The 144179-nt window shown below is 37.3% G+C and overlaps 1 protein-coding gene and 1 pseudogene across 2 annotated transcripts; both read left to right on the top strand.

Annotated features, from left to right (window-relative positions):
• The first annotated feature begins 15428 nt into the window (after positions 1-15428).
• LOC144366537 (uncharacterized) lies at positions 15429-21101 on the top strand. Its single transcript, XM_078020771.1, has 2 exons — positions 15429-15790; positions 19127-21101. Exon 2 carries the CDS (start codon positions 20025-20027, stop codon positions 20835-20837), a length of 813 nt encoding a protein of 270 aa, XP_077876897.1. The 5' UTR covers positions 15429-15790; positions 19127-20024; the 3' UTR covers positions 20838-21101.
• Positions 21102-45503: 24402 nt separating this feature from the next.
• Positions 45504-127320, top strand: LOC106145280 (broad substrate specificity ATP-binding cassette transporter ABCG2-like; annotated as a pseudogene). The gene is made up of 17 exons (XR_013426084.1): positions 45504-45654; positions 47822-47911; positions 92633-92853; positions 98578-98637; positions 99555-99669; positions 100222-100371; positions 102790-102926; positions 108079-108230; positions 109500-109595; positions 110309-112943; positions 113128-113210; positions 119421-119510; positions 120114-120238; positions 121741-121830; positions 124001-124090; positions 125162-125247; positions 127108-127320. The product of XR_013426084.1 is annotated as a broad substrate specificity ATP-binding cassette transporter ABCG2-like (transcript).
• Positions 127321-144179: the final 16859 nt, after the last annotated feature.

Raw genomic sequence — 144179 nt, 5'->3', positions numbered from 1 at the left:
TCCAAACAAAAACTGAACAAAAAAATCTGTAGAGCTCAATAATACAATTAATAACTTAGAGTTAAGTGACATATATAGAATATTTCATCAATCAATGAGCAAATACACTTTCTTCTAAGTAGCACATAGATCCTTTTCTAAGTTAGACCAGATAATGAAACAAAGTAACTTTTAGCAAATACAAAAAAGTAGAGCTATCACCCTGCATTCTATCAGATTATAAGGGAATGAAATTAGAAATCAATGGCAAAATTTAAAATAAAAATAAAAGCTATTACAACATCTGCAAACTAAATAATATGCTATTGAATGAACAATGGGCTGCAAAAGACATCAAAGATGAGATTTAAAAATTCTTAGAGGTAAATGAGAACACTGATACAACATATTAAGATCTGTGGGACACTGTGAAGGTAGTACTAAGAGGAAAGTTCATTGCATGGAATTCATTCTTTAAAAGAAGAAAAAGTCAAAAAATAAATGACCTAACATTATATCTAAAAGCTCTAGAAAAAGAACAGATCAATACCAAAAGCAATAGAAGGCAGGAAATAATTAAAATTAGAGCTGAAATCAATAAAATTGAAACAAAAGAAACAATTTAAAAAAATTGACAAAACAAAAAGCTGGTTCTTTGAAAAAAATAAATAAAATTGATAAAAACCCTAGCCATAATAATGAAGAGAAGAAGAAATAAAACTTAAATTATTAACATCTATGATGAAAAAGAAAATATCATGATGAACATTACAGAAGTAGAGAAAATAATTAGAATTTATATTTAAAGTTTTTATTTCATTAAAATAGAAAATATCAAAGGCATTGAAAAATGTTTAGAATCATATGATTTGCCCAAACTGAATCAGGATGATATACACAAGTTAAACAGGAGAATTTCATGAAATGATATAGAAGAAACTATTAGAAGCCTACCAACCAAGAAAAGGCCAGAACAAGATGGATACAAAGCTGAGTTCTAAAGATCTTCAAAAAAGAACTAATATGATACTCCTCAAATTATTTCATGAAATAGAAAAAGAGGAAACACTTCAACACTCATTCTATCAGGTCAATATCACCCTTATCACAAAACCAGACAAAGACACATCAAAGAAGAAAACTTTCAGACCAATATCTCCAATCAATATAGATGCAAAAATTCTCAATAAAATTCTGTCAAATAGAATACAAATACATATCAAAAATATAGTGCACAATGTTCAAGTGGGGTTCATCCCAGGGATGTAAGGTTGATGGTTCAACATACAGAAATCAATAAATGTAATTCATCACATCAGTATATTTAAGTAATTCATTACATCAGTATAAATGTAATTCATCACATCATATGATCATATCAATAGATGTAGAAAAAGCATTTGACAAAATACAGCATATTTTACTCAAAACACTAGAAAAAATTGAGATAATAGAAATATATCTCAACATTATAAAAGCCATGTATGCTAAGACAAAGGCCAACATCATTTTAAATAGAGAAAAATTGAAAGCATTTTCTCTAAAAACCAGAACAAGATAGAAAAATGTCCTCTTTCACCATTTCCATTTAACATAGTTCTTGATTCTCTAGCTAGAGCAATTAGACACAGGAAAGAAATTACATGGATACACATATGAACAGAAAAACTCAAACTATTACTGTTTGCTGATAACATGATTTTATACCTAGAGGATCCAAAAAATTCTACCAGAAAAATTCTAGACCTAATATATGAATTTAGCAAAATATTAGTATATAAAATTAACACCCATAAATCAAAGGTATGTCTTTGCAACAGTGAAAATCCTCTGAAAGAGAAACTAGAAAAACTATTCCATTTGCAACAGACTCAAAAAAAAAAAAAGACTTGGGATCACCTTAACAAAAGAGGTGAAAGACCTGTACAATGAAAACAACAGAATGCTAAAAAATGAAATTAAAGAAAATCTTAGAATATGTAAAGACCTCCCTTGTTCTTGGATGGGCAGAATTAATATTGTCAAAATGAGTATACTACCAAAAGCAATATACAGATTTAATGCAACTCCAGTCAAAATTCCATTGACATTCCTCACAGAAATAAAAAAAAAAGCAATTTGAAATTTTACTATAAAAAATAAGAGACCCAGAATAGCCAAAGCAATTCTTATCAAAAAAGAATTAAGAAGGTGGAATCACTATATCAGACCTCAAACTGTACTATAGAGCCATAGTAACAAAACAACACCGTATTGGCACCAACATAGACTTCTAAAATGAAATGGATATCATTACCCTAATAGAAGACACAGAGGAAAACCCGCATAAATACAGTTATCTCAGACTAGAAAAAGTCACCAAAAAATTAATTGGAGAAAAGATAGCCTCTCAACAAATCATGCTGGGAGAACTGCAAATTTATATTCATCATAATAAAATTAAGCCCCTATCTCTTACATGTGCAAAACTCAACGCAAAGTGTACCAAAGACCTTGGATTAAACCAGCGTTCCTGCACATAATAGAAGAAAAAGTAGGCTCTAATCTCCATCATGTGGGATTAGGCCCCAACTTCCTTAATAAGACTCATATAGCACAAAATTTAAAATCAATAATCAATAAATGGGATGGATTCAAACTAAAAAGTTTCTTCTCAGCAAATGAAACAATCAGTGAGGTAAAGAGAGAACCTACAAAATGGGAGCAAATTTTTACCACATGCACTTCCAATAGAGCACTAATCTCTAGGATATATAAAGAACTCAAAAACTTAACACCAAAAATAAAAATAAACAAATAGACCTATCAATAATTGGGTCAAGGAAGTAAACAGACAATTCTCAGAATATTATATATAATCAATCAACATATATATTAAAAATGTTCAACAAGTTTAGCAATAGAGAAATGCAAAATCAAAACTACTCTAAGATTTCATCTCCAGTCAGAATGGCAGCTATTAAGATTATAATCAACAATATGTGTTGGTGAGGATTTGGGGAAATAGGCACACTCATATATTGCTAATGGGACTACAAACTGGTGCATTCAATCTGGAAAGTATTATGGGGATTCCTTGGAAAACTGGGAAGGGAACCACCATATGACCCTGCTATCTCACTCTTTGCTCTATACCCAAAGGATTTAAAAACAGCATACCACAGGGACACAGCCACACCAATGTTTATAGTAGCACAATTCACAATAGCTAAATTGTGGAACCAACCTAGATTCCCTTTGTAGATGAATGGATAAAGAAACTATGGTATATATACACAATGAAATATTACTCAGCATTAAAGAGAATAAAATTATGGGATTTGCAGGTAAATGGGTAGAGTTGGATAATATAATGCCAAGTGAAGTAAGCCAATTCCCAAAAAATCAAATGCCAAATGTTTTTCTGATATGTGGATGCTGTTCCACAATGGGAGTGGGTGGAGCATAGGCGACACGGAGAAACTTTGGATAGGGTAAAGGGGAGGAAGGGGAAGGGAGGGGACATGGGTGTAGGAAAGATGGTAGAATGAGATGGATATCATTACACTAAGTACATGTATAAAGACACAAATGGTGTGACTCTACTTTGTGTACAACCAGAGACGTGAAAAATGTGTTCTATATGTGTACTATAAATTGAAATGCATTCTGCTGTCATGTATAACAAATTAGAATAAATTTAAAATTTTTAAAAAATTAATTTCAGCCATAAGTTTATATATTCACACAGTGTTAATAAAAATACAGGTTATATATTTGACACTTTACATTTATTTTGAAGAGCACTGCTCTAAACCTTTAAAGTACAGGAAAAAGTATGACTACAATATGTATATTGTTACCATGTAATAATATAAGCCCCTGAGTAAATTATCATATTCAATTTCCACCAAATTTATATTTTTATTATTTTTTAAAATTTATATATGACAGTGGAATGCATTACAGTTCATGTTACACATATAGACCAAAATTTTTTATATCTCTGGTTGTATTCAAAGTATATTTTTACCAATTCATGTCTTCATAGCTATAATTTGCATAATTATGACCATCACTTTTTACCATCATTTCTAACCTCATGGCCCCTCTTTTTCCCTCCCACCCTTCTGTCCTATCTAGAATTTGTCTATTCCTCCAATGCTCCCCCTCCCTACCCCACAATGAATCAGCCTCCTTATATCAAAGAAAACATTCAGCATTTGGTTTGTTTTGGATTGACTAACTTCACTTAGCATTATCTCCTCCAACTCTATCCATTTACCTGCAAATGCTATGAGTTTATTCTCTTTTATTGCTGAGTAATATTACATTGTGTATAAATGTCACATTTTTTTATCCATTCATCTACTGAAGGGAATCTACGCTGGTCCCACAAGTTAGCTATTGTGAATCCTGCTGCTATAAACATTGATGTGGCTGTGTCCCTGTCATATGCAGTTTTTAAGTCCTTTGGGTACAGACCAAGGAGAGGGATAGCTGTATCAAATGATGGTTGCATTTCAAGTTTTCTAAGGAATCTCCATACTGCTTTCCAGAGTTGTTGCACCAATTTATAGTTCCACTAGCTCTGTATGACTTTACCTTTTTATTCACATCCTCACTGACAATTATCTTTGTTTGTATTCATAATAGCTGCAATTCTGACTGGAGTGAGATGAAATCTTGGAGTAGTTTTGATTTGCATTTCTCTAATTGCTAGCAATGAATGACATTTTTTATGTATTTGTTGATCAATTGTACATCATCTGAGAAGTGTCTGTTCTGTTTCTTGGCCCATTTATTGAATGGGTTATTTGTTTTTTGGTGTTTATCATTTTGAGTTCTTTATATACCTTATATATTAATGTCTATTAAAATACAGCACCCCTTCATGTACAAAATACTTGAAAAATTAGGGATAACAGGAACATATCTCAACATCATTAAGGCTATCTCAGGCCAACCATCATTCTAAATGGAGAAAAATTGAGAGCATTCTCTCTAAAAACTGGAACAACACATGGTTGCTCTCTTTCACCACTTCTATTTAACATAGTTCTTGAAACACTGACCAGAACAATTAGACAGTCAAAAGAAAAAAAAGGAGGGAGAGTAGAACTCAAATTACCACTATTTGCTGATAATAAGATTCTAAACCAGAAGACCCAAAAAATTCCATCATCAAACTTCTAGAACTATTAAATGAATTCAGCAAAATGGCAAGATATAAAATCAGCACCCATAAATCAAAGGCATTTCTGTAAATCAGTGGTAAGTCCTCAGAAAGGGAAACAAGAAAAACTACACCATTCTCAATAGCCTCAATCAATCAATCAATCAATCAACCAATGGGATGAATAAAATACTTGGGAATCAACTTAATGAAAGAGGTGAAAGATCTATACAATGAAAACTACAGAACCCTAAAGAAAGAAATCAAATCAGACATTAGAAGATGGAAAGATCTACCTTGCTCTTGCATAGACAGAATTAATATTATCAAAATGACCATACTACTAAAAGCACTGTACAGATTTAATGCAATTCTGATCAAAATCCCAATGACATTCCTCATAGAAATAGAAAAATCAGTCATAAAATTCATCTGGAAAAATAAGAGTCCCAAAATAGCTAAAGCAATTCTTAGCAGGAAGAGTGAAGCAGGTGACATCACTATACCAAACCTTAAACTACACTACTGAGCAATAGTAACCCAAACAGCATGATGTTGGCACCAAAACAGACTGGTAGACCAATGGTACAGCACAGAGGACACAAAAACTAACCCCCCAAATTACAATTTTTTTAGACAAAGGCACCAAAACATACATTGAAGAAAAGATAGCTTCTTTAACAAATGATGCTAGGAAAACTGTAAATCCATATGCAAAAAAAAAAATCAAATTAAACTCCTATCTCTCACCATGCACAAAACTCAACTCAAAATGGATTAAAAAAACCTAGAAAGCATGTTTCTGATAGAAGAAAAAATAGGTCCTAATCTTCATCATGTGGGATTAGGCCCCAACTTACTTAATAAGACATCTGTAGCTCAAGAATTAAAATCAAGAATCAATAAATGGTATGGATTCAAATTAAAACGTTTCTTCTCAGCAAAAGAAATAATCTGTGAGGTGAATAGAGAGCCTAGTTCTTGGGAGAAATTTCCACCAAGTTTAATTCCCACTCTACAGATTGAATTGGAGTGCTGATTAATAAGACATTAGCCAAGTTAGAACAATCTGGGTTTTATTCCAATGAAAGAATTAATCAACTGAGACAGACTTTAGTACCAAGACCACATCAGAATAACTGAAGAAAGAGCCTTGTTACTCATTTATTCATCTTTTCTTCTCAATGTACTGTACCAACTTAAAAATCAAATAAAAAAGCTATAATCTGCAGGTGGGTAGCACAGATATTTAGTTTTACGGTGAAAAAATGGTAAGGCTGCTAGAAATAAGGTAAAGATTATACCATGAGGAGGCAGCCATTTCATAAATAATCAGGTAACTTTTACAGATTTGAGTATACTGGTATAGAAATGCATAAAATACATTAGTGAAATAAAGGCAGAAAAGAACCCAAACTAAGTGAATGATTTTTTTTTACCCTCTAAAAGACTCAGAGCCCAGAAGTTTATGTTTATTTTGTTTTCAAAAACTTTCCCTGATGGGGCTGGGACTCTGACTCAGTGGTAGAGTACTTGCCTAGCATGTATGAGGCACTGGGTTCAATTCTCAGCACCACATATAAATAAATTAAATAAGCATCCATTTACAACTAAACAATATTTTTAAAAAATATTTAAAAATCACTTTCCCTGAGAAAAACAGTGGAATAAAATTGATATAACCTTCCTACCTTCCCATATGAATACATGACCACTGCAACTCCACATCATATACAACCACAAAAATGGGAAGTTATATTCCATCTATATATAATATGTCAAAATACATTCTACTATCATATATAACTAAAAAGAACAACAATTTAAAAACTTTACCTGAATTACTCATATTATTTTAATCTTCATGGGAAATAATAGCAAAATTGTGAAGAAAAAATTATCATTAAAAATTTGAGGCCACAGGACATTTCCCAGATACTGATACACAATACCTTTTCTCCTGACTCCATTTGTCTATGTTCTTACTATAGAAAATATTGACTCACATCTCATATCATGGCCTTTTGCATTGACATTCTAAGATTTCCTTTTGTTGTATAATCCAACTGCCATCCAGATTTCTTATCTACATACAATATTTTCCTGCTGATATGTACTGGTAGAAAACAAAACCAAGGAGAAAATTAACTGTATACAATGAAATTCACAATTTTAGGTTTCTTTTACAGTAAAATAATGATGATAATAATAATAATAATAATAATAATTATTATTATTATTATTTATTCCCAAATTCTGTATAGATTAAAATTAAAATTTGAATATTAAGAGGTAGATTTTCCTTATATTATTATCAGGCAAAAGATAAGCAACAAAACAAAAATATTTTTAAAATATTTTAAAGTTACAAAAATGTTTACTGATATTTTCAAGGAGTCAAAACTTCCCTCAAGGCACAATGGCTATTTAGAGTAATCCGATATTTTAATTTATGATTTTAATTTCAAATTGACTAGAAATGCAGCAAGAAGAAGAACAAATAAACCTTATCTCTGGCTGGGCTTTGTTAATTTAATATATAAAATACTATGTGCATTTTCTTTCCTGGGCTAACTTCCTGGCCAGAAACATCTAGCAGCTCTCTACCTTAATTCTAATACTATTTTTCTTTTCTTCCCTTCCTCAACAGAAGTGTTTTTTAACTAGTATTTTTGACTGAGCACTTGAAGTTGACTCAGCTTCATTTCTACTCTCAAAGAACTGGTTTTATACTATAAAATACATTTTGCATTCTTAATACTTCTGGATGAGTTTTACTTGAACAAACTTTAAAATATCCCACAGAATTCTCCCACCAAGCACATACTCTGGTTCGATATACTACCTATTTTCTAGAAGCACAAGTAATATTAAAGTGCAACTAAACATAGGCAATTTTTTACAGGTCAAAGTCAATTAATGCTCAATCAGGGACATATATAGGGGCTATATATGATCTTTTTCTTCTGGAAAATTATGTGTTAAAAACCCCACAAATCAAAATAATCAATTTTTTCATCTGTTGTAAAAACAAATAGTATGTTCCATCAGGTGGAAAATCTACTGAATGAAGCTGCCGACATTTGGTTCCACTCCAACACATTCTGGAAAATTACATTATAGAGCTGTCAAACACAAATTCCAATCAAAATGTCATGTTTGTACAAAAGCAACAATCTGAAGGACAAAGTGAATCTAGCTTTACCTTAGAATCTCCAAGGCAGAGTTTCATGATATTTTAACTGTATTGCTTCAAGTTTGAATCAGCTTTCATCACAGTTTTAGCATTTTCTGATTTAACCCATTTTGTCCCATTGTCCCAAATGTGCAACATCTGGAAAAAGTTAAATTGAGCCACAAACACACAATTTAAAATGACTTTGAAATAATTATTATGATTTACAGGTCTATTCTTTTAAGAAAATTGAAAGATGGATGATGAGTGCACATGAAAACACACTTTTATGTGTGTATGTGTGTGTGTGCATATATATATATATATATATATATATATATATATATATATATATATATATATATTCTAAATTCTGATTTCCAACTTATTTTAATACAACTGTGTCAGTTTTATTTAAATATTTGCCAAAGTGAAAACCTGGGACTCACTGGGTTAAGGCAGAAATAAATGCTAGTGTCATGTCATTTATATTAGTAAAGTTGGCATATGTTGCTATTTGGTGTAATGGTAATTAAAAATCTTCTGTTAAATACTGAAGTAAAGTATCCAGAATAGGATACTTTGGGATTTAGTGTGGGATTAAAAGAATAAAAACATATTACTTGTTGTATTACATTTTTAAGCATGCTAAGTTGATTTTGTTCTTTTGTCAAACAGCCACTTCAATCACCTAGGTTAGTTAGTGGTAAACTTGCTTTGTTCTAAATTTTTATCTGCCTCAAAGAATAAAACTTAAAGCACAAGCCATTGAGTGTTTCTTATGTTCCACCAGTTCACCATTCTGCTTATTAATGCAGAACTCACTTTTCCTTTTAGCCTACTTTGTGGATGCTGACTTAGTAGTATTTGTTTTGTTGGATTTCTCTTTTCCACATCACCTAAATCCTTGTTCCATAAAATTGGTCTAAATTTCCTAAAAGTCAAGCATATTTTCTATCCCTAATCTCCTAATTCCATGTTATCTTCTTAACCTAGATTCATAAAAAGTGAAATGAAAATGTCTTTGGAGCATTTACAGAGCATAAATTCACGCAATTTTTTGGATTTTCCCAACATCTAGAAAATGCCTGGCACTGGGAGGGAAAACTGCTTATGAATAGTTAACAAATAAATGTACTCTCAATAACAATTTACTAGGAAACAATTCAAGTAAAAAGGGAAGCTTTCTTAAAAATAAGAAAACAGTTTGCAAATGGGGAGATGCAGACTTCAATACAAAATTTGATAGAAGGAATACCAAAAGAAGGAGCTGGCTCATATTTTAAAAAGTTACCATCCAGATTCAGTCTAACAATGAAAATGAGGCATACATGTATATGAAGAAGTGTTCAGCCAGGATTGATTCATTGCAGGTCACTGCTTGTTGGTCAGGTCCAGGTAGCAAAACTAGACTTTTTCTGGACTGTTCATCTTGGCATATTGAAATGGAACATGGATGGAAAGGGTCACAAAGTTTAGTTTGTATTTCCTCCAGAAACACAAAGTAAGTGTGTAACAACACAGTCAGCAAATGGCTATCAGGTCCCATTCTAAATTTAGGCCCAGTAGGTCACTCAAGACCCTTTGTGGAAATTCAGGTGTTCTCAAGTTTAACAGAATTAATCTTTTTTTCTTGAACTGTCAATGCTTAAATAGATGTACAAAATATTCAAACTTTACCCAAGAATGTCTACCTCAATTGTACTCAATTTGACCAACTTATTATCCCCATGTCATTTGTTATGTACTTAGTAGAAAAAAAAAAATTTCTAAATAGTGAGGATGAATTTCAAAGGTATGAATGAAAAAAAAAATCATGAACAAGTGATTCCATCAGAATAGATCAGACATGTTTGTCTTTCTCAATGTCATAATTTATCAAATAACAAAAATTCACAAACTACATTACTTTCATTTGTTACGATTCACCAAATATTTGTGGGTTACTTGGTAGTTGTAAGCAAAGCAATCACAGGTACTTTTATTCTAATTTAATTACTAAAATCTATAACATCCAATTTATATACATAGCATTGTACTTTACAAAATAATGCATGTATGTGTATATATAAATATATGTAAATATATACATATATATATATATAAGAAAATAATATAAGAGAGTTTTGCCATTAAAAGAAGCCAAATGTCTTTCCATAATGTCAGAACTTATTGAACAACAGTATATTTACAAGATAACATCACTTTCAGTGGTAATGACACATTGAATAATTGTGGATCACCTGATAGTCATAAATCTAACAATCACATAATAACAATTATGTCAATCTTAATGACTAATATCTACAACACAGAAGTCACACATCACATTTTAAACAAAAATGTCAGACATAAGGGTTCAATAGATTGAACCTTAGAGCACAAGAAATCAGATACAAATGCAGAGCCACTGTACATGGTCAGAAAAGACTAAGGGCATAGAGGTGTCAAAAGTCTGACCTTACTCTAGGCCAGGATTTGGAGAGATGGCAGTTTTAGAGTGTCATATTGAAGTGTCAACTTGAGGTGTCTGCTTGGAGTGGGACTTGTATGATCATAATTGACCAGAGAAACTACAGTGAGCTGGAGCCTGATGAAAGAAACAAAGGTTCATTGCTGTAGCAATTTTCCTGAGTAAAACTCATGACAGGTAACCAGGTGACAGGGCCTGTGTGACACTGTATCCAGTCTTGGGGTTCTTCTTTCTATGGGTCTCAGGTAAGGAGGTTTCTTCATTCAGAGACCTGGTGTTTTTTGATAAGATTATGGATCTTTTTTTCTGATATGGGACTGATACATCCTTGATCCATATGTTTCTTTATTTAATTCAATAAGTTTACAGGTGGTAATTTTTATTAGCAAGGTTAGTTAATTTATTCATTTGTTGGTTTGTGACTTATGTTTGAGCTATGGAGATGGTTGTTGTTTACTTGTACAAACAAGGTATTCCACACCAGCACTTGTACTCCAACTGGACTAACTGATGGCAAACTGCTGCTTTATGAAATGGAGTAACTTAGAGTTAGACACAGCCTGAAAACTACTGTAACTACTGGTCTATACATTATGGAGTATAACTCAGAGAAGGGCACAGCATTTACTCTATAAAAGGGTTAAAGCAGCCATGGAGCTTTAAGTGGTTCCACTGAAACCAAAGACTTAGAGTAGATACAAATGTAATAGAGTCACTGCAGGTGGTTAGATAAATTAAAAATCAGTTATAGGACTCGCTTAGGGTACAGAGTTGTCAGAACCCTAAACTTATTCTAGGAAAGGTTCTGGGTCTATAAGCAGTTTTGAAATGGGACATGTTAATCAGGGAAACTAGGCTAAGCTGAAGTCCAGGGACAAAGAGCCAGGAGTTTGTTGCCTGTGAACAACTCTGATAACTCTCACCAAATGGTCTGATAACAGGGTGATGTGTGCCATTATAACCAATCTTGTGGTGCTTCTTCTTTTATGAGCCTCAGGTGATGTATTTTTGCATTTGGTAGTCTGGAGTGTTTGATAAGCACATGGGCCTTGTTTCTCTGATATGGTCTTGGTACACTTGTACCTTCATATGCTTATAATTTAATTGGATAAGCTCAGAGGTGGCTTTTTTGTCTGTTTGTTTTGCAAGTTTAATTTCTGTTTGTCCCTATGGTTGTGATTTTTCAGGTAGTGGTTGTTTACTTGTACAAAAAATGTGTAAAGTCATTGTATCTTAGCATTTGTACTTAAAATGGGGTAACTCACGACAAACTATGGCTTTATAAAATGAAGTAACTCAGGGTTAAGCACAGCCTGAAAACTACTGTGTTACACTCAAAGCAAGGAACGGGCTGGTATCCACATTAAAATTTCCAAACTTTGACCTTAAAACTTATAACCTGGATCAAATAAACCACTCAAATAAAATTCCTGGCTTAATTTCAGGGTATAATACTCAAGCAAGTACTAGAAATGTATTTCCTTCCTTACTAACATTTTTTTCCTGAGGATTTTGTTGGAGAAATAATTTGAAAGTAAACATAATTAACATCATAAAAACTGATGCAAATATAAAAGTGCTTTTACCTACAAATAAAATTATGACTTATTTGTGAATTTTACTGTTACACCTTTTCCATATCATTTTTTATATTTGTACACAAGTGTTTTAAAGGAGGAAGAGGGGTTGTAGAGAAGAATATCAAAAAAGAGGTGATAGTTTATAGGTAACCTGGAATATGAGAGAATAGATTTTAGATCAGTGAGAGTGATGGAAATAGAAAGACCACTTAAGAGACCTGACTATCATAGCATAAGATTAGAGTTATACTTAACAAATGTTATAGAATCAGGTATAGGATACAAAGGTATAAGATGACAGTAGTTGATCTCTTGAGGACAGTAGTTATTTTGTCACTGAAGAAGAGCACATACCTGCTCTACTTGAGTATATAAAAGTGTGTGTAAGGAATAATATGTCTTCTTTGAGTGAAGAGTAGCAAGGGAAACCCAAAAACAAGGTATGTGTGCATATATGTGTAAATCACGTTATGCTGTTAAGTGCCTATCAGTATTTTTTAATGGCAGTATGATAAATTTTTTAAAAAAATTAGATTAGCAGTCTATCAGTGAAGATAAAGATCCTACATAAGGTCAAATTGAACTGTGCTTATTCAAAATTGGCATAATACTTTATGGTCTTTATCTATCATTTCAAGTAAGGAGGTGATTGCCATAATATTGCTTTTCTATAAGACACTGAAACTACCTGTCACTGAAACTGCTATTCCTGTATTCCTTACAGTTTATTTTTTCCTTGAATCAGGTCATGGTACTAATTAAAAATAATCCAATCTTCTATTAAGAAATATCCCTTATTAATATAAGGGATATTTTTTCAAATTATGGTATCATTTCTGTTTCCTGAATGGACTAATTGTTACAAAAAGGAACCTTTCTCAATCCCAGTGAAATCAGTACACAAGTCTATCTTCACAACTTACTCTTGATAATACATCTAAATGGGACAATCATTACATAGCTTTAAATGTTTTACTGAAGGTGTCAACTATATAACCTTTGTCAAATACCAAGCTCAGTTCCACATTTCTCAGTAATAATACTAAACTGTCTTTATAATTCCTTAAACTGTGAACTAATATTTTTATTGTCTTGTTTCCTTGCACATGTTTGTAATTTCCAAACATTCAAATGTCAGATAGTTGGATTTGCTAGCTGGGAGAGCTTTTTTCTTATTGTGGATAGTGTTCTGCTATTACTAGGTATACTTTTTTTATGAGCAAGATAATGATATTCATTGGAAACTGCCTGCTAGAGAACTAGGTTGAACATTGTAGCAAATCTGCATCACAATGCACTACCCTCATTTTACCAGATAGCAGGAGAGCTTTAAGGACATTTCCTATGACCTTCATTGTGTATTTCATGTAGAAAATTGCTGTGGGACCTGATTATTTAGGAGACTATCTCACAAGAATATTATTAAAGTAATAGCACACAAAATTTGTTTCTTTAAAAATATTTCTCAAGTCCCCATCCTCTTTTCACTTATGTAAGATATTTTTACAAAATATATAAAATTTCCATGTTGAAAGTTAGATAAAGGAATAAATCATATGTCAAATAATAACTTTTTACAGGTACCCAGAGGTCCTATATATGTGTGTGTGTATCTATATCTATATCTATCTATCTATTATATATATATATATATATATATATATATATATATATATATAAAATATATATATATATGAGATAAGCAGTGGGTTTAGAAGAGGTGATGTGAGAGAAAAGAAAATCATTTGATTGTATTCAGACCTGGTATAATACCAATGAGCAATCTAATAATGATCATTCTGTAGGTTATTTTGGAGTTCACAAACCCAATTTTAGAACAAGTGCCATAATTTTGTAGGTAGTTGTGAACAAGAACCAAACCCATAGGAGTTTAAATTTTTTTCCAAGCATAGTGTTTATCAAAAAACATGAATTTGTTGATATCCAGATAATTAATTGGTGTCAAGAATTTAATTTTGGAAAATAACAGATAAGAATCTAGGCCATATGAAACTTAGAGACACTTGTAGTAATCAGATGGCAATTAAATATTGCCAAGTTGTAAATTGTAAATGTTAGCAAATGATATAAAAGGAAAGCACAGGAAACTATGTGGCCATGTTATAAGACCTTCTCCTTTAGTGCTAGGCTTAATGAAGGTATTTTGAAGAAGCACCCTGAAGCTATTAACTGAAGACCAAGTGGTAATTAACTATAAGAATGAAGCAAAATATATAGTTTTCCAAGAAAGTATACAGAAGTTTTGCAAGAACTTCTGGTACTGCTGGCTAGAACAATTTTGAGAAATTTCTAAGAGGTTCAGTGTCCAAAAAAAAAAAAAAATAGAAAATGGAAAATAAACCAAAATTGGACAAATGATACAGAGTTTTAAAGCCATATTAAGGTTTGATTCTTAATACAGATAATGAGAAAGACTTGAAAATTAAAAGAATAAATTCAGAGCTCAGATTTGCATTTCTTATATGAGGTATGTTGCATAACTATAGTGATCATATTGGATAAAACAGATAAAGATATGGAAAAAAATAATTGGGATATTATTAGCATTAATATTAGACATTTTGCTTTGTTGAAACTTTGGACTAGTTTATTTGTGCCCTAAATAAAAGTTGATTTATTTGAGAAATGTTTAGTAAACACTTACTAAGCAGATTGAAAGTAGACTGCCATCAACATTGTAAGGTTTCTGGCTTAAACAATATTTGATTAAAGACACTTTCACTAAGATGAGAAACACTTTCTCATGGTCCCTATTCCACTTGGGGTAATTTTGGTCACAAACAACATAACGTGCTCTTGAGAAACTGTGGAGAGAAAGTAAATGAATCCATTAGCTTTATGGGCATAAAACACAAATAAAAATCCTTTGCTAGAGATACATTCTAAATTCATTCATATATGATAGTCTCACATTTTCCATTGGAGATGCATCTCAGACTCCTGGTGCAAGCCAGAAATTTCAAATAGTACTCAATGTTATATAAACTATATTTTTTCCTATGCTTGCATAATAGCAACTGTTGGGAGCCAGCGACCGCACCCTGAATATGGCGCTGGTCTCTGCTTCCGCTTCGTTAGCGGTTAGAGTTGTTAAAAGTAAACAACTCCTTGTAAGGCTGTGGGGCTGGGCTCTGGCCTGCTTCCGCTGCACTGTACCTATTAGACTTTTCCACGTGGTGTTGGTTCATTGGCGGGGCTGGGTACTTAAGCTAGGGCAGACCAACCGCTCGCTCTCTTGTTCCTGTTTTCTCATCATGATTCGAAGGTCCTGAGTAAACTGCTGAAAGAAGAATCCTGTGTCATGTTTCCCTTGCCGGCGAGGGGTCGCGACAGTTGGTGGCCAGAACGGGGAAGAATATTCCTCGAACCCAGGATCCAGAACTTTCAGCAGTCAGGGTGGTGCACCGGTAAGTTCCCAGGTAAAGTGGGAATCCGCAAGTAAATAGCGGGACGCTCCTCTGTAGATAAAGAGAGAGCGGGGCTTTTGTACTTTCACTTTCTTTATAGCTTTGAAAATATTATGGGTGTTACCTCTTCAAGCCCAATTTTGTTGGCCCTGGATGGGCTGCTATGTTCAAAAGGACTTAAGGTGGAGCAGAGTACTTTGCAGATGTTTTTAAGAGAAGCTGATATAGCGGCTCCTTGGTTTGCTTTTTCAGGGAGTCTTACGATTCCCAGCTGGGACAAATTAGGGAGAGATCTGGATTTCACTAATGAGCAAGGTACTTTAGAGGGTGGCGTTATACCACTTTGGAAATTGGTTAGAGAATGTATAGCAGACGGTAAATGCCAGGAAGCTGTGGGTGAGGGTCAGGCCTTTCTTGAACAACTACATGAGGAAAAATCTGAGGGGTCACATAGCGAAGTGGCAGAGAGTATTAAGAGTAAGAGTAGTGAAAAGGCAAAAGAGCCTGAAAATAAAAATAGGAAAAGGCTCTATCCAGACTTGACCGAACTAAAAACACCCGAGGACACAAGTGGCTCGGAGAGTTCTGAGGACCTTGATATATTGTTACAGCAACTACGTAAGATAAAAATGAAAAGGAAAAAAAGGGAGACACAAAGCATGAAAGCCCGTGAGAAGAGGGATAAATCTAATTTTGATAAATCTAATTCTGAGGAGGAGGTTGAGAATTTAGAAGAAGATGCAGTGCCTGTTGCACCGCCTCCATATGTGAGGGGAGTCCAAAGCTCCGGGAGAACTTTTCATACACAAGTTTGGAGAACAGTTAATGCAGACATGGGACTAGCGTACCCGGTTTTTCAGGACGCTAATAGGGGAAGATACCATGAGCCTTTAGATTTTAAAATAATTAAAACTTTGGCAGAATCTGTTCACACTTATGGTGTAGATGCTGCCTTCACTCTTACTCAGGTAGAGGGGCTTACCAGATTTTGCATGACCCCCTCAGATTGGGCTAGTCTGATGCACGCTTGTGTTTCCCCAGGCAAATATTTGGACTGGAGAGCATTTATGCTAGAGGGCACAGTAGAGCAGGCTGCCCAAAATCATGTGGCGGGACGCCCCGCCTGGGATAAAGATATGCTTTTGGGGCAGGGCAGGTTTGCCAATCAACAGACGGGATATCCTCCTGAAGTATATGAACAGATTAATAACATTTGTATCCGTGCATGGAAGTCACTCCCAAATAGAGGAAAAGTGTCTGGCAATCTGACTAAAATTATACAGGGCCCTACAGAACCTTTCTCAGACTTTGTTGCTAGGATGGTGGATGCTGCGGGAAAAATCTTTGGTGATCCTGTTAGAGCCATGCCTTTGATTAAGCAACTTGTTTTTGAGCAATGTACTAAAGAATGTAAGGCAGCTGTTACTCCCTATGTTGGAGGCAGTTTACACTGATTTAGTACATTTACTATAATCAAAGGGCTTGCTTATTTCACCTGATAAAGTACAGACAGGAGACTCTATTGATTATCTTGGTGCTAGTATCTCTTGTGAAACTATTACACCCCAAAAGGTAACTCTTAGGACTGATAATTTACATACATTAAATGATTTTCAAAAATTATTGGGTGACATAAATTGGATTAGGGGCTACTTGCATATTCCCAATGTTGAATTAAAACCCTTGTATGAAATTCTTAAAGGTGATTCAGATCTTACTTCCCCTCAACATCTTACTGAGGAAGCCAGGTCAGCGTTGCTTAAAGTGGAAGAGGCTATACAACATGCTAGCCTTTGCAGGCTTCAAGAGGATAAGTCTCTTCAATTATGTGTGCTCGCCACTGTACGGCAACCTACTGGAGTTTTGTGGCAAGATGGTCCTTTGTTGTGGATACATCCACGTATATCCCCTGGAAAATCCCTTGAGTATTATCCTGATGCAGTTGCTTCTTTAGCTATGTTAGGGATACAACAAAGTATACAATTTTTTGGTTTTCCTCTAATGTCTGTGATTGTCCCTTATACGTGTCAACAAATTCAAGTTTTGTGTGCTAACCTGGATAATTGGGCTATATTACGATGCTCTTTTCCAGGAGAGATAGATAATTACTATCCTTTACATCCTCTTATTACATTTGTTAAGGAACATCCTATCATTTTCCCTAAAATCACTTCTTCTACGCCTATCCCAGGAGCTGCAAATATCTTTACAGATGGATCTAAAACTGGTATTGGAGCCTATGTGGTAAATGATCAACCTCCTATCCAACATCAGTTTGCTCCTGGTAATCCACAATGGGTGGAGCTGCAAATTGTCATAAAAGTATTTGAACAATGTCCATTTCCTTTTAATTTAATCTCAGATTCTATTTATGAAGTTCAAGCTTTAAAGGTGTTGGAAGTAGTGGGTCCCATACACACATCAGGAGTAATGTCTTCCCTTTTTCTCCATCTTCAAACATTGATTTGGAATCGTTCCGCCTGTTTTTACCCCTTGCATATTCGAGCCCACACAGGTTTACCGGGTGCTCCTTCTGCTGGCAATGCCCAAGCTGATCTTGCTACTCGTCCTTCTTGGATGTTCCCTGTTTCCTCCTTAGATCAAGCTAGAAACTTTCATAGTAAATTTTATATTAATGCACGAGCACTTCAGAAGCGCTTTACTATCTCCCATGCTGATGCTCAGCAGATTGTATTAGATTGTCCTAATTGTATCATTTTACATCATCCCTCTTCTGTGGGTGTAAATCCTCGTGGTTTGCGGCCTTTAACTATATGGCAAATGGATGTCACTCATGTTCCCGACTTTGGCAAACTTAAATATGTCCATGTGTCTGTAGATACTTGTTCTGGCATTATCTATGCTTCTGCTTTGTCTGGTGAAAAGGCTGGAAATGTTATCACGCATTGCTTGGAAGCCTGGGCAGCCTGGGGATTACCACAGACCATTAAGACGGACAATGGTCCAGCGTATACTGTACGACAATTTTCTTCCTTTTGCAACCAGATGAGTATCCAGCTTGTCCATGGTTTACCCTACAATCCACAAGGTCAGGGTATTATAGAGCGCGCTCATAAGACTCTAAAAGAGATGTTAATAAAACAAAAAGGGGGAATTGGCTTAGGCCACACCCCGAAACAGCGCCTCTCCCTGGCTCTATTCACTATTAATTTTTTGAATCTGGACATCCAAGGGCGCTCTGCTGCGACTAGGCACTGTTCGCCCTCTGCCCCGAACTTTGGGCATGTTAAGTGGAAAAATGTACTTTCTGGACAATGGTATGGGCCTGATCCCATGCTGGCATGGGCACGAGGTTCTGTCTGTGTTTTCCCACAGGACCGAACGGAACCGTTGTGGGTGCCAGAGCGCCTCGTGCGGAAAGTTCCTCAAGCTCCGTCAGGAAGGAAGAATGAAGATGAACAAGATGAGGTGCTTGATGCTTCTCCTGATGGTGATCGGACATGAAGTCGTCTGGACTGCAGAACGACTCCTCTGGGCGGTGGTAAAGACGTGGCCATATCCATTGCCTGTTACTTCTCAGGCTGGTGTACTTCCATTTTTCTTCACTACTAATGGCTCTGCCACCATGGATTGACCGACCTTGTCTATGGATACTGTAGCAGCTATTGATAACTTTTCTACTGTTTCATTATTTGACACATTGTGTTTCTCTGTACATGTTAATTACTCTGATTCCATACCTTGTATTATGTTAACCAATCAATCTTTGGGCTGGTTTGATAGTGATGGTTCTCGGGGCTCAAATGGTAATGCTACTGTAATCAATGGCGTTTTTCCTGCTAAGGTATTGAGAGCCAATACTTCTATTCCTCAACAACCGACATTGTTGCCCCGTTGTAAAGCCATAAAAACTAGTTCACCAGCTTGGACTGGATGTCAGGGCTCATTTACCCCTTAGTTTATTAATTCTAACAAAACCTTTACCTTTTCTTTAACAACCACCTACAAGAATGCTACTTTTCTAGGGTTCAATTTCACTTATAACAATCCTACTCAAGCTGCTTTCTCGAATCCTTTTGACTCCTGGGTATTATGCACTCATTTGAGCGTCTGCTCACAACTTAATGCCCTCGGATTTATTGATGGAGGTAGTGTTCAAAAATGTAACTACACTTACAATACTTCTGTTGGCAGTTTCGAAGAGCAAGTGAAAGTCAATTGCAGTGACCTATTTAGGTTTGCACCAACACCTTTGTGTGTATGACCCCCATTCATGTTATTGATGTTCAATTATTCATCTCCTTTACTCAATTGTTCTAACCAGATGTGTAGACTTGTACAATGCTGGAATGCCTCTTTGGAGGACTCTGTTGTGGTGGTACGTGTGCCCTCCTACTTGCCTTTACCTGTGTCTATTGATGATGATAATTTGCCTGTATTATTGCAAAGAAACAAAAGAGACCTTGATATAACTGCAGCCATTGTGGCAGCCGTTGCAGCTTCTGCTGTTGCGGCGGCCACTGCCACCGCGGCTCTCGCCACTGCTGTGCTTACTGCTGATGCTGTGAACAAGCTTGCGGATACTGCTGCAACAGCCATGGAGACTCAGACTATGATGAATCAACATTTACATCGTGGCATTGTGCTTCTCAACCAGCGGGTAGATCTACTACAAGACCAAGTGGACATTTTGAATCAAGTGTTAATGGGCAGGCATGCGTGCACTGGCTGTGGTCCTAGTACTTGCCATTGGATTGTGCCTGTGGTGTCTGGTTCGTATGCGCAAGCGGCAGCGGGTGCAGAATCTTATGCTTGTACAAGCCTTTGCCACTTTAGAGGCAGGACAGTCCCCTCAAGCATGGCTCACCATGCTCAAGTGATCGACACAGCACAGGGTGCGAGGCAAGGCACTGCACTTGGGAGCTCTAGGTTTGAGTCCCAAGAAAAGCATGTCCTATTGCATGTGGGTTTGATGTCAACGCCCCACCTCCATGAAAAAGGCATCAGTCGGAATGCTGACTCGCCTGGGGAGGCGCCCCTCAGGAGTGTGCCATTATTTATGGCCACTTTTGCACAATGGAGATAGGACCTCTACTTTTACCTGTTGCTTGTAAAACAAAAAGGGGGAACTGTTGGGAGCCAGCGACTGCACCCTGAATATGGCACTGGTCTCTGCTTCCGCTTCGTTAGCGGTTAGAGTTGTTAAAAGTAAACAACTCCTTGTAAGGCTGTGGGGCTGGGCTCTGGCCTGCTTCCGCTGCGCTGTACCTATTAGACTTTTCCACGTGGTGCTGGTTCATTGGCGGGGTTGGGTACTTAAGCTAGGGCAGACCAACCGCTCGCTCTCTTGTTCCTGTTTTCTCATCATGATTCAAAGGTCTTGAGTAAACTGCTGAAAGAAGAATCCTGTGTCGTGTTTCCCTTGCTGGTGAGGGGTCGCGACAAGCAACTAAGGAAATAGAACTGTTTTAACAACATGGTTTATTTAAAATTATGTAAATGAGGTGTCTCAGAATATCTTTTTATTTTTTTTTAATTTTTAATTAATTTTTAAAAAATAAATGACAGTGGAATGCATTACATACTTATACACATATACAGCACAATTTTTCATATCGCTGGGTGTATATAAAGTATGTTTCACACCAATTTGTGTCTTCATACATGTACTTTGGATAATGATGAACTTACATTTTACCATCCTTGCTAACCCCAGGCCCCCTCTCTACCCCTTCCACTCTTCTGTTCTATCTAGAATTCGCCCATGCTCCCCCTCCCTACCCCTCTCACTCTTCTGCTCTATCTAGAATTCTCCCATGCTCCCGCTCTCTACCCACTATGAATCAGCCTTCTTATATCAGAGAAAACACTTCACATTTTGGGGAGGGGATTGACTAAATTCATATAGCATTATCTTCTACAACTCCATCCATTTACCTGCAAATGCCATGATTTTATTCTCTTTTATTGTTGAGTAATATTCCATTGAGTAAATATGCCACATTTTTTTATCCATTCATCTACTACAGGGCATCTAGGTTGGTTCACAGTTTACCTACTGTGAATTGTGCTGCTATAAACATTGATGTCCCTGTAATATGCTGCTTTTAAGTCCTTTGAGTATAGGCCAAAAAGAGGGATAGCTAGGTCAAATGGTGATTCTATTTCTAGTTTTCAAAAAAATCTCCATATAGCTTTTCATATTGGCTGCACCAATTTGCAGTCCCATCAGCAATGTATGAGTGTACCTTTTTCCCACATCCTTGTCAACTCTTATTGTTGTTTGTCTTCATAATAGCTGCCATTCTAACTGGAGTGAGATGAAATTTTAGAGTAGTTTTGATTTGACTTTCTCTAATTGCTAGAGATGATGAATATTTTTTCATATATTTATTGATTGGTTTTATATTCTCTTCTGAGAAGTGTCTGTTCAGTTCCTTGGCCCATTTATAGATTGGGTTATTTGTTTTTTTGGTGCTTAGCTTCTTGAGTTCTTTATATACCGTAGAGATTAGTTCTCTATCTGGTGTGTGAGGGATAAAGATTTGCTCCCTAGATGTAGGCTCTCTATTAACCTCACAGATTGTTTCCTTTGCTGAGAAGAAACTTTTTAGTTTGAATCCATCTCATTTATTGATTCTCAGTTTTAATTTTTGTGCTACAGGAGTTTTATTAAGAAAGGTGGGGCCTAATTCCACATGATGAAGATTAGGGCCTGCTTTTTTTTCTATTAGGTGCAGGTTCTCTGGTTTAATTTCTAGATCTTTGATCCACTTTGAGTTGAGTTTTGTGCATGATGAGAGATAGGGATTTAATCTTATATTTTTGCCTATGAATTTCCAGTTTTCCCAGCACCATTTGTAGAAGAGGCTATATTTTCTCCAATGCATGCTTTTTGGCACCTTTGTCTAATATAAGATAATTATAATTTTGAAAGTTAGTCTCTGTGTCCACTATTCTGTACCATTGGTCTACTAGTCTGTTTTGGTGCCAATACCATCTTGTTTTTGTTACTATTTCTCTGTAGTATATTTTAAGGTCTGGTATAGTGATGCCACCTGCTTTACTCTTCCTGCTAAGGATTGCTTTAGCTATTCTGGGTCTTCTCTTCCAGATAAATTTTATGCTTGATTTTTGTATTTCTATGAGGAATGCCATTAGGACTTTGATCAGAATTGCATTAAATCTGTACAGTACTTCTGGTACTATGATCCTTTTGATAATATTAATTCTGTCTATCCAAGAACAAGGTATATTTTTCCATCTTCTAAGGTCTTCTTTGATTTATTTCTTTAGAATTCTGTAGTTTTCATTGTAGAGATCTTTCACCTATTTCATTAAATTGATTACCAGTTTGTTTGTTTTTTTTTTTTTGAGAGAGAGAGCGAATATCTTTTTTGTAGATGGACACAACAAAAGGCCTTTTTATTTTTATATGGTGCTGAGAATGGAACCCGGGTTGCGCCCATGCTAGGCGAGCGCTCTACCGCTGAGAACCAATCTCTGCCCCCCAACTTTTTTTTGAGGTTATTGGGAAGCAGTACTCAGCACATGCGGGGACACCTTTCATTTAAATCACTTCAGCTGCCACGAGAAAAATGCAAATTTACTAAAATTTCTCCCCGAGATTTTCAGAGAGATTTTGTTAAAATTTGGCAGAATCTATCCCTTCTCTAGTCCCACATTCCTCCTCAAATTTGGTTCTCTAGCAAGGGTTCACTTTCAAGGTCAATTTCAATTTTTAGGTTTTACTTTGTTTTTCCCAATATAAATGAATGTATGAATTTGGGCCTGGAAATCAAAAATGGTGTTTTCAAGATGCTTGAAATTTGCAATTTCTTCCCTAGATTTTCAGATGGATTTCATTAAAACTTGGCAGAATTGATCAATTCACCAGTCCCACATTTCTCCCCAAATTTGGTTCACATAAGTTCAATGGTTTGCTTGGAAGGGCTCTTTAATTTTTAGGTTTCACTACATTTTGCCCTATAAGCTTGAATGAAAGGTATTGGAAATGGAAATCAAAAATGGTTCCTGATAGATGTTAGAAATTTCAAAAACGAATTAGTTCTTAATCAGCACACTCTGCTTTCTTTCTGGTTGGAGTACACCTAACCAGAAGCACTTCTCAGCACATGAAGGAACATGTTATTTTGGAAGCATTTTAGTGGATAGCAGGAAAATAAAATTTTACTGAATTTTTTCTCCAAGATTTTCAAAGGAATTTCATCAAAATTTTTCATATTTGTGCCATTTTTATCCCCAAATTTGAGTCACCTAGTCTCAAGAATTCACTTTCATGGACATATTTAATTTTTATGTTTCACTGCAATTTAGCCTAAATTCATGAATGAATAGAATTTTAACTGGAAATCAAAAATGTTTTTTTGCTATCTGCTTAAAATTTCACAAACTCAATTAATTCTTAGTGAGCACACCCTTCTTTAATTCTGGTTGTAGTATCTCTAAGTAGAAGCAGTTCTCTGCACATGAAATAACACCTTCTTTTGGAAATACTTTAGCTGCTAGCAGAAAATTACTAGCATAATGAAATTTGTCACCAAGATTTTCAGATGGATATCATTAAAACTTGGCAGAATTGACACATTCACCAGTCCCACAGTGCTCACAAATTTGGTTCTCCTACTTCAACACTTCACTTACAAGGACATTTTAATTTTTAGGTTTCACATTGTTTTGCCCTGTATGGATGAATGAATGGAGTTATACCTGGAAATCAAAAATGTTTTGTGCTAGCTGCTTGAAATTTTACAAACTCAATTAGTTCTCAGTGAGCATTCTGTGTTTTGTTTGGGTTTGTAATATCCATAAGCAGAAGGAGTACTCTGCACATGCCGGAACACCTTCTTTTGAATTGTTTTAGCTGCTAGCATGAAATTACCAGTTTACTGAAATTTCTCCCAAGTATTTACAGAAATGTTTCATTGGAACTTTGCAAAATTTATACTTCCTCCAGTCCCACATTTCTATCCATATTTGTTTCTCCTAGGTCCAAGGGTCACTTGAAAAGACACTAAATTTTTAGGTTTCACTGTGTTTTGCCCTATATGGATGCTGCTGGAAATTTTTTAAAAAAAATGTTTTCTAATATCTGTTTGAAATTTCACAAATGCAATTTGTTCTTGCTGCAGTCCGGCTGGGCAAAATAACTGGGAGGTGACAAGCAACTTGAAGGTTGAAGCGGGAACTGCTTTATTACAGAACAACAGTGGTATATATACCTAACTGATTACACACAGCTTGACTCAATTAGCATCATCCAGATACAGCAATCAGCCAATAAGGAATCCCCCACCATCTTAATGGCTCGGTGTCATCGCCTCACAAACCACTTCTCCTGGCAAACTGCCAGGCACCATCTTGACTTGATTTGCGGTCCCCAACAAGTACCTACTGAGCACATTCTCCTTTTCTTCTGGTTGTAATAGCCCACACCACAAGCAGTTCTCTTCACATGCAGGAACATATTCATTTTTAAGTGCATTAGCTGCTAACAGAAAATTACCAGCATACTGAAATTTTTCCCCAAGAATTTCAGACATGTTTTATTCAGTTGGCACAATTTATACTTTCACCATTCTCACCTTACTTCCCAAATGTGGTTCTCTTAATTCAAGAGCTCACTTGCAAGGACACTTTATATTTTTACTTCATTTTTCTGTACATGAATGAATGAATAGTGTTGGACCTGAAAATCAAAAACAGTTTATGCTAGCTGCTTGAAATTTCACAAACTCAATTAGTTCTTAGTGAGCATACTCTGCTTTTTCTGCTGTTGAAGTAGCCCTAAGCAAAAGCAGTTCTCAGCACATGCAGGAACGTCATCTTTTATAAGCACTTTAGCTGGAAGCAGGAACATACAAATATACTGAAATTCCTTCCCAAGAATTTCAGATGAATTTCATTAAAATTGAAAAAAATTGATCTATTCCCCAGTCCCACATTGCTCCCCATATTTGTTTCTCCTAGGTTCATTGTTCTCTTGACAGGACACTATCAATATTTTGGTTTAACTGTGTTTTACACTATGTGCATGAATTAATGGAATTAGACATGGAAATCCAAAGTGTTTTGGTAGCAGCTTGAACTTTCACAAACTCTATTAGTTCTACGTGAACACACACTGCTTTGTTTGTGGTTGAAGTAGCCCTAATTAGAAACAGTTCTCAGTATATGCAGGAACAACTTGTTTTGGAAGCACTTCACCTGCTAGCAGGAAATTACAAATTTACCAAAATATCTCCCAGATATTTTCAGGTGGATTGCATTGAAACTTTGCAGAATTGCTCCTTACACCCATACCATATTGCTCCTCAAATTTGATACTTATATATTAAAGGGTTAGCTTTGAAGGACACTTTTAATTTTAAGCTTGCACTGAGGTATGACCTGCATAAATGAATGGATGGATTTGAACCTAGAAATACAAATGGTTTTTGCAAGTTTCTTGAAATTTTACAAACTCAATTAACTTTCAGTGAGCACACTCTGCTTTGTTTCTGGTTGTAACAGCTTTAACCAGAAGCATTTCTCAGTACATGAAGACACAACTTTTTTGGAAGTACTTTAGCTGCTAATAGGAAAATACAAACTTACTAAAATTTCTTTCCAATAATTTCAGGTGAATTTTATTGAATCTTAGCAGAATTGATTCTTTCACCAGTCCTACATTCTTTCCCACATTTTGTTCTCCTAGGTTGAAGGATTTGCTGACTGGGACACTCTCAATTTTTAGGTTTTCTGAATTTTGCCCTACAAGGTTGAATCAATGGTATTGGACTTGAAAATCAAAAACTTTTTGTGCTAGCTGCTTGAAATTTTATAAATTGAATTACTTCTCAGTGTGCATACTCTGCTTTGTTTCTGTTCAACGTAGCCCTAAACAGAAGCAGTCTAGGCACATGTAGGAACATCTTTGAGAAACACTTTACCTGCTGGCAAAAATTTATAAATTTACTGAAATTTCTTCACAAGATTTTCAGATGGATTTCACTGAAACTTTTCAAAATTGATCCTTTCACTTGTCTCACATTTCTCACCAATTTCATTCTTCTATGCGCAAGGGTGGACTTGCAAGGAATCTATAATTATTGGTTTCACTATACTTTGCCCTATATGGATGAATGAATGGAATTTGTCTAGGAAATCAAAAACCATTTGTGCTAGCAGCTTGAAATTTCACAAACTCAATTAGTTCTTAGTGTGCACACTATCCCTTGTTTCTGATTGATGAAGCCCTGAGAAGAATAATTTCTTAGCACATGCTTGAACACCTACTTTTGTAAGTGCTTTAGCTGCTAGCAGGAAATTACAGCATTTACTGAAAGTCCTCATCAGTATTCTCAGGTGAATTTCACAGAAACTTGGCAGAATTGATCCTTTCACCAGTCCCACATTTCTCCACATATTTGTTTTTTCTTGGTTCAAGAGTTTGCTTGCAAGGATACTTTTAATTTTTAGGTTTCACTATGTTTTGCCCTATATGGTTGAATAAATGGAATTGGACCTGGGAATAAAAAATGGTTTGCTCTAGATGATTAAAGGTTTACAAACTCAATTAGTTACTTGTGAAAATACTCTGCTTTGTTTCTGGTTGAAGTAGCTGTAACCAGAAAGAATTTTCAGCACACACAGGAACACCTTCTTTTGGAAGCACTTTAGTTGTTAGCAGTTAATTACCAATTTATTAAAATTCCTTTCCAAGATTTTCAAACAGATTTCATTAATACTTAACTGAATTAATCATTTTGTTAGGCCCACTTTGCTCAACATATTTGGTTCTTCAAGGTTCATTTTGCTTGCAAGAATACTTTTAATTTTTAGGTTTCACTGCATTTTGCACTATATGGATGAGTGAATGCAATTGGACTTGGAAATCCATAATGGTTTGTGCTAGCTGCTTAAAATTTCACAAACTCAATTAATTATTAGTGAGCACACTCTGCCTGGTTTCTTGTTGAGGTAGTTCTAACCAGAAGCAGACAAAATTAGGCTATGTATATATATATATATATATATATATATATATATATATATATATATAATTCCACAGTGAGTTTCATTTTTATGTATATCTATAAGTCCTAACCTAATATAATGTATAAATTAATAGAAAAAAGACCTGTATAGTGGAGGAAAGAAAAAAGGGAGAATGAGAGGATAGAAGGGGGAAACACCAAGGACCAAACTGGAGCAAATTATATTCCATGGTTTATGGTTTTATCAAATTGAAACCCAATATAATCTAGAACTATAATGCACTAATAAAAAAAGTGAAAATATAAAAATTAAAAATAAAAAACAAAAGGAAAAAAGAGTGAAACAGAAAAGAATTAGTAAATATTCAATATTTTAAAAACAATAATACCTGGATGTGGCAGTCCATGCCCATATTTCCAGTACATTGGGAGGCTGAGGCAGGAGGATCACCAGTTCAAAGCCAGATTCAGCAAAAGCTAGGTGCTTAACATCTTGGTGAAACCCTGCCTCTAAATAAAATACAAAATAGGACTGGGAACGTAACTCAGTGGTGGAATGTCCCTGAATACAATCCCCAGTAAAAAAAAAAAAAAAAAAAAGAAAAATTAAAAATAAAAAAATAATGAAAGTAAAGAATAAAGAGAGACACAAAATTTGGCCAATGTGTGGGTATATAAAGAGAGAATGATAGCTAAATAGATATTCATATATTAAAAAACAGTAATATTTAAATTATCTTTTAAAAAGTGAACATTTAATTTCCACTCAGATGGCCAATTATGTGAGAAGAAATGCATGTCCATAACCACCTGTACTGATCAAAGCTTCTTCCCTTGTCATCTTAGGCAACTTGGAGAGAGTAACAACTAGGTGTTAGTCATCCTTTTTGTTGTTGTTGTTGTTGTTGTTTATTGCTAATCAGGTGACCAGCAAGAGTGATTTGTAGCTGGAATAATTTTCAACTTCCCTTCTGTTCTAAATTAAATTATACCAGTATGATTTAATTTAGAACAGAACACAGTTCTTCCCCAGTGAAAAATTTATTCCATAACTATTTGCTCTTTATACTCCAAGGGTAGGGCTAATGACATGTGCTAAAACCTGTCAAGGACCCTAAAATCATTTGTGCTGTCCACCTGGAGGGACAAAGTAGGTTATGGGACCAAAATTATTTTTACTGAGAATAGATAGAAGCAGACATCATCCAATTTACCATCTGTAGCAATATTGTTACAAGACATAGTTACCACATGAAATCACATGTGACTGTTTATTCCCCACATTTCCCAAGTGCTTGTCTCAAATAGAAAGCCTTCTCACTTCCTTGTATCACAGACCAGTTTCCAATCACTTCAATTCTCCACAGAATTGTTTCAGAGGCTTTCACCTTTGGTTAAGCTTTCAAAACAGACTCCCACTAAATCAGTATAGTGATACTTGTGTAGGATTGCAGATAGCAGGATGCAGAGGCCTTTAAATTCCAGAGCAGTAAGCTCTGAAATGAGCTATTACAATTATGAACATATGTTGGCAAGTGCCCACAAAATTTATCCAAAGCCAGTTTGCACTGCAGATCCCATTTCCACTGCCTGTTAAGATCATGCTTGTTAACAATGCCAAATCCTGCGCTCCTGATTATCACTGGGCCTCTCTCCTCCACCCCTGAACTCTGCTGCAATCCTGCCTGATCTGTACATGAAAACTTTGTTTAACCCTCTAATCCACTGTCTGAAGTTTTTGGATTTCTCCAAGTATCTGCTTGCCTACTCTTGAATTCTAGTATTCCCCCATAGCTACGTAATTACTTTCATAGGTATCTGATCTCCAGTTGATTTATTCTGTCACATGGAAAAAAAGATGAATACTAGGTATTTTAATATATCATCTTAAATCTATATTGAATCTGCATAACTTTTATACAAGCATTTCTTCATGTTTTCTAAGTAAAATGTACAAAATGAAAGATACCACACAAAAATTCAAATTCAAGAAGTGTGGATTTTTTTTTTATTATTCACTGCAGAATACTTGATACCTAGAACAGGTTTAAAATACAGAAGATGCTGAATACATAATTATTGAAAGAAAGAAGAATAGAATGAACAAGTAGATGTCAAGGACAAGTCTGTCTCAGATAATAATATTTATAAACCAATTCTAATGATATTTTTTTAGATTTTCATTCAATAAACAGATTTTTATTTTATAAGTCTCACAAAATGTATGGAAATATATTATTTTTAGTCTCTCTTTCAAAATATTGATTTTTTATTCCTCTTTTCTCCTTCAATTTCATAAGTTTCTTCATCTTGAAATCTAGTCACAGGCAATCTTCTATTGTGGGGACAAGTGCATGGAGCTCTGCATACATGGCATACTTTAAGGACATCTGAGTGGCAGGCCAATCCCCTGGTGCTAGGTGTGGGAGTGGCAGGCCGTTTACCCGGTAGACACAGCCCTGAGTGTGAGGCCATGTGTTGTGATCCCTGTGCTTGCTCTAAAGCCCACCCCTCAAGGTGCAAGGATAGTTAGCAGACATTGCATTGGTGGTTGCCTGTAATCTGCTTAGCTACAGGTTGAGTATATATACATGGTAACTGTGCAATAAAATCAGACCTGCTTCCTGCCTCATCTCTGGAGGTCTTCATTAGCAACTCTGCAGCCACACTCTCCTCTACCCTGTCTCACTGAACAAGAGAGAGCCCATGCATTCTATACCCTCAGGTAATGCCATAGCCCTAAAGAGAAATTCAATTTCTTTCTCTGTTATTAGTCTTTTTCTATACAATATCAGATTCCATTTTATAGAGCAATACATTAAGGTTAAAACGTTCACCATGTAAGAAGTAATTACTAGAATAACCTAGTATTAAAAACATTGATAAAGTAACTGCACATTTTTATTGATCATACTGTCTGATCCATAAATAAATAATGCTAAGTTGAATAAAACTACTACTTTAATAATGAACAAAATTTTTATTCTACAATTGCATAGGTTGATAGGACTTAATAACTACTAATAATTTAAAATAAAAGTTTGTAAGCATTTATCTCATATATATATATATATATATATATATCAGAGATACCAAATAAATAATTATTATAATATATAAAGATAACAACTATTGATTTCTGTTTATATAAATTTACATGCATTTTTATAGTTTATAAGTATACATACTTTATTTGTTTATCTTCAATTCTATTTTCACATTTGAAATCTTAGGGAAAAGAACGCTAATATGTCAAAATTTTATTTGTTTCATGCAGATATTAATGACTTTAGGGGAAAAAAACCTTGTTAAATATTTTCTTCACAGTTAACAAATTCAAATGTGTAATGTCAGCATTGTTGCAAGAAATTATTTATTAACAACATCAAAATTAACTACAAGCAAGATAATTAAGTTTCCTTTGTGGATGATTTTCTATATTAATCTATACTTATAAAATAGTTACCAAAGAAAACAACTCATTAATTGTGCAATAAACAATGATCTCTCAAATTTAATTTCTTTTTGACATTTTTAATCACAATCTCATAAGATCACAGAAAATATGAGTAAAATAATAGATAATGACAACTGAATTTTTATAAGTTTCCTCTCATCAACCTTGTGAAAAATACTTTCACTCTGTCTCATTATTATCATTTAAAAGGAGTAAAAGAAAACCAAATGTAAGCTGTGTTGCACTGTATGCTTGGTTTATAAAGACAAATTCTCTGTTTTGAGAGATTTTTTGTGTCATCTACATATAATTAGATAATTGATCAAAATATTCAATGAGAAATTTACAAAAAATGCTAGCAAATACCAGATGTTTTATAAGATTCATTTTTCTTGAATTATGTGACTGTCAATATATTGCTTATAAAATGCTTTCATTAACATTATTACTTTACTTAGCATGGAAATAAAAGACTAACCAATTATCTATAGTGAATAGCTCAATGTGACCGAAAGATTTGAAGGTTATGTTATGACTATGCATAACCATACCATTAAATCTCAGATAATTGATTCTTCATCCAAACACAAAATAAAAGTATTTCTGATTCTAAATATTACTATGAAGCAAATGGACCAACGCAAATCTACCGAATATTTTACCCTTTGAACAACTGAATTTAGTTTTTCTTGGCAGCTAATGGAATGTTTTCAAAATAATCATATTCTAGATCACAATGCAAATCTTAACAGATACCAAAAACCTGATATAATCCTATGCATCCTATCAGAACATAATAAAATGAAACAAGTACATAGAGATTGAATACCACACTCTTTTAGATGAGGAATGGACCAAGAAAAAAATGAGAAAAAAAATTCTTAGAAACAAATGAGAAGATATAGCATGCCAAAACTAGGGGATAGCATGAAGATAATTCTAAGATAAAAAGTTTATAGCATCAAATGCCTACATTTAAAATAATAAAATAAAAACCCTCAATAAAATATCTAGTGCTATACTTCACAGTCTTAGAAATGGAAAAACAAACTAATGCAAAAATCAGTAGAAGACAGGAAACAACTAAGATAGTAGTAAAAATTAATGAAATTGATAATATAAAAGGTAATACAGAAGGTAAATAAAAAAGAATTGGTTTATTACAAAGATAAGTGAGACTGATAAACACCTAGAAAATTAAATAAAAGAGAATGAATAAAATAAAAGATGAAAAATAAAATATAATTAGATACCTCTTAAATTCAAATGATTATTAAAATTTATTTGAAAATTCATGCTCAAATAAAATTTACAATCTAGAAGACACTGAAAAATTTCTAGACACATATGATCTGCCCAAACCAAAATAGGACATAGAGAAAACCTCACCAGACCAATATCAATGGAATTGAAACAGCAAAGTCTTCCAGCAAAGAAAAGCCCAGAACCATATGGATTCTTAGTTAAGTTCTACAAGTGCTTTTAAAAAAATGACAACAGTCTTCCTCAAATTATTTCATGAATTTTGTATTTGTTCTTTTCAGTTATACCTAACAGTAGAATCCATCCTGACATAATTATAAAATCATGGAATATATTTTGTTCTAATGCAGTCCCCTCCCCATATCCCTCCTTCTTTCCCTCTTCTCTACTAATCTTCCTGCCATTTACCAATGATTATTTTTTAAATTAATTTTTGTGTATGTGCACACTAATGAGAGCCACTGTGGTATATTTATATATGTACATAGAAAAATTATGTAATATATATTTGACTGCTTCTGTTGTTGTTGTTTTCAGTACCAGGGTTTAAACTCAGGGGCACTTGGCTACTAAGCCACATCCCCAGCCCTATTTTGTATCTTATTTACAGACAGGATCTCACTGAGTTGTTTAGCACCTTGCCATTGCTGAGGCTGGCTTTAAACATACAATTCTCCCTCTCAGCCTTCCAAGTTCCTGGGATTACAGAAAGTAGTTCCTGTACCTGGCCCACTGTCTTTCATTTTCCCATTTCTCTTTTATTCCCCTTTGTCCACTCCACTAAACTTCCATTCTTTTTTTTTTTTTTTGCCCTACTCTCACTTATTGTGGATTAGCTTCCACATATCAGAAAAATATTTGACCTTTGGCTTCTTTCGCTTAGGATGATAGTCTGTGCACCCATCCATTTACTAGAAAATGCCATAAAGTCATTTTCTGTGTGGCTAAGTAAAGTTCAAGAGAGGAAACATGCCCAAATACATTCTAGGAAGCCAGTATCATCCTCATACCAAAATTGGGCAAAGACACACTAAGAAAAAAAACACTAAAGACTAAAATACCTAATGAACATACATACAGAAACCTGTAATAAAATGTTAGAAATCAGCATTCAAAAACTCATCAAGAACATAGTACACAATGGTCCAGTAACTTCTACCCAAGGGATGCAAGTTTGGCTCAACATACACACATTCATAAATGTAATTCACCACATTAATAAAATTAATGAATGGAATTATGTGATCATCTCAATAGCTACACAAAAGACTTTTGATAAAATTCAACACCCATTCATGTTAAAAACACATGAGTGGGGCTGGGGTTGTGGCTCAGTGGTAGAATGCTTACCTAGCAAGTGTGAGGCACTGGGTTCTATTCTCAGCACCATATATAAATAAATAAAATAAAGGTCCACTGACAACTAAAAAATATTTTTAAAATATGAGAATCTAGGGATAGGGCTGGGGATGTGGCTCAAGCAGTAGCACGCTTGCCTGGCATGCGTGCGGCCCGGGTTCGATCCTCAACACCACATACAAACAAAGATGTTGTGTCCACCAAAAACTAAAAAATAAATATTAAAAAAAAGAGAATCTAGGAATAAAAGGAACTTACCACAACATTACAAAGACTACATATGACAAATCCAAGGCCAAATCATGCTGAATAGAAAAAAAAAAACTAAATGTATCTTATCTAAAATCAGGAACCAACTCTCACCACTCCTATAAAATATTGTTCTTGAGACTCTAGCCAGTGAAACTAACAAACATAAGAAAATTAAAGGGGTGCAAATAGGAAAAGAAGAAATCAATATTTCTTTATTTGCTGATGACATAATTCTATATCTAGAAGACACAAAAAAATCTACCAGAAGACTTCTGGAATTGATAAGTAAATTCAGCAAAGTAGCAGAAGGCAATATCTATATTCACATATCAACAGTTTCCTAAATGTCAAGAGTGATACTGCTGAAAAAAATCAGGAAAACTATCCCATACACAGAAACCTAAAAAAAAAAAAATACTTGGGGATTAATCTAAGGAACTTTAAGATCTCTACAATAAAAACTATAGAACAAAAAAATAAAGAAATTGAAGAAGACCTTAGAAGATAAAAAGGCCTCCTATATTTTTGTATAAAAATAATCAATATTGGCAAAAGTGTTATACTACCAACAGTGTTACACAGATTCAATGCAATTTCTATCAAAATAAAAATAGCATTCTTCACAGAACTAGAAAAAAACAATTTTAAAATTCATTGAGAAAAATAAAAGACACAGAATAACCAAATCAATCCTGAGAAAAGGGGGTGATGCTAGAGGCATCACAATATCTGATCTAAAATTATACTGCAGAGATACAGTAGCAAAAACAGCATAGTATTGGCACTAAAATACATATCAATATCAGTAGAATAGAGGACACAGATACAAACCTGATGTTATAGTCATCTGATACTTAACAAACATGTCAAAACATACTTTAAAGAAAATATAGCCCTTTAAATAAATGGTACTGGTAAAACTGGATATCCATTAATTAAAATTTGAAACTATATTCCTAAGTCTTACCTGCACAAAAGTTGAATTAAAGTGGTCAGATACTTAGGAATTAGATGAAAAACTTTGCAATAGCTAGAAGAAAACTTAGGGTCAACACTTTGACATATTGATACAGGTACCAACTTCCTTATCAAGATCCCCAAAGCACAATAAAGAAAACCAATAATCAATGAGTGAGATGGCATCAAAAAATAAAGCTTTTTCACAGCAAAAGAAATAATAAAGAGTGTGAAGTGATAGTTGAAAGAAAGGGAGAAGAATGTTGCCTTCTACTCCTCTGACAGGGTATTAATATCCAGAATACCAAACAAAAACAAAAACACTGCAAGAAAGCAAATAACCTATTCAGTAAGTAGACAAAAGAACCAAAAAGGCATTTCTGGGGGAAAAAAAAAAGGTCAGTAAATACAAGAAAAAAGTTCAACACCTCCAACAATCAGGTAATTGCAAAGCAAAACTACTTTGGGATTATTTTCTCACTGAAATCAGAATGGCAATTTTCAAAAACACAAATAAAAATAAATACTGGTAAGGATATGGGGGGAAATGTACACTCATATATTGTTGTTATGACTGCAAATTAGGACAATCGCTCTGGAAATCAGTATGGAGGTTCATCAAAAAAACAGAATGAGGGCTGGGGATGTGGCTCAAGCGGTAGCTTGCTCACCTGGCATGCGTGCGGCCTGGGTTCCATCCTCAGCACCACATACAAACAAAGATGTTGTGTCCGCCAAAAACTAAAAAAATAAATATTAAAAATTCTCTCTCAATCTCTCTCTTTAAAAAAAAACAAACAGAATGACAGCCACCATATTACCCAGATATAAAACTCCTTGGTATTTATCCAAATGAACTGAAAAGGAGATACTATTGATACAGTCACATCAATGTTTACATCAGTGCAACTTACAAATAGCCAATATATGGTACTAATATAGAATAAATTTGATATATTGCAATACGTGCTTGTATAAATATACCAAAGTGAATTCAAACTTTGTGTATGTCTATAAAACATCAATTAAAAATATAAAAATGAATCGTTTGTAGAATAGTAGAAAAAAAGAATTGGGAGAGAAGAGGGGAAGAAAGGGTGAACATATGGAATTTAAATGGAATAAATTAAATTTTATGCATGTATGATTATGTCAAAATAAGTCCAAATATTATATACAACCATAATATACCAATAAAAGCAAAATAGATGAAAATTTTATTATTATTATTAATGATCTATAAAATAGCTTTTTCATAAAATTAGACATAACATTAAATATTTTACGTAAGGAAATTTTGAACTTCAAATAGTGAAGCCAGAAAATAATAGGTTTTTAAAAACATTTGGTATTATAATATATACATTCCCTAGAATACATATTATATTATATATTATATATGTATTATATATATACTTATTACTTAACACAAACAATAGACTTTATTTATTTATTGCTGATATTAAGCAACTAGTTTTCAAAAGCCTTGAGTATATATGTATATATTCTATTATGGGTCACCTTAAACAGAAAACATTACTAAGTAAACCTGAATTAAAATGAACAGTAGATGGCAGTAAAGACTTACATTTTAAGTTACTTTAAGAAATTTGGCAATCTAGTCCAATAATGCAATAAAATCAATGTTAACTTGAAACAATTGTACTTAAGTTTTATCAACATCATTCATCAAAGTTAAATATATTGAGTATTTGTATAGACATACCCATATACATGTCAATATACCTATTTATGTGTAATAGGCATATTGACATGTGTTCGCTATCTGTTGTAAAATAAATTACTTCAAAACTTAGAAGCTTAAAGAAAAAATTAAATGATTATTTCATGGCTGGGGAATATCATTCAGTGGTAGACTGCTTACCTAGTATGCAGAAGGCCTCAGGTTCAAGACCTAGAAGCACAAGAAATAAAAATAATAAATAAATAAATAAATAAACAAATAAACAAATAAATAAATAAATAAATAAAATAGCATTTTACACCTTTTTAAAGTCAGGAATATAAGCATTCATTGGTGTGCAGCTCTGGCTCAGTGACTTACATGAGAATACACTCAAGTTGTCATTGTGGCATACAGTCATCCATAAAAAGCTTGGACAATTAACTCCAATAGCTGGTGGCAAGAGGCATCATTTTCTTGATAAGTGGACCTCTTAATAGCACTGCATACTGGAAATGGATTTTGACTTTTCACACAGTGAGTGATTAAAGAAAGAGACACAGTGCAAAAGCAACCAAGAGGGTGCAAACAAAATCATTTTCTCCTACAATCTTTATCCCCTAATCACATCAAAGTTATGCCATTAATTCTGGTTAATGTTTTAACCACAAAGACCTACCTACACTGGTATAATTTTTTAGTAGACTTAAGATTGAATACTAGGTAGCAATGGTAAGATGTAGTTTATATATATATATATATAATATTAATATTGTAATATATACATATATGATATTGTGCATGCATACATATATACATATACACATATGTTTATATGTTCTCAGTATTCTTATGGCAAGATTGCAGTAAATCACCAAGTCATTCTTAGAGCAGGAGACAGAAACTTTATTCACCAGTTAGAGATCTGGGTGCTCCAGTTTGTGGACCAAGGGGCAGGCTGCAAGTCTACATTCTTCAACCTCCTCCAGAGGTTTAAGTACACCTTTTATAGTCCCAAACCATATTAATCATAAGTGGCTGTTGCTAGGATTAAAAAACATAAACTAACATCACAAGATCTAAAATCATAAGCAGAAGCAGGAGTGGGTCAAAACATCCCTAGTTGAATACAGGTTAAAGAATTGTTACTAACATCTAGACAATCAATCTCTGACAGGATACATTGTCCAAGAAAAATGGAAACCAAAGACAAAACAATTTTACTTTGTATAAGAATTGCCATTTTGTGTTGCCAAACATACTAAGCAACTGTTGATGGGTACAGAGGTAGGATTTTCCTATGGCAGAAGCATTTTTCACATGATGTAGAGTCTCAGGGTAAGATAGAGCCTGTGTGGTCATGGCCCATATGGCCTAGCCCATAACAACCATTTAATAAATTAGTTTATAAAATTACATCAGGCTGTGCTGCACGTATCTCGTGAGCTGGTACCAATACATATTGTTGAGCTATGGGAAATCCTCTATCTTGATGCTCAATGATGTCATTGAGCTGAACTGTCCTATGTACTTTGCAAGGCTGGATATGCCATAGTAATGCTGATCTCTCTGCTATGCTGGTAGAAAAAGATGCTTGCTACTCCTGGTACCCAGAAAGTAGTTCCTTATATTCAAAGGATTGGGAAGATATAGGTCCGAACCTGTGTTGCATGCTTGGTCACAATGCTATTTCAAAGTTCTCTATTTCTCATCATGTGTGTCCTCCAATAATGTCCTATATGGAGGTGTTCCCTCCACCATCACCACCACTGCCAGTTAGATCTCATTTGGCTGATTATTTGTGGCAAGTGACAGAGGAAAGAGAAAAATCATACCTTAGCTGTTTGTCCTAAATTAGGCTAAATTCCACTGGTCCACAGATAAAAGTCCAGTGCTGCCTGGCCACTGGCTGTGGGAAGAAGATGGAATCCATTTTTCTAGCCCTCTTAAGATGTCATGTCATAAATGTTTCCAGTCAAGACTATTCCAAGTCCTTCCAGTTTAAACAGAACATCCTTCCAGAAATCCTTTCATGCCACTAGAGGTAGTGCAGGGATAGATTTAATTAATAGTGAAGATGCCCAAGTACAGCTTCCTAAGAGGTGCCCAAAATTGCCACTCAAATCCAGGGACTTTTAACCCAAATATGTGTAGATTAATTTTGCCTTATTCTTATAGTGCTAAAGAAGGAAAAAAGTTTATTTTGGGGGTAGCTGGTTTTGATTATACCTTTAAAGTATTTGATCCTTCCACTGCATCCAGGGTAGAGGACACTCTGCCCTCTAGGGGCGAGACCACTCTACCCTGGGTGCCAAAAGAGATCTGCATGCTGCTACATCCCTGGTCTGGGGGACTCCTCTGTCCAGGGGCGGGAACCCTCCACCCTAGTTGCTGGGGGATCTAAATAAGCTGCTGGAGCTAGACTCCCTGGGAATCCTTCACCAGGGGCGCGAACCCTCCACCCTGGGGACCAGAAGGAGCTCCTCACCAGGCTGCCTCAGCCAGGATCTAGGATGCATTCCCCTGTCAAGGAGGGAGACCTCTCCAGCCTGGGTGCCAGGGCGAGCTCCGCACGCCACGCCACTGCAGGTAGGGTTGAGGGCACTTTCCCCTCCAGGGGCAGTCACCCCCACCGTGGGTGTTGGGGTGAGCTCTGCATCTAGCTGCAGCCTGTGTCCAGTGGACTCCAGCCTGCAGGAGGAAGGCCACCCAACCCAGCTTGCCTGGGTTCCCTCCTGAAGCCGCTGCAGCCAAGGTCGAGGGGACTCCTCACTCCAGAGGCGAGAACCCTCCACCCTGGGTGGTGGGGGAGCCCTGCAGGCCACTGCAGCCAGGGTTCAGGGCACTCCCCTCCCCAGGGTGGAAACCACTTCACCCTGAGTTCCAAGGGGAGCTCTGCACGCCTTTGTACCCAGGCTTGAGCAGATTCTTCCCTCCATGGGCGAAACATCTTGATGCTGGCTGCTGGGGGAGCTCAGCAGCCTGTGGCACACAGGCTGTGGAACAGCAGGATGTGGGCAGCCCTGCATACTGCTGCAGCCAGACTCCAGGGGACGCCCTTCTCCATGTTCAGGACTCCTGCACCCTGGGTTCCAGGTGGAGCTCAGCAAGATGCTCAAGCCAGGGTCCAGGGCACTCCCTTCTCCAGAGGCCAGATCCCTTTCGCCTGGGTCCCAGTGGGAGGTCCACAAGCTGCAGAAGGCAGGGTCCAGGGAACTCCTCCTCCAGGGGCGGGCCCCCTCCACCAGGGGTGTAGAAAGCAGCTCCACAATCTGCAGCAGCCAGGGTCCAGGGGACTTTCACCTCCAGGTGAGATAACCCTCCAAGCTGGGTGCCAGGGAGAGGTCTGAATGCACCCAGGCTCCAGGGGACTCTGTCTTCCAGAGGCGAGACCCCTCCATCCTGGGTGCCTGAGGGAGCTTCTTAGGCCAGCCCAGCCAGGGTGGAGTGCACTCCCCACTTCAGGAGAGAGAAAGCTTCACCCTGGGCGCCAGGGGAACTCTGCATGCTGCAGCCGGGGCCCATGACCCTTCCCCTCCAGTGGCGAGACCACTTCACCCTGAATTCCCAGGGAGGGCTGCAGGCTGCTGCACCCAGGGTCCAGGGCACTCTCCTCTCCAGTGGCGAGATTCCCCTCTACACGGGGAGCCAGGGGGAGCTCAGCAGGCTGCCACAGCCCGGATTGAAGGGACTTCCCCTTCCAGGGTAGGTAAAGGTTCACTCTAGTTGCCCAGGTGCCCTCTGCATGCTGCAGCAGCCAGACTCAAGGAGCCTCCCTTCTCCAGGGCCCTCCGCGCCAGGATCCCTCCACACTGGGTGCTGGGGGAGCTCAGCAGGCTGTGGCACACAGGCTTGGGGACACTCCTCTATCAAGGGGCAAGATCCCTTCACCCTGGGTTTCAGGGGGAGGGCAAAACTCTCTGTGCTGCAGCCAGGGTTTAGGCCAGTCCCCGCTCCAGTGTGGACTACCATCCACCCAGGGTGCCTGGAGGAGATCTGCAAGCTGCTGCAGCCAGGGTCTATGGGACTCCTCTGTCCTAGGGCCGGAGCCCTCCACCCTAGGTTCAGGGGGGGCTCTGTGTATGCTGCTGCAGCTAGACTCCATGGGAATCCTTCTCCAAGGGAGGAACCCCTCCACCTTGGGGACCAGAAGGAGCTCTGCACCATGCTCCTGCTACCAGGATCTAGAGCATTCCCCTGTCCAGGGAGGAGGCCTCTCCAGCCTTGGGTGCCAGGGGGAGCTCCGCACTGCAGTGGCATGCAGGGTTGAGGGCACTTTCCTTTCCAGGGGGAGACACCGAAACCCTGGGTGTGTGGGGGGGAGCCCCGCATCCAGCTGCAGCCAGGGTCCAGTGGAGTCCACCCTCCAGGAGAGAGACTCCTCCACCCCGGGGGGCCTGGGGTCTCTCCAGAAACCACTGCAGCCAGGTTCCAGGGGACTTCGCACTCCAGGAGCCAGAACACTTCACCCTGGCTGGTGGGGGAGCCATGCACGCCACTGTAGCCAGGGTCCAGGGCACTCCCTGCCCCAGGGGCGAGACCCCTTCACCCTGAGTGCCAGGGGGAGCTCTGCACGCCGCCTTTGTACACAGGCTTGAGCAGATTCTTCCCTCCATGGGCGAAACAACTTGACCCTGGGTGCGGTGGAGGGAGGGGCTCAGCGGGCTGTGTGGCACACAGGCTGTGGGGACCTCTGCATGCTGCTGCAGCCAGGCTCCAGAGGACGCCCTTTTCCAGGGCCTGGACTCCTCCACCATGGCTTCCAGGTGGAACTTGGTAAGATGCTGAAGCCAGGGTCCAGGGCACTGCCTTCTCCAGGGGACAAATCCCTACCACCTGGGTCCCAGTAGGAGGTCCATGGGCTGCAGAAGCCTGGGTCCAGGGAACTCCTCCTCCAGGGCCCAGCCCTCTCCACCCTGGCTGTAGGGTGAAGCTACATAAGCTGCCCCACCCAGGTTCCAGGGGACTCCCCCCTCCAACCTGGGTGCCAGGAAGAGCTCCGCATGCCACTGCACCCCGGCTCCAGGGGCCTTCCTCTGCCAGGGGCCAGACCCCTCCACTGTTATCTCAATTAACACCCCGGAGGTTGTTTCCAACTATTACATTTACTTCTATACTACATGTTAGGTAAGTAGCAAGATGAAGAAGATGTGTCTTTAGTCTTGAATATGACGTGATGCTCATTTCTCTCTCGAGCATGTTTATGGTTATTAAAACTACAAACCAAGCTGTATATAAGCTATTGAATTACATATACCCTCCATGCACTCTGGTAAAATAAGTGTTCACTGATGGCATTGTTGTCAAGATTTTTCCCGGCCAATTTTTTTTTTTTTTTTATTGGTTGTTCAAAACATTACAAAGCTCATGACATATCATCTTTCAAACATTTGACTCAAGTGGGTTATCAACTCCCATTTTTACCCCAAATACAAATTGCAGAATCACATCGGTTACACATTCACATTTTTACATAATGGCATATTAATGACTGTTGTATTCTGCTACCTTTCCTATCCCCTACTATCCCTCCTCCCCTCCCCTCCCATCTTCCCTCTCTACCTCATCTGCTGTTGTTCAATTCTCTCCCTTGTTTCCCCCCCCTTTCCCCTCACAACCTCTTATATGTAATTTTGTGTAACATTGAGGGTCTCCTACCATTTCCATATGATTTCCCTTCTCTCTCCCTTTCTCTCCCCCCACTCGTCTCTGTTTAATGTTAATCTTTTTCTCATGCTCTTCCTCCCTGTTCTGTTCTTAGTTGCTCTCTTTATATCAAAGAAGACATTTGGCATTTGCGTTTTAAGGATTTGCTAGCTTCGATTAGCATAATCTGCTCTAATGCCATCCATTTCCCTGCAAATTCCATGATTTTGTCATTTTTTAGTGCTGTGTAATACTCCACAGTGTATAAATACCACATTTTTTTTTTATCCATACATCTATTGAAGGGCATCTGGGTTGGTTCCACAGTCTAGCTATTGTGAATTGTGCTGCTATGATCATTGATGTGGCAGTATCCCTATAGTGTGCTCTTTTAAGATCCTCAGGGAATAGTCCCAGAAGGGCGATAGCTGGGTCAAATGGTGGATCCATTCCCAGCTTTCTCAGGAATCTCCATACTGCTTTCCAAATTGGCCTCACCAATTTGCAGTCCCACCAGCAATGTACAAATGTACCCTTTTCCCCACATCCTCGACAGCACTTATTGTTGTTTGACTTCATAGTGGCTGCCAATCTTACTGAAGTAAGATGGTATCTTAGGGTGGTTTTGATTTGCATTTCTCTGACTGCTAGAGATGGTGAGCATTTTTTCATGTACTTGTTGATTGATTGTATGTCTTCCTCTGAGAAGTGTCTGTTCAGGTCCTTGGCCCATTTGTTGATTGGGTTATTTCTTTTCTTATTGTTTAATTTTTTGAATTCTTTGTATATTCTGGATATTAGGGCTCTATCTGAAGTGTGAGGGGTAAAAATTTGTTCCCAGGATGTAGGCTCTCTATTTACCTCTCATTGTTTCTCTTGCTGAGAAAAAAACTTTTTAGTTTGAGTAAGTCCCATTTGTTTATTCTTGTTATTAACTCTTGGGCTATGGGTGTCCTATTAAGGAATTTGGAGCCCGACCCCACAATATGTAGATCGGAGCCAACTTTTTCTTCTATGAGGCGCAGAGTCTCTGATTTGTTATCAAGCTCTTTGATCCATTTTGACTTAACTTTTGTGCATGGCGAGAGAAAGAGGTTCAGCTTCATTTTGTTGCATATGAATTTCCAGTTTTCCCAGCACCATTTTTTGAAGATGCTATCCTTCCTCCATTGCATGCTTTTAGCCCCTTTATCAAATATAAGAAAGTTGTAATTTTGTGGATTGGTCTCTGTGTCCTCTATTCTGTACCATTGGTCCACCTGCCTGTTTTGGTACCAGTACCATGCTGTTTTTGTTACTATTGCTCTGTAGTACAGTTTGAAATCTGGTATCACTATACCGCCTATTTCACACTTCCTGCTTAGAATTGCTTTTGCTATTCTGGGTCTTTTGTTTTTTCATATGAATTTCATGATTGCTTTATCTATTTCTACAAGAAATGCCGTTGGGATTCTGATTGGCATCACATTAAACCTGTAGAGAACTTTGGGTAATATCGCCATTTTGATGATGTTAGTTCTGCCTATCCATGAACAGGGTACATTTTTCCATCTTCTAAGATCTTCTTCTATCTCTCTCTTTAGGGTTCTGTAGTTTTCACTGTATAAATCTTTCACTTCTTTTGTTAGGTTGATTCCCAAGTATCTTATTTTCTTTGAGGATATGATGAATGGAGTGTTTTTCCTCATTTCCATTTCAGAAGTTTTGTTGCTGATATACACAGAGTTGCTGTGTGTCATACACAAACATGAAAGAAATTATAAACTAGTTGATATTTTTGCCTTCTCTATTCTCTATATCTATATGTCTCTATGTAGAGATAAAATACAGAGAGGTAATATCTCTACTGTGTATAGGGATGTATTGAGAGGGATAAAAATATCAATATACACATATGTTCTCTCCTTCTCCTCTCTAATCAGAGAAAGAAAGATGATAACTTTGGTGTTCATTTATGTAATAAAAATACTTATTTGGGCTGGGGATGTGGCTCAAACAGTAGCGCGTTCGCCTGGCATGTGCAGGACGCTGGGTTTGATCCTCAGCATCACATAAAAATAAAATAAAGATGTTGTGTCCACTCAAAACTAAAAAATAAATATTAAAAAATTATCTCTTTCAAAAAAATATTATTTGATGTCTGTATATGGATTCCTTTGTGCATTAGACTCAGGTTTCACTTCAGATACTGCATCAGAATTTCTCTCTCTCTCTCTCTCTCTCTCTCTCTCTCTCTTTCTCTCTCTCTCTCTCTCACACACACACACACACACACACACACACACACACAATATCTGTTTTTGACAACATACTACAGGATAACAACCACTGATAGATCTTAAGCATTCCATTTTACACATCAGGTTTGTCAGAAAGAATTAATCATGGAATCGAAACCCCTAAACTTCTGATGAGTGTTCTTACAACTCTTCCCAAACCCTCAGGTGATATGACACAGAACATTAGCTCATTGTAGTGTATAGAATACTTTAGGAAACTTAATTAGCCCCTTTCAATCAGAACTATGTAGTGGTTTGTTTAGAGGGTCTTAGGTTATGAGGATACCTTTCATTCCCCTGGGTATTTTGAAAATGTTTTATTAGTGTATTATAGTTATACATAATTTTGGGGTTGATGCAGACATGATTGTGCAAGCATGGAATTAAATTTGCTACAGTTCAGTCCCTAGTAGTCCCCTTTTCCTCCCACTATGGGATCTTAAAATCCTGATCCCTGTTTCTTCACTAATCATTTACAGAAAACAATGAATAATGTGGAGATGTCTGGGTATGTGAATGTGCTGTTGAGGAGTTTCTTGTGATAGTAGAATTTTGGCCAATTTTGTTGCCTGTATCCCTCCATCTCAGCCACTTAGAAGTTGTTCATTATTACACATAGAGGAGATGGATGTTACATGGAAAAGTGCTTTTGCAGTAAATGTAAAAAAAAAAAAACTATATGATAACTTTATGTGGTTACATGGAAGGAAACAACAATGATAGTTGGATAGTGGGTGACTTTTTTTATTCTGATATTAGTTTATCAGAATGTTGTAGTGTTATTGACAAATAAATAATTTCAAATACAAGGTGACCTAGGAAGCTGGACTAACTCTTTCTTTTCCTTCTAAGGGTTGAAACCAGATGTGGGGGCTTTCTTCACGTTGATGATTATTGTTTTGCTGGTGGCTTATGCCACCGGTACCATGGCAATGATCCTGGGAGCAGGAGAGAAGGCGATGGAAATAAAGACATTTCTTGTGACTGTCTATTTTGTGTTTATGATGGTGAGTGTGAACTGTACTGCTTTGAGAGGGAATCTCTTCCCTAATTCTTTCCTGCTTCTTCACTTGTCCTTAAAATTGCTTTTAGGATCCTGTGTGGGACTCCAATGTTTTCAGAGGCCACACAGTGGCTATTAGAGAATGTACCATTTTCCTCCTGGTCCTTATGCAATCTTTTTTGCTAGAGTCCTAATTTTGTTATTCTAACTTTTAACCAATCCTCACTAATGAGCTTTTAAAAATACTTCTGGGTGATGTATCATGAAACCTTGATAAATTGGAAACTCAAATCCCGGAAGAATTATGATTAGCCAATTCCCTCATAAAAAACAGATTCTGTGCCTGACCTTCATGCTGGTGTTAGAGAATTGCCAGCTCTGTAATCAGCAGAGATGGTTTGGTTTTTGGATTATGTAGGCTTCAAGGCAAAAGTGAAGATCCATGAGGAGTTTGACAGTGTGTGGCATGGGAAGTCTAACTGGAGCACTTCTTATATTTTGAAAAGAAGTATTGAAAGCCCTAGAAATTCCAAAGTCCACAGTGCTGGGTTCCCTCCCTTGTGGGATCCTGAGGTTCTCTTATATAAAAGTATTTTTACATATTTTGGGATTTTTTGATGTTTACTTAGTTCTAATCTTATATGCTTTAAATTTTGCACTCAAAATGATGAATCAGCAGATAATTGCTACCAACCTTCTCCCTGTGACATGAACTAAACAACAGTGCTCATCCTATTAATACACACGTCCATTCTGCTTCAGTAGGAGTTGTTTTTCAGTGATACATACTTAGCATAAGCTCTTGCTAACGTTTAATTTATGAATTTGGCAACTATAATGTATATCATTGAGAAAGGGATTTTGTTATAGTTCCTATGCTGTTGTACAACAAACAAAATATCTTTCAATAAATGAGTTTTTCTTTGATGTGATGCTTTGATTAATTATTATGTAAAGAATTCCAAATGGAATTTAAAAAAAACAATCATAAAACCATATTTCACTCAGAGTTGCTATTGTATACTAAGCACTTAGTTAGGTCCAATCTAAACATATGCACACACACCCCAACATTGTCATTGTTCTGCATATCCCAGTGCACCTTACACCAGTTAGGACAAGTGTTATGTGAACCTTGTAGCTGTCTCTTGTTAGTCTCTAGCAGTCCTTCCAGGCATCTCCACTATACTGCTCTCTGATAGCTTAAAATAGAGATATTGACTGTGTTCTGAATTCACCATTTTGTTGTTATTTTTTTTTTTTTAGTTTTAGGCTTAGGGGTATTTAAGCTGACATTCTGAATCCCAAATATTTCCTACAGGCATGGGTACAAAAAGCAAACCCTTGTAATGACAACTCTTATTATTGTGTAGAAGTAGAGAGGAGCATGTGATGCTCAGGATTCTTCTGGTGTATATTTTAGATGTCCAAGTTTATGAGTGGGACAGATAGTGGAGGTATAATTTGAGTAGTCAGTACCATCAGCCCTTCATGTCCATGGGTTCCACATCTAAAGATTCAACCAACCACGGTGTGGGGTGCTGGGGAGGCACGAGTGTTAAAATAAAACTTGCATCTGTACTGAAAATGTACACTTTTCCTTTTCTTGTCATTTGTCCCCAAACCATACAGTATAAATTTTTACTTGGTAGTTGACTTGTATTGTGTTTCAAAAGAAATATGGAAATGATTTTATTAAAAATACAGAATTTGCATATTTAAAGCATAAAGGATATACATAATTGTATCAAATATTATGCCATTTTCAAAATTAGAGATATAAGATTGTCAGATATTGGTATCTGTGGGTGGGAGCTGCTGGAGGCTCCTGTAACTAATCCCTGTCAGATACTAAGAGATGACCTTAGTCCTTAATCTTTATTGTATACAGTTGCAGAGCAATTTAAGGACAGATTCTTGATAATAAAAATCTCCCAAAATAAGTGGAGTATACTATATAGATTACAGGTGCATTGTTCTTACTTTAACACCATAAACTTCCTTAAGCATGCAGAGGTATATACATGCAAAGGACTAAAATCAGTATTTAGAAGTAAGTGGAAGAAATTTCAAGAAAGAGTAGGTCCTAGTAGAAATGTTTAGAAGGTTGCAAAGTTCTTATATAGGGTCTTGTCTAGAGTCCTCATGACACTTGGTTTTGCTTTTTTTAGGTCATCTTGGGTATGACTCTGAATTTTGGCACCACAACACCTTGGCTCTCATGGATTGAGTACTTGAGTATTCCTCATTATGGCTATATGGTAAGATGTCCACGTCTGCCATTGTGACAGAGCTTCCAAAGTGGGAACAATCAAAATAAATCCTAATCATCTAATTTCCATGAGCATGAACTGTGAACCTCTTTCATCAAGGAATTGTCTTTTATGGAGGTATCTGGATTTTCCCAATCACATTATTGTTTGAGGAAGAAGAAATCTGGGGGAAAATCTAGTTAATAGAAAAGGTTAACTACTTAATGAAAAACATATTTTGTGTTAGTTCAATAAGGGAATCAATAAGAGGAAGGGAGACTGAAACACATTGTTTATACTGAAAGTGAAATTAAAAGAGAATCAGAAGACCATCTAATACCCAGAACCATACTGGCCAGTTAATCAACTCCAGAGGAAGCTGTGTCTTAATACAGTATAGCCAAATTTCTAACTCCCATAATTTCAACTTGTTTTGATGAAAACAAACAAGAAAACATTGTTATTATAAGTTGACAATGTTCACTAAACACTATTATATCATTTTAATTATAGTTTTTATTAGGGTTGTAAAATTGAGAGGAAAAAAAAGAAGTTTGGGCTATCTAGCCATAGGTATCCCTTTTTTGCCAATGAAAACCAAGTCCCAAACTTACGCCTCTTGGTTACCAGGGAAAATACGTCAGCTGCTGTGCTGTGACAAAGGCTATGAATGTAAGACTTGGTTTATTTTTAGAAACAATAATGAAGATTAAACTTGAGGGCCTAATTGTGATAATTCTTTGGCAACTTTTAATTTTTGCAATAATAGGGATTTAACCTAGGGACCTGTGCATGCTGAGCAAGCACTCTGTCATTGAGCTATTTTCTCAGCCCCTTTTATTTTTTGAGACAGGGTCTCCTTACCTTGAGTTGCCCAGGCTGACCTTGAACTTGCTATCCTCCTGCATTAGTCTCCCCACCTGGAGGGATTACAGTGTGCAGTTCTGTACCTGGAATCTGGAAACTTCTTGAAATGTAAAACTATTTATCTTGCCTTTCCTCTGCCCCTTATGACATAGGCTTTGCAACATAATGAATTTTTGGGACAAAACTTCTGTCCAGGACTCAGTACAACCGAAAGCAGTGGCTGTAGTAGCTATGTGATGTAAGTTTCCATTCCATGTCATATGAGATTTCTTACCACTGTGATGAGATATAGAAAGTCCCCTGGGTTTAGAGCCGAAGCTCAATGAATCTTTCTGAACGTAAGTCTTCTCACTCACAAAGTGAGACCTTGTACACTAGTGCATGTGAACATGCTGTACTTGTATTCCACTACAGTCTCAATGTTGTAATAAATGTGGAGAAATGTTTGTTTTCTCCCTATGGAAAATTTATTTTGATGTTTTGATTGTGAGTTTGAGTTCTTATTTTTCAGAATATTTGAATTTGAAATGGGTGCTTCAATAGTTTATCAAGTGTTCATAGTCTCTGAACTGAACAGATTATATGTTGTCTGTGAGCCCAGCCCATGGACAGTAGTAAGAATTAATGAAGCAGTAATGGCATCAAGGGAGAGAACAGTGGCCCCAAGTCCAGGCTCCTCCCTTTGCTCACACATGTGGGAGACATCACGAAATCAAAGACAACTCAGTTGTGTGTGTGTGTGTAGAAACTGACTTGGAATACTTCCTCTCATAGGATGTATCCTTTAAAGGAAAAAAAGAAATATTTCAGTAAATTGAGAAGAAAGTCTTATTTTCATACATTGTCATTAAAACAAATGCAGATTTTAATAAAATTTAAGGATCTTACTTTAAAATTTTGATGATGCCTACCTGTTCAATGATAGTTGTTTGTTAATGGCTTGACTTTGATGCTTAAGTTAATAAGAAAAAGAGAATGCTGGAATACTAATACTCTCCTGTATTTCTCAAATAGCATAGAAATAATTCTATACCAACCAGAAAATCTGTGAAGAGGTGTTTTCTTTACTTGCCTGCTCTCTTGTATTTGATCAGGGTGTGGCACAAAATCAGTGCCAAGCTGCTGATAGAACAAAGTGGATGGGAACAATGGGACCAGATTAGGAGGAGCCACCACAGGCTTCAGGATCACATGGGCTCATCCTCACAAGAGGAAAGACAGAGCTCCTCTTACAGCAAAGAGAAGCCATAGATATTTTTGTAACTGCTAAATTCTAAGAGATGGAACAATAGGCACAAGAATGGCAGCAGGCAATTATTGTGGCTGCAGCAGGTGTTTTTAGTGTCAGGTGCTTTTCTACCTGTGGCAGAAATGCTGCATCCTGCTCTGCTCCAGCTGGAGTTCAGTTCTGATTCCTGGGCCTGCAGGTGACATCCTGGATATCTGTGATGCTCTCCATAGTCTTGATGCAACAGCTGACAAACATGACTTGCTGGAAAGTCTTGCTCCCATTTGTTCCTAGTTTTATAATTCTTAGCCTGTGTAGTTTACTGTCTTGAGGGTGAGCAGAACTGTGGGGAGCTTTGATCATCTTAGCAAGGGCCATAGGTGTCATCAGTTAAAGCTGAGGGTGACCCATAGAAGTTAGCTCTAATGGGGAAACTCTCAGTGAAAATTTACCCTATAGAATATATCCTTTGAAGAGAGCAGCATTATAAATTTGTAAATGAAAGAATCAAAAGGCTAGAAACTTGCTCCACAGCATGTGTCTGTAGGCTTGGCCAAGTTTGTTAAGCCCTCTCCCTTCCTCTTTCAAATGTATATATCTATATTCCTTTGGATTGTTTTAAGATAACTAAACTATTAGATCCAAGTTGCTTAGCACAGTATCTAGCAAAATTGTAAGCACTCAGTGACTTTTAGCTATTATATAAGAAAGACTAACTCCTAATGATTTGGATAACCTATCGGTTTCTTTAGCAAAAGAAGAGTGAATAAATTTGACAGATACTAGAAATTTAGATATATACTTTTTAATTGAATTTCAGATGTACTGGTGAAGAATTCTTGACACTCCAAGACATCGATCTCTCACCTTGGGGCTTGTGGAACAAACTCCTGAGTTTGACTTGTCTGATTTTTATTTTCCTCATAATTACCTACCTAAAACTGGTATTTCTCAAAAAATATTCTTAAATTCCCCTTTAATTTATTATGAATTACCATTATATTCAAAAGGAGCACCAGGATTTATTTTAAATATCTGATGAAGACTTTCTGTAGTTTTTGATCAGCTGCCATCACAATGTTGTATAGCAACAATTTTCCATAGAAACATTCAGAAAAACCACAGCAAACTGTCTTATACAAGAGAGAACCCAAGCTAAAAGCTAATGATATGCATTACATATTAGCTCATCTCTACAGACAGTAACCAAGAAGAAGAAAATATAGGCTACTTTATTGATATCAAAAAGGAAAATTGAATTCTAGAAATGCTCGTCAAGCTACTAATATCTCTAGTATCAGTATTCTCATCTTCAAATTTAATAAGCCAGTTGATAGTCCTCCAGTTTTAATAGGCTATGAATCTCTGATCTGCCATTGTTAAATAAGTAATACATATATGAATGCATCGTAGAAAGTATTAAATCTAAAATATATTAGAAAAACCAGGATTATTTCTAGAATAAGAAAAGTCACAATGACTGAAAAGCATGTCTTTGATAAGCTTATTGAGGTTGATGGAATTTACTTATACTTACCTAGTGGACTTGTTAGAGCTTAGGTGTCTTGACTAGGCGCTTTGGGCTACAGGTGGGTAAAGGGCTAGGGGTCTGCAGATGTGGCTCTTGTGTCATTTCTAGGACATTCTGCTCTGAAGTCACTTCACTTCCTGGCATGGTTCAGTGGTATAAAACCTGGTTGCACCCAAAGCTCCTGCAGAGTCTTGTTATGCTACACACCCGGCCCTGCCTGGCACACCATAGTAGCACCTGAAGAGACATCTCCTTGAAGAACTCACCAGAGCTGGATTTTGCCATTTCCAATATCCTTTCAGTTTTGAACATATTACACTTGTGGTTTAATAACTTCTGTATCTCTGCATGCACAAGGTCCCCCCCCCAACTTGTACACATTTATTTCCACAAGAGCTGCCTTTACCAGGAATGAAGTATCTACCAGTGCTGTGCAAGTGTTTTTATAAGGAATATACAACCAGGCTTCACTGAGGATTTCATATGTTCCCACGTTTTCAGTCCACAGACAGAAACTTATGTGTCTGTGTTTATTCACAAAATATGCCAACCAAAGCAACCAAAATCATTAATGCCTACTTTTTCAGTTCATAAAAATGTAAATCTAACCTTTTATATAGGTCCTCCCTTTTTATTGTGATATTATGTTTTATATGTTTTATTGTACTAATAAACACATGGTATAAATTCATTACAGGAATATTTGAAAGTGTGAATTTATTTTCCTTAGGTGAAGAACAAAATGTTACTTCTTTAAAGACTATATGGCAACTTTCTGGCAAGATGATTACATGGGGTAACTGAATGATTTTTCCTGACCTATGTGTGGACTACTATCTTGGGCATTAGATCCTTATGGAGGTATTACCTTTACAGAAATGTTTTTGTATTGTCTGTGGCTACTTTGGCCCTTTGATGGCAAAATATTTTCATAAAGACCATTATAACCTACAGAACCTAAAATGTTTACAATCTTTTTGTTTATATAAGCTTGCAGACCTCTACATTAAACTAATAGAGTTTGTTCTCAAGAGTTGGAATACTTAGGTCCATGAATCAAGCAATATTGCCCTCTCACAATATTATTTCCATGAACTAATTTTTACAATTATGCTTTGTATCTCTGAAGCTTTAGGTCCTGCTGGATTAGAGGTCCTGAATCCTAAAGAGTCAGGGATAAAGGAATTCCTAACACTGGAAATAAAAGAAACATTCTATGGAATTTAACAATGTCCCTTAGTCACTTTTGAGTTTTTCACACTACTAGAATAGCAGCAAAGAATGGAGTTATACTTTTGTTCATCCCTGTCACCTGGAAGTCTCTGGTTGTTACTACATAATGGGCAGAGAATTCATAGAGGAACTTGGAGTTTCCATGCTCCACATGCTGGTAGGGGCATGAGAGCCAAGACACTCAGCCCTTAGGTTTGAAGATGTGGATCACTGTGTCAGGCAAACAGCTTAGTAGAGCTGAAGTACTGACAAAGAGTGAGAACCTTCTGGAAAGGCTGGTATAGGAGAGAAGTAAAGAGTTATGACCAGAGCCTGTAACTAGCAGCGGCAACGGAAACCAGCTGTGTTCCATGAACCCTCTGTATTGTTTTCTACTCTCTCAAATAGTACAGGAAGGACTTAAGATGATCATGTGTGGGTCTGCATGGTGCAAGAGGTAGACTGAAGTGGGTGCTGTCACATCTCCTCTGTGCTCCTGCACTTTGGGTTGCGGCTGTGGTGGGCAGTTCCATGTGGGCTGAGCTCATGCTGACAGCATTCTTCCTCAAGCCTGTGCCACACCTCTTCCCACATTTCTGCTCTTAGGCCTTCTCTGAATCTGAAAGAATTTCAGCTCTTGTGTAAGTAGAGCTGGAATTGCAGGCATTAATACTCCATGAGCACCTTTAACCAGCAGGGATCAGCCCAAGAAGAAATGCCCCAACCTCCTGTTTTGCAGACAAAATTATGGGAGGCATTCCTTCCTGCTCAGAGAGAAGGAATCCAGTCCCTTTTGCCTACAGAGAAAACTTCAGCAGTGTACCTCTGTATCAGCACTCTTCTTTTCCTGCCTTACTATGTTTCCTACTCCAGTGACCCAATATTTCCTCCTAAATAAACTACATGAACCAAGTCTTTGTCTTAGCTCTTCTTTCTGGGGAATGCAAACCAAAGTACTCTCCCAGTAAGGCAGAAACAAGTATTTCTTCTGTGACTACTGTTCGCTCATACAATGCTGTCCTTTTTTACAGAGGAAATATTCTACAGATAATCTGATGAATCCACACAAATTCAGAGCTAGTAAATAGGTTCAACAAATGTGCTGGATGTTATTAAGTTATTAAAGAATGAATGACTTTCCTATGTAATAAAAATATAAAACTGGAAATACAGTGGAAGACAAGATTATGTTCATCATAGTAACAAACCATTAAATAGTACTGAAATCATTGTGGTATAAAATTTAAAATAAAAAAATTGAGTGCTGGGGTTATGGCTCAGTGGTAGAATGCTTGCCTCGCATGCATGAGGCACTGGGTTTGATCCTCAGCACCACATTAGATAGATGGATGATAGATAGATAGATAGATAGATAGATAGATAGATAGATAGATAGATAGATATTTTGTCCATCTACAACTGAAAAGTGTTTTTTAAAAACATAGATATTAATGAGTACATGAAATTATTAAGAAGTTTTAAGAAACAGTAAAAGAACCTAAATGAAGATCTGAATAAATGGAGACACTGTTTTTGATGTAAAGATGTCAGTTTTTCCCAATCCAATAAATCCAACATAATTCAAATTGAATTTCAGTGGAGTTTGTCTCCCAGAAGCCCATAAGCCTTTTTCTAACATGTATATAGATAAGCAAAGGTTCACAAGCATACCTTGGTTGATTTAGCAAACAAAAACAGAAATGAAGAGAAGCATTGCTTTCCTACAAATGAACATATATTGCTTTAGACCTAGTACTAAAAATTGTCATGCAGAATGAATCATAGATGTATATAAAAGTCCAAAGAATTCAAAACTTATACATACATATGTGTGAATCTGAACTATATCAATGATACTATGACCTAATAAAGAAAACTGACTTAACAGAGAATTTTGACACTGGCTCATTGTATCCCACAGAGTCACTCTTAACCTGAATTAAAAGTGAACAATAAAAACCAGAAGTTTAATTAATGAATGAGAATTTGGGGATCTTGTGGATGTCTCTTTTCAACTCCCCAAATCTAATATGGCAAAACATTAGTGAACTTTTACTATGTGGCAATGAAGGAAACATTGGCAATTTAGCAAATGGATGATAAATATTAACAATGTCCAAAACTTACATGGAATTAGTGCTAATACCATGCAAGGAACTTATACACACAGATGACTTTGATCCAATTAACAAACAGGAAGTGAACAAAAACATGCTTATTTCCCATTAGCTCAAAACAGATGATTTTAACGGTTTGAGTAGGCAGTTTTCAAAATGGCAAACTCAGGTGCTTAACAATCACATAAGGGGCTGTTCAACCCTTTTAGCAATCAGAAATACAAAATAAAATGAGTCTCACGTTGGCACCATTCCTTTAACAGATGAAGAAGCTGCAAGGCACCAGTGCTGCTGAGGGTGTGGCTAGCCCTGGAGTCCTTGTGTGTGTAATGGGATTGTGACAGGGCAGTCACTCTAGAGGGCAGCCTGAGAGTTCTGGGAAAAAGTCTTTATACACTGGGGTACCAGCACTCAATACCTATTATATGCCCACAGAGGAAGCCATGAAAAGTCAACAAGGGAATGATGTATGCACAAAGATTTTTAAATGGAGGCATTAGAGACAACTGTTCACTGCAAACTTCCTGTCAAAAATAACGCAAGTGAGAAGAAAACCAATCACATTTTTCAAAGCACAGTCATTTGTTGCTTAACAAAAGGGTACTGTCTGAGAAACACATCATTCATTGGGTGCTTTCATAATGGTATGAACATCATAGTGTGCACTTTCTCAGCCCAAGATGCTACAGCCTATCACACACCTAGGCTGTGTGGCTATCCCTAGGTTACACACTTTACAGCATGCTACTGAATATTGTAGGCATTTGTAGCACAGTGATATTTTTGTATCTAAACATATATAGACACAGAAAAGATACAGGGAAAATAGGGCATAGGGGATAAAAATGGTACATCTGTACAGGGTACTTCCCATCAATGGAGCTCACAGGGCCAGGAATTGTTCTGGGCAAGTCAATGAGTGATGAGCAGATGTGAAGGAGCCCCAGGACATCAGTGAGCACTGCTGTAGGTTTTGTAAACACAGTGCACTTAGGCTACACAGAATCTAAAAAGAAACAAATTTTTCTTCCTTCAATAATAAATTAATAGCTTATTGTAGCATTTTTACTTTATAAACTTTCAAAAATGTTGGTTACTTGACTCTTGTAAAAACATTGACTTAAAGCCCAAACTTACTGTTCAGCTCTGCAAAAAGTTTTGTTTCATTATATCACTGAACTTTGCTGTTCATTGAGATTGGGCTACTCTATCACTCTGTTTTGCTGCACATCTGCCACACAAGATGCTTTTTATATAACATAAATATCTTTTCTGACTTTTTTGAAACTTCTTTATTTTGGGAGTTCAACTGTACTTTAATATGTGTGGAAGGAACATTTGTTTCTTCTTACAATTTGTTGACCTTTTAAAATCTGTGAACAATCACTTTTGACGATTTGGGGAAAATATGTTTTTGTCATTTAATATGAATTATAAATTTCTAACTAATTTTATATATAGACATCACATGTTCTAATAATATAAAATACTATCATATTAATATACTCTGTAGTAATTAGCAAAATTAAGATCTCATGGCAGCTTTATAATATGAAGTAAAAAATATACATGTGTTTGTTATATATAATATATATATGTAAGACTTTTAAGTAAATATTTAGTTTTCATTTGACAATATCAGTACCTTTTATTGGCCTATCAAATTTGAAATCAGAAACACATTCCTTGTGTTCATTCACCAGACTTATTTGTTAAGCAAGTCCCTGTGCTAGGTACCATACCATCTTTTTTTATTTATAAGAAATTTCAACTTTAATATGTTTTTGTACATACATCTTCTTGTTTTGTCCACAGAATCTTCTGAGGTAGATAAGGTAAATTTCATTTTCTCAATGTACAAATGAGAAAAGAAAGTCTTCAGAAAAGTGGGCTCATGCACTAGGTGTCTGGTTGTGGTCACATGACTAGAGTGGAGAGTGAAGATTGGAATCTCAACCAGAAGACCAGAGAATAGTAGAGTACTATTATCTCTCTCTACTTTCAGCTTCTCTTTGTGTTATGGGTGATCTCTAAAGAAGGTCATTTGGAACATCTTCATATGGTATCATGTTCTGTGGAGAGCTATCTGTGGGCTACGTGTGGACTATACTGGCATTGCAGCCTAGTGAATAGGAGAATCTGGTGCTGGGATCTTCCAGTGGAAATTTCCTTTGGCCAAGACTACCCAGATACATTGTGAGCCCTATTCAAGCTCTGCCTCGTCCTACACAGCACCAGAGATGGGCTGACCTGCTGCAACCACACAGCCTCTCAGAGATGGGTGTGACCTGTCAAAATGCCAACCAACCTGTGGACTGCAATACTTCACCCCTGAAAACTTATCCTGCCTTTGATGTACCCTCTTAAATAAACCACGGAAGCCATATTTTAATTGCCCATCCCCAGATTCTGTGTGGACTGAATCTATCAGGGACCCTACTTTAAAACTATTTCTGACTCTGTGTCTTTTGTTCTTCACTGATTATTTCTGACTTATTTTGTCCAATGGCTTACAATCTCCTGGTCTGGAAGAAGGACTCCTGGCGAGGCACTGGTAGCCTCCCCAAAATGTTCCTTGTATTATATGGGAATGGAATATCTGAAGTTAAAATTTGTGTGATTACCCCTAGTGGACATTGAAGGCACCTTGCCCTAACCCTTTGTGCCATAGCACTTCAGTGTGTGTTGATTAAGTTCCAGCAACCTGTGCCTGCAGCTCTTTCCTTGATCAGAAACCAGCAAGAGTTGTCCTATCTACTAGAAGGGATAGGGAATTATTATCATTCATCCAGAGTAGCTTTCCACACAAAGTCCTATTCCTTAGGTGGGTGATGTCTGATGGTATTTTCTGCACCAAAAATCTATGGCTCCAGCAGCCTATACTTCAGCCAGCTTGATACATGTCCTTTACTGACACTTAAATGCTCCTGTCCATCCCACTCTACTGTTCCCATTGCCTCCACCTCCCAAATTAGCCACCTGCCCTGCCTGGAATCCTTGTCTGGGGCTGTACTTCTGCAGGATCTAAAAAATAAGACTGTATGCATGGCAGCCCTGTGTATAAAGGTTAAATGGCTACTCAGGATGTTTGTATGTTTCTAACAAACATGGAAATGTGTCAATTGTGTTGTTTGTGGACATAGAAAGAGAAGGTGTCTTTTTCACACTCTAAACCTTTAGTAAAAGTCTCCTGAAAAAAAGACAAATGACTCAACAGTTTCTACTTGGAAAACAGAAATTCTTACATCTACTACTCTATCATCTTTCTTAAGAAGTAAAGTGCTTAGTTCTACACAACTATGAAATCCTTGGTTGTTGACGGAGATTCATAAATGTAGCATCTTAATTTATACAGTAATATAGACGAGAAGATGATAGGGAAAAGATGGAGACTGGATTCTCCATGACTAAAGAGGAAAAGTGTATTGAACTTAAAGGTAAAGAGAAAGAATCTGGCAAAATTTTGCAAGTGAAATTAAAAAAACAGTATAGTAAGTATCATGAAGACTTTCTAGTGGCCATAATCATCATATGGCACATGGTCAATACATAGAGATGCCACGAAAAGGCTACACTTTAAATCGAAGTTTGTTTACATTTTTACCGATGTGGTACATATACTAAATATGTTCACTCTATACCACTGGAATGCAAACGTCAGTGCCAAGGAATCAAGAACTTTATGAAATGCCTTTATACGAAATGAAAGATAGAGATGAAGCCATGGGGAGAGATGTTAAAGAAACTTAGTATGTTTCATTTCTATATAAGCTAAGCTGGAAAGGCCCATGTGCTCCCCTTTGCAGTAGAGATCCTTGTGGACATATGTTACCAATTAAATGAACCACTTGTCAACGTTTAAGCACAGCATTTGAAAAGGGAAGCTTTCTTCTATTGGTTATTCAACAACTCTGTGTGTTCTCTTGCTTGACCCATTAGCTCCCACTCTGTCACTTTAGTGAACAGTTTTTTTTTAAAAAAAAAAAAATAACATTCTTATTTGTATTGAGAAATATATTTCCCTCAGAAATTTAGGGAGTCTCTCCACTAATGATAACAACTGCTACTAACTCAAATTTGGAGAATATTTCCTGAAGATGGGTGAACTTCCAACACAAAATTCCAACACAAAAGTCTCCTTTTCATTAAATTGAAGTTCATTTGAATTATAAAGTGTAGTTTTGAAGTACCTGATCAGAATTTTTGAGAACTATATTCTTCAAATGTTACAAACCAAAGCTTTTTTTAGTTTTATAATACTTTATTAACTTCAAACTTTCTTAGTATCTTGGTTAACATAAATGTATTTGCTGAGATAAAACTTTTGAGTGCATATTGAAAAAAAGTAGTCAATGGGTCCTACTAGATAAGTTGTAACAGATGCAAATAAATTGAGATACATGGGAAAGAGAAAATGCAGAAGTTTTACTACTAAGCAAACTACTGAAAAAGGAAAACTTAATGACAATGTAAGAATCCTTCTGATTTTCTCATCTATGGTTAGAAGCACCATTTTATACTTCATCTTTGCTTTTTGAGCTCACTTCAAACAAGTATTAATATAATATAAAATTAAGATATACAGTTAGTCCTGCAAGACTAACAAGTAAATATAGTACCTAACATTAATCTGAACATTATAAAAATTATAGAGTAATGACTACATACATATTTTGTGGTTTGGAGCTCTTTTCTACTTGATTTTTGAGAAACGTTCACTCAAAGAAAGTAGTTGAAATAAATACAGTCCTTTCTTAAAAGATAAACCATGTATTGCGCTCATGAGTTACTCCTGAAGGGAAAGGCAGGCTCTAGTTCCCTGCACACATTGGAAAATGGCAATATAGTTTTTGTGGTTGGAAGTGAAACTCAGAAGCCCTCTGACAGGTCTCATCTAGCTTTAAAAGGCAACTTCATCATCAACTGAGAAGATGCAGGAAAAATGGCAATTGGGCCTACCACTCAGTACACTTCTCAAGTTTTTTTGTTTTATTTGTTTGTTGTTTTTTCCCTGAACTCAATTTCCATATCTGGATTTCCATATGAGAAAAAGAAAAAAATACTTTGATCCACCAGTAAAATTTATATAAAGTTTATATAAAATAAATAATGTTCAGAAGATAACAATGAGCCATAAAGAGGAGCATCATATGTTAATCAGGGTGTATAAATAGTATAATTGTTATGGTAATTGGGACAGCTGCCTTCTTGTCCCTCAGGAACACAAACACCAACACCCCATTATATTGTATGGAAAAATGAAGGACTGGACACCAAGACCTGGAAGCAACACTTTATTAGTAGCCATAGCCCTGAGGGATAATTCCCAAAGTCTAAGCCCCAAGTACAGCAGGCTTTAACTTTTATACATAAGCAAGTTTGGTGTACATCAAGGCAAGGGAGTTGGTACAATTCTGTTGGAGGGTGTATTCTATAATACTTATCTGAATATAAACACTCTGCTTGTCAGTAGCTAGGGACTCAGCTCAGACAAGTCAGGGATTTTTACAACACTAAGCCTAAAGGGGGGTTGTTCTGTCCCCAGTATTTTGTTTCCTGCTTCTCCTACTGTGGTTACAGATACTTGTTAGCTGCTGCAAACCTCTATGTTTAAATATCAGTAAGTGGAGCTGCTATGTGTCAGCTTGCAAAACCACAGCCTATCAGCTCTTAAACTGCTAAATTTTCCATTCTCTTCTACCACAATGCATGGATATTAGTGCATTGTGGTAGAAGAATGTATTGTTTCCGCCTCCACCTTCTGTGCCTTCTGTTGTCAGGGAGGAGGAAGCGCAGGATCCTCTGGGGCAAGGCTGACATTGAGTCCCCCAGGTGTGCCTAGGCTGTGACTTGTCTAGGAAGCTGCATCATCAGATTCCCAGTGCTCCAGCTCTTCCTGCACCAGCTGCTCCATCTGTTCCCTGTGGATTTCACTGTCATGACCCAGTCTTTCATCCTAATAAGGGAAAAGAAACCAAGGTGTTGTTGGTGGGGTTATGCATACTCTGGCACATAGTAATATTTTTAGGACATTCAGGGGCCAAATAATCTGTTAGAGAAAATAATAGTAATTCTGGGTCACTGGAATAATTGTTCACTTAATTGTACCCTCCATTAAAGGCAGGGCCAGTGTTTGGGGTACTGAGTGACACCTCCAGATTCTCATTTGATCTGCGGTTATAGAGGCAGACAAGCATCTCAGGGGAAGGATTTTAAAATATGTCTACCCTGATGTTTTATAGAATCAAAGATTGAATGTGTTTCAAAGAGAAAATTTTGAAAATGATGGTGAATATAAACAATGGTATAAATAAAGAACAATTTATTTTTCTCTTCTTCAATACTTCAACTAGAACACAGTATCACCAATGTATATTTTATTCAATAAAATGTTGTTCACCCATCAGGTATTTTCCAGCCCATGACCACTGACCTTGGCCTCCCCATCTAGCAGTCTCCCAGGCCTATTGTTGAACTTGGATACCATTCTGCCAGTGGAGTGCTCCACACAGACCACACATCTCTCTCACTGCAGGAAACCTCAGTCAAGAGGGCCAAAGCCACCGTGTGATTATCATTTCAGCCTAGTTAGCTTTCAAAATGGAAAAGCTGAGTTTTTCCTTAAACATTATGATGACCTGAACTGTCACATTTTTTTTCCCCTTTTGCTCTGCTGGAAGGACACCCAGAGCCTCAGACATGCTAAGCAAGCACTCTGTCATTGAGCTATTTCCCACCTCGAAATAATACATTCTAGATTTAGAACTTTTGCTAGTTTGGTTTTGGTACTAGAAATTGAACCTAGAGATGCTTTATCACTGAATCACATCTCCAGTCCTATTCATTTTTAATTTTGAGACAGAGTCTCTCTAAGACAGGGCCTCCTTAAGTTCCTGAGGCTGGCCTTGAACTTGTGATCCTCCTGCTTCAGCCTCCAGGATTACAAGTATGTGTCACCACACCTTGCCAATTTAAGAAATTTTTCTAAAGGAAACTTTTTATGTATAAATACTGTCTGCACAGTATTCACTAGAATGTTGCTTATTAATAGGGTATCCTTGACAAATGGCTACATTAAACGATCCATAGAAAATTGTTCATTTATGCAATGGAGTTCTAAGATAAGACTAGAAAGTATTTTGTGACAGAATATTTAATAAAATAGAATTTTGTTTATAATATATTAAGTAAATGAAGCAGCTATAAAACACTGTACTGTGTTATTATCCACTATTTTGAACAATAAAAATAAAAGAGTATAAGTACCTTAAAATGTGAAACAGTGACCATTTCTGAAATGGCAATACAAGAGCTCTGTAGATTCTCTCTCTGATGAAACAACTATAAGTGTTAAAAATTACTTCTGACAACTCAAATGTAAGGGTTCTGTGTTTGGGATTGGGGTCCCTGATGACTTCATGGCTGTGGCATGCTTAGTTTCTGTGCAAAGGCATAAGATGCCTGGTTGCTATGGTAATGCCTTCCATATTAGAGTCTTATCAGTTGCCACCTTAATCGTAGGCACATAACTCCTGGGAATAAAGGAATTTGCTTTCTTGATAACTACAATGATTCACCAAGCTCCAGTGCTCCTGGATCTGCCCACCTAACAGTAACTTCAGGCAATGGACTTTCTTGAGAAAGCTCCTAACATTACATATTGTAACTGTGATATGTAACTGCAGAATAAGCAACCTTACTGATACTCTAAACAATAATGTGGTTACGGTACTAATGACCTAATGTAACCTACTGGTATAAATAAATGTGGCCACTTGGACAAAGAGCCACTCTGCCACCTTCCCTGCCTCTGCATCTTCCTTGACTCTGTCTCCTTTTTATTATTATTCCTTACACTCAAACAATTAAATGCTTTAGAAATTGTATTGCTTAAAGTCTGCCCTCTAACATTACTTAGTACAGAAATGTTTTGAAAAATTATTTCCAGATTTGTTGCCTCCTACTTCCTTAAATACTGCAATTCCTTTGTAACTTTGCTTATGATTAATACTCTAGGAATGTGGGGGTCCAGGAGTTACCTTGATTTATATGAACCGTGTGATGTCACAGAGCTGTCATAGATGTGGGACGCAGTTCTAACAGGAACAGGGTCCATTGGTTCCATGCCATATGTATTCTGTAGGACTTTTATTTTACATGAAAACTCTTTCTGAAGCATACATGTATGTGACTTGAGAGGCAGGGGCAGAGTGGATTAGAGGGTTAGTGTAAAGATTAAATAAGTTTAATCTAACACATAGTAGCTTCTAAAGCATAAGCCATTATCATTAGAATTATTATGAGTGCTGTTGCTATGTCATTCAAAATATGTCCATGTAGTTCTTTTTTATGCCTAATGTTCTTTCACAACCACTATATTTTATTAACTAATAATAGTAATTTGATAGTGACTTGATATAAATGCTTTGCAAATTCTGTGTTGGTTAGTTTTTTATCACTGTGACCAAAACACCTGACCAGCACAACATAGAGGAGAAAGATTTATTGTGGTTCATGGTTTCAGATGTCTTAGTTCATGGTTAGCTGACTATTGCAGAAATGTCATGCAAGCGCCTGGCAGAGGAAAGCCACTCAGCTCATGGCAGCTGGAGAGCAGAGAGAGAGTTGGGAGGGTGGAGAGGAAGGGGCCAGGGAAAGATAATATGTATGTTATTGTTTCAGATAATAGGCCTTTATTGGGTATCTGTGAAACATAGATACTGGAAAAGGGAGGAAAAACACTTAGAGGCAAATTATTCAGAGATAATCAGGTTTTACCTACTGAATGAATGAATGAATGAATGAGAGATGTCTGTATCTTTATGTATTGCAAAATAGATATTCCTGCCGGGCATGGTGGTGCACACCTGTAATCCCAGCGACTCGGGAGGCTGAGGCAGGAGGATCAGGAGTTCAAAGCCAGCCTCAGCAAAAGCGAGGCATTAAGCAACTCAGTGAGACCCTGTCTCTACTTAAAATACAAAAGAGGGATGGGGATATGGCTCAGTGGTCAAATGCCCCTCAGCACAATCGCCAGTACCCACCCACCCCCAAGAGGTCTCTATGTATTCTTCTCAACCAGATTATATGTGTTTTCAGTGCATGGTTTGTATTTGTTTATGCCCTTCATATTGTCTAGTAAAATTATGTGCATCTAATAAAAGTCTTAGGCTTGTTGGTTGATTAACATTCCATTTAAAAAATTACACATAATTTAAGGAGGTATAATACCAGAAGGATAGAGGGAAACATAAGGGACAAGAACTCCTTTGTGATAGGAGGCCTTGTAAAGTTCTTACTTCATATCAAAATTATTGAAGGTACGGATTCCAAAGGGCACAAAAAACCCTGCAAATAAACACATGTATATTAAAATGTAAATTTAAAAATGTAAATTTAAAAATCATAAACATGCATTTGAGAAGGATGAACTTTAAACCAGACAGAAAATTATGAATAATTACATGGTGGTTCTCTTAAAAAACAAAAATAGAACTCCTAAATGGGCCAGCATTCTCACTACTAGGAATATATACAAAGAAAATGAAAATCAGAACATTAAAGAGACCTCTGCACGTCTGTGGATATTGCAGCACTATTTACAGTGGCTAAGATATGGAATCAACTAGTTGTGTCCATCAACTGACGTTCCTTATTGCCTATGTGGCTCAAACAATATGATCCTCAGTTTTCTTCTCTGTAAGATGGAATACTTAACTTCACCTCAGTATTTTTTGGCGTGTAGATAGTAATAACTAAAATTCATATAGTACAAGGTGGACCCTTAACAGATATCTAATAGCAGTGCTTCTTCTTTTCTAACTGGGCTGCCACAGCACATTTATTAGAAACATCAGCACTTTAACATGTACCGTCTTATGCTGGAATCTAATGATCAAAGATTCAATGTGCTATCATTCCCATAATTAACTGATAAAAAGCTTCCAGGGCTATATTTTCTCCATTGAATATTCATGGCACCTTTGTCCAGAATGAGATAACTGTATTTATGTGGGTTTGTCTCTGTTTCTTCTATTCTGTACCATTGGTCTGTTTGGGTGTTAATATCATGCCTTTTTTTTTTTTTTAAATTCTGGCTCTGTAGTACAGTTTAAGGTCTGGTGTTGAGATGCCTCCCGCTTCACTCTTTTTGCTAAGGATTGCCTTGGCTATTCTGGGCCTTGTATTTTTCCAAATGAATTTCATGATTGCTTTTTCTAGTTCTGTGAAGAATGTCACTGGGATTTTAATAGGAACTGCATTAAATCTGTATAATACTTTTGGTAGTATGACCACTTTTACTGCATTAATTCTGCCTATGCAAGAGCTTGGGAGATCTTTCCGTCTTCTAATGCCCTCTTCAATTCTTTTTTTAGTGTTCTATAGTTTTCATTGTAGAGATCACTCACCCCTTTGTTAGATTGATTCCCAAGTACTTTTTTTTTTTGAGGCTTTTGTGAATGGGGTAGTTTTCCTAATTTCTCTTTCAGTGGATTCATCACTGAAGTATAGGAATACATTTGATTTATGGGTATTGAGTTTATATCTTGCTACTTTGCGGAATTCAACAAATGATGTTGGGGAACTAGAAATCCATATGTAGCTAAATGAAATTAAATCCATCTCACCCTACATGAAACTCAACTCACAGTGGATCAAAGACTTAGGCTCTAGAACAGAGACCTTGCACCTAATACATGAAAAAGTAGGCCCAAATCTCCACCGTGTTGGCTTAGGAACTGACTTCATTAACAAGACTCCTAAAACATAAGAAATATGATCAAGAATCAATAAATGAGACACATTCAAACTTAAAACCTTCTTCTGAGCAAAGGAAACAATTCATCACATGAAGAGAAAGTCCACAGAATGGGAGAAATTATTTACCACCTGCACCTCACATACAGCATTAATCTACAGGATACATTAAAAACTTAACACCACACACCCAAAATAAATAAATAAACCCTAACAAATAATTTAATCAATAAATGGGCTAAGGAAATGAACACTTCACAGAAGAAGATATAAAAATCAATCAGCAAATATATGAAAAAAAAATGTTTAACATATCAAGCAATTAGAGGAATGCAAATCAAAACTAAGATTTTATCTCACTCCAGTCAGAATAGTAATTATCAAGAATATAAGCAACAATAAACGTTGACAAGGATGTGGGGGGAAAAGATACATTCATACATTGTTGGTGGGACTGCAAATTGGTACAAACCTTATGGAAAGTGGTTTGGAAATTGCTCAGAAAGCTTGGAATGGAACCATCATTTGACCCAGCTACCCCACTCCTCAGTTTATACCTGAAGGACTTAAAATCAGCGTAGTATAGTGATGTGGTCAATGTTTATATACAGCTCAATTCACAACAGCTAAACTGAGGAACCAACCTACATGCCCTTCAACAGATGAATGAGTAAAGAAAATTTGGTATCTATACACAATGGAATATTATCCAGCCTTAAAGAAGAACAAAATTATGGCATTTGCAGGTAAATGGATGGAGTTGGAGAATATCATGCTAAGTGAAATAATACAATTCCCAAAAACCAAAGGCCAAATGTTTTCTCTGATATGCAGATGCTAATTCACAGTAAGAGGGTGGGGGTTAGGGACTTTGATTAGGCAGAAGAAAGTGAAGGGAGGGGAGGGGGTATGGGGATAGGAAGGATATATCAATGAATAGGACACTAAAACCTTTTGTGCATATATGATTTCAGGTCCTCTGTAACACTACATAATGTACAACCAGAAGAATGAGATGTTATACTCCATTTATGCATGATGTGTCAAAATGCATTCTACTGTAATGTATGACTAATCAAAAAAAATTTTTTTAAAGCTTCAAGTGGAAGAAATATATCTTATATTTTTTGGGGGGAGCTATACTGCTAAAAACCCAGCAATTCATTAATACTTACCTGAATCCATAATAATATTCAGGAATCATAAAATACATACTAAACCCTATATTAAATTATACAATTAAATTATACAATTTAATAAATTCTCTATCATTTAGCCTTCTTTCCCCCTTAAAATATGTGGATAATTAAAATTACTAAAACAAATGAGTTGGCAGTAGTCATCTACACTTGTTGTGTTTAGCTGTTCATCTTAAGACAACAATTAACATCCACAATATTCACTACACGTTTACTGCATCAGAGAAGTAGGAATGGCTTCCTAGCCAGTTGTTCTTGAACCAAAGTACCAAGAACAGTCTTCCTCAAGTGTTACATGACCTGCCACATCGCAAACTATATTTGACTTGAGTTTAAGATTTAAAATTCTAACCCATTCACATTTATGGAACAAGTACTAGACATAAAGCTGAATAAGATGTGACCTCTCCTTCCAAAAGAGAAACTCACAATATTCCCAGGGAGAATGCTGCCTGCCCAGCTCCCACCAAGGGGTGGACACAGATAGAATGCGGAGTTCTTCTGTGAATCTGGAGCCATTTAAGTAAACAAAGTTGACATGAAAGTGTAAGGTTGAGGCTCCAAAGCCAACTAAATAATTCAGTTGATTACTTTCAATTAACATGAAATTAGAATATACTTTGGGTGAATTGATTACTATACACCATTCTGGGGTTTTAGCCTGTTGGTTTGTTGTTTTTAAAGGAAATTTTAAAAATTTTAAATCATTTAAAAATTTGGACTTGTAAATATGGTATAGTTACTGGTAAATATGTAAATTAAAGTGCTTTGGGCACTGATTTAAAAATAGATCTTTCTTATTTTCCTATTGTACTTAAGAACCAATATACTGACTTTTGGTTTTGAAATTCTCAGAATCTGGCTTTTGTTGCTTCAGTGAAAGGGAAGCAACAGACATCCTTGGTGTGAGGCAGGTTCTCCAGCATTCTTCCAGCTTTGAAGAATGATTATTGTAACAGACCTTTTACCAGCAAACAGGAGCTCAGTGCTCTCTTGTACCATGTCTGGGTATCCCAGATGGCTTCGAGCGACAGTTTTGAACACTCTAGGAGTCAGTTACATCCTTAGTTGGTGGGGATGGCAATTCAACTGCCCCTCAATGACCCCTGGATTTGGAATCAGATGATTTGGCTCAGAGTTTGTTTACCCCAACCTGAATATCTGCCTCTGGGGTTCATGATTGTGGTTCTTGTTGTCTTGGGATACTGGACAGCTGTTAACTCTCCTAAGATTGAATTCTGTTTTCTAGAAAATGAGCATAATAATGACAGTTTTTGTGAAGCCCGATAATAGAGAAGTACGTTAAGAAGGTTGCACACTGTAAAATGCCATGGAAATGTGACAGCTACAGTTGTCTCTTCTTCTTCAGTCCATCACCCCCCACCCCACCCCCAAGGCTGCTTCTGTGTGAATCACAGATCAATAGGTCCACCTCCTGTAAACTCTTCTTATCTGTAAAAAAAAAAAAAACAACAACAAAAAAAAAAACACAGTGTTTTTGGTCTGTCCCTGCATGCTCTCTGTGACCGGGTTCTCAGTTCCTGGTGTTTATTGTGATCTTGTGATCGTCCTTGGCTGCATTCGTCTTCTTCCTTCCTTCCGCCCGGCCCAGACTGGGTAAAAGCTTGCGGAGCAGACCCGTCGGGGAGACGCCACCAGCGCCCTGACCACGCAGATTGGAGCCCCGCTCAGGGAAGCCTGGTCCACTGGACCCAGCTCACAGACCCCAGGCCTAAGCGCAGCCTCCCTGTGCAGGAGCCGCCAGCGGTGAGTGCTAGGGGTGGGTGGGACGTGTGTGTGTGTGTGTGTGTGTGTGTGTGTGTGTGTGTGTGTGGTCGTCCTGGTCCCAGGAAGGCTCTGCCGCAGCTGCAGCTGTGTCCTGGGTCAGCAAACCGCGTCCCCAGAGCACAGGAGGGAAGGGGAATCTCAGCCCTCTCCCCTGGGTAGGCATGAGACCTGAGTCAGAAAGTGAATGCATCCAGCGCCCAAACCTAGGGAAACTGTATTGAGACCTCTGCTAGAGCCAAAAGGGAGAGACAGCCCTGACCAACAGTGCTAGGCTGGCTCTTGGATCAGCAGCAACAACAAAAAGGGTAAAGTTTTTATTCATGTGTCAGGGTTACAGGGGTGGGCTTTATAGAGTCTGAAAATTCTCCCTTATTTTGGGCACATTTTCAAAAGGTGTTTTCATTTGCGCACACTGTGGCCTTGGGGCAGGAGCTTTTGCAGTCCTCTTTATTGGACTCACTCATGTATAAACATCCTTGCCCCTGGTAAGAGTGAGCTGCTGTCTCTGCTAAAACAAGATAGGTGCAGGTGGAAGAAAGCATGAATCTCTGGAGTATCACTTTAAAGATCCCAGGAATTTGCCTTTAGCCAGGAATTTGTGGGATGTCCCAACAGTTTTAATACTGAAAGCTCAGTTCTTGTCTCTGTTGCCAATCCAATAATGAGGAAAGACTTTTGAGAAAAAGGTAAAAGTTGTGTTGATCTGCTAGCAATGGAGAAACGGGGACTACTGTCCCAGAGGCTGGGATTCTCCCTGCCAGGGGTAAAACCAGGCTTTTAAAAGAGGAATAAGGATAGGGCAGAGGGGTGGGAGGGGAAGGGATGGGGCACGGGGTTATTAATGATGGTGGGATGTGATGATCATTATTATCCAAAGTACAGGTATGCAGACACGAATTGGTGTGAATATACTATGTATACAACCAGAGATATGAAAAATTGTGCTCTATATGTGTTATAAGAATTGGAATGCATTCTTCTGTAATATATAATTTTTTTTAAAAAACTCAAAAAAAATTTTTTAGTAGAACTTTACAGCAAGGAAAAAAATCACCCCTGAAAAGTCCATGGCTTAACTTCTATGAAATCCATAACTGAGGGTATGTAGGCTATTACTTGCCAAAGAGGACTCCTCTGAGGATAGACATTCTCCGGACTGGAAGAGACTATGTTACGTATACTTATGACCATTTGACCAGTGTTTGCACACTCTAAGTCTCTTATTTCTCTCCCTCTCTCTCTCTCTCTCTCTCTCTCTCTCTCTCTCTCTCTCTCTCTCTCTCTCTCTCACACACACACACACACACACACACACACACACATACACACACAGAAATATATAATAATGAGAGGTATTAGAATCTGCTAGTGAAAGATGGGCTAAAAGTACAGGAAAATATAAGAACATAAGTCAAACTTGGACATAAGTTGTGATGGAAAAGGAAAGCATATTTTTTAAAAAAAGAAGAAGAAAAAGGGCTGGGATCCAAATATTAACAAATATTAAAAAGAGTGATCAGTGCAGTCCTCAAGACAGTTATTGCTCCAGTTCCCATTTTTACAGTTTATTCATGTTTTTACTTCTCATTTTTACTATTTATTCACATGGGAAGTGATATTTCTTTAGTCAGAGAAGGACACGATAGCTTATTAGGGTACTGGAACAGTCTTAGTCTCCTTTTCTATACTTTTAGGAAAGGGGAATGGAGAAGAAGAAGTAAAGAAAGAAATACATGTCTGTTTTAAAACAACCCACCTGAGGTTGGGCAGCAAAGTTTGTTCTCAAAGTATAAAATGGAATCCTATTACATTTCCCTATTGTCAATTTTTATCCTCCATTTCTATGGAAAATGGGTGACAACGTCTCCTAGCTATTTCCTGCTGAAAATAGATGATAAAGGGGATCCTTACAATGGAAATCTTTTTGCCTATTATTGTCATTTTTCCTTCTGGGCTTTCACAAGAAGGGACGCAGCCCTGTTTCCACCCTTGGTGGGGACCTAAAGGGAGCATACTCACATAGGACAGTTAATATTTGTCTGATATGTTGTACATAGTGTTCTAATCTAGTTTTTTTCTTCAATAGCCATGTTTGCCCTTCTCCCTTTGGGGTTCTAGGAAGGGTCTCCCATACAGTATTTGATAGGAGCTCATTTTAAGTCTGCTTAAGGGGACCACTCTAGTAGAAGGGAATAATTGGTAATACCTTATCCCACTGCAAATGAGCCCTTGATGTAATTTAGTCACCATTTCTTTAAGGTCTGATTCATCTTTTCCATTTTTCCTGTAGATTGGGGTCTTCAGGATACAAGCAGCTTCTATTGGATATCCTATGTTTTGCTCACTTATTGTGTTACTTTGTAATGGAAGATAGTCATTCGTCAATCTGTACCCAGGAGAGGAATCCATGTCTTGGGGCTGGCTCATTTAAGATGGCTTTTGTAATTTCCTTAGCTTTTCTTTTTCTAGTAGGATAAGCCTCAACCCACCCTGAGAAGATGTCTACCAGTATCAGCAAATAGCTCAAGTTTCCCACGGCATGGGACATTTGGGTTATATCTCTCTGCCAATCATCAAAAGCCTGCATTTCTACAGCATTCTGTGTCTTTTACAGTTGGCTACCTTTCACATTGTTTTGTGTGTATAGGACATAGTTTTGAGTCATCTGTGAATAGTCTGTTGGAAGCATGGCCTTTGCATGTTTGAAGGCATCCCTCCCATAGAGAGTTCTTGTAGGTGTTTTACCAAAGGCAAAAAGTGCTTCAGGCAAGAGAATGAGCCCATGGGAATTCTGTTTTCACTTTGTACTGTTATCCCAGAAGTCAGAACTCCACTCTATGGCCCATTTCTCATCTTTGTCAGTATAATAAGGTTTGTATTGGTCTAATTCAAGCTGTAGTATTAGGGTCTTGTAAACATTTTTTTTTTCTTTTTTGGTATGGTCCTTTTGGCTACCCTATCAGCAGCCTAATTTTCCCTGGCCACATAGGTATCTGTCTTCTTATGACTAGGACAGTGTATGATTGTCAACTCCCCTGGTTCGGCCACAACCTATATCCATGTCAATATTTTAAGGTATTTGTTTTCAAAGGGGATGAACCCTCTTTCTTTCCAAAGAGTTTCATGAGCATGTACTATCCTGAAAATATTTTGAGTTAGCATAAATATTTACCTTTTTCCCTTTGTACAATCCAAGAGCTCTTATCAGAGCAGTTAGGCTACATGGGCTGATATTTCCAGAGGCAGTCTTGGATTCCTGTACCTATTGTTTTGTAACCACCCTGTATCCAGTTATCTGTTGGCTATTATCCACGAAGTTGATCCTGTCAGTGAAAAAGTTCCAGTCCGTCCAGCTCTTGATAGGCTAGTCACCAGGACTTGGTGAGAATCAGGAGGCTGAGGCAGAAAGATTGCAAGTTTAACGCCAACCTCAGCAAAAGCGAGGCACTAAACAACTCAATGAGACCCTGTCTCTACATAAAATAGGGCTGGGAATGTGGCTCAGTGATCAAATACCCCGGAGTTCAATCCCCAGTACCTACCCAAAAATCTGACTCTTTTCAGTGGACTTCCTCTATTCACACAGGCAAGGTGGTCTAGTAAAAGAACCATAGCGTTAGAAAGGCAGTGTTCACAGTCAGGGTTGGCTATAAACAGGTCACCCACTTGTGAAAGGATTTCTTGATCTAGCCATAACTCTCACAGGTCTTTTGCTGGACTCTCCTTATACAAAGTGTGAGAGTTTTTAAATCTCAGAGGTAGGATAGTCCAGCAACACTGTGTGGTTACTTTGGTTTTGGGGTCCTACCTCTCAAAAGCAAATGGTAATTGGGACTTGCTTTCCTGTGGAATGGAGAAGAATCCTCCTTATACGTCCAGCACTGAACCAGTCATAGTCACCTGGAATTATTGTCTGCAGGGTGTAGGCATTTGGCACTGTGGGATGAATGTCCTAGGCATTATTACTTATAGCTTCCAAGTCTTATATACTTCAATACTCATCAGTGTGAGGTTTGTTAACAACCAGGATTGGAGTATTATAGGGGATCTGGCAAAGGTGATTCTTTGTTTAAAAAATTCGTCTTAGAAGAGGTTGGATCCTCTTAAGAGGAATATTGTTTCTTACTGTGGCAGGTTACTCCCTCCATCTTGATTGGGATACTATTGATCTGCCTTCCTGGGGTCCTGATAGCCCATAAGGCCTTACTCATTTTTTCAAACAAACCTTCAGCAAAGTGAGCTCAGTTACTTTTCCTGGTTGACAAGTAAAAGCTGAAACTGGAGTGTGTTATTCCGTGGCACTTGCAAATGGAGTCACTACTTTTTGGGTGAGGTTTTTGAGCATTTAATCTCCACAAAAAATTTCCTTCCAGGACAGGAATTGGACAGTCTAGCATGTGTAAAAATCTATGCCTCAAATTCTGTTCTCCCAACTCTTATTCAAAGGATTGGAGCAGTGGATGCTGTTGAGTCTGAGTTGTCACTCTCATGATGGCCATAAAGAAGTATATATACTTCAGTTGAGTCCTTACTATTGACTGTATCCAGGGCTCCTATGGGGCCCTTTGGCTCATCTTACAGTCATTGTCTTTTTCCCTCTGGTTAGTGCCAGCCTTCTCAGTCCCCAGGCTCATTTCCAAGATTGCCTGATCACTTTTCTTAACCAGGAATTGCAAAGCCTAATGAAAAACACTGAAATTTTTGATCTCTAACTTCCATTTTATTCTCCTGTTATTAAAGATGCACATAATGCTGATCTCCCTGTGCACTTATGCTAAAGGGTGCATCATTGCAAGAATTGCTTTGCCTCAGCATAGCCAAATGGGATGTCTTGTCCAATTTTAAAAGGAAGGTCATTTTTGTCCTTGGGTTATAATCTAGCAGTGTCAAGAGCAGGGACTTACTGTTGTCGAGTCCTTTTCAAAGTATGGGCCTTCCCTGTGTGCAAAGAAGGGCACAAAAATTGGAACCAGTGCCAGACCAGGCAGCACAGGATTAAAATTAAGATAAAAAGTGTTTAAATAATTCTCAACCTTTTCTTTTTCTTCAGGTGTTTTGCTAGCCTAACACACCAGAAGTGGTGACATTTTTGGCCACCATTTACTTAGTTTCTGTCTGTTCAAACTTCTTATCATGTAACTGCATAAATGCCAACACATAAAAAAAACTTCCATTTATCTGTTCTCTGACATGCCAACCTCAATTGTGAGATTGTATAATTCAGAATATCATCCAATGGCCAGAATGTGTTACAATGAATCACCATCTTTTTTTCTTAATTATAGGCTTACAGCTATGCAGGACCCATTCACCCAAGATCTACTGGCAGGGATTGATGCAGCATAGCCCATGTGTTGAAGGGCCAACAACAGATGAAAACAAAGCAAAACACACACACACACACACACACACACACACAGCTAGAGGGAATTCCCAAAACCAAGACTGACTGACATATGGGAGTACAGAGATCGGGTGGGGGAAAATCTCTAGGTTCTGTAATTCTACTTAATCATGATTCCTAAACCAGTGGTGCCACAAATATTTCTTCAAGGAAGAACCATATGTTCCTATGAAGAGAAACCATATGTTCCTATGAAGGGGAACTACATGTGTGGAATCGAGTATCTCAGCATGCACACTTGAAACTTGGCCAAGTTATTGACTTTATTATATTTAGTTTTCTTTTTCTCGAAGTATACCAAATAATGGAGTGAGTCATACACACTCAGGGAGGAAAAAGCAGGAGTTTTCTTAAGCAAAAGGAGCCTCAGCAGAAATATACCTCAGTCATTTCTAATTTTTGCAGAATAGCACCTCTCTTAAAATGGTCTGACTTAGGCAAACTCACCCCATCTCCAAAGTCTCAAGTGGTTGGCTGTCAACAAGTTCATCAGCCACCCTATATCTTCAACATGGAAAGGGGGTTTATTTTAGTGCCAGACCTGTCCAGGGAGACTGGAGTGGGGGCTACTCTTGGGCCCTTTTTGGGGACCAATTTGATACCAAAATCTTGGGGTTTTTTTCTCCATTGCCAATCCAATAATGAGGACAAAGTTATGAGGAAAAAGTAAAAAGCGTTTTTCTTTTCTTTTTTTCTTTAATTTAAAAATTTTTTGGTATTGGAGAGTGAACTCAAGGCACTTAACAACTGAGCAATATCCCCATCATTCCCTGCCCCTTTTTGTATTTTATTTAGAAACAGTGTCTCACTGAATTGCTTAGGACCTCACTAAGTTGCTGGGGCTGGCTTTGAACTCGCAATCCTCCTGCCTCAGGCTCCCAAGCCACTGAGATTATAGGTATGTGCCACTGTGCCTGGCTAGTAAAATGTTTCATTGATTTTCGAGCAAAGGGGAAATAGGAAACTACTGTGATTCTCCCTGTCTGCGATTCAGAACTGGGATCTAAATGTTATCTGTAGATATATTTAATTAATGCCTATAAGGGGTCCTTGATGGAGTCATTGCTCCAGTTCCCAGGTTTAGAGTTCCCTTATTCATGTGGGCAGTTGTATTTTTTGGAGCAGTGAAGGACATGATAACCTGGGATGGGAAGATAATGTTAGCCATTTTCCTCCTGCTGTTAAGAACAGAGAGAAGGGGAAGAAAAAGAAACAGAAAATAAAAGGGAAAAAAAAAACCCAAACAATGTCAGTTTTAAAATAAGCCATCTGGTTTGCACTCAAAGCAAAAGTAGACATTATTACAGTTTCATTCATTATGTAGTTTATCCATGGAGATATGGTGCTTGTTGTAGTTGTAGTTGTAATACTGGGGATTGAATCCAGAGCCTCCTGTGTGCTAGGTAAGCACTCTAATATTGATCTATATTCTCAGCCCTGCTCTAGATTTTGAGATCATGATTGTTTGAAAGTGTGAGAGAGTAGCAAAGAACACATATCACATATCATATTCTTAATGGACGACAGGTTAAAGTTAAGGTCCTAGAAATGTGTTTGCCTTTTTTTTTTCCATATGTGTGTGTGTTTGTGTGTGGATAAGATTGACTGTTTAACTTTTCTTTTCAGAGATTTTACTCCCTTTATCTTAAGGCGTGTGATGTTTTGATGGGGGTCCCTAATTGCCTCAAGGACCCTTCCTTGGGAAGGAGGCAGCCTGGAAAGAAACCAGGAAAACTTGGGCTAAGTGCTTATGTGTTCCACAGCCCAGAACTTTGAGGTCATTATTGAGTGAAAACTGCTGCTTTGTGGGGTATTTGGACGATTCACCTGGCTCCTCTCAACCTTTATATCAAGAACTATGAATACTGTGTCTCAGAGCACATGCACCCAAGACTGGAGCCCTTGGTCACTAAGCTTTGAATAAAGTGAGTGAGGAAATTTGTGTGGCAGGAAAGTTGTGTGGTACTGTGAGCACATTTTATTAGAAAATAGCACACTCCTCAAGTGAGATGACTAAATTTTTGTTATTGGAGTCCTAGTCCAGATAATTGACTATGTGGGTCCTAACAAATCAGGTCTGGGTACTTGGCCCATAAATCAAAGGAAAGGAATAATGGTGCAAAGCAGGAAAGGAACTTTAATTAGTACCACTAGATGTGTTTAGCCATATCTTTGGGTCTGCTGACATGGGTTTCTAGATTATATAGAAGAAAGTAACCAGAAATATGCATCATCTAGTAATCTTAGTTAAACTGAGGTTTGTTGATTATTATCTCAGGATTGGTCGACTGGCCTTGTCTAAGATAAGAAAGTTGCCCTTGCCTAGGGGCTAGTTTCCACTCATAAGAGGTTTATTGATCAGATCTCTTGTTCCCTAAACCCATGGTGACTGACCCAGAGCAAAATACACAGGTTACAAATATAGACAGAGATTCTAAGTTGTTGTTGTTGTTTTAAAAATTCTGCTTTTAGTTGCCTGTTGCACATTTGTGGGCCTAAGGGAAGAGTCTAGGTCCTCGTTACATTTATCAGCCATGGTAGTTTCATTTGAAAAAGAGTATGAAACATCAACTGATAATTCAGAGTAGTTTCTTCAGAAAAGGAAGTGGTGGTGCATCTGATTCCAGGTATTATAGTGGTTATGGGCAGGCTTGTTAAGGTAAACCTGGTGCTGTCTCCAAATATGTGAACATAAACATAGAGTTGATATGGGATAGATGAAAATTTACTAAATATGGAATTACTGCAAGTGCAGGATAAGCTTGTTAATATTACTATTTAAAAAGCATTGACAAATATCACCAGCTAGCCAGGCTGGCAACCTATGCTGGGTTCACAAAATCTGACTATATCATCAATAACTGAGAAAACAGCAAAGAAAGCGTGCAAGCACACAGAAATACCTTTTCAAAATCTTAGGGGTCTGTGGGAAAAAGAAAGCTTACACCTGGATTCTTTATTTTTATTGGGGGGGGGTGCACACAAAGGGAGGTTCCATGGAGTGTTCATTCCAAAGGGTTCAGGTTTTAGGGAGTTGAATCTAGCTCCATGATGTCTTGTGGTCAGTAGATTGATTGACATCTTGGCAAGTCACACTCATCTCAGGTGCTGTGTGGGAACACAGGCAGAACAAGACAAAAGTGCACGGCCGTGTGTTGCATGGCCCAAAGAGCATGCAACACCAGGCTAGTCCTCCCATATGCTTAAATGAACATAGCTCACACACACAGCCCATGGCTGGCTCACAACAGACAAACATATTCTATTTCTTGTTTCTAGCATGTAATATTTGTCCACAAGCTTGGTTGGTTTGCTAAAAAGGTCTGTAGCTCCCTTACGTAATTTTAATGTCAATGGGTGAACTTTAATAATAACTTTAAAAATTAACCACTTGTTACAATATGGATTAAAAACAATACTGAGAATGTTCAAATAATACAGAAAGATATTATATACCCCAAATTAATTTGCATTTCTTATTAATTAAAAATATTTATATCTATAACATTGCCCAATTTTCTTTTCTTATATGATTGCAGAAATGTAAATGCTCACTTCTTTTTTCAGAAAATCATACAGATTTTACTATAAATGTTCATTGAGCATCTAAAGTCAGGACCCTGGGCTTTATGCACGAGTTCCTTTAGGAAACCCATTCTTTTATATAAGATTTATTACAATATACACACATGCAAAATCTATTTCAGCATTTATATCTCATGAAGCACCCATGAAACATTTGAAGTGAGCTGAAATATGATGTCAAAATAAATTACAACCTAGAGTGGAAAGATGTCATGAGGGAGCACATTGGAATGGACATGGGCAGAGACAAGGCCCTTTTGCACTTAAGTTTCATCCTGGAGGTCATAATAAAAGGGAATGAACAGTTACACTATTCAGTTACAATAAAGGGGGAAGCATGCTGACTCTTTAGAGCAGCTTCCCCTGGCATTTACTTTTGAGGGAAATATCTTTTGTAAGTATCACACAGGGAGGCAGAGGAGACTGAGAAATGGCAATAGAGAGCACCCTCAGTGTGATCCATAATGCTTGCAATAGCATGTGTTCTATGTGCACTTCCTAAGGAGGATTGTTGTAGTTGTAGTTTTCCTTGTTCTACATCTTATGGATGCACATGAATGCTAAGACTCTGTGGCCCCATGTCCTTCTATTTGATGGCTGGATCTTATTTGGGATAAACTAGATTTTATAGAGGGCTAGATGGACTTTATGCTTTTAAATATTTTGGAAATATTTTCATCAAGATTTTTAATGCATATTTTTAAATGACACATACTTATTGAACATCTATCCTATGTTTGGTGTGGCATTGCAATGCAAGTTTGCAATGTGTAATGATAAGGTCAGGATATCTTGCATATCTGGCAACTCAGACATTTTGTCTTCCATTTTTGATAGGAGTTCGGCAGTTCATAGCTGCAGCCTGTGTCAAGTGGGCTTATTTATACTGTATTTCTTTCTAAGGTAAAGTGATTGAAATATTTTGGTGAAAATTAAAGAGTCCAAAGGAGTGTAGCACCCTTTCTGTATCTATAGGTGGCACAGGCCTTGAGGAAACTAAAGTTTGTCCTTTAGGGGGAAAAAATCCATGACAGCTCACCACAAGATGGTAAGCAAAAATTAATAATCTAGATGGTTTGGCTGAATGTATTCTTTTTCAATGATGCTTTATTGAGATAAAATTCATGCACCCAAAGATCCCACCCTCTGGTACACCTTGCTTGTAACTTAAAGTAGAGAAGAGAATAGATAGGAAAGTCAGAAGGGACAATAGAATACTGAGAAGGAAGAAGAAAACATCTCTCTTTACCTCAACCATCCCATTCACTGATAAAAACTAAAAATAAGATCTTTGAGACCTTATAATTTTTACTGTGTAAAAACATATTCTACAAGCATTCCCAAGCTTGCACTAAGTTTACAGAAAGGCATATTAGTGCCACATGTATAGATGAGGAAGTTGAGAGTTCCCAATATCATTCAAAGCTGAGGCAGAGTAGAAACTGCAAAAAATAAATGAATGGATGGATGAAATGAATCAAAAGCTGGTCCAAATTTTACAAGTATGTGTAGAAATGCCATATTTGTAGATAAAAAAGTTCATTTTATTTATCTGGAGCTACAAAACAGACATTGTGTGTTGATTTCAGGAAGCTAGAGATCTGCCTTCCTCCAGGGAGATGTGCTCCATGTGGCTCACTGAGGAAGCAGAGGCTCTCTCTGAGTAGTTGTCTCCCAGGGTCATATGTACCTAGCATTGATTTCTGGTTCTGGCTAGGAGAAAAATTTAAGTGGCTTGAATTTGAAACAAAGCACAATTACCACCCATTCTCACATATATTTTAAGCAACAGATTTTGGGAGAAGATTAGCTCTTACCCCCAAGTGTCCCGGGGCTCCCCATATGGGCCACCATCTGCTGCAGTCAGGCTGCAGCAAACTAACGCAGGGGGGGGGGGAGTGGGGCATGTGTGTGACGAACAACTTGTGTAGATTGATACAGCAGGAGTAGGAGCCGTTCATTGTAGGACAGGAGCGGTATTTATACATTCCACACAGCTTATCTAATTAACATAAAATAGATACAGCAGTCAATCAATAAGAAATCTCCACACTTAATGGCTCGCTGGCTCCACCTCACAAACCACTCCACCTGGCAAAATGCCAGGCGCCATCCTGACTTGTTTACAAACCTTAACACTGTTTCACTGTCAGATCTGCACTAGAGATTGCCTGTGAACTAGTCCTTCTTATACAAATCAAGTTTGGTCACCATCTGGGTAGAAAGTTTAACCCATATTCCAAAACATCCCATATTCCAAAACATCCCATATTCCAAAATCTCTTTGGACTTTAGGTACATTTTATAGAGTACTTTGAGTATGGTCTATAATACTTAATATTATTCCAACAATTTAATACATATTTAGAGGTACTTTGTAAACTAAATCACAATGGTAATAGTACAACTGAAAGAAAACCTTTAAAAAATATCCCATCTTGCTCATACCCTGTATTCACATCTTTACCTTAAGTCTGTGTTGAAATGGGCAATGAATCAAAGGCTTCTTTGCTGGTCCTTACACTGGCACTTGGACTTGCATTGCTCTACCAGGTGACCACTTCCAATGTCTGCTCAACATCCTCATTGGAAAGCCCTTTCCTGATGACCTGTCCTCTTGCTTTTTTTCTTTTCTTTCCATTGCACTGGTACTTTACATTTTTCACATGTAACCTTTAAAAAGACTGATATCAAGGAAAAGTTCCTGATAACTTTTCTCCTTGCTGTATTTCTTCAGACTGAGAGTAAAGGCTGAGAAAGTTGCTTCCCCTATCTATTGGATTCCAAGGGAGCTGAAAGTGGAAATTGTCCCCCTGTCCAGGTCTGTCCAGCCCAGGCTAATTAAACATGCATACTTCCTGCTTCTACTTCACTTTGCTGTCTCTTCTCTTTGAAGAGCACTCATCACCCCAGAAGAAATGTGAAATACATGGAAATGTGAAACAAAAAGTTCCTGTATGTTCCTTTAGAGCTGGCTTTGAAAAGGACCAATTTTCCTACCAGTTTCCTCTTCGATATTTATGGACTGTGACTAACAGTGTTACGTAGCCTCAGTGATTTCTGGGTTATTTTGTTTTGTTCCCACCTGCATCTTCAGTGCCTTCCATGTGACATCAGCCTAGTATACACTGAAGTGATTTCACAGGTGAGAAACAGGTTTGGAGAGTGTAAGCTAGGTCATCTTCTTGAAAGCTTCTGTGGTTAGTAAATTTAAGGAAAAGAATCTCAACCCCATTAAGATGTGAGGTATCCCCCACAAGTTCATGTATGAGACAATACAAGAATAGTCAGAGGTGAAGTGATTAGATCACAAGAGCTCTAATCTAAACAGTGGATTGATCCACTTGTATGAATTAACTGGAAGGTAACTGTAGACAGGTAAGGTGTGACTGGAGGAAGTATATCACTGGGTGTATTCCTTTATGGTTTATATTTTGTCCCCTGGTGAACACAGCTCTCTGTCTGCTTCCTGGCTACCATGTACTGAGCTGCTTTCCTCTGTCACAATCTTCCACCATGATGTTCTGCTTCATCTTGGCCCAGAGATACGGTATTAGCTGACCACAGACTGAATCTGAAACCGTAAGCCAAATTAATCTTTCTTGTCAGATGTTTTGGTCACAGCAAAACAAAGCTTACTAAAACAAATCCCATATATTGTCTCATGAGCTGGGAAGCATTTTATGGGCATTTTTAGGAAAAGAACCATGTGAGCATCCCCTGGAAATCTGTTGGCCAAGTTGTAGATAACATTAAAAAATTTTTAGGGTGCAACATGCATGTAATTTGTGCTTGGTCTTAGTTCTCTAAAGTATAATTGGGCTAAATATTTTCTGAAGTTTTGGTTTTTTACCATAGATTAAAATTAACTTAGGAAAAATTCTTGCTAATGTTGTGGGAATAGAAATTGAAAAACAATAGTCTTGGAGTTTTATGATCATTTACATCTATTTAATGAGAAGATTTTGATTAAGTTAAAAAATTAAAGGACAGGAAACAGGTCAGTGGTAGGGAGAGGTTTTGGTTTTTAACCTTTTCTTCTTTTTTTAGTAGACATTTAATTTTTAAGTTTTAAAAATTTAAATTAAATGTACTTTAGCTGATACATAAAAATAAACATTATGTACATTAGTGGATACCATATATGGTTTTAATATTGTATTGTATTAAACATGTATATTTCCTCAAATATTTATCATTTCCTTTTGTTGAAAATATTTAAAATCCTTTCTTGTATTATTTTGAGATATACAGTCCATATTTGTTACAGTTACTCCACTGAGCAAAGGCAAGGAGATGGTCTTTTTTCGGGGTGATGGCAATTGTCTATATCCTGACATTGAGATTCACATGACTACATTTTTGAGAGTCTGAAAAGCTCACTTAAAGGGGGAGAATTTTACTATTTAAAATTCTGTTTAGTATTGTCATGTTTGTAATAAATATATTAATTAAGATGTAAGGATAGTCCTAGCTAGGTATATATCCTGCATTGAAACAGAAGAATGATATTTTCTGTCATCTGGAACATTTAATACATTGAGTTCTTAGGTAGTATTATTTAGTATTATGTAGAATTTGTCTGTATCTTTAAAAATAAATATTATCTACAACTCTAAATATTCTCTAATAAAGCTAAATGTTCTTCCTTTGTGTTTATTCTCTTTCTAAATTTTGCATGTACTTTAGTACTTCCACTGTTACCCACCCTCTACTCCACCCCCCAAAAAAACCAAAATGAATCTTTTAGTTTCACTTGCTTCTAAGTTGACTTAAAAATCACTAATTTTGGAGGTGGGCTAGCTTTGCTGTAGATCACTAGCTTTGCTGTAGATAACTCCTCTGATATTTGGGTTATAATGATAATGGTTGCCTGGGTTACTCTTCAGGAACCTTAAGGCCATTTTGCTGAAAACACTGAGTCTTCCCTTGGACCTGTACCTCTGATGGGTGCCTAGGGTGAAACGAAATGTTTGCATCTTTGTCTTCCTGTGTCTCTCCTCTTTGTTATCTTGGCTTCTGCAACAGGTTCTACTCAGCTCTGCATGTAAATATGTTTATCATTTAAGAAATGACTTGTCCAACAATAAAATATGGAGTTACCATGGCATAGGCTTACCTAGTCTTTCTTTTTCCCTACTCCAGGGATGAGAGTGCCTACCACCCACCAAATACAGAAACTCCAGACCATAAAAGGAGAGGTAGCAGCAGAGGTTGCAGAAGATTTCTGCTTATTCCCAGAAAAGACATGACTATTCCTCTTTTTTTATCAGCCTCTTTCCCTTGTTGTTCTTATTCTTTATCTATAGCCACTCAACTCCCCAGAGTTGTGAAGCTGATTTGTGAACAAGGCTTACTCTTCTCCATTCTTTGGTCACTGAATGAAGTCTTTCTTTGTACCCAACACTTATCTGTAGGACATATGTTTCTTGGGTGATGATCATCCAAGGCTAAGTTAAGGAACACTATCAGAATTGAGCATCCCTAGAAGAATTCTGTAAGTCTACTTAACATGATTTCCAATGACTTCTTGCTATGATTATAATAGATGTGACTTGTAATTTAATTTTTCTTTTACTAGGAATTATTGAGAATAAGGTATGCAGAGATATGGAGGATTGAATAATAGTGGACATTACAATATTATTGCTTTTATGTTAGCTATCATCTGTTGGAAAATTCAATTTTCAAGTGCAAATATAATGTTTAGAGATTTTATTTTTTCAGGAAAATGTAAGGAAGATACTTTTATAAATATATTCTTTTATTTACTGATGATGTAGGAGAGAGGTAAGGGCAAAAATTTCTGCTCTATGACCTGGGCTTGAAGAACATTTTAGTGCTAAATACTGAAGTTATAATGCAAATACTAGCCCACATGCTTAGGAATCTTTGCAACTTTTATAGGGGATCCTTGGGGTATTCCTGGAAGGGTGATAGTTACTGAAACTATTCTTGTCTTTATTACATTGTCCTCCTAGTGCTATTGGAAATTTTGTACAAAAGAATGTGAAACTTGTTTCAGGGATGAAAAGAATATGTTTTGGTTTTTGAAAAGTGAACAGATTCAGCGATCAGGTTTAATTTTTGAAACTTCATTTGTTTTGCTTGAAGTAAATGAAATAGTTAACAGAACAGGTCTAAAAAAACAAAATCATTTTCTTTTAGAAAATTGCCACACTTGCTAATTTTACAAATATGTTATTTTCAAGCTGGAGTATGGAGCACTTTTTAAACCAATACTGCAGGTTGCTGTGTTTCCTAAAAGTACAATCAGGTAGGAACACTGTTGTGGAAAGAAGGCTTTTATTCTTATGCTGTCATACAAGGTAGGCAGCAGGTGTGAATGGAATTCCTAGGCTATCTGCCTAAGAGAGAGAAATGCATGTTTTTTAAATACTATCTATGGGGCAGGCAAGGCCTTGGTCTTCCTCGTGTCAACACATATGGAGGGTGGTCTTAGTTGCTTCTGTGCTTTTTCTCATTGTGGAACTTCATGGGTAGCATGTCTCATTATCATTTTTAACCTCTATCTCAGGGTATGATTTTTACTATACCAATAAAGTAAAGGTTGTTATAGGGTATTCCAGTGACTAGTTTTTACATGGCTTTGCCTTGTGTAATTAGGAAAATCTTTGAACATCTTATTAGAAGAAAGTAAAATATTAATATTTGTTCCTATGTTTGACTGGTAATTAGCTTAAGAACTTTGCTTTTTTCAATCTCATTTTTCCTAATATATCTGTTGATCCCATAGTTGAAATGACACCATTTCCTACTCTTTTCTATTTTAGTGGGTTTTTTTTTTTTAATTTTTGAAGCATATATTTAACATCATAGTTTTGGGTTGTTTTGAAACTCAGGAATTAATTTGTTTTAAGATAGAGCAAATGTATGTATCTTTTAAGGTGTTACAAAATTGCTTTTATTTTTAAGTGATTTAGTAATGAGAAATACAAAATTAGAGAATAAACAGGGATTCAACATTCTACCGAAGTCTGAGCAGCTTACCTTGATCTATCAAATGCTAGCCTATTTTTTTGTTTACACATATTCCCATATTTTTTATTTTTTTCCCATATTCTGGGATCTCAGAAATTTGTGTTTAGGGCTACTGATATTTTCTGACCTGAAAGTCCAAATTTTGTTTTTCTGAGATTGCTGAGATATTTGCTTAGAAATATTAAGGGGTCTGGGAACACTCCTATGGCAGCTTTTTTCTTCATAGTTTTTCTGAATATTTCCCCCTGTGTGTGCAGTTTTCATGTACAAAGACCCAGAAAGGAAAGAGTACAGGGTAGTGGGTTTGATCTAGTGCTATTCTCTCCTTTCAGGTATTTTGGTTCCTCAAGTCCTGGATGCTTTGGTTGCTTTCATGAAAACTATTTACATTGCAGATACCAGAAGCTGATGCTGATCCATTAATGAGGACAAGGTTTTGAGAAGAAGGAAAAAGATGCTTTATTGCTTTGCTATCAAAAGAGAATATATATTGGAATCCTGACCCAGAGACAGTGATTCTAAATGCTCAGGGGAACAGTGGTCTTTAAAAGAAAAAATGCAGGGAGATTTAAGATGGTGGACTAGAGAAAGGTTGCATTCCTCGTTGCTCCATGGCTGAGGATCCAAGCAGCAGGAGTATTGCTTCTTAGCAGGGAGAAGTGGAGGTGTATTTCACTAAAGCTTAACATTTGACAGTGAGACTGTCATTAAGGCTTAGAAATTCGGGTACATTAAACAAAGAAGAATGAATACATTGGAGCCAAGCTGGTTGCTGCAGCAGTGGCAGCAGTGGTAATGGGGCTGGTTCAGCACAGAGGAGGGAGAACACAGACAGAAACACAATGGAAACGTTAGTATGGAAGAACCTGAGATCAGGAAAGCAGCCTGAACTCAGTGGATACAGAGCCTGCATTGTGCACTGGTGCTTGAAAAGTGCTCTGTTTCTCAATTGGCTGCAGAGAGCAGACACAGAGCCATCTTCAGGTGACCACACTGCAGCTGCTGCTGCAGGAGATCATAGCAAACACTGCCATACTATTTCAGCAAGCACCTACTCGGTGACCTATAGTGTACTTAGCAGAATGGAAGTGAAACAGGCACAGAGAAGATTGTACCCAGGGGGATTCATGTCAGAAAAGTGAAGGGGAGTCAACTCACTTCTCCATTGATTGTGGTATCTCATATGAGCAGTTGAACTGGAACTGGGAATCTGAACAGGGCATGTGAATACACTCAGGGACTAAGCCTGGGAAGGCTGTGTTCCTGGGAAGCATAAAGTGTAGAGGATTGGGTCCCATGGCCTATGAGTAGAATAAATGTGAGGTTCCTGAGATGCAAATTTCTAACAGAGATCCACAGTGCTCAGCTCCTAAACTTTCCAGGAATCATGTTGATTTAACACAAACACTGTGGATACCATACCTATGAGGGGGAGATTCAATCTAGAACACTCTAGGACAAGTAAAAGCTAAAAGGCCCACACATAAGAGTGGAAGAGAAATCCCTTCCAACAGATGCATAAAACCCAACATAGGAATACAAGAAATTTGAAAAAAATAATAAGCTAACACAACACCTCCTAAAATCCGTAATTTACACACAACTGATCCCAATGATAGTGGAATGGCTAATACATCAGATAAGGAATTCAGGAGAATCATTATTGAAATGATCAGTGAATTTCAAGAGAAATACAGAAAAACAACTGAATTAATTAAGGAAGACAGTATAGTATATGAATGAGAAATTCAATAAGGAGATAGAAATATTGAAAAAGAACCAAACATAAATATTAGAAATGAAAGACACAATAATCAAATAAAATGTGTAGTAGTCTCTCTAATAGTGTAGACCATGCTAAAGACATAATCACAGAGCTGGAAGACAAAGTGGCGAGCCTTGAATATTCAGACAGCATTATAGAAAATAAAATAAGTAACTGTGATCAGCATTTTAAGAACAGGAAGACAACATTAAGAGACCAAATTTAATAATTATGGCAATTGAGGAGGGTTGTGAGATGCAAGCTAATGGAATGGATAATAAAGAAAAATTATAATAATAATAAAGAAATAATAATAATAATAAAAATAATAAAGAAAAATTTTCCAAACCTGAAGAACAGATGAATATCCACCTATAGGAGACATTCAGAATACCTAATAAACAAGATAAAAAAGGACCTCTCCATGACAAATGATAATTAAAATTCCTAACATACAGAAGAAGAGAGTTTTAAAAGCCTTAGGAGAAAAATTTCAGGCCATATGTAGAGGCAAATCCATAAAAATCACTCCCAATTACATAAATGGAATACTATTCAAATTGAAGTCTCAGATAGACCCTAGAACAATAATACTGGGTGATTTCAACACACCTCTGTCACCATTAGATAGGTCATCCAGACATAAACTCAGTAAAGACTCTATGAACTTGAAAAATAAATCAAATGAATCTAACAGACCATCTGTAGAATATCTCATCCAACAACAGCTTAACACACTTTCTCTCAGTGGCTCATGAAACTTTCTTCAAAATAGACTGTATTTTAGGCCACAAAGCAACTCTTAGCAAATACAAAAAAATAAAAATGATATAATTCCTTACATTTATCAGATCATAATGGAATTAAATTGGAAATCAACATGACAAAAACCATGTAAATGCATGGATTTTGGACAATACTCTCCTGAATGATGAATCGGTAATAGTAGAAATCAAGGGAGAATTTCAAAATCCTTAGACTCAAATGACAATAGTGATACAATATACCAGAACCTCTGGGACACCATGAAGGCAGTTTTAGGAGGAAAGTTTATACATATGAGTGCCTGCATAATAAAATCAGAAACATCCCAAATAAATAACCTAATGATGCATCTCAAAATCCTTGAAAAAGAATACATCAATTATAAAACCAGTAGAAGAAAGGAAATAATTAAGATCAGAACTGAAATCAATGAACTTGAGAACACAAAACAATACAAAGAATCAATGAAACAGAGTTGGTTCTTTGAATAGATAGACAAGATTTATAAGCCCTTACCAAACTAACAAAAAGGAAAAGAGAGAAAATCCAAATTAATAAAACTATAGATGAAAAAGAGGATATCATTATAGACATCACAGAATTCCAGTGAATCATGAGAACTATTTTGAAAACTTATACTCCAATAAATTGAAAAACCTAGAAGAAATGGATACATTTCTAAACAAATACAATCTGCCAAAACTGAATCAAGAGGACATAGAAAATCTAACAGACCAATAACTTGTAATGAAATAGAAGCACCAATTAAGAAACCTTTCCAATAAGAAAGACAATAACAAAAAAATCCCGGGACCAGATGGATCCACAGCTGAATTCCACCAAATCTTTAAAGAAGAACTAATGCCAATACTCCTGAAATTATTTCATGACACATAGAATGGATGGAACAATTCCAAATTTGTTATATGAAGCCAGACTCACACTCATACCAAAACCAGATAAGGACACATCAAGGAGAGAAAACTACAGACCATATCTCTAATGACTTAGATGCAAAAATACTTAATAAAAATATTAGCAAGTTATGTTCAACAACATATTAAGAAGACTGTACACCATGACCAAGTTAGTTTTATTGCAACTTGAAATGCAAGGATGGTTTAATCAACAAAAGTAATTCATCACATAAATAGAATTAAGGACAGAATTCACTTTATCATCTCAATACATACAGAGAAGGCCTTTAAACAAATTAGTTTGGCATCCATTCATGATAAAAACACTGAAGAAACTAGGGATAGAAGGAACCTATCTCAATATCATAAGGATTATATATAAAAAAGCCAAACCCCACCTCACTGTAAATGGGGAAAAACTTAAAGCATTTCTATTAAAATCTGGAACAAGACAAGGATCTTCACTCTAACCACTCCTATTTAATATAGTACTAGAAATTCTAGATAGAGCAATTAGGCAAGAGAGGGAAAAAAGAGATAAAAATGGGAAAAGAAGAAGTCAAAATATCACTGTTTGCAGGTGATATGATCCTATATCTAGAAGATCCAAAAGCTCCACCAAAAGACTGCTAGAGTTAATATAAAAATTAGACAAAGTAGCAGATTACAAAACAAATTTATAAATCAATAGTTTTCCTCTATTCCAACAATAAATCTGCTGAGAAAGAAATCAGGAAAACATTCCAAATACAATAACTTCAAAACAAATAAACAAAAAAACCTGTAGGAATAAATCTAATCAAAAAGGTTACCAAGTCCTCCACAATAAAAATTGCAGAACATTAAAGAAAACCTCAGAAGATATAAAGACTTCCCAAGTTCACGGATAAGCAGAATTAACATTGTTAAAATGGCCTTCCTTCCAAAAGCAATATATACATTTAATGCTATTTCCATCAAATACCAATGACTTTCTTCACACAGTAGGAAAAACAGTCCTAAAATTCATTTGAAAAAGTAAAAGACCCAGGAATAGCCAAACCAATTTTAAGCCAAAAAGCAATACTAGTGGCATCAAAATACCTGACTTCAATTTATACTACAGAGCTATAGTAAGAAAAACTGCATGGTCCTGGTATAAAAACAGATACATGGGCTGGGGATGTGGCTCAAGCGGTAGCGCACTCGCCTGGCATGCGTGCAGGCCAGGTTTGATCCTCAGCACCACATACAAACAAAGATGTAATGTCCGCCGATAACTAAAAAATAAATATTAAAAAACTCTCTCTCTCTCTCTCTCTCTCTCTCTCTCTTTAAAAAAAAAAAAAAAACAGATACATAGACCAGTGGAACAGAACAGGATACACAGAGACAAATCCCCATATCTATAGTTATCTGATCCTCCACAAAAGTGCCAAAAATATACATTGGAGACAAGATGGCCTTTTAAACAAATGGTGCTGGAAAAACGAGTTATCCTTATGTAAAAGAATGAAACTAAAACCTTATTTCTCACCCTGCACAAAAAATCAACTCAAAATAGATCAAAGGTCTAGGAATTAGACTATAGCCCTCCTAAAGAAAACTATGCTATCCTGGAGTCAACACTCCAGCTTTTAGTGACACACAATGACTTTCTCAATAGCCCACCTAAAGCTCAGAAAAGAAGGTAAAGAGTTCTTTATTGGGATGCTATCAAATTAAAAAGCTTCTGTACAGCAAAGAAAACAATTAGGAATGTGAAGAGGGAACCCACAGATTAGTAGAAAATCTTTGTTAGCTACTCATCAGACAGAGGATTAATATACAAATAATTCAAACCCTTACACCAAATAAACAAATAACCCAGTTAATAAATGGGCAAGTGAATTAAACAGACACTACTCAAAAGAAGAAATATGAATGGCTAAAAAATATGTGAAAATATGTTTAACATCATTAGGAATTAGGGAAATGCCAATCAAAACTACACTGAGATTTCATCTCACACAAATAGAATGGTAATCATTATGAATACAAATAATAATGAATGATAAGATGCAGAGAAAAAAGAACACTTTTTTTATACTGTTGGTGGTATGGTAAATTAGTATATCCACTATGGAAATCATTATAAAGGCTCCTCAAAAGACTAGGCATGGAACCACCATATGACCCAACAATTCGCGTCCTCAAAATTTATCTTGAAGAATTAAAGTCATCATACTATTGTGATACTTTTATATCCATGTTTATAACACTGTAATTACAATAGTCAAACTGGAACCAGCCTAAGTGTAATGTGGTATATATATATATATATATATATATATATATATATATATATATATATATACAATGGAGTTTTATTTCACCATAGGGAAAAATGAAATTATGTCCTTTGCAAGAAACTGGATGAAACTAAAAACCATTATAATAAGCAAAATAAGTTAAACTCATATGAGGAAGCTAGAGAGGAAAAGGGAAAAGATAGGAGGTGTATCTCATGAAATCAAAGGGAGGTCAGTCGAAGAAAGGGAAGGCAGGGGAGGCAGTGAGGGAGTGAGGAGGTGTTGGGAAGTAATTGTGGCCAAATTATATTTTATTTTTATGTTGTTTGCATATACGGATATGTAACAACAAATCCCACCATTGTGTACAACTATAATGCACCAATAAAAAATGTGGAAAGAAATGCAAAGGCTGAACTCCAGATGTGTCCTAGTAGGAGTACACTTTTTTCTTTGCCTTGAGAGAGCCATTTCTTACATCTACTGGTGCTAACCCAGAAGTCTGGATTCCTACATTCCTGTGCTCAGTGAGCAAAAGGACAGATAGTGTGGCCTAGGACAGAAATCGGGTTAATCTTGATTCTTCTAAGTTAGGGAGAGTGAGAGGGACAAGAAGAAGGAAAAAATTGTCAGTTTTAAAATCAGCCACCAGTGGCAGAGCAGCGAGGTTTGTATTCAAAGCATGAAGTGGACTATTGTTACATTGCCACTTCTCATGTTTTTGTCTACTTTTGTTTTGTTCCCAAGGATGATTTGTTTGGATCACCTATTGCACAATTGGATGCATTTGGCTCTTAAAAATAGAACTTAGTTCCATGAACTTAATTCAGCATAATGTCTTACTCTAATTAAATCTCTCAGGGGCTCTTTTTAAATTGTTTAATGAAGCATTTAAAAATTCATTGATACACTTAATATTCAAGTTTTATTTTAAAGTTTGGAGCTGCTTAAATTTTGGTTTGACTTTGTCATTTGCATACTTAATTTTAAATCTTTCTAGAATTTAAATGTTTTCTCATAAGGAAAAGATTAGGTAAACGTAAATAATTTTGGAGTATACCTACAGTGTTATTAAGATTTCCATCTCTGTGACAAAATACCTGAGCAATTCAACCTAGAGGAGGAAAGATTATTTTGACTCATGGTTTCAGAGGTTTCATTCCATGGTCAGTCAGCTCCATTACTTTTAGGATTGCAGTGGGACAGAAAAATCATATCAGAAGGACATTGAGAAAGAAAACTAATCACTTCATGTAAGTCAGAATGAAAGAGTAGAGAAGGAGCCAGGAACAAGATACACCTCTCTATAATGCACCTCTAGTGACCTTCCTCCTTCAGCCAGACCCCACCTCCACTAGCACCACAGGCCGTCACACTTTCAAGTATGCCACAGTCTGGCTGGGCATAATTCAGGAGCCACTTGTCAAAAGAAATGAACTTTATTTTTAGAACCACACACACCAAACCACACAGCTCCTCAGGAAAAACCTTCAGAGCCCAACTGCCACCACCGGCTTCCCACAAGCCTCTCAACCTCCCCCACTCCTCCTGCTCTTGAGGCTGATTGGCTGGGTCACATGGGCAGAGCCAAAAAAAGTCCCCCAATGAGCAGCTCCATGGTTTGAAAGGGCAGGGAAACAGCCCAATGAGCATCACCGAAGAGGAGCCAATCAGTTGGCAGCTAGAAGTTTGCTGGGGCCTCTGTGAGCCAATCATCAGCTGGCAGCTGGAAGTTTGCTGGGGCCCCTTCGGCTGTGGCTCTCCACACAAGTACATGGCCTTTAAGACACACTTGATATCCACACCATCACATCTTCCTGGTTGATTGAAGGTCCATAAAACTCAGAGATGTAAAGTGTGGAACCATATGTTCAGAGAAATTCCTCCTGTCAGTGATAGCTTGGTTATGTCCTGTTTGGTAATAAAAATGTTACAAACTTTAAAATTAAAGAAAAAATGCAGGGGTACATGAGGATTACATAGGCTGTCCCTGAAAGAAAGTTGTGTTGTCATATGCCTTTCAGGACAGACAAGTCTAACCTTTACCTGTTTTTTCTACTTTGTGTTTTGAGTACTTTTCCTACTCTGAGCTCTTATTAGGAACTTACTGGACATCTGATTGGAATGCAGGTGTTCACAGTGTCTTCCCGCCATTTTAGGCTCTAAGGTTGTTCTTATCACAGTGATGTGGGCTGTTCATTGGTAAGGAATCTACTCACTGCAGCACAGTTTAAAACAGTCTGGCTTTAATTGTATTGTTATCTAGGGTTTACAGTCTCATTTATGTAGACAATCAACTTACTATTGCTTTTTTCTCTACAGAAGGCTAAATCTCTGAAGATGTCTTCTAATAATGACCAGGTTGTTATTCCAATGCTACAAAGACACACCAATGGCCTCCCTGAGATGATCTCTGCTGACGGGGAGACAATTACCCAAGGAGCTGTGTTGAGTTTTCATAACATCTGCTATAGAGGACAAGAGAAGAGAGGCTCTCTACTGTGATGAAGAACAGTTGAGAAAGAAATACTATCGAATATCAGGTATGTGCATAAACTTTTAAAAAAAAATCACTTTATTAACCTACCATGAACCTCACAGGCTTTGCCTATAACCAATAAACTCCTGTGAACATTTGTATACAAGTCTTTGTAGAGACATGTAGACACATGCTTTCTTTCCTTTTGGATAAACTTGGACTGAAATGATTAGTTCACTTGTTAAGTAGGTTTAACTTTGAAAGGAACTGACAAATTCTTTGTAAAAATTATTGCTTCCTGTGTTTGAGAAACCAAACAATGTGTCATTTAGTTTTGAAGTGAGAAATAAAGTGTGGAGAGAATGGAGCATGTCTATAAAACTTTCTCACTGTCAGGTATCTCAATTAAATTGCATATGCTAGATATTGGGGTTATTAATGTTTTTCTCATTTCTAAAGAACAGAAGCTGTAATTTTCTTCCACAGTGACTGGAAGTGAATTTTGTTTTGCTCAGACAGCACAACAAACAAGTATTTTCTGTTTATTTGTTTAAAAATAAAATTGTTATTCCTAGAACAAGAGAGCAACTTTTGGTGGAGGGGGGAGTCTCCAAGGCAGGGGCTGGGGATTACAAGTGGCCTTTAATCTGGTATGGCTATGAACCTATATGGACTCAGATGTTTGTCCTATTTTCTTGATATTTTGTATGTGACTGTGATCTTCTGTGTTAGTAGCAGCCATCTTCCTTAGAGGCAAGGAAATGTTGAGGATTATCCATGTTTGCATGTGGGTGAGAGCAAAATGTTCAGGATCTGAATGATGACTGAGCTGAGGCCTGGAGCACTGTGCAGATTGGAACTCTCTCCATGCTCTACACCTGACGTTATGTCTTCTTGTCTCCTTCTTTTGTTGGTTACATTCTGACTAGGAGAATACGGAGAATAATGGTGGATGCAAAACTGTCATTTTTAGCTGCATGAGTCAATAGGTTTGACTAATGAACAGTTGAGAGCATTTTGTGAAACATAATCAAGAAAATGTTGGTGCTTCAGATTTTGTGGTGAAAGAGGCAGGAAGTAACAGGAATTGAATACGGGAAGGTTTGAATAGCTGTAAAGTGCATACTGTGTGCTAATATGTTCTAGCTAGCACCTCCTTGCACCGTCTCCTCTAATCAAGGTTCACACTGAGTGTGCCTGAATGGTGTACTTCTTGGTAAAGGAGGAGGTCATCATCTAGTGCTTTCCTACTGTCCACACTGCACTGCATTTGCTCCCCTACCTGTGTCTCTTTCTTACTCATCGCCATTAGTTTTTTTGGCAATCATTTGAGAGCAGGCTGTTCATGTGATGCTCCTTCACCCCTAACTCCTTCTTAGTTAGTTTGCAGAAAGAAGGACTCTTTTATGTAGAATCTCCAGCTGTTTTCTGGCAGCAGCTGAGGGGAAATAGAGCCTCAGAATGAAGGAAGGAGTGGTCCTCAGGGCTGCCCATCACCTTGCTCCTCATGTAGGTGACTGGCCACCACATCGTGTCTCTGCAGGCTCATACAATCTGGTATTTTTTTGTCCCAACCCTCCTGGTGATGTTAATATCCATCACCTGGCTGTGTTGCTGTCTGCAAACTTCACCATAATGGACATTATTAATATTATGGGGCAGATGCTCTGACAATGTTTAAGAATCCTGCTCCTCATTGAGCTGCAACTTACCAGCTTCAGTTCCCATTTGTGGGTGCTGTGTGGATCAGCAACACGGTGGTAGTAATTTTTTATTTTATCATCTCATAGTTTTGCATTCTTGTAGGGAAATAGTTTCATTCATGGTCCTTTCTTTCATTCATTGTACGGACTCATGAATTCCTATTTCATTCAACAGCATTCAGTACCAATGCATGGTTATGGTTATTTATCTTGATACACCTATTATTATTCCTGGTTTGGTCAGTGGAAAATCTTTCCAAGTGAGTTCCCTTTGTCCTTTTTTATTTTGACTTATCCCCTAATTCTTTGAGGACTTCCTTAGCACTGCTAGAAGTTCCAGATACTAATGTGCATGGTGGCAGGACTTGTAATTTCACCTATTCGGTGGGCTGAGGCAGGGGGATCACATGTTTGTGGACAACCTGGCAGAGTAGAGATAGCATGACTCAAAAGAAAATTTAAAAGTGGTTGTGGATATAGTTCAAAATTAGAGAGCTTGCCTAGCATGAATGAGACCCCACAGAAGTTCCAGATTTATCGTATAATTACTTTGCCAGACCTGGGGCCAGCTGCTGTTCATTCCTGTGGAGGATGGTATTTACAAACCAACATCTGGGTGTTTAGAATGCTCACTGCTATTAGTGTGTCATTGCTCCTAGGGTCTTCTAAATGAAGAGACCTAGAGAATATATGTATGCATGTACACACACACACACTCATGTATACACATACATTTATAACATTGTCAAAAAAAAATGCCTCTGTGTGCGCACATGCACATGGATCTGGCCAAGAGGGGTAAAAGGAGTGGTGGGTGGAGTGACTGCTCCCACAGCACCTTGAGAGTTTTCCATCTATACTTTTCTATAATTCTCTGTATAGATTAAAAACTATGAGTTTGCATTAATGCACCAATTCCAATTGAATGAGATTCTGTTCTCAGAAATTTTATAATCTAATGGTTGCACAAAACTAGAGCATTTTTACTGTGTTATTGTGGTGTGATAGAAGGATTAAAAGGTACAATGTTAACTTGTAACCCTAAATTGAAAGTTCCAAGATCATGGAGTTTGAGAAAATGGATATGTTGAGTGAGCATGTGTATAGGGAGATGGGACATGCTCCAAGAATATCCTTGACACCACTTTTCCACAAACAAAACAAAGCCAAAGAATTAGTTCATTAAAATGTAATAGATGTGACAGGAATCCGTAAGGTGAGTTTTATTTCACACATTTATAATTCAGTATGTTACTTATTATGGGAGATGGACGAAGGATAAAATAGTGACCGTATGACACAGTTCTTGTTCACAATCTCTTCACAGTAAAATAAGGAGAATCAATATATACAAACACCATAAAGCAATAAACAACAGTGATCCATGATTATCTTTCTTCCCTCCCTCCCTCCCTCCCTCCTCCCTCTCTCCCTCCCTTCTTCCCTCCCTCCCTTCCTTCCTTTCTCCTTCCTTCCTTCCCTTCTTCCTCTGTTTACTTCTCTTTTTATTCTGTGGATCAAAGCCAGGGCCTTGTGCATGCTATGCTATCACTTTACTATCAAGCTATGTACTCAACCCTTTTTATTTAGAGACAGTGTATTGCTAAGTTTTCCAGGTGGCCTCATACATGCTATCCTCCTACCTCATCTTCCCAAGTACTTGGGAGGCATGGGCCACCGCACCCAGCTAGAATGGCTTTTAAGGTGTGAAAGAAGGATGGAAGGGGTTGGGGACATAGATCAGTGGTAGAGCACATGCCTAGCATGTGCAAGGTCCTGGGCTCAATCTCCAGTACAGGGAAGGTTTGGAGGCAGAGGGTAGGGTGGGGAGACCAGGGAATTGTGGAACTTACACTAGAACAGAGACCAGCAAAACACTCTCTGTGAAGGGCCAAATAATAAATTATTTTGAACTTTTTGGGACTTTCAACTGGGTTGAAAATAAATTCTGCTTTTATAACATTGAAACAACTATAGATACTATATAACCCAACAAGTGTGGTTGTGTCTCAAACCACTGTTTATGAAGACACAGGTGACCTGCTGTAGTGTTGCTGTTTCCTTGGCTAGAATATCAACTCTGAGAGGGATAGAATCTTTTTCTTTTTGTTTTTCTGCTTTTGTTGTTGTTGTTGTTGTTTGTTTGTTTGTTTTGTTCTCAGCTCTATCCCATGTCATGGAAGAGTGTTTCGTCTGTACATCATACACACTTAATGTTGTGTTGTGTCACGGAGGTAGAATTAGCCACTGTTCTACTTTGGAACCCTTGCATTTGTGATTGCATATCATTGTTTTCTGTTAACGCTAGAGTTTAGCGTCAAAGCAAGCAAATTTATTTGTCTTAACCCATCCAAGTTCAGTATAATTCAGGAATAATTCAGGATTACTTGGTCTTTATTTGACTAGGTATTACAAAAATCTGGAAAACTGGGGCTGGGGTTGTGGCTCAGCAGTAGAACGCTTGCCTAGCATGTGTGAAGTGCTGAGTTTGATCCTTAGCTCCACATAAAAATAAATAAATAAAGATATTGTATTCATCACTAAAAAAATTATAATAATATTTTTAAAAATCTGGAAAACTCTTCTGACAGTGAAACCTTAGTAAATATCAAACTTGTTTGGTCATTTTAAAAGCAGAGACTAGGTAGCTATTAATAAAAAAATGATGCACTAAGTGTTACAGATGAACCCACCTTGACGTTTCCCAATCATTGCTATGTCTTCCCATTGGGAGGTGAAAGGCTACTAAAGAATAAGTGATATTCCTGTTACAGTTTGTTCCAGGTTTATTGAATTCTCATTGTCTCTGATGTTTCAGTGAGAGGTTCCTCAGTTAGTAAGCAAAGTGAAAGGTGCATTTCACGTTAGTTTCCAGCAAGTCATAGTATAATGGTGAAAGATCAGGTGCCACAAGCAAGTGAATGCTAAGACCCTCTTGGATGTGAGCACTGTGTGGAACTTGTGCTGGGAAATTTATAACCTCTGTGGGAATCATCATCTAAGAATGAAGTAACTGTCAGCTTTGTTGCATGTGGAATAAATACTGTTTTCTATGTAGAATACATCTTGACCTCTGTACAATTTTAAAGGGAGACTAGATGTAGACACCAGCATTCTGAATGAGATAAATGAGGTCTCTGTTTCATCATGCCTGTGTACCTACAGTGGCTCTGCTATAATTTTTTTTTCCTTTTCCTACCCCATCTGAATATGCTCTACCCTCATGGCTCTGTAGGAAATTTACTTATGCCTGAATGTTCTTAAATGACATCGCCTGACAAGTGATGTTTCTAATTCTAAAATGAGCTCTTGGACTCTTAACAAAGAAGGAGCTGATCTATGGTGAGGGTGTGTTTCCTTTTCTAATTGTTGAGACTTTTCGTTAGTGTTAAGCACCTGTGATGCTTTCTTATCCTCTGGAGTGCTCCATTCTAGCTTTTCATTTCTACTTAAGATATGTTGGGTTTTGGTCTGATGAGAAATTAGACTATGATATTATCATAGTCTCCAAGTCAGTGGTTGATGGATTGTTTAGGGCTGGCTAGGTAGCAAGTGAGGTCAGTGGAAGATACTAATCATTGAACAACTCTCAGAAGTTCTCATGTACTTACTTCTACACTGTGCTGGGAGGCGCTGACTTTACTGGAGAGAATCTGTTACTTATTTCAAGGAACTTTTGATGTTGTTGCTGGGCATGGAGCCTATGGCCTCCTGCATGCTAACTGCTATCTCTGCAACTGATCTATATTCCCAGGACAATTTCAAGGAATTTTTTAGATGTGTCATTTTCCAAGAGGGATAAGTGATTTAGAAATTAAATGAAAGGATTTTAGAGGAACTTAGCCATCTTTCTTGTAGGTATTGACCAGGGCTGACATCTTTTGTATACTGAACTTCTATTAATCATCAATTCTATTTTTTTCTCTTTGATTTGGTATTTGTTTACTGTTTGCTATTTCATCAGACTTTCTTGAGTGTATTCAGTGCAGACTGCAAAGTAATAGAGAATGAAATGAAACAATGAGTCATTTTTTTTTGTTTAAAATGAAACAATGAGTCATTTTTTTGTGTATGTGTGTTTCCAGTGGGATCATGAAACCTGGCCTCAATGCCATCATGGGACCCCCAGGTGGAGACAAATCTTTGTGAGTATAACAAAATATAAGTAAGCTTTTTCTGTGCAATTTTGATATTTTTTTTAAATCACTTTATAGCTGGGCATGTTGCTGCACACCTATAATCCCAGCGGCTCAGGAGGCTGAGACAGGAGGATCATGAATTCAAAGCCAGCCTTAACAAAAACAATGCACTAAGCAATTCAGTGAGACCCTGTCTCTACACAAAATACAAAATAGGGCTGGGGATGTGGTTCAGTGGTTGAGTGTCTCTGAGCTGAATCTCTGGTACCAAAAACAAAACAAATCACTTTACAGAGCAGGTGTTGGTTAAGCCTTTGCTGTACATTCCCAATCTGGTCCTATGTGCTGGAGATAACATGCAGTCAGACTGGCTTATCCCAAGGACCAGAAAATCCTATTAGACCACCTTCACTCACACAGCATAAAAGGTGATTGACATAAAGTTATTGGACATATTATAAAGCAATGTGGATGAAAAAGTAGGGAATAATGTTAAAAGTGGGGAGAAGAACTGATACAACAGCTAGAATGATATCACTGTCCTAAAAAGGGCATACTGCCATTCCTCTCTACCTTTTCATTTAATTCCACTATCAATCTTTTGTTGAAGATAAATCTTAGAAAAAGGAGCATATTGCCTAGTTGGATCTTCTAAGGTCAGACAGCTGGGAGAATCACTTGAGAGGTCTGTGTTGGACAAGCTAAATTTTTCTTGCATTTTTATTTTTGAGCTTTTTGTACATAATGAAAAGGAAAGTGAGAATTGTGTACCTATACGTGTATAGATAAAATTTTAGTTATACCATGTACTTCTTGACTAGTACATTTTCTATTGCACATAATTTGGTTTCAGGATAACTAAGTGATATGGCCTGAGTGGAGAGAAAAAAAAAATAACTCAGAAAATATCTGTCTTTGTATAGGTTGTTAGATATCTTAGCTGCAAGGAAAGATCCATGTGGATTATCTGGAGAAGTTTTGATAAATGGAGTACATCAGCCTGCCGATTTCAGATATAATTCAGGTTATATGGTATGAGTAAGTATTAGTGAGTTTGGTTTTTATGTTTCTTCCTTTTCTATATGGGAAAGAACCTTGTTGGATTGTCATTTTGTGTACTCCCAGATAAATACCTGAAATGCTCATGGAACCATCTTTCTGTACAGTAGGTCTTCATAAAATTCCATAAGATTGATAGTGGAATTAATGGAAAGGTAAAGAGGATCCACAGTATGACCCTTTTAGGATAGTGATATTCTTGCTGTTGTATCACTTTCAAAAGTGTCTGCTGTTATACTTTTTGCCTTTCCTTCAAATTTCTGATTCCTCTAGAAGATGCCTTTGGTAAACCATCATGCAAAACAGTGTGAGTCATCATAATTACATGTGCTTCCTGTGGCTGTGCATTTGTGAGTGAAATGACTGCCTTGGGCTCTGTAGCTGTCTGTATGGGGGATGACTGTAGTTCACAGAGTTAAAAGTTCCGTAGAACGTTACATTGTGTATATTTCTTCTGGGGATTAAGTTACATACATCAGAGTGATGGTCTTAGAAAAAACTTTGTCTCATTCAAATACTATTTGTCTTAAGGATGATGTTGTGGTGCACACCCTGACAGTAAGAGAAAACTTACAGTTCTCAGCAGCTCTTCGACTACCAACTATGACAAATCATGAAAAAAATGAGAGGGTTAATGACATTATGGAAGAGTTAAATCTGGATGATATGGCAAATTGCAAGGTAATGTGGGGGAAAAATAACCTGATCAATCATAGCCAGAGAAAGGATCCCTGTGTAGATAATATGACCCTTAATCATAAATGTCCTATAATATGCATGGTCAAAAGTGGCTGCTTTCTTTAACAATGAGAAAAGCAACTAGTTGCGTACTGTGAATGGGGAAACTAAGTGGGAAAACAATCATAATGATGGTCAAATCCCAAGAATGAAGTGTGAACAGATTTTTCCATACAGTTGTCATTGTATGTACCCTCACTGTCAAGTTATGGCTCATTTGATGTCTTTGCATTAACTTTTCTTCTTCCCCTTTTAGCTTTTCTTTTCCCTCTTTTCCTCCAGTGAACTTTCATCTAGTGCTTTTTTTGAAGTATAATTCTGGAATTGATTAATGATGAGAATCCAAAGATTCTTGCTCTCTTTCACTGTGGTGTAATTTGTCTTTCAAAATTTATCCATAAACAGTAGGATTTGCTTTTAATTTTTGTAGTGTTCAAGTTATTTTTCTATAGTATCTCTTTAGCAGTTTTCTCTGTCCTCGCCTCTTTTCTTCTCTCCTTTCTTCCCTTTCTCTTACTAATGTATTTCCAGAATCTTACATGTCAGACTTTTTTTAGGATTGAGAAGTAGAGTGGTGGGCAAGAGTGACAAAGACTGGACAAAGTAACTCTTCTGTTTATGGACTGTGCAGGATCAGAGAAAGATGAGAAGAGAGTAAACTTGACAGGTGAACACTCCATACAGAAGTTTTGCTGAGCAGACATTTTTGGATCTTTGGGTGATAATGAGCTGTTTAAAATGTAGTAATCTACTGTGATCTCCCCTTCAAGAGGCAATGATGACTGCAGAAGATGTTCTGCTGGCAGCTGCTTCCTGTTGTACTTACTTATAGTTTTTATGTGAAATATATTTGTTTGAAAAACCCTATGATACCACCATTTTCCACATATTTTTGCTTTGTGACTTATTGAGTTGTCATTATTTTGGCTTTATTTATTGAACTATTGTCTTTCCACTTTGGTAGCTTCTTTAACTCTATTCTATTTTTTTAAGTTTTTTTTTTTTTTGTACTTGTAGATGGACAGCAGGCCTTTATCTTATTTTATTTTATATGGTGCTGAGGATTGAACCTAGCACCTCCCACATGCCAGGCAAGCACTCTGCCACTAAGCTACAGCCCCAGCCCTCACTCTATTCTTGATCATTAAGCACTCACTGCCTTAAGTTGCTCAATTCAATTTCCAGGAAAAATATAGATACTGCTTGAATTATTAAAATTCATAAATTTGATTGAAATAATTTTGAATTTTTACTTATGTTTTCAGCATTACAAAAATGCTAAGAAGATAGTCTGATTACTAGGATGTGATTGTTGAACAATTCATATAGTAGTATGATTACTAAAAAAATTCATGCAGGTGTCTCAGTTGTTAATACATCTTGTCTCATAATTACAACTGCTGTTTCTTACTGAAGTGTTTTAATAGAAAGTTATGTGACATTTTATCCTTGAATATTTATTAGGTATCTAGAAAAAAAGCAAGGACACTTGCCTACCTTCCCCAATACCATTATCAACTAACAAATCAAACAATATCTTCAAGGCACCTGCAATACCAAGAGCATCTTCATTCACATTTCCCAAGTTACCTCCACATGTTAAAGTTCAGTTATCGATATAATCCAATCAGGAGCCACAAGTAACATCTGAATATTATCTTTTTGGAGACTCTTAGATTCACCATTGTTTCCCAATTCCTGCCTCCCCCAAGCCTTCCTAGTCCTCTAGCCATACACAATGACCTGACTGGTTGAAAACATTGAACCAGCTGCTGGGTGGAATATCCCACTAAATGGATTTATCCTAAAGAACGAGTTAGGAATTCTATGGTGAGTTAGGGAAAGCCTTGTGGGGATTAAAATGAAACAAATATGGTACAGTAGAAAGTGAATTTCTCTGGCTCCAAGTTCACCCTCTTCTTGTAAGTGTCCTGGGGAATTTGGGTGGATGTAGTGGGCTGAGGGTGTTGACAGAAGACTAATCAATTACTAGTGATGCTTCCCCTTTTCCTCTTCTGTCTTTATCTCTGTTTTATACTGCAATTTCACTATGTCAGGGCCATCTGCATTAGTGTTCTAAGGCACTGTCTTAAAACTATATATTTGACTTGATAAGAACAAAAATATTAAGAGTCTGGACTTTCTATCAAGTCTAGCTTCTTAGCAGCTCTGTCCTAAGCCTCAGTTTACCTATCTGGTAAAAGAGAACCTCCTCTTTCTCAGGGGCCTATTTCCTTGATGTTCAAAAATCATGAGGATAATGACATAAAGTTTCTCTAGCAAAGCTGGCACAGGTTAGTTCAACAAAAGAGTGTGACTTTGGTAGTTTTCTGTTGATAGTGATAATAATCTGTGTTTTAGGTTAGACCTAGGGAATTACGAAAAAGGACTAGTATAGCTGTGGAGCTGATCACTGATCCTGCCATTTTGTTCCTGGATGAGCCAACAAATAGTCTAGACCCAAGCACTGCAAATACTATTTTTTCACTCCTGAAAAGGTAAGTGCTATGGGAATGTTTTTTTGTTTTTTGTTTTTTTTAAATTTTCAATCACTTCTATGTACAGGTGTTCTTATTGCAGGGGATTCTGAAGTAAATTGCAGGGTTTTCTTTGTTAGAGAAAAACAGTCAATTAACAAAAGTAATAACAAGAAAGATTAATCAAGAGCTTGGGGAAGAAGGCTGTGGTGGGTGTGGGGAGCTCTTTTCAACAGCCTGAGGGTCAGGGAAGACCACAGCATGGGCATGGGAGCTGGAGGAGAGGGAATGGGAGCTGAAGGTCCTGCGGAAGAGAGTTCTGGTGGGAAGGAGTACCCCGTGGGCCTGAGGCAGAGTACTCCTGATGTGTATGGAGCATCAGAAAAGCCTCGGAGACAGCACCCGGTGACTGAGGGGAGTGCAGGTTGATTCTGCACTGTCATAACAGTGCCACAGGCTGTGGACTGAGCCACAGAAATCACTTTTCTTCTAGCTCTGGAGTCTGGAATTTGATCAAGGGGTCCACAGGATTGTTTCTTCCAAGGCCTCTCTCTTTGGCTTGAAGATGGCCATCTTCGCCCCTTTTCCCTGTGTGTCTCTGTCCCAATCTCTCTTAACTGGACACAGTCAGTTGAGAAGCCACCAGTCAATTACATTCTTTAATCTTAAAAACCTCTTTAAAGACTCTGTCTCTAAATGTAGCCACCTTCTGGGATACAGGGGGTTAGGACTTTCACATATAAAAGGAGGCCACAGTTCAACCCATCCGTTAGAATATAATATGAGAGTTGGGTTTGTGGCAGGTTACTTAGTCCTTGAAGGGCAGTGTAAGACAAATGGCTACTCCTGTAACTAGGGAACATGAGAGCATCTGGAGAGTGCCAGAACAAAGACTGGGGAAGGTTGTGCGTTGGACAGGAGTGAGTGAAGGACATTGGGAAGGAGCTATGGAGGCAAGATAGGGCCTGGGCCAGGATGCTCATGGTGAGGTGGTGAGAAGAGCCATCTCAGTTTCCTTTGTGCCTCAAGATCCTTGCAGAAACAGGCTTATTTCTGGTTTTCCTAATCTAAAAGTGTTCCCAGTCATTCCCTGTCATGTCCTTGCAATTCTTAGTCCATTCTATGGAGTGGCCCTTGGCTGGGACTATCCCTGTCTTCCATGAGCTGATTTCAACAATGAAATTCTGCTGTTCTTGGAACAAGAATATGCATATACCTCAGGTGGTATGGATCTCTGTCATCTTGAGGTCTGCTGGGCTTCTCTGCTGGGAAATTACTATTCATCTCCATTGTAATTGATTACTGTTTTGTTAGGGAAGATATTTGGCTATTATGTCTATGTTCTGTTCATCACCAAATCTCTTCCCACCACTTTTAGCATACACCAATAATGCCTGCTCTTGTGACAGTTACCCAACATGCAATAGTTGACATTGTGTGGAAGGAAGAAATTTCTCCCCTTCCTTATTCATTTTCTGCTTGCACAATGGGTTAATCTGTTCTTCACTGTTTTAATAATCAAATTATTTCAGATTTGGCCAGTGGAATCCACTTCAATGTGGCTTTCGGGTTTTTGTTTTTTTAATATTCCCTTTATCTTCTTCTAGCATTTTTTACTTCTTGATCGCTATAATATTCAGGTTTATCATGTATTTTTCCTGAAAGAGCTGTTTATTCCAGAGGTCTTGGTTTCATCTGTTATAGTTATTTATTTTATTTTATTTTTTATTGATTTTTAAAAACATAAATGACAACATAATGCATTACAATTCTTATTAAACATATACAGCACAATTTTTCATATCTCTGGTTGTATATAAAGACCAATTTGTGTCTTCCTACAGGTACTTTGGTTAGAAGCTAATATCTGGTTTCTTAGTGTGGTCCCTGCTACCAGAGTGGCATTATTTCTATATCCTTAGTAGACAGAACAAGGAAATGCATATGTGTGATATATATGTGTATGTGTGTGCTGGGAATCCAAACCAATGGTTTTGCACATGCTAAGCACCAGCTTTACTAGTGAGCTACGCCCTAGCTCATATGTTTATATTTCCAACAAAAATCATATATAAACATAGATCTGTGAGTAATGCTGTTTCTGTTGAAGTATATATATATTCAAAACCACATGAGTTCTGTGCTAGTCAGGTTTTCATAATTGTGACCTAAATACCCAACAAAATCAACTTAGAGCAGAAAAAGGTTTAGGGGTTGACCATTTCAGAGGTTCAGTCCATATTCAATTGATGTCATTACTTTGGATAGGAGATGAAGCAGAGCACCAGGACGAAGGACATGGAAGGAGAAGCCGCTTCTTTCATGGTGGCTTGAAGCAGAAAGAAAATGGAAGGGGCTGTAGGGAAGATAAACCCTTCCTAATCACACCACTGGTGACCTACCTCCTCCAGCCACACCCCACCTGCCTACATTTACACCCCAGTTAGCCCATCCAAACTAGGATGGATTGGTTAAATTATAGCTCTCTTAATCAAATTATTTCACTTCTAAATATTTCTGTGTTAAATTGAAGTGTTTGAGACACCTTATATTGAAGCCATAACAGCTCATGTTTATGTCACAATGCAAAATGCATTCAATCCATCTCCAGAGTCCCTATAGGCTTAATAGTTTCAGAATTACTCCAAAGTCCAAGTCCAAAGTTTTCAGTGAGACTCAAGGCCAACTTTTGACTGTGAGCCCCTATGACAATATCAAAAGCAAGTTACGTACATCCAATATATGATGGTACAGATTAAATATCCCCATTCTAAACAGGAGGAATAGAGGCATAGAAAGAAGGAACAGAACCCAAATAAGACCTTAACCTAGGTGGGCAAACATTTCCTGTAGGTTCATATCCAACATCTGGGCAGATGATGGTGAATTGTTAACTCCAAAGGTCTTGGGCAGAGCCCCACCCCTATGGCCTTGTTGTTGTGGCCTATATGGCCTCTCTTTTCCTCTGGCTCTGCCTACAGTTAGCAGCTTTCCTTGGCAGACACTCCACATTCCTGGCATCCCTTAATCTCCTGGGTCTCCACTGTAGCTTTGACTTCCTTCTCACAGCTTCATACTGCACCCTTTCAGGGACTTCCCACAGGGATATTAACTCTGCCACACTTTGCCTAGCCTCCCAGGCCTTCCTTTGAAATCTTGGTGGAAGTTTCCAATCCCTTAACTCTAGAATCTTGCATTTACACAGAAACAACCCTGCATGGGTGATGCCAAAGATTGCAACCAGCTCAGGTGATACCTGGGCCCCCTGAAGTGGCTTCTAGGTACCTGTGCCACTTAGAAGCATGGTGAAATAACTTCCTTGCCCTCCTGCCCTGTATAAGTAAAGTGCACCCCCAAGGTCATTTAAATGAGTTTTCACTTCTATATCCTTGAGCTGCAGTTGGTATGGTTTTGCTGATTCATGAGATGCAGTCAAGGTGTCTTTCTGTTGTCTTAGTGCCCAGTACTTAACTTCTCTTTCATGATGGTGCCATACCTTTTTGGCCACAATTTTACATGTACTTCTCTAGTCAACTTGTAAGTTTTAAAAATCCTCCTCCTTCACTACTTTTTGCTCCTGATTCTAGCAGTAAACCTGGCTACAAACTGCTAGCAATAAATTCATGCCACTGCCTGATTGCTGTGCATGGAAGCACTGGGCAAGCATTTCACTACGGAGTCACTCCCCAACCTGTTAACTGTCTTGTTTTGCACTGTGTAGAGTACAGGCATCCTTGTTTATACAGAGAGCTCTACCCAGTCCTTCTCAAGCACCACTCTGCTCTCATGCCCTGAGTCTGGTTAAATATGTAGATTCTGTTTCTCTAGGACTGAGGTAGAGCCCCAGTTTCTTCTCAGGAGATTCTAAGAGGAGGTCTTCATATTGATGCTGCTGGTCCTCAGACCACACATTGGGTATCAGGGCTCTCAGGTAATCCCACTTCATGCCCTGAGTCCTTTACCAGCTCCCGATTCCCTATGAGCAAAGTTCCAGTTTCTGAGTGAGGGTTTAGCATGGGCCTGTTCTGCTCTCTCTGTACTCACTTTATCTTCCTCGTCCAACACCAGTTCACATTCACATTCACTTACACACAAAAAACATTTAGTCCTGAACACTGAGCTTCTTATTCTACTTTCCCAATGAGATCTTTTTATTTCACACTTTGTTCACCTTGTTCTCCTACCATGAGTGATTTTCTCCTCTTAGCTCATCACTCCTGTTGGGCCTTTGAATATTCTACTTAAATCATCTTTAGACTGGGTTATAAGTCTCCTGTTTTGAACCCAAGAAACCTTAGTTAAATTTATTCCACATTGTATTCAGATTATTGGTCTTATGTCCTGATTCTCTTTGAAGCAGAACACACTCTGCTAGTGTATACTGGGTGGTAATCAAATGCATAAATTAAAGTGATTCTTCTCATAAAATATTTTAATAACAGCTTTGAGCAGTGGTTTTCGCCTTTGTTTTCTGTGCCCATTAGTAATAACTCCTATGCAAAGGTAGCTTAGCACTTTTTTTAAACCATGGAATAGAACTAGCCTTTCCCTCAGTAACTGTGACCAACTCCTTGGCCAGTTACTTGACCTTTAATGCATATCTGTAAAAGAAAGAAATAATAATATTTCAACTGCCTTTAAAAAGTAGTACAAAAATTGAAATTAGGTTACCTTTAAAGCATTTATTACAAAATCATAAGCTGCCAGGATTATTAATTGTATTGTCAGAGCAGAATGAAAAACAATCCTAAAAAGATAGAAGATTAGAGTGGTTGAAGAATAGGGTGTAGGACCTTTGTTTGAATATTTAGTTCATTATTAGTTCTTAAATATGAGTGTAGTTACAGATTACTTGAAGAATTTTAAAAACTATGAGCTCACAGTACTGACTGCTAGAAATTCCAGTTCAATATCTGGGAAGACATTCCACTAATCTGCATTGTCAGTGAACATTTTACTGGATTTTAGAATGCTGATGCTGGATCCTTTAGAAGCCCTAGCTTAATAAGAGTATGGAATTTAGGTTCCCCTACTATCATGCAGGTAATATGAGATGAAAAGTTTGTTCAAAAAAATTAATTTGAGCTATAGGAAAATGCTCTAATGAGAGAAATAAAGTATTTTAACAAGAATCAGATTTTAACGGCTTATTATTTTTCTTCTTTCTGCATAGGATGTCTAATCGTGATCGAACAATCATCTTCACCATTCAACAGCCTCGGTATTCCATCTTCAAGCTGTTTGACAGCCTCACCTTATTGGCTTCAGGAAAATTAATGTATCATGGTCCTGCACAGGGGGCTCTGGAGTACTTTCAAACAGCAGGTGTGGTTGACCTTTTCACGCGCTAGATCCTTCATTCATAGACTCCTTGGTAGAGTACCGGGGTCCACAGGAGTGTTGCTTGATATCTGTGCAGACACACCTTAGGATCCCCCACTATAAAACATCTTCAGTCAGTTTCATGTTAACTTTTGCTTCATTTTGCAGCACCTGCTTGTTTTTTAGGTCTTTTTCTTGTTTGTATTTGAGTGTACATGCATGTGTGTGAGTGTTTTTACTAGGACATTGTTCTGCTTCACAGTTATGATGTTCTTTCCCTGAACATTCAATGATTAACTGGTTGGACAAACAGACAGTTTCACATTTATGGTAAGGCCCAACATTATTATCTTCTTGACCATTGTAAGAGATTATGGTTTTTTAGCTTTCCTCCTGACCAGTGATCTTGCTGTGCCTTCATGAGGGCTCATGGAGATGCTACTTTATTTTCTAGTAAGATTAGGTTGCATATTTAGGCCCTGAATGGATTTGAGTGACCCATTAGTCAATAGAATGACCGATCTTAAATCTGATTTTGATGTGCCAAAATTTTGGGGCTACATCATTCTTTGTATTTCAGGTTGAATTACTTGATTTTAGAAAATGGCTCACTCAATCTGCTTCATTTTAGAGATATTGGTTGTGATTATAGATGTTTCTCCATGATCCCATATACAGTTTAAATAGTCACTAGTTATTTTTCTTAATTTTTATTTAATCTCTGTCATTTAAAAATGATCTACCATATATGGGTCTGGGGAATCCAGTGTAGATGAACTTAAGCATCAGATCTCGGGCTAAAATCAGATAAGAAGCTGAGGTGAATTCAGATGTGTTCTGCTGGTCATGATTTAGCAAGAGTGTTGCTATAGGGATTGGTTGAATATTTGGAATGATGGCAGGTGGATCTTTGTATTTAGATGGTGGAGAAACAATTGTTGCTGACATGCTTCCATTATGGAATTAAAAAAAAAAAACTCAGAGCATACTGGACATGGGTATTTAATGCTTTTTTTCTTGGACTTAGTTTTAGATTTATAAAGTTCTGATAAGCATCAGAGCATTTTGACAGCTCCTTGGGTTTCACGATTTATGATAGTTGAAGACTAATGTAAGATGTTCTGAAAGGATAAATTAGGGGAGAAGAAAGGCAGAAAATGAGAAAGAAGTTGTTAGATTCGACTTAGCCTCACCTCCCTCACTCTCTGGAAGTGAGTCCTCTTTATTTTCTAAGACCATTGGGTTGTGTTCTTAGGTGGCTTTTGTTCTCAGGTTACTCTGGTGAGGAATACCAAAACCCTGCAGACTTCTTCCTAGACATCATCAATGGAAAAGTCCCTCCTATAAACAGAGAGGAAGAAAATGAAGGTTTGTGTACCTGTTCGATTCACAGATATTTGCCTGATTGGTTTGGTTAATGTTTAACAATATGGTTGGCTGGAGTAGTAGCACAGTGGTAAAGCACTTACCTAGCATGTGTAAGGCACTGGGTTTGATCCTCAGCACCACATAAAAATAAATAAAAGTTCATCAACAACTAAAAGAAATTAAAAATGTGGTGGCTCATTAAAGCAGGGCTTTTTGAATTCAGGTTAATGTGTTGGTGTCACACCAATCAACAGATAGACTTTGTTGACCATGAGTGCTGTGCATTTTTTTTTAATTTTATTTATTAATGAATATTTATATGTTACTGACAGTTTTCAGGGGAGTTTCCATTAAAAATAAACATGCTCGTTTTTATAATATTTAAAAATGAGAATCTTATTTTAATGTAGTAAAAATCGAGAAACAGATGTTTATATTAAGAAATAGAACTCTGTATGGTAAAAAGTAATTTTAAGAATTAGGTTCCAATCAGTTAGGAAAAGGTTAGTGAATTTGCTGTTTGCCACAAGATAATGACAGAAGTCAGGTCAATTAACAAGTTTATCAATGTGTTTAACAATGCTAGTACTTTTTCAATATTCAACCTTTAGAATTAAGGAGTTAACCAAGAAACAGGAAACAGAAAAACACTTTAAATCAGTTGTTAAATCTGTTAATAATACTTCCCTTCTTTATCCACTTTTATTCCAAAGCCGAGGAGACTGAACAGCTTTTGCAGAGAGAAAAACCAGTAATAGAAGCATTAGCTGAGTTTTATGCCAACTCGGCCTTCTACAGAGACACAGAAGCTGAATTGGAGCATCTGTCAGGGGGTCGGAATAGCAGGAGTTTGGCCTTCAGGGAGATGACCTGTGTCACCTCCTTCTTTCATCAACTCAGGTGGATTTTCTGGCGTTCATTCAAAAACTTGCTGGGTTTCCGTTCGGTCACTCTTCGTCAGGTAACCTGCAGACTCATGACTGTGCTGTGAAATACTGATGTGGGAACAGTTTTGTTCTAATGTAGTCTGCCTCAGGATTGTGTGTATCTTCTACCCACCCTTCCATCTATTTGTTGTCCCTACTCCATTGAGGATATAGTCAATAGGACAGGTAAAAATTAAGTTTTTACTAAAGAAACATTTTTAGTGGTTTCTAGGACACTATCAGAAGTTTTGTTTTTTAGAAGAGATGTAATATATAATCTGAGTACAAAAAGATTTTTGGGGTTCAATCAAGAATTGAACCCAGGGAGGCTTAACCCACTGAGCCACATCCCCAACCTTTTTTATTTTTTTTATTTTGAAACAAGGTCTCTAAGTTGCTTAGGGTCTTACTAAATAGCTGAGGCTGACTTTGAACTTGAGATCCTGCTGCTTCAGCCTCCAAGGTCACTGAGATTCTAGGCATGAGCCACCCATTCTCAGTTAGAAAAAGAATTTTTAAATTAAACTAAAAGCAATGTCAGTCACATTTAGGGTGTTCTATTAGTTGGCGTCCTTCATATATTGATTTATTCCACAACTTGCAAGAAGATCATTTGCTGCATTTTGGGGACTCTAATATGGTGATGAACAAAGTGAGTAAAAATAACAATCTCTGCCCTCATGGAACTTACTTTCTTATCAGGGTAGAGAGGTGGTAATTGGACAAATAAAATATACAGCAGCTCAGATGGCAGCAGGGCTATGCAGAAAATTTAAGCAGAGAAGCAATAGAGAAGGGGAGGGAGAGGGCAGGCAGTTGGTAGAAGAAAGTTGGTTTGCAGTTGAAATCAGGCAATGAGGGACACCTGGTGGCACTAAGTACACCTGAAGGAGGTCTGGGATGTACACTTTCTGACAGAAGAACCTGTAGACAAAGTGTTCTTCCTTGTAATTGACCCTCCTCATTGAGAGATTCTAATCTTTGAAAATAGATATTTGTAAATAGATATTTCAAAGAGTGGGCTATTTATACACAGGTAGTAACTAGAGTTAATAAGGCAACTCATTGTCCCATTATCTTTCTCAACTGAGATGAGATAATATTCTTTTGCTCTTTTCACTGGTTCTGCAGTGGTTGTTGATTATTACTCCTTATGTTTTTTTGTTATACTTAACCCCTGTAACACATGAAATCCTAGTTGTCCTAGTCGATTGGGCTGTTATTTATAAGGGAATCAATCTTACTGGTAGTTTTTTAGTTATTTTATTATCAGTCATTGAATTTCTCCTGAGTACTGAAAGAATATTGTTGGCTCTAATGAAATACTGCTAACTACTTCACATATACACTGTAATTTTCATATACAAGTCATCACTTTCTGAGTATATCTGAGATCCTATATCCCCATTTGAACATACTGTCATTGCTCCAAATATTTTTGATCCCTATGACATTGACATTTCTGTTGGAACCAGGCAATTAGGTGTCTTAAAAAAATAATTTATGTCATTTGGAGACACATCTGGTGATTTAGATGCATCAACCTGGATTTCCCATGATGGAACAGTGAGCTACAATGAGTTGATTATTTAAGGTGATTCATGCATTTAATTTTTCCTACTTGCCCCTCGAAGTGGCTTATAGTGCTTTATATAAGACACGTAGATGGTAGTTGTGCACAGGGCATAATTAGAACAGAGCGACTTTCAATAAACCAGGATCGTGTCTTGGGATTACATGTTCAAACTCTTTGTCTCATCAGTGTATTCAGTTCCCCAAAAGGAATTCCAGCAATTGTCTGAAAAGTAGTAGTCTCTAGAAGAAGGGTAGAACCTTGTAGCTCCCTGAGATTAAAGGAGCAACTCTTGTTCAGGTTTGTAATAGGTATAATGTAGTACTATATATATATATATATATATATACCTACAGAAATATAATTTTTAGTAAAGGGCCAGTTGGAAAATCTTTCACAATTTTAATGTATGAAACTACATGTTCACTGGCACAAAACTTGGGAGCTCAGTTCAACTCTGAAAATTTGCTCCCCAAGTGTCTTCAGCACTCTGCTACCCTGTGTGGCAGTGTCCAGTTGACACTGAAAGGAATGTTAACTTGCAGAGTCATCTGCTCTGTTGTCCTATCAGCTCCCAAAACAACAGATACTTTAATTTTCAATTTAATTTAGAAAGCACACTAATAATACACAGTGTTTTGTATTCTCTTAGGGACTCTGGCCAAGCCATTTAAAGTGTTGACAATCTCAATGGAGAGATTTGATTATGCAGCCAAATATTTTGTAATAATCAGTGTTGTGGCGGCGTGCAGTGGCTCACATCTGTAATCCCAGCAGTTCCAGAGGCTGAGGCAGGAGAATCAAGAGTTCAAAGCCAGCCTCAGCAAAAGGGAGGCACTAAGCAACTTGGTGAGACTCTATCTCTAAATAAAATACAAAAAAAAAATGTTTGGAGATGTGAATCAGTGGTTGAGTGTCCTGAGTTCAATCCCAAGTTGCCCTCCCCCCAACAAAAAATCAATGATGTGCATGCAACAATTTTACCTCTAATCAATTTTTTTTCTTTTTTCTTTTTCTTTTTCTTTTTGATAAGCTATGTTACACAGTCATTTTGGCACTGGCTGTAGGTGGCATTTTCCTTGTGTTCAAAAATGATTGTACTGACATCCAGGTTAGGTAAGTAAATTTGGATCTTTACTTGAGAAAATGCTATTACTTTTTTCAAACGTGTAAATATCCTTTAAGAATTTGAATTTATGATAAGTATAGAATAAATGTTACTGTTTAATTCTGGGTAGAATGAGTTGGTACATTAAAAACCAAATGGAAGACTAGTCTTTCTTTTTATCAGATGCATGTATATACAAATGTACCAGAAAACTCTGATTTAGCCTTTTAACCATTCTTTTTAAAATTTTTTATTTGTTCTAATTAGTTATACATGACAGTAGAATGCATTTTGACAAATCATACATAAATGGAATATAACTTTTCATTTTTTGGTTGCACATGATATAGAATCACACCCTTTATGTAGTCATTTAGGCACATAGGGTAATAATATCAGATTCATTCTACTATCTTTCCTAACTCCTTATTATCCTCTCCCCTTTCTTTAATCCCCTCTGCCTAATCCAAAGTAACTCTATTATTCCCTAACACCCCCGTCATTTATTGTGAATTAGTGTCTACATATCAGAGAAAGCATTAGGTCTTTTTGGTTTGGGGGGGGATTGTTGATTTCACTTAACATGATATTCTCTAGCTCCATCCATTTACCAGCAAATGCCATTATTTCATTCTTCTTTAAGGCTGAATAATAATATTCCATTGTGTGCATATACACCACATTCTCCTTATCCATTTATCTGTTGAAGGACACCTAGATTAGGTATCCATAGTTTAGCTATTGTAAGTTGAGCTGCTATAAACATTGATATGGCTGTATCACTATAATGTGCTGATTTTAAGTTCTTTGGGTATAAACTGAGGATTGGAATAGCTGAGTTAAATGGTGGTTCTATTCCAAGTTTTCTATGGAATCTCCAAACTGCTTTCCAGATTGGTTGCACCAATTTTTAGTCCCACCAGCAATGTAAGAGTTCATCTTTTTCCTCACCTTCTTTCCAACATTTATTGTTGCTTGTATTCTTGATAATTGCTATACTGACTGGAGTGAGATGAAATCTTAGAGTAGTTTTGATTTGCATTTCTCTAATTGATAGAGATGTTGAACGTTTATTTATATATTTGTTGATTGATTGTATTTTTTATTTTTTAGTTGTAGTTGGACACAATAACCTTATTTTATTTATTTATTTTTATATGGTGCTAAGAATGGAACCCAATGCCCCCCCCACATGCTAGGCGAGTGCTCTACTCTGAACCCCAACCCCAGCCTGATTGAATGCAAAACTCTTCTGTGAAGTGTCTGTTCAGTTTCTTAGCCCATTTATTGATTGGGTTATTTCTTTTTTTGGTGTCAAGGTTTTTTGAGTTCTATATATATCCTGGAGATTAATGCTCTATATGAGGTGCATGTGGTAAAGATTTTCTCCCATTCTGTAGGCTTTCTCTTCACATTCTTGATTATTTTCTTTGCTGAGAAAAACCTTTTTATTTTGAATTCATCTCATGTATTGATTCTTGATTTTACTTCTTGCACTTTAGGAGTCTCATTAAGGAAGCCAAATCCTAAGCTGACATGGTGAAGATTTAGACCTACTTTTTCTACTATAAGCACAAGGTCTCTGTTCTAGAGCCTAAGTTTTTGATCCATTTTCAGTTGAGTTTTGTGCAAGGTGAGAGATAGGGACATAATTTTATTTTATTACATATGGATATCCAATTTTCCCTGCACCATTTTTTGGATAGGTTATCTTTTCTCCAATGAATGTTTTTGGTGCCTTTGTCTAGCATGAGATAACTGTATGTGGGTTCATCTCTGTCTCTTCTATTCAGTACCATTAGTGGAATCAAGTATATTCACCTTGTGGAAGTACCACCACCATACAACACCAGACCATTTTTTCATCTTCCTGAATGAAATTCCCATAAAACAGTAATTTCCCATACTTACTTCTCCTAAGTCCTGCCTACCACCTATCTACTTTGTGTTTCTGAATTTGGACACTCTAGGAATCTCATATACGTGAACTCATAGTATTTCTCTTTTGGTGACTGACTTATTTTCCTTAACATTATGTCCTCAGTGTTCATTCAAAATGTAGTATGTGTTGGAATTTGGCTTTTCAGTCTGTAAAATGCTTATGTATTTATTATATTTGGCTTTACCCATTCATTTACTGATGAAAATCTGGGTACCTCCAGGTTTGAGCTCTTGTAAGTAACGCAGCTATAAGTGTGAAAAAATCTCTTTGAGTCCTGCTTTCTGTCTGGAGTAGACTCCCAGAAGTGGAATGGCTGGATTATATGGTAATTCTGGTAATTTTCTGAGGAACTGCCAGGCAGTGGAAGCACTGTAGCAGCACCATTTTACATTCTTTGTAGCACACAAGGGTTCTAGTTTCTTCACATCCCCACCAGAACTTCTTACTTTGTCTTTTGCTAAATATTAGAGTTCCACTGGGTCTTTGGTAAAATGTACAGTCCTTTGTTCATTTTAAAATTGGCTTGGTTGTTGCTATTGTTGTTGAGTTGGAGATCTTTATATTTCTGGCTTATTAATCTCTTATTAATCAGGACCACTTTCATTTTTATGTATTTTGAAATCTCACAGGAAGGTGCCTGTCCTAGTCAAGCATAATTAAAGGCTTTTGGATAGTTGTGTGGTTGATGTCTCTAGTAATGAGCTGACTAAGGATTCCCTCCATTGTCCGTATTTTCTTTCCACATGTCTTTCTTTCATTACTCCACTTTAAAACTGTGTTAGTGTTATGGTCTAGATATGTGATACTCCCCAAAGCTTCTTTGTTAATGCAGGGATGTTTGGAGATGAAATGATTGACTTATGAAAACTGTAATCTAATCAGTTCATCCTAGTTTGAATTTTTAATATTTATTTTTTAGTTCTCGGCAGACACAACATCTTTGTTGGTATGTGGTGCTGAGGATCGAACCCGGGCCGCACGCATGCCAGGCAAGCGCGCTACCGCTTGAGCCACATCCCCAGCCCCATCATCCTAGTTTGAATGGCTAAATAGGTAATAACTGTAGGCAGGTGGGGCTAGATGAGGAAGGTCAATGGAAGATGAGACCTGGACGAGTTTAGAGTTTATTATACCTGAATCTCTTTTCCTTTTCTCTCTCTACTTCTGGCCATGATGAAGAAAGCAGCACTTGTACACCACACCATTACACCATGATCTTTTGCCTCAAAATCCATTGGGCCTAGAGCAATGGACTTTGCCAACTGTGGACTAAACCTCTGAATCTATGAGTCAAAATAAACTTTTCCTCCTCTAAGTTGTCAGATAGTTTGTTCTCACCAATGCTAAGCTAGATAACATAAAAATCAGCACCAAGAATAGGGATTTTTCTGTGCCTAACCTGCTCATGTAGTTGAGAAACCTTTGGAAATGGTTTGTCGTAGGAGTTTAGAAAAGTTTGGAGATGCAAGCTGGAGAAGGCTTAAAATATTGTAAGCAGAGCTAAATGGGCTACTATGGCAGAAATTTAGAAGACCAAACTGCAAACAGGGCATGGACATTAAGAACTGTGATCATGAGGTTTCAGAGGGAAATGAGGACTCTCTTGGGAATTGGAGTAGAGACTATTTATGTTACATTCTGACAAACAAGTTGTCTACATTTTGCCCATGTCCTCAGATTTTCTGTGAGGCTGCATTTAAAGGTGAAGGATGAATTAATCTAGTGGAGGAAATTTTATGGCAGTACAGCATTCATTCAGGAAGTGTCATGGCTTACTCTCAGATTTTGGCCAGGTTTACTGTAAGAATCAGGAGTAAAAAACAAAGAAGGAAGATTTTTTTTTTTAACTTGCAGTTCGGCAAGTTAAATGGGTAATGTTGGGTGTGTAGTAGTCAGGCCAAGAAAACTGTGATTGTTGAAGAGATTATAGCCACTAAAGAGAGACTAAGTACTTTAGACAGAGACAGCAGGGAAGATAGTTTGAAGGCATCTCAGGAATTCATAAGATTACATCCATTGCAGGCTCAAGGATGTAGAAAGAAAAATCACACTGAGGAAAGATTGTGGGTGCACATTGCTCACATAGTTGGGCCTAGGAAGTTTTTTCACACTTATCAGCTGCCCAGGCACTCAGAGACTACTACAGCCATGATCCCAGTGGGACCAACTACTGCACAAGCTAGCAGCAGACCTTGATATCATCCATGTATTGCTGGTTCTGCCAGAATGCAAGATAAGTTATTCAATGGATCATAGAGGCTTTCAACTGAGATTCCAGAGGAAGTTCTGTGAGACCAGGTGACCTGTAGGATGGTTGGAATCCCTAAAGGCTGCCCTGAGAGGGTAATGAATGAAGCTGTAAAGATGAATGGAATAGAGACCCCAGAAATGAAATGCCAGTAGTGTGGACTACCTGCTCATAAAAGCTCCTGACTACAGAGAAACCAGGCTAACAGAGAGGCCATGTGCACTACAACTTGCAAGACCAAACAGTCATGGTTGCTCTAGCCTTTTCGAGATCACATCCCACCACCATATGTCTTAGATGCAATAAGTGGAGTTTGGGGAGCTTCTTCCTGGCTGGGTTTGGGTCTTTTCTGGTTCTATGCTTTCTTTCTATGCCCCTAATCCTCCATTTTGGAATGGAGATATATACTCTGTACAATGCCATATTGGATATCTGTAATTTTCTTTTGATCTTTACAGGTGCTTGTAGCTAAGAGTTTGCCTTGAATCTCAAATGAGATGTTGGACTTTGAATTTTAGGCACTGCTATAACTGTTAAAACTATGGGGACTCTTGCAGATGAACTAAGTGCATTATAAATTATGAGATGAACGTGAGCTTTTGGGGGCTAGGAATGGTTGGAATATTAGGTGTCCCACAAAGTTCCTATGTTAATGTAGGAATATTTGGTGGTGAAATGATTGCCATTGTGAGAGTGGTAAACTAATCAGCACATGTTAGTTTGAATGGGCTAACTGGGTGATAACTATAGGCAGGTGGGGAATTGCTGGAGGAGCTTGGTTACTGGGAGAATGCCCTAGAAGGGTACATCTTCCCTCTACCCCTTTCCTTCTTTCTTTGCTTCTTGGCTACCATGTTGTGAGCAACACTCCTTCTGCCATGATGTTGCCTCACTTTGTGTCCAGAGCTATGGACTCAACTGACAATAGACTCAAACTCTGAAACCATGAGTCAAAACAAACAGTTAGAAATCTTCATTGCTATGACTATAATACTCTACAAGAATTACTTAGAGAAGGAAAAGTTTATTTTGGCTCACAGTTTTAGAGGTTCAGTTCATTGCTTTGGGCCCAAGAATGAGGTAGAATATCACAGCAGAATGGCAAGACAGAGGAAAGCTGCAAATTTCATGGCAGCTAGGTAGCAGAAAGAGATAGATGGATAGATAGATAGATCCAGAGATAAAATATAATGCCCAAATATAAGATCTGAGTAGCCTACTTCCTCTAGCCATGACTCACTTGCCTACAGTTACCAACCATATTCCTTTCAAATTAATAATCTATCAAATGCATTAATCCACTAATTAAGTTGAACATCCCTGCATAAACACATGGATTATTGAATATTTAAACAATTTTGAGCTCTATTTATCTTTCTATCATACATTACAATTGATATTTGACATTTGGGGTAGTTAAATTGAAAGTGATAGTACTGTTATAATCTATAAATTAGCCTAGGCTGCCATAAAAAAATATTGTAGAATCAGTGGCTTAAACAACAGAAGTTTAATGTATCTCAGTTCTACAATCTGGAAATCTGAGCTCAGAGTGTCATTCCAACAGGATGAGGCTCCTGTGAGAATGCTTCATTCCTTGCAGATGGCAGTCTTCACTCTGTACCTTCTCCTGACAGAGCATACTGGGATGTTTCTTCCTCTTATCAGTACAGTAATCTTGGGCTCTCTATTCTCATGACCTCTTTTAATTTTATTACTTCTCATGTTACTTATATCCAAATGCCTTCATATTGGGGGTTGTTGTTTCAAATCAATTTTAGTGAACACTAAAATTTTAGTTCAGAGTAAACTAAGACCATGAATTTCAAAAAATGTGGAATTATAGGGGTACCAGAGGAGAGACCTCATGGAGTTGTGCCCTTTCAGTTTCAACCAGAACAGTTCTTCACTTTTTAAAGAAAGATATAATTAATGTTATGTCATTGTGGAATCAGTTCTGTGGGTAGAAATCAGACCTACCAGCATTGACTTGACTGTGGTACTTTTGTTCCTGTTCTGTCCTGGCAGAGCCTGGGGACTCTATATACTGATTGTCTTCCAGTGTTTCAGCAGTGTGACAGCTGGGGAGATATTTGAGCTCGAGAAGAAACTCTTTAAGTGAGTAGCTCTCTGTTTCTAGAGGGTACATTAACAGCTTTTGGTCACACTGGTCATCTCACAAATATGTCCAAGGATGTGACCCTGGGGGATACAAGAATTTTTTTTTAATTTATTCAATTGACAAAGAGTTTAGGGATCTGCTGCTGCATTGGGGCCTTGGAGAATAACAGTGTCACCTTCTTCACATTCAGAAATGGGGAGGAGAAAAGCCCCTGTTACACTGAGATTAGCCCCTCAAGTGCTGCTGTTCAGGCAGAGGCAGCCTCAGAGGAGCAGCAGAGTCTCTGAGGAGAGTGAGGAGAAGCACACTGTGTCCCTGGAGGGGTGATGTGGCCCAGAGTGGGCGGCAGGAGGGGTGCTGTTATGAGAGGGTCCCAGCAAGAGCCTTGGGGGCTGATGCCCCAGGGAGGCTGCACCTGAGGAGGAGAAGGGCATTAACCAGGGATCAGCCTGGAGCCTGTGGGCAGCTGCAGTGTCAGACCTGGTGGCAGAAGGAGTCTGCACAGCAGCATTTCATCTGGGCTGTGCCTTCTTGGACTAATCTGGGATGTGTGGTGTTTGTTTTTTGTTTTGTTTTGTTTTTTCTTTTGTTTTCTGTAGACATGAGTATATCAGTGGATACTACAGTGAAAAATCTTACTTCTTTGGAAAACTGTTATGTGATATAATACCCAGGAGAATTTGTCCAAGTTTTATATTTACTTTTATACTATCCTTGATGTTAGGTAAGTAACAAGGCAAAAACAGTGTGCCTAAATCTTGGATATGAGGTGATGCTAATTTCTAATTTCTCTTTCTCCAAACTACAAAACAAGCCAAAAGCTGGGGAAGTACTGTACCCTGTTGAATATAGCTGCTAAATGTGGGCATTGTTTTTTAGACTTTTCCTGTCAAACGTGTGTGTATATATTTTCCTGAGGCTTGAACCCAGGATATAAATGTGCTGGCCAAGTACTCTGACACTCCACTACATCACAAGCTATCATTTTGGTTTATTTTAATTTGAGACCTATTAGTTTTGCTTAGTTGTCCAAGCTAGCTTTGAACTTGCAAGCCTCTTGCCTTAGTCTCTGGAGTAGCTGTGTTTTCAGGTATGTGCCCCTGAAACTGACCCAACCAAATGTTAATATTGTTTATAAAACTACATGGTATTGAGAAATGCTGTGTGTCATACACAAATATGGAAGGAATTATAAAACTATATGAGACTATGCTGGAAGAACTGGGATATTTATTGCCTGTCCATCTACATATCTTCTCTTGGTATCTCTCCATTTCTCTATATGGAGATAAAATACAGATAGTAATATCTAAAGAGATATATTGAGAGGGATAAATAATCTACATACACACATTATTCTCTCCCTCTTCCCTTCTTTGTTGAGAGAATGGTGGCTTTTGAGGTTATTGATTTAATTAAAATACTTGCTTGGTGAGTATAGACACAAGTGTTTGTGCATCATGTTCAGGTTCCCCCCTAGTTTCATTGCATGAGTATTCCCATATCTCTCTCTCACACACACACACATAAACACACCAGAAATATCTATTTTTGAAACATACTTCAAAGTAAGAACCACTAATAGAGACTAATTAAACCTTTCCTTTTACAAATAAGAGGTGTCATAAACAGTCATGGAATCTAGATCCCCAGACTCCTGATTTTTGTTCTTGCAGCTGTTCAAAAATCTTCAGACTGTATGATCCAGATCATATTAAGAAACACAACTTAGCCCCATTCTCTATGACCATGTCTTAGGTGGTTTGTCTAGAGGGTCTTAGGTTGCTGAGATATCTCCCTTCCCCGAGGTATTAAAACTACTGTGACATTGTGCAACCCAGTCCCAGTTTCTTCATTAATGCAGTTGCAGCAAATAATGCACCAGGGGACATGAATATGCTTTGAGAAATTTCCTCAGATAGTAGAATTTTGGCCATTTTTGTTGTCTATATCTCTCCATCTCAGCAACTCAGAAATCGTTCCCAATTACACATAGTTGTTACATGGAAAAGTTATTTGCAATAAGTGTAATGAAGAAAACTGTATGATAATTTTACATGATTTCATAGAGGTAAATAATAAAATTATGACTCATGATAGTTGGATAGTGGGTAACTTTATTCTGATATTAGTTTAGCAGAATGTTATAGTGTTATTTGACTAATAAATAAGTTCTAATACTAGGTAATCTAGGCCACTGGACTGACCCTTTCTTTTCCTTCTAAGGATGGAAACTAGGAGCTTTCTTCAGGACGATGTTTATTGTTTTGCTGGTGGCTTATACCACCAGTTCCATGGCACTAATTCCAGGAGCAGGTGAGAAGGCAGATATAAAGATACTTCTTGTGATTGTCTATTTTATGTTTATGCTGGTAAGTGTGAACTGTGCTTCTCTGAGAAGGAAATTTTCTCCTGTTCCTTCTTGCTCCTTCAACTTTACTGTAAAACCTGCTTTGAGGATTTTGTACATGAGGCTTGGATGCTCTTAGGATGCCAGATTTCCTCTTACTCTTTTAGTGAAGTTACTATAACTTTTAATCATATCCTCACTAATGAGCTTTTAAAAATACTTTTTGGTGATATATTATGAACCCTTGATAAATTGGAAACCAGAGTTGTGATTGGCTAATTCCCTCATAAAAACAGTTCTCTGCCTTCCTTTTATGCTAGTGTTAGAGAACTGACAGCTGTTCAACCAGCAGAGGTGGTTTGGTTGGATTCACTTCTCTCCAAGTTCAAAGTGAAGATCCTTGAGAAATTTAATAGTGTGTAACATGGGGAGGCTAACTTGAGTGCCACTTATATTTTCAAAAGGAGGATTTTGAAAATCGTGGAAAATTCCCAAACCTAGAGTACAAGATCGCTTACTTTTTGGCTTTCTGAGAAACTCTTTACATCAATATACTTTTGCTTTTAATGGTTACTTAGTTCTAATCTTATATGCCCCTAAAATCTATACTCACAATGATGAATCAACAGATGAATGGAACTAGTTACCACATTTCCCCACTATGATATCAATTAAACTGGAGATCTTAAACTATTAATACACACATTTTTTCTGCTACAGTAGGAGAGATGTCAGTCAATGATAGGTAGTTAGCATAAGCTCTTGGCAAAGTATAATTCTTCCATTTCTGAAATTGGCAACTACCAATGTATATTGTTGAGAAAACAGTAAATGCTGTTTATAGTTCCTATGCTGTCATCCAATAAATAAAATGTCTTTCAATAAATAAAGATGGTTTGTTTGATTTATTTGATGTTTTATAGATTATTAGGCAAAGGTCTCTATATGGAACTTTAAAACCAGTCAAAAAACCACGTTTCATTGAATGATGTTGTGTTATATGCTAAGCACTTGGTTAGGTCAAGTCTAAATATATGCAGATACACCACAACCTTGTCCTTGTTCTGCATATCCCAGTGCACCTCACACCCATTAGGACAAGTGTTATATAAACCTTATACTTGTCTTTTGTGTGTCTCCCACTGTCCTTCTTGTCTTCTGCATTGAGATACTGTTTTCTAATAAATTTAATTGGATTAATGACATTTTCTGTGTCATTAATTTTCTGTGTCATAATGTGATCATCATATTATTCTCTTTATCTGTTCTAGGCTTTGAGTTACTTTAAACCTGAATTCAAAACTTCATTTTACTCCTAAAGTCATAAAGAGTACAAACCCCTGTAAATAATAAATATCAATATATGGAAGTAGAGAGGGGTGTGTGATGCTCAGGGTTGTTCTGGTACATTTTCCTAGATTTCTAGGTTCATTAGGGAAACAGAGAGTGGAGATATAATTCAATTAGTCAGTATAGTTGGCCCTTCTAGCCCACTAATCTTCATTGAGAGATTCAACCAACTTGAAATAGAGACTTTTCAAAACAAAAATTATGTCTCTATTATATATATACATTTTTCCTTTTTTGTTATATTTTCCAAGTTTCATGTAGTATTAGGCATCAAAAATATATTAAAATGATTAAAAATATACAGGGTGTGCATATTTAAATCATGAAGAATATTCAGCATTACACATGAATGCCATAGTGTTTTAAAAATATGTGACATGAGCATCTGTATATTTTTGAGGTTGTGAGTGGGGGTGGAGTGGTCCTGTAACCAATCCCTGATTGATACGAAGGGGTTGACTAAACTTCCTAATCTTCAATTGTATACAGTTATAGAGAAAGTTGAGAATATCTTCTTGATAATTAAGGATCCTCCAAATAAGTGAAATACATAATATAGATTGTAGTTATATTGTTCTTCCTTTAATATCAAAAGCTGTTGTAGCTCTGCAGAGGTACACATAAAGGATTAAGATTAGTGTTTAGAAGTAAGTGGAAGAAATTTCAACAATGAGTTGATCCTTGCAGAATGTTTAGAAGGTTGTAGGGTTCTAGGAAAGGGTCTTGTCAAGCATTCCTCCTGAAAATGCTGAACCAGTTCTGACTCTTGGGGTTTGCTTTTTGTAGGTTTTCTTGGGTATATCGCTGAATTTTGGAACCACAAAACTTTGGCTCTCCTGGCTTCAGTACTTCAGTATTCCTTATTATGGCTATATGGTAAGTTATCTTCATCTTAGTGTGGGGAATAGCTTGGGAAAGCTGGAACAACCAAAATAAAGCCTAATCATTTCATTTCCTCAGCCATGAGCTGTGAATCTCTCCCATCCCAGAACTGTCTTTCAGGAGCAATGCATGAGTATTTCCTGTTAGCCTTGGCCAACACAGGATCAGGGGGTTTTCTGGGATTTCCTCAGTTACACTATTGTTGGCAGAAGATGAAGTTGGAGAGAAAGGTTGAAGGAGAAAGATTGTCTCATTCACAAAAAACATTATGTTTTAGTTCAATAAGGAAATAAATGAAGGATGGGAGACTAGAAGACATAGCTTGCATTGGAAGGGAAATTAGAAAAGAAATAAAGACCATAGATTACTCAGAGCCATACTGGTTTTAGCAAGTTAGTCAGATTCAAAGAAAGTTATAGGTGGTGTTACACAGTGTAACCAAGTTTCTAACTCCCAGAATTATAAGTGGTCTTAATAAAAAACAAGCAAGAAAAGATCATTACCATATCTAAACAATGTTCACTGAGCACCACTGTATTATTCCAATTATAATGTTTATGGGATTATAAAATTGGAAGAAAAGAAGAATGGAGTACGACATAATAGAACCAGAGGTCTCCCTTTATCTCAATGTTAAGCTTATCAATTGCCACGGAAAATTCTTTAGTTGCCTTGATGTGACAAAATTTTTATAGTGAAACTTGGCATTTTTTTTGTTGTTGTTAGAAGCAATAATAAAGACTGAACTTGAGAACATAAATATGACAATTCTTTGGTCACTGGGTTTTTGTTTTGTTTTCTTTTCAGTAGTAGGGATTGAACTCATACCTCACATATGCTAGGCAAGCACTTTACCACTGAGTTTCCCAGTATTTATTTTTTTATTTTTTATTGTGAAACAGGGTTTAACTGAGTTGATTTGCCCAGTTTGGCCTTGAACTTGCCATCATCCTGCATGAGCCCTTCCACCATCTGAGATTCCAGGTGTGCATCTCTGCACCTTGCTTTTGGAAACATTTTGAAATTTAGAACTGTTTACCTTTCCTTGTTCTCCCTGTGCTATAGGCTTTGCTGCATAATGAATTTTTGGGACGAAACTTCTGTCCAGGACTTAGTCCAACAGAAAGCCGTGGCTGTGCCAGCTATGTGATGTAAGTTTCCCTTCAATGTCATAATCAGACTTCTTAACACTGCCACGAGAAGAATAAAGTCCCCTGGGCTTAAAGCTGGTATGAGACCTTTCAGGGTCAACAAACCTTTCTGACCCTCTTTTCTCACCCATAAATTGAATCACTGTGCACTAGTACATGTGCACAAGTTGTACTTGTATTCTTCTATTTAATGTGAAGAAATGTTCACTTTGGAACTTTTGAAAGATTGTTTTGATGTTTTGATTGTGGGGTGAATTCTCATTTCTTCAGAACATTTGAGTTTGAAATTGGCTGTTTCATGTTTAACAAGGGTTCATATTCTCTGAGCTGAATGGGTTATATGGAGCCTGAGACCTCAGCACGTGCACAACAGGAAGAGCTAAGTGGGGGATAGGAGCATAAATGGAGTGAACATTGGCCCAAAGAGGCTGGTCCTTTCCTCTGCTTGTGCACGTGGGAGACATCATGAAATCACAGGCTGTACACTTGTATATATGTGTGTCTGTGAGTTGTATGCATGTAAACTGGAATACCCCCTATCAAAGGATGTGTACTCTCTTAAAGAAGGAGGAACACAATTTCAGCAATTGAGAAGGAAGTCCCATTTTTGCACAATGTCATCAAAACAGAAATGCATGTTATAACAAAATCAGAGGATATTGGTTTAAAATTTTAGAAATACTTTCCTTTTCAAGGATGTCAATTATTTCATTTTGTTCCAGAAATAAATAAGGGAAAATTTGCATACCAAGGCTGGTATGCAAAATCTGTCCTGGATTTTTCAAATAGTATAGAAATAATTCTTGGTAGTTACACAAATTTTTATTTTGAATCACTGACAGGGAAACTTCTGTGGAAAGGGGTTTTCTTTACCCTGTCCACTCTCTTTTGTGGGATCTGGTTGTGGCATCTTTGTAACACAAATTCAGTGCCACCCTGCTGGTGAGTAGATGGGAAAAGTGGGACAGACAGGGAGAAGCCACCACAGACTACATGACCATTAAGGTTATTGTCCACAAGAGGAAGGAGGATCTTCCCTTACAGCAAAGAGAAGCCAGGGATGTTTTTTAAACTGCTAAATTCCAGAAGATGCCTAAGAATGGCAACAGGCAACAACTGCAGCTGAACCTGGTGTTTTAGTGTCAGCTGCTTTTCTAATCTGTGCCAGGACCACTCCATCCTGCTGTGCTCTAACTGGTACTTAGGATTGGAGTCTGATTCCTGGCCTTGCTGGTGATGTCCCATTGCTGAGTATCTGTGATGTTCATTACAGTCTTGGTGCCAGAGCTGCCAGACATGGCTCTTGTAGAGCTCCCCTCTGGTCCTAGTTTTTGAATTCTTAACTTGTATTTTTTGCCTGGTTGTCTTGGGGGTGAGCAGAAGTTCAAGGATCTTTACTTAACTTGGTAAGGTGCACAGTTATCATCAGGTAAAGCTGAGGGTTCTCCATTGGGAGTAAGTAAAAAGTTACATGATCAATATTTCCTTTGAAGAGAGTAGCATTATGGATTTGGAAATGAATGTGTTTGAGAAGGCTAGAAATTTGGTTCCCATTGTGGATCTGTAAAATTGGCCAAGTTAGTTAAGCCTAATTCCACCCCTTTTTTAAATGTGTTTAATATGTATATACTGCTGGATTATGTAGGATTTAACTAAGCTCTTAGGTACAAGTTGCTCAGCTTAGTATCAGCCACAACTGTAAGCACACAACAACTGTTAGCTATTATATGTGAAGGGGTAACTCCGCATAATTTGATTAACCTATAGGTTTCTCTAAGAAGTCATAGTGAATATAGTCAATATAATTTGATATTTGGTAAGAATATAGTTATTTTTGTGTGTGTGTTTGTTAAATTTCAGATGTACAGCAGAAGAATTCTTGACAGTCCAGGGCATCAATCTCTCTTGGGGCTTATGGAAGAATCTTCTGGGTTTGGCTGTTATGCTAATTTGCTTCCTCACAATTACCTACCTAAAATTGATATTTCTTAAAAAAAATTCTTAAATCTCCCTTTATTTGCTATATATTACTCTCACATTAAAAGGAACATCTTGACTTAATCATCCAATAAAGTATTTTTTGTTTGTTTTGTGTGTGTTTGTGTATGTGTGTGTGTGTGTGTTTATGTGTGTGTGTGGTCTTGTGTTCAGTTGCCTTCACAATGTCATTTAGTAACAATTATTTTTAATAGAAAATATCAAAAAAATTATACATAAATGAACTCAAGCCCCAAACTACTGACATTATGCATTATATACTAGTTTATCTGGTCAGTTAATAACCACAGAAAAGGAATCCAGTCCATTTAATTTACGTAAAAAAAGGAGAACTGCAGCCAAGTGCTGTGGCACATGTCTGTAATCCCAGTGGTCTAGGAGGCTGAGGCAGTAGGATCACAAGTTCAAAGCCAGCCTCAGCAACTTAGAGAGGCCCTAAGCAACTTAATGAGACTCTGTCTCAAAATAAAAAAAAAATAAATAAATAAAAAGGGCTGGGGATGTAGTTCAGTGGTTAAATGCCCCTGGGTTCAATCCCCAGTACAAAAAAAGGGAAAAAGAAGAATTGAAACAGGTGGCAAGCTACTAATACCTCTGGTACCAGTTTCCTCATATTCAAAATAACTAGGTAGGTTAGTAGTTTTAATAGTCTATAAGTCTATGATCTGCTATTGTGTCATAAATACCAATCATGAATGCAGTCTTAGAAGCATGAAATATAAAATATGTTGAAAAGTCAGTGCTATTTCTAAGGTAAAAAAAAAATCCATACTGATAGAAAATCATGTCTTCAATGAGTGAATTAAGTTTGGTGGTACTTACTGAGCTCAGGAGTCCACAAGTGGCCAGGGGTCTGGGAATGTGACTTTTATGGCATTACTGGGACATTCTGCTCTGAAGTCACTTCACTTCCCTGGATGTCTCCGTGGTATATAATCTGATTACATCCTGAAGAGCTTTGCTAAGACCCAGATGTCTGGCCCTGCCTATCCCCTGCAGCAGTACCAACAGAGTTGTCCCCAGGAAGAACTCACTAGGGCTGGGTTTGGCCATTTCCAAGGTCCTTCTCAGCTCTGAAAATGTTACACTTATGCTTTATTAACTGTCACATCTGTCCCTGCACAGGATCCCCCAGCTACCTCTAGACCTCATCTGTTTCCATATACTCTCTTCACTCGAATCTTCATCAGTAACAGGGGAATGTTTACCAGTAAAATGGAAATATGTTAAAACCTGTCTTATACTGAAGGATAATTAAACAAAAAATAGAGTTCAGTCAATTACCATACAATGAAGACACATGTGCCACCCCCAGAGCAGGTCAAGAAGTAGAACGAAACCAGCACGTGGGAGCCCCACATGCCCCTCTCCCAGTTGCTACTTCTTCCTAGGCTTCTTTTTGAGATTTCACTGTGTATTCCTCTCTGCTGGTGCTATCAGAACATCACTGGAGTTCAGGTGGGAGTCCTAGTGTGCAGTTACATACTTAAGTCTCCCTCCCACTTCTTAATAAACTCTTAACCTTTAAATATTTTCAGATTTATAGAAAAACTGCATGGATATGGTGGAAGTTCCAATGTGCACTTTGCCCAGATTCCCACAGAGTTAATGTTTTATATACCAAGCTACATTGTTCCAAGCCAAGAAATTAACACTGGAACATTAATTAACATTGGGACACTCTCTTCGGATCTCACCACTTTCCAGCTAATGTTCTTTTATTGTTCTTGGATCAAATTCAGGGGTGCACATTGCATCTAGCTCCCTTTGTAAAAGCAAATACTTTCAGGAATTAAGAGAGCTGGTGGATCATTGGAGAACAGCCCCATGCGACGGTGGTTGCCTTGGAATACCACATAGCCAGTCTGTGGGTACCCTGCTACATCATATTGCTACATCAGTCTGGAGACATAGCTTTATATTTTTATCTTTGAACTTAACATAGTCAGATTTTTCACTGCCATGACTAAAGGACCTGACCAGCATAATTGTAGAGGAGAAAAGGTTTATTCAGGGTCCATGGTTTCAGAGGTCTTAGTCCATAGAAGGCTGGTTCCATTCCTCTAGGCTTGAGGTTCACCGAAAATCATGGAGGGAGAGTATGGCAGAGATCACACCATGATCAGGAAGCAGAGAGGAAAGTCTCCACTTGCCAGATATAAATATATACCCAAAGCCATACCCCATCCCCAACTCCTCCAGCCACCCCCTACCACTTCAGTTACCACTTCAGTTACCACTGTTAATTGATATCAGGGGATTAATTCATTGATTGGGTTAAGACTCTCAGAACCTAATCATTTCTCCTCTGAACCTTCTTGCATTGTCTCACACATGAGCTCTTGGGGGATACCTCACATCCAAACCATAATAGAACTTTAAGGATCATTTTGTTTCTTATGATACAAATGATAATATTGTATCTGTTTTTTTCTGGTTATTATATGAACATAAATCTCAATTAACTATTCCTGGTTTTGGTATCAGCCTTTTCATTAGTAATCATACCTCCCTCATAGTTCCCTATATTCACAGTTCCTCAGTCCACAAAGAGAAACACATGTCTATACTTATTCACAAAATATAGCTACCAGAACAACCAAAAATTATTTATACTTTTTAAATTAATAAGAATTCAAATATATCCTGTTATATTTATCCTCTTTTTATTATAGTCAACATTTTATGTAATTTTTATTGTGGAAAGAAAAATCATAACAAAAATTAATTATCTACTTCATTTTTAAATTAAGGAATATTTTTTAAATGTGATTTATTTTTCATAAGGTAAAAAACAAAATTGAAATCATTCCCTCTAAAAACTGGAACAAGACAGAGATGCCTTTTTTCATCACTTTTATTTAACATAGTTCTTGAAACACCGGCCAGAGCAATTAAGTAGATGAAAGAAATAAAAGTGATACAGATAGGAAAAGAGGAACTCAAATTAGCACTATTTGCCGATGATATGATTCTATACCTAGAAGACCAAAAAATTCCATGAGAAAACTTCTAGAACTAGTAAATGAATTCAGCAAAGTAGCAGTATACAAAATCAACACCCATAAATCAAAGGCATTTCTGTATATCAGTGACAAATCCTCTGAAAGGGAAATGAGAAAAACTACTCTCCCCCCCCCAAAAAAAAAATACTTGGGACTCAACCTAAGGAAAGAGGTGAAAGTCCTCTACAATGAAAACTACAGAACACTAAAGAAAGAAATTAAAGAAGACCTTATAAGATGAAAAGATCTCCTTTGTTCTCAGATAGGCAGAATTAATATTGTCAAAATGACCACACTATCAAAAGCACTATACATATTTAATGCAATTCCAATAAAAATTCCAATGACATTACTCATATAATAGGGAAAGCAGTCATGAAGTTCATCTAGAAAAATAAAAGACCCAGAATAGCTAAAGCAATTCTTAGCAAAAGAGTGAAGCAGGTGGCATCACTATACCAGACCTTAAACTATATTACAGAGCAATAGTAAAAAAAATGACCTGGTATTGGCACTAAAATAGACTTGTAGACCAATGGTGCAGAATAGAGGACAGAGACTAACCCACATAACTACAGCTATCCTATATTAGACAAAGGTGCCAAAAATATACATTGGAGAAAAGATAGCCTCTTCAACAAATGGTGCTGGGAAAACTGGAAATCCATATGCAACAAAATGAAATTAAACCTCTATCTCTCATCATGCACAAAACTCAACTCAAAGTGGATCAAGGACCTAGGAATTAAACCAGAGATGCTGCTCCTAATAGAAGAAAAAGTAGGCCCAAATCTTCATCATGTCAGATTCCTTAATAAGACTCCTATAGCACAAGAATTAAAGTCAAGAATAAATAAATGGGATGGATTCACACTAAAAAACTTCTTCTCAGCAAAAGAAACAATCAGTGAGGTGAATAGAGAGCCTACATCTTGGGAGCAAATTTTTACCACTTGCACATGATTGTTCTGATCTCTGTGAATTAATCCATTTGATGGATTCATCCTTTGATAGCTAAAGGGACTACTAGGAGGTGGGACCTAGTTCAAGGAAGTGGGTCACTAGAGGCTTTTCCTATAAGGTCTGTCTTCTCACCAATCCATTTCTTTCTCTTTCTCTCTTCTTCTACCCATGAAGTGAGCAGTTTTCCTCTGCCATAACCTTCTGCCATGATGTGTCTGCCTTGGAGCTGGCCAACCATAGACTGAATTCTCTGAAACTATGAGCCAAAATAGCTTTTCTGGTCAGGAATTTTGATCCCAACAATGAAAATCTGATGAGCCCATTATCTTTACGCATTACAAAATATATATTCTACTTCTCAACCAAATCATATGGGTTTGAGTGTATGGCTTATTTTTCTTTATGTCCTCCATGTTGCCTAGTAAAATGACTTGTATTTTTAAAAGTCTTAGAAACTTATTGGTGAACTTTCCATTTAAAAGAATTGTACAGTGTGTGGAGCCCTATAAATACCACAAAAGTAGAAGGAACACTGAAGACAGAGGAAACTTTTAGGATGGGAGCCCTTGGGAAGTCTAGTTCCTTTTACAGTGCAAGATTCTACAAGTATGAACACAATGGCCATGATAAAACTGATTTGTGACTCTTGGGAAAAGTTATGATAATGGTTTTGTTACCCTTCTACTGCAAGAACAGAAGAAATAAACAACCTTTCCAGCATGGAGCCATGTTGTTTTATTTGTTTGTTTGTTGTTATTGTTCTTATTTCCATGCATATGATTGGTTGAATTCCCAGCAACAAGCAGTGTGGTTCCCTCTTGGCAATTTCAGCCTATAAAGGTGATCCACGACATCACAAATTCTGTTGTTGTTGTTTTCTCTTGCAGCCTGTGAGATTTATCTTTTGTTTCTTTTCATTTACTTTTCATTTACTATGTGGTGGAAGAAATAATAGAAACTTGCATATACAAGCTACACTATTTCAGAAATAGTGTATTTCTGGAATTGTCTAGATGTTTTCATTGTGGTAGGTTGAAGAACAACAAAGTCCATACTCTATTCAAAAAGTATGTTAATTCCAGCCCTTTATTTCTTCAGTCCTGTAGGTCTTGATATTCCCAGAAAAGAATCTAAAAATTCCTTTCTGTTAATAAGTTAATAAGTATTTTCTAATTTGGAAGTCAAAATTTTTCTGACTATAAAATGAAGAGGCATTTATATTAAGCTCTCAATTAACCACACTAATCATTAGGTAACCTCATTAATTCATATTTGGGTTTGGCAAGTCATGTGAAATGGGTGAAAGAAAACAGCTTTTGCCACTGATATATTCTTCAATTGCTAATAAAAATAGACTTGTGTTTTTCTGCATCTGTATTGAGTTACAGCAAGAAGAAACATTCTGATAATTTTGTGATTGATAGAGCAAACTTCCAGCAATTTAAAATTTTCTTTGAAAAATTCAGAGAGAAAAAATTAAATTATATATCACAAAGTTCTCTGCAAATTTTAGTCAGCTTTTTAATTGCTGTGACTAAAAACCTGACAAGAACAATTTTAGAGGATGAAAAGTTTATTTGGGGGCTCACAGTTTTAGAGGTCTCAATCCATAGACAGCAGGTTCCATTTCTTGGGATTCAAGGTGAGGCAGAAAATCATGGCAGAAAAGCATGGTGGAGGAAAACAGCTTATTTGAAGATCAGGAAGCAGACAGAGAAAAAAAAGAAAGACTCTACTAGCCAGATACAAAATATATACCCCCAAAGGCATGCACCCAATAACTCACCTCCTCCAGCCACACCTACCTTCATTCAGTTATTGCTAAAGTAATCCCATGGGGGGCGGAGATTAATCACTGATTGGGTTAAGGCTCTCAGAACTCAATCATTTCTCTTCTAAACCTTCTTGCATTGTCACACATATGAGCTTTTGGGAGATACTTCACATCCAAACCATAGCACTGTATAAGGTAGAGGAAATCATAAGGCAGTGTTCTACAGTCAAGGTAGCAGCACCTTTTACCTGCTATGCCTGTCCTTGACTCTACTGTAACTTCTAGCACTTGTTCAATTTGTTTTCCCTTCATCTGAATCAGTTTTAATCATCACAACCAGTACCTTCCAGAGGCCTTGGTATAAAAAATAAACTTTCACCAGTGTATCTTCTTTCAGTACTAAGAGATGACCTTTTGCTAAGTCTTGTTATACTTCCAAGCACATAATAATGTGCCTAATTGTTACTTGCTTAAAAGCTTTTATTGGCATGGCTCTGCCATATTCTATGTCAGCACTTCCCACTATTCTACCATAGAAATGACCCTCTGAAATCTCAGTAAATGATGCATTACTTGTTAGCATTCACCTTTCTATTTGCATTCCTTGTGACAATTATTTTTTTCCTTGCATCTTTCAAAAACTTCTTTGGCCTTTCTGAAGCATTTATATCAAGTCAGTATCAAATCGTTTCTAATTGGTATTAGCTGAGATACATAGATAGAAATTATGTTATTCATATATGAGTGAATAAAATAGGTATAAAACAATTATGTATAGCAATACATATAGTTTTAGCAATAATAGTAGCAAAAATAGTAACTGCTTCCATTCTAGAAGTTATGTGTTAGCTAGCAACAGTTCCAAGTCCCTTTCATCTTAAACACACACACACACACACACACACACACACACACACATATTTAGTTCTTACACTAATCCTTTCTATTAAAAAAAAATAGCACATTTTTTGTGGTACTGAGGATTGACCTCAGGGGCACTCTATCACTGAGCTGCATTCCCAGTCCTTCTAAATTTTATTTTGAGATAGGATCTCACTAAGTTGCCAAGACTGGTCTTAAACTTGCCTCAGCCTCCTGAGTTGATGGGTTTACAGGCGTGAGCTATAATGCTCAACTCTACTAACCCTTTTAATCACTTGCCCTGCCTCTCAATCCATGTGATGTGTGCTTAAGAAAGAACTTTAACTTAAAATCTGGATTTTTACAAAATAGATACAATGTGGAACCCATAGAACCCTGCTACACTCAGAACTGTTCCCATCTTTAATGATGGTTATGTAAACTAATGTAAATACTTAATTGTCACATTCCCAAGTTACAAAAGAATTTTAATGTTTATGGAATGAGAAGAAGCAGCAATTCTACAAATAATTTCTCAAAATATATCTGTACTAAGTGATAACAGAATGCAGTTCATATATACATTAAAAATTACTCTAAACACAATTATTGCTTACAGCTTTTAAGGATGAAAGCCCTACTTTATGGTCTACATAGATTTAATTGTATTTAAATTATTGGGAATAATGATAAAAATTTTGATATTATTCTAGTCGATTAGAAAACTCATTTCTTTTCTCCCAAATAAATTTAATAGTGATAAAAGACTACTAAAAATAATTCAACATTTTTTTGTCTTATATGCATATCAGGGAAAATAATGACTGCATACTCTAATATATTGTATTTATTTTATAAGTTGCATGTATGTGTGGGTGTATGTATGTGTGTACATGTATTGGTGTAATAGATATATCTTCAAAAACATACACATTCATAAAAATATTTCAAAGTAGAATTAAATTAAATACAAATGGAATTTTAATATTTTCTTACCACCCACAAGTTTTCAAGTTTTCTTCACTCCCTCCAGGGATTTGTCATGAACCCACTATGGAAATCCCTGGGAAATAGCCAATGGTATCACTGAATTTGAGGATAGTGTCTTTGGCTCAACACTCCCTGTTTTTTGCTAGTATTTGAAAATTTACTTTTTCTTTTCACTTTTCTCTCTGAACACTACAAGGCAGCAATTCAGTATACTTTTATAAAGGACAAGAAGAGCCACTGGAATCCCCACCTTTTCTTTGAAAGATTCTCTGAACCATCAGTAAAGAGAGCCAAGGCTTTCTGTTTTATTGGGTCCAAATTTGTCTACCTGAAAATCTAAAAAATAATAATAATAATAATTGTATTCTAAATTTCACTTCTCACAATCACTTTGACAATATTTCTTATATTTTCATATTTTGTTTCTTTAGCAAATACTCTGAAATCAACAGTTAGCTATTTGTCTTAAGCAATAGTCTTTCAAAATTAGAATAAGAAAGGATCATGAGGGCAAGGGTTGGGGGTTTGCATAGCTGGAGGTTTTGCAAAACTGTGAAAGCAAGTGATCTTTATCAGGTTTTGCTTCATCCATTATGTCAAGAATGGTCAGCTGGGACCTAGTTGGAGGTAAGAAAGTTTCTGTTGCCTGAGAGTAGCTTCAACTCATCACAAAATATTTATCAATTGCACTAAAGCAGACAGATGAAAATGGAGACAGAGATGCCAAAGCTTTAATCCTGTTTTTAGCCATCTATGAGACATTTTCCGGCAAAAGTGAGATGTCTAAGTCCTTGTTACATTTTCCCCTTTGTCTTTTCCAATTTTCAATCTTAAGGGACTTAGCCAGTTCTTTGTAAATGTTTCTACCAGCAGATTAATATTTTATGAAAATCTTGTGTTTTAAAAAAGAAAATAAGATTTTGATTTTATATCAGTAAATTTTGACCTTAGAAAGACCCTTAAATAACTTAGTTATAACCAATTTAATCACATGTAAAATTTTTATATACTGTGAGTTATATAAATATTCTACAATTTGTTTAAAATGTTATTTTTTTCCCTTTTTTCCCCCATCTTAGACTTTAGTATAAAAATCTTACTTTACAATACAAAATCCTTTCTCATGCAAAAACATTTTCAAGCACTAGAATCCCTCACCTCTCAGAGAAGAGGAATTATGCACACTAGGGTTGAGTTCTCTGATTAGATGTGGGGTGTGTGTGTATGTGTGTACATGTATGTATTATTTTAGAAAGAAGAAATGTGTAGACTTTCAGGCAAGCTTCTTTGAAAATCAAGTCTTATGACAATCATTTGATATTTGGTGTCCAGACTGTTTCTCTTTAGGTAAGCAAACTAGTGTTACCGCTGTGAGGAGTCCTTGCTTCCCAGAATGCTGAAGTATAACACAGGAGAAGCATGCAAGTGTAGAGTGGAAAGTGGAAGTCTTTATTAAAGGACAGCAGAAATGACTTCTCCCTGGAGGAAGAAGAGGTGGATCTGTGGAAGGGGGAGGTCTTCCCTTTTTTATAGCTAAGCTCTTCTTTTAGTCCTCCCACATTCCTATCCTTTGTTTCCCTCTATCCTACAGTGATAGAATGCAGGTGAGAAGGCCAAAAGGTGGGAGATAGGTGGACTGGAGCAGTAATTTGGGTAGGAAGGGTCTGGGGTGGTTTGATTAGCACCTCCCTGTTTGCTGGGAGCTGTTTCATTAACAGTTCCTTAGGATGGGTTGGGGCCTTGGGGACATTAACATTTCAATTTCCCCAAGTGCTGCTCTGGTTTCCTGGACTCCATTCAATAATGGTCTCCATTTTCTAGACTCAATTTACCTAACTACACTCACTACCTATCTTTAAATCTGGATTGACTAGTTTAATGTTTTATAGATGTCCTTTATATAGGATAATGAGACAAAATAGGCTAAGGGAAACAGAAAGGGGAAGATGTGTCTTCTATAATTTCTCTGAGCTGGGGAAGAAAATTATCGTCTATCTACTCAGGGATCAACTCTTTGCCTGCCTGATCTAATGGAGACAAGGAGAGAGTTTGCTATTTAGTGGAGGAGACAAACCAGAATGCACAAGAGTACATCATCTTTAAGTGAAATTATTACATCCTACAAGAAAATTAAAACACATGTACAGAATAGTACAAGTGTTACTGATATAGGACAGAAGAGGCTGGACACCTGAGGAATTTTCAGGAAGCAGGTTTATGGGCTACAGCCAGCCAGGCCAGAGTATGGCTCATGCCTGAAATTCTCTGGACCTAGAGTCTAGAAATTCTTTTAAGTTTTATACTCAGTAGAGTAGTTACATGTCAGTGAGTGGGAACTTAATAGTTAGTCCTTGTCCCATGTTCTTAGGTTAGACAGAGGTTTCACACGTTTTTTTTCTGCAAACCTGGCAATCGCAAGAAAGAGGAAGCTTCAAACCACATTGAACTTTCCGAAGAACTCTTGTGAAATCCTGTTGACAGTCTTCATAAAAATCTTTCTGACAAGAAGAGCAGCTTAATTATGACAAGATTCTTTTGGGTAGGGATATCTGGTCTGCTTCATAATCATTAGGGATCACAGACAAGGTTTAAAAAAAAGCCATTTTGGGCTGAGTAGGTAAGCCCTAATTGTGTCCCAAAATTTTTGTGGTTTCTAGATAAATAGTTTTTAGGCAAGTTAATTCTTATAAAATCTTATCAGCATTGTTTTCTATTTATCTTGTTATATTGATGTAGAAACAACAGGATATTTTGCCAGGGCACAGGCCCCTCCTTCCTGTTCTAGAAGGCAGTTCAATGCTAATCTATTATCTATGACCATTTGAGCCAGAGAGGCTACAGAGTTTGAAATAACTTGAAATCTTGCCTGTTTCAGAGGCAATTTCCAAGTAGATGAAATATTTTGAGCTCTGATTATACTGCTTTGCTTGGGGAACTTTCCCCACACTCCTAGGGATGTGCCCCTACTTCTCAGGAAAGTGCCACTACTTCTCTTGGTGTGGCTGACAGACTCACGTGGAACCTGTGTAGAGGCCAGCTCATTCCCCCTCCTGGGAATTTGAAATCAAAGTATTAGCTGACAATGGGGCAGCGATGAATTGTGGAAAACTTAGTGGCTACTCTTGGGGCTTGAGCAGAGAGATTCAGGGAAATCTAATCTGGTGAAGCAGAAGTAGAGATGACAGACCATGTGGCTTGGATATAGTATGAGTGACACCTCCTGCAATTCTGTGAGAACTCTTGTTAAAGCAATAATCAGATCACAAAAATAATCAGACTAGGTCTTCCCACTTTATGGCTTAAGAGAGTAAGAAAAGTCCTCTGAGGACTATAATACTATCATCCTATCTGGAGAAGGCAAGCATATCCAATTGCCCAATCTCCAGACATTTTGTGTCAATCAATATATTGTATATCATACTCATCATACTGGGGTACATTTCAGGATTGGCAGGGTCTAAATTTCTTTATGGATCTAATTTTGGGGCATCTCTTAAAGGTACAAAAACAAGTTATTAATTACTTTTCCTGGTATTCAGTATCTCAGATTCTTGGGTTTACTTGAGATAAAATAATTTTAAATATATTTTTGTAATGTTTATTTATTGAGGCCATGATTAATGTTCCTAGGAGAGGTGGTAAGCTTCTGGGTGCTTAGTAAATATTTGTACCCAGAGGGACTAGAACATCTCTTCCCAATAGTGACATGGGACACTGGTAGGGCCAGAAAAGCCTGAGAAAATATTAAGTTCTCAAATCTATAAGTTGAGCATTTTGTAAATCATTAGATCTTAGGGATCCTACCTACAGGGTCACAACACAAGTTTGACTAGAAAGGAGGTTCAAATAAGATGAAAAATGAAGCCCTCATACTCAATGGAAAACTACTGTCTCTGTCTGTCATGTCAGGACTCACATGAGGCTCTTCTGTGGTGATGTTCAGTTGGTGAAAGGTGCCTCTGAGAGACTTGGGTCATCCTCAGTCTTTCGGAGTGGCCATAATGGAAGCATAAGGCATTGCCTTCCTTCAGAGGTAAGGGCAATGTCATGTCCAGTGATTTCCATCTCTACAGGGGTGGCATTGCCCAGGACAAGATGGCTACCATTGGAGGCAGCTCTTGGTCCCCTACCCAGATCTGCAACATCTATTATGTCTCTAGATCTCCCTTTTTTGTTATATGTGCCTCTTGGGTGACCCTAAGTTTTCATGGGTTTACCATTTAGAGCAACAGCAAGTAATTGGGCTTGTTCTCTTGCCAGCTATCATCTCTTCTGAGCCTTTATGGTATCTTCTACCTTGTTCCTCTTGTTGACAATACCAAAGGCCAAATTTAAAAGTAGACTAATAGGGATCTGAGAACCCACATTCTGTTTTTAAAGGTTTGTTATTGTTGATGATGATGTTGTTGTTTTAAATTTCTGGAACAAATTGGCTAAAGAAATGGAAAAAAAAAATATGTGCCCTGCAAAATTTGTCCTTCATGGAACCTGGGATCAACATTTGTATATTTTCAGAGGGCTTTTGACAGCTGTCCCAAGAAAAGAGCAGGGTTTTTATATACAGTCCTGTGTTATTGCCCTAATATTTTCATTAACTCATTTATGTATACACTTCTCATTCTTTCTTTAAACAGGTGATCATATGATTGTACATTTTCAGATCTACACTATGGATCTGAAAATTCCAATTAGGCTTTTGTCTGGGCACTGCAGTTTCTCTTACAAGCTTAGTGTGTATGGTCATAGCGACTTCCTCTACATAAGTTTGGCCAGTGGCCCAAATATAGACCTTTTCCTTCAGGCTGCAACAGGCATAAAGGATTACCTGAATATTAGCCCATGTTAAGTCAAAAGAAATAGTCAACTCTTGAAACTCATCTATAAATTTTCTAGAGTCCTCTGACAGTAAACTCAGTTTTTGTTTGCACTGAGTTAAATCAATCATGGATAAAAGGCCACGTATTCTCATTGTACCTTGTTCTCTGTCATTCTGTAAACAAATTGGACAAATATTTGAAGATTTTTAACTTCTTGAGTGGTAAGATATTCCATTTTGTGTGGTGCTGGCTGGGCTGTTTCCCTAGTAAGGTTAGAGTATAAAGGATACCAGGAGAAAGTGCCAGTGTAGGGGGCAGGGGACAGGGGGTGATAGATTGAAGATTCTGCAGGGTCATATTCAGAGGAAGGAAGATTCTCCAAAGACGCTGCTTGATTTTTTTTTCTTTTTAACCTGAGTTCTTTTGTGTGCATTGTGCAGGAAAGGTCTGCTTGGGGTGCTCAAAAAACACATTTCCATAGAATCAATTTTTTTTTCTTTTCCTCAGGAGAACATAAGCATAACACATTTTGCATGAGCTCCTATCATCTGGGGAGTTGATATAGGGTCATGAAAGCCTGACCATGCAGGATTTCAGTCTATTTCCCTTCTTGTTTACAAAATAGGTCAAACTAAAATGTTGTGATAAAATTTTAAATGCCATTTTTTAGCCAGATTTTTTCATTTACCAATTTTTACTGTGGTCATGTGGGCAAAGGAACAGTCATTTCACAGAGTAAATATCAATGGTCAACAAACATATAAAAATGTTCAACATCTCTAGAAATTAGAGAAATGCAAATTAAAACTACACTGAGATTTCACCTCACTCCAGTCAGAAGGGCAGTTATCAAGAACACAAGTAATAATACAGGTTGGCAAAGATGTGGGGGAAAGGGTACACTCATATGGTGGGACTGCAAATTGGTCTAACCACTATGAAAAGCAGTATGGAGATTCCTCAAAAAAACTAGGACTGGAACCAACATTTGACCCACTTAGCTCACTCCTCAGCATATAGTCAAAGCACTTAAAATCAGCATACTACAGTGATGTGACCACATCAATGTTTACAGCAGCTCAACTCACAATAGCTAAGCTATGGAACCAAAGTACGTGCACTTCAATGTGGGAAGCCATTCTCGCACGTGGTTTTGAGTTACCTCCCTGACTGGGTAAGAGGTGCTTAGACAACTGTGTCAGAGCCTTCTCCACCCTGTCCCAGGTGCGAGGGCTTGTCCGTGTGGAGGTGTGCCTGGCCACTGACCCGAAGACCAATCACTGACCCTGATCTTGGGATGCTGCCCCCCTCGACCTTCATTGGATGGAATTTTCCCTTAAATTTTTTGTTCCCCAATAAAAGCCCACTCCCTGGCATGTTCTCTCTCTCTCTCTCTCTCTCTCTCTCTCTCTCTCTCTCTCTCTCTCTCTCTCTCTTCTCGATAGCCTCTGTGTTAACCTCGCCACGGCATTAGGTGGCTGGAGGCTGAAGCTAGGAGAAGCTGTCTTAGGAGCTGGGCATTAAAGGTAATGAGAATATGTCTCTTTAATTTTAAAACTCACTAGTTAATTTTTATGCTTCGAACCTCTTTTATGAAGCTGGCGTGCTGGTCGAGTGGCAGACTTCAACAGATGAATGGATAAAGAAAATGTGATATATATACACATAAAGAAGAATGAAATTACAGCATTTGCCTGTAAATGGATGAACTAGAGAATATCATGCTAAGTGAAATAATCCAGTCTCAAAAAAACCAAAGGCCAAATGTTCTTTCTTATATGTGGATGTTAACACACAATAAGGGGAGGTAGGGAGGGAAGAATAGAATTTCATTGGATTAGACGAAGGGGAATGAAGGAAAGAGGGAGGATGGGAAAGGGAAAGACAGTTGAATTACACATAAATTTCATATGCTCATATATGAATACATGACCAGTGTTAACTCCACATCATGTACAACCGCAAGAATGGAATTGATCCTAATTAGATATTATACTCCATTTATGTATAATATGTCAAAATATGCTCTACCATCACATATACCTAAAAAGAACAAGTAAAAAGATTTTTAAAATTTGACAAAACAAAACACTCAAAGCATTTCTTTAGATTGCCTTAATGAAAAAAAAAATTAAGAACACACCTAAAAGGGAATTATTTGAAATAGAGGCTGAATTACCCACAGAGTTCTTTAAATAGCAAGCTTCACATTCATATCTGTGTGTTCTGAATTAGAAGAAAAACACAGTACTAGTAAGTTCCTAACCTGGGATTGGACAATACCAGTCAATCCCTTCTGCAGTTTATTAGGGGTCCAAGCCTTTTGGCCTCCAATAAATAGATAGTTTACTTCCGGGAGTCCCTGGAAATTTTGCAGACTCCTGCAAGCCTGCTCAAGATCATTTACAAACCATTTTAAAAGTGGCAAAAGATACACACAGAATTTGGGTCTTCAACTTTTTGTAAAAAAAAAAAAAATGACCATGATATATTATAATCTAAATGTATCTGACTATTAAGATCTTTAATGTAGCAATTAAATAGAGCATTCTTAAATTGGGATTTTGGAGGTTCCCTGAATTAGACACTGTCAAATAGAACCTGATGGAAAAGGACTTAATAACAGAATGCCTTACCCCTGCATTCTCCCCAAAGGCCAATGGGAGTCATGTCTCAAGGCAAGCTTTTACAAAAGTGTAAGGGTTTAAGGCAAAATCCTAAGTGTAGGAGCAATACTAGAATTGCTCCCAAAGGGGGAGCTGTTGTACTGCCGGTCAACTAAAACCATTAAGGAGGATGTTTATCAAGGTCATAATATGAAGGGAGAGACAAGGAGCAATGTTAATATGCAGTATCAAAAAAAAAAAAAAGTTAAGATTTCAGCTTCTGTTCCTACAAAATTGTTACAGCGCAAGACATAAGAGTAGATGGGAATCTGCTATATGTATCAAAGGAAAAGTCTGGGGTTGTTGGGAAGCATCTTGTAGCTAAAGAATACATAGCTGGGGGGCGGGGGAGGCACACAGAAATAAGGCAGAAGTGACAGAGAGCATTTATGAGCACCAGACATTTTTTTCTTGCCATGTCCCAAAGACAGCATCAGTTTCATCAAATGAGCCTTGTATCTGCTAGGCTTTTTTGAGTGACTGAGTATTATATTCTATAAATGATAATTCACAAGAAAAAAAAAGGAGAGGGAATAAATAAGCAAGAGAGAGAGGGGGAGGGAAAGGGAGAGAGAGAAAGTGTATGTTTTATCCTTATATGGAAGAAAAAAGGTAAAGATTAAAGCTTAAGATAGCTCAGGAGGCATCATTTGATCTGAAGTGTTTACAATCTGTAGTTTTGTATGATTTTTGGAGATAGCTCCCTTGGGTGTCACCCAAAAGTTGGCTTTCTCTATAGGGCTTTGTCTTATACATTTGACAAAATGTGACATTACTCTAGAAACTGGGTGACCAGTCCCTTATTTGCGTCTTTAGGATGAGCAAATAAGTTTTTTCTGACCTATGGATGTTCTGTTATGCTGATGTTTCCTGTGGTGCTACTACACATTTTGAGGTATTCTCCCTGACGCTGTTGCCCAATTTTAGGTCAAGAGGATTGAGTGCCTCTTATCTTTAGTGACATTTATAAGCAAGCACACATTTCTAGGGATGAGCCTCTGATTAAAGGAAAGAGAAACTGAAAGTACAGAGGTTTACAGAGAAAGCCATGAAATAAAAGGGCAAAAGTTTAAAGAAAAAAAAATCAGTAAAACTCACCAAAGTATGTTTGTGGTTCCTTCATGTTTACCAAAGATATGTCACTGGACAGGGATCTGAGGAGGTTCTGCCAAAGAGAATGAGACCTCAATTTGGCCAAGGGAGGCTCTTATCAATCTCCACTTATAACAGTGATCCTCCTTATGCTTTTCTGCTCTGCCATGAAGAGTTGTTTTTATTTTTTAATATTTATTTACTTATCTACCTATTTTTTGAGACAAAGGAAAAAAAAAGTTTTATTGCTTTGCTACCAAAGAAAAAACTCTTAGCTTTTGTTTATGTTTTATATGTAATGTTGTCTTGTGTTTTTTGTCAATATCCCCAACTTACCTGAGATACAGCTCTGCCTCTCACCTTACTCCATGTTAGAATGGCTCCAAAATAGGCTAGATTGAGCTCATTTAGAGTTATGATCAAAATATCAAATTTTGTTGTGAAGATTACTGTGATCTCAAACAGGGGATATAGTACATAACTAAGTAAAGGTTTAAGATTTTAACAATCATTTTACTTGGTTCATAGCTATTACACAAACTGAATATATTTTGCCCTGTTAACTTCATTGTGTATTTTCCTTGCAAACTTTATAACTGTTGCCTATTAGTCTTTTGCAGAGGTCCTGCTTCTACTAAAACAACCTGAGTTAATTTGAGATAATAAGCCATTACATGTAGGACAGATAGGATATAATGCTAACTTACAGTTACTTATCCCAATTATATGAAAGGGGTAGGTAAAATTATAGATATTGGAGTTATAA

Source organism: Ictidomys tridecemlineatus, chromosome 9 (assembly GCF_052094955.1).
Source record: "Ictidomys tridecemlineatus isolate mIctTri1 chromosome 9, mIctTri1.hap1, whole genome shotgun sequence".
In the NCBI taxonomy this organism is placed as follows: domain Eukaryota; kingdom Metazoa; phylum Chordata; class Mammalia; order Rodentia; family Sciuridae; genus Ictidomys; species Ictidomys tridecemlineatus.
The sequence above is the reverse complement of the archived record's forward strand: the minus strand, read 5'-3'. Positions and strand labels throughout refer to the sequence as shown.

Bases quoted from the DNA above. Each gene is read 5' to 3' on its own strand.
- LOC144366537 (XM_078020771.1), top strand. From the start codon at position 20,025: ATGTTATTGATGTTCAATTATTCATCTCCTTTACTCAATTGTTCTAAC.